Below are 144179 nucleotides of genomic sequence, written 5' to 3'. Positions count from 1 at the left end.
GGAGATTCTGGTTGTCAATTCGGATAATAGTAAAAGAAAATAAAGCAAAAGTTCTGTAGGCAAGGATGAACCAAAGCATCTAGGTTCAGCAAGTTAAATGGGAAGTGAGGGATGGTCATAAAAAAATAATTTTGAATAAATATTTCTAGTCACAAAAGGAGGCAAAATAATGCTAAGAATTCACATGGTTTACTTTTGATCACTAAATACAAATTTTTTCATGATCTATAATAAAATGTAAAAAAATTATGAAATCCTCTTAACTAAAATGACAACTTAGATTCAACATTTTTAAGTTGTTCCTATAATATTTTTCCTAATCATTTTCCTTTGTTTCATAAAAGAATAGGGTAGCATTGTCTAAATTATTTATATTTTAATCTCTGTGATAGAGACTATAATAACACATCTCAATCTTTGGTATTGAGGAGGATTTTGAGAATAGTAAAATTAAATTATAAATGAAATCATGCATATACCTAAAGCCTTATAAAATGTATTGAAAAATGTTAGTACATAGGCAATACATGTGACTCTCAGATACTTGGAAAAACTGTTTAATTTTAAAATCTAACTTATTGAATCTTTCTAGAGGCTTTTGTCTACATAAATTGCTAATTCCATCTCCAGATTACAATTTTAACAGATATGATATGCCTCAGATGAAATATACTATGAAACGTTTCTAAGAACTCACGAACACTCATTGACAAATGATATAAATATTTAACCCAGTCACTTTTAGTTATTGGATAATTGAAACTGCATTGTGTTTCTATCTATGCATAATTAAAATAAAAATAATGTTTTTCTGAAGTTAATTTGTAAATATCTTTCCCTTTCTCTATGAAAGTTGAGTATGATATTTTTGAATTACAGGAAAATATTGATATCAACTATGAGTCAAAATTGTTAACTTGTGAGGAAAGGATTCATCTTTGGGCTCCATATCTTATCCCAGATATTTATATAGGACAGAGCATGTGTTTGCACCATTATCAGTGCATAATTCATCTTAACTTGCTTAACCTTCCTGCAGCTCTGAGATACCGGTATTATTATAACCTCTACCTTGCAGGTGAGGAACTGAGGCAGAGCAGTAACTCAGGGTCTCACAGCCAGGATGTGAGCATTTAAACAGTAATAGCTACACTACAGATTTTGTGTTCTTAACCACATAAAATGTTTCTTTTCTATAAACTCTGACAATATGGTTAAATAAGACAACTCTCCAAAGGAGTTAGCCCAGTTTTATATTAACCCAGGGTGAATTCCCAAATTGGCAGTTTTGCTAAATATGTTACGTGTTTGTGTAAGTTGCTTCAGTTGTGCCTGACTTTGTGGCCCTATGGACTGTAGAATGCCAGGCTCCTCTGCTCATGTGATTCTCCAGGCAGAATACTTGACTGGGTTGCCATGCCCTACTTCATGGGATGTTCCCGACCCAGGGATCAAACCTGCCTTTGCTACATCTCCTGCATTGGCAGGTGGGTTTTTTACCACTAGCGCCACCTGGGAAGACCAATATTATACATGAAAGTGAAAGGGGCTCAGTCGTGTCTGACTCTTTGTGACCCCATGGACTACACAGTCCATGGAGTTCTTCAGGCCACAAAACTGGAGTGGGTACTCATTCCCTTCTCCACGGGATCTTCCCAACCAAGGGATCAAACCCAGGTCTCCCGCATTACAGGTAGATTCTTTACCAGCTGAGCCACAAGGGAAGCATTTCATACATATGACTTGCTTATTTATAAACTGTCACTTCCTAACTCAGGACTAGAATTCAGCAAAATTACTCTTGGGAAACCTATCTTAAGTAACTAAATTTATCATTGTGATATAGTTTGTGGAAAACAGATCAAAATAATAAACTTAGATGCATATGCATACATACACACAGATGTAAAATAAAAATCATTTGTACAATAACTCTACAAGTCTTTATTTTTTTTTTTTTTTTTGCCTTCAGTAAGCAGTCATAATTATCTGGCCAATGACAGCTTACTTTTGTCCTGATGAGAACAGTGTCTGACTAAGACATTCACTGCACTCAGATGCACTCAGAATCCTTCTCAACATAAAATTCTAGTCACCATCACCAAACTATTGAAGGCGCGATTGTGAGAGAGAACTATTCATCTCTTCAATGTAATCACCAAAATAATAATTAATTACAATATTTTTAAAGTTCTGGTATCAACTATGATACATATTTCATAGAAATCACTTAATGTTTATTTTCTTTTTATGTTTTTCAATATTTGAAAAAGTTTTGAGATCATTTACTCTTTAAAGCGGGAAGTGAGGGATGGTCACAAAAAATATTCATGATATTTGGATCATTCATGATATTTGGAGCATACATATACGCTACACTATTTAAAACATTGTGAATGGCAGTGAATAATGGTTTATTTTTATATTCAATGTTTTTGCACTCAAAACTAGCTTGCCTAATAGCAAAAAATTCCACTTTCTTTTTGCTTGCAGTAGTCTACATGATTTTTGCTTTTTTATTTATTTTTAACTTTTCTTAATCAACTTGCTTAGGTTTATGTCTGTAGCATAGAGTTGGTTTTTGCTTTGAAAGACAATCTGGAAATTATTCTAATAGGTGAGCCATTCTTATTTACATTATTCATATAATCAGTACATATGTAAATCTTACTTTGACTTATTTTATTTTATTTATTTTTTTACAGTTAAAACTCTTTTATTTTTCTTTTTAGCAAAATGTGTTATTTCAACTTCTCTTTTCCAAGGCAGAGATACGTTAATAGGTGGAGAAATATACCATGTTCATGGATCGGAAGAATCAATATAGTGAAAATGAGTATACTACCTAAAGCAATCTACAGATTCAATGCAATCCCTATCAAGCTACCAGTGGTATTTTTCACAGAACTAGAACAAATAATTTCAAGATTTGTGTGGAAAAACAAAAAGCCTCGAATAGCCAAAGCAATCTTGAGAAAGAAGAATGGAACTGGAGGACTTATTTTAAAATAACATATGCAGCATGTTTTTCATTATGATGTAGCTCTGATATTTAATAAAGTTCATACTTTTGTTATATAAATTACATTTATACTAGCATAGAGTGTATTTTGTTTATTTCTTTCAGGATTTCCTTGTGTGAGCAAAGCAAAATAAAATTGTTACCCTTTTATCTTTTTACCTGATTTTATTTAGTGAAGTTATTTTACTTAATGTTTTTCTTATATGTACTTAAGATTCTATTCTTTGATTTATCAGCTTTAGTTCAGTTCAGTACAGTTCAGTTCAGTCACTCAGTCGTGTCCAATTCTTTGTGACCCCATGAAACGCAGCACGCCAGGCCTCCCTGTCCATCACCATCTCCCAGAGTTCACTCAGACTCACGTCCATCGAGTCCATGATGCCATCCAGCCATCTCATCCTCAGTCGTCCCCTTCTCCTCCTGCCCCCAATGCCTCCCAGCATCAGAGTCTTTTCCAGTGAGTCAACTCTATGCGTGAGGTGGCCAAAGTACTGGAGCTTCAGTTTTAGTATCATTCCTTCCAAAGAAATCCCAGGGCTGATCTCCTTCAGAATGGACTGGTTGGATCTCCTTGCAGTCCAAGGGACTCTCAAGAGTTTTCTCCAACACCACAGTTCAAACGCATCAATTCTACGGCACTCACAGTCCTTCTTCACAGTCCAACTCTCACATCCATACATGACCACAGGAAAAACCATAGCCTTGACTAGATGGACCTTAGTTGGCAAAGTAATGTCTCTGCTTTTGAATATACTATCTAGATTGGTCATAACTTTTCATCCAAGGAGTAAGCGTCTTTTAGTTTCATGGCTGCAGTCACCATCTGCAGTGATATTGGAGCACAAAAAAACAAAGTCTGACACTGTTTCTACTGTATCCCCATCTATTCCCCATGAAGTGATGGGACCGGATGCCATGATCTTCGTTTTCTGAATGTTGAGCTTTAAGTCAACTTTTTTACTCTCCTCTTTCACTTTCATCAGAAGGCTTTTTAGCTCCTCTTCACTTTCTGCCATAAGGGTGGTGTCATCTGCATATCTGAGGTTATTGATATTTCTCCCGGCAATCTTGATTCCAGCTTGTGCTTCCTCCAGCCCAGCGTTTCTCATGATGTACTCTGCATATAAGTTAAATAAGCAGGATGACAATATACAGCCTTGATGTACTCCTTTTCCTATTTGGAACCAGTCTGTTGTTCCATGTCCAGTTCTAACTGGTGCTTCCTGATCTGCATACGGATTTCTCAAGAGGCAGGTTAAGCGGTCTGGTATTCCCATCTCTCTCAGAATTTTCCACAGTTTATTGTGATCCACACAGTCAAAGGCTTTGGCATAGTCAAGAAAGCAGAAAGAGATGTTTTTCTGGAACTCTCTTGCTTTTTCCGTGATCCAGCGGATGTTGGCACTTTGATCTCTGGTTCCTCTGTCTTTTCTAAAACCAGCTTGAACATCAGGGAGTTGACGATTCACGTATTGCTGAAGCCTGGCTTGGAGAATTTGGAGCATTACTTTACTAGCGTGTGAGATGAGTGTAATTGTGTGGTAGTTTGAGCATTCTTTGGCATTGCCTTTCTTTGGAATTGGAATGAAAACTGACCTTTTCCAGTCCTGTGGCCACTGCTGAGTTTTCCAAATTTGCTGGCATATTAAGTTCAGCACTTTCACAGCATCATCTTTCAGGATTTGAAATAGCTCAACTGCAATTCCATACCTCCACTATCTTTGTTCATAGTGATGCTTTCTAAGGCCCACTTGACTTCACATTCCAAGATGTCTGGCTCTAGATTAGTGATCACATTATCATGATTATCTTGGTCTTGAAGATCTTTTTCGTACAGTTCTTCTGTGTATTCTTGCCACCTCTTCTTAATATGTTCTGCTTCTGTTAGGTCCAGACCATTTCGCCCTTTATCGAGCCCATCTTTGCATGAAATGTTCCCTTGGTTTCTCTAGTTTTCTTGAAGAGATCTCTAGTTTTTCCCATTCTGTTGTTTTCCTCTATTTCTTTGCATTGATCACTGAAGAAGTCATTCTTATCTCTTCTTGCTATTCTTTGGAACTCTGCATTCAGATGCTTATATCTTTCCTTTTCTCCTTTGCTTTTCACCTCTCTTCTTTCCCAGCTATTTGTAAGGCCTCCCCAGACAGCCATTTTGCTTCTTTGCATTTCTTTTCCATGGGGATGGTCTTGATCCCTGTCTCCTGTACAATGTCACGAACCTCATTCCTTAGTTCATCAGGCACTGTATCTATCAGATCTAGGCCCTTAAATCTATTTCTCACTTCCACTGTATAATCATAAGGGATTTGATTTAGGTCATACCTGAATGGTCTAGCAGTTTTCCCTACTTTCTTCAATTTAAGTCTGAATTTTGGGACCTTGGACTTGGGGAAGCTCCCCTCGGCCGCGCTTAGTGAGCCGGCTCGCAGCTGCCTGCATTATTGAACTTTAAAGTCAAACAGTCAGCCTATCAGCTTTAAGTGATACATTTTTCTTACATCTATTACCTAGGAGGTAATAATGTGGAATACTTTATTTTCTGTCATTTTCTCTACTTTCTTCCTATTGAAACAAAATGTTTTCTCTTTTCTTCTTTTTCAAATTATATTCTATATATCTAGCAACAGTTTGTCCTCATCTATCCTTTGTTTAGCTTTATTTTCTAATATAAATAATATTCCCAATGCTGAATACAAAGTATTGAGATATAAAATATATTCAGGGTTTGTCAGCATTGCTGAAGTTTCCTAGTTGTCTTTGTTTAATGAAGTTTATTGTCGGGCACCCTGTGTTCAGAAAGAAGCACAGAACTCATTGTCAGTCTTTGTATTTGGAGGCAGTGTATATATCACAGTTGAGAATACTGGTCCTATGCTCATGCACCAGAATATGATGCCCAGTTTACAGTGAGTACAGAGCCAGAGAGTAAGTTAGGTAGGTGGACCAAGTATCCTGACCTCCCAGCTCAGTGATGCAGAATGTCCAACAGAATATGAATTATCTGGAAAGGATAATAAACCCTATAGATTTCTGAAAAACCTCAATAGGATAATTACAATGCAGACCTTTAGGATTCCATAGGTATTCTACACTGTCTATTTGAAAAAGAGCTCCTGATGGAATTCAGAGATTTGGGATAAGAGTCTGGAGAAGAGATACATGGAGGGGCTGTGGGACCATCTGCAAGGCTTTTAGGTACTTGTGTCTCTCCAGAAGATGTCCACTGTAAAGGCAGTATGGCTGTCCTGTGAACGTCAGCAAGATGGCCCCTACAATATGGTCTCAGAACAAAAGGCCCATTTTTTAGGGGGAAAAATGTAAGGGGGACACAACATTACATGATTCATTGTCTTAAAACATACCCTATTATCAGAACAGCTAGCTGACACCTAACAGCATGACAGGAGGATGCTGTTCGTGTGCTGAATTAAAACTCAACATACAGTGTGTGCTGTATTCCTAATAGAAAGTAAGATTCAGGAACAAAAGACTGGTTAATCTCAGTCACCTGCAATAATGTTCCCATCTACCTCAAATTAGGGTCTACCAGACTTAAAGTCCTAGTTACTAGTACCTATAGGATAAACAGAGAATCAACCACTGAAATTGAAGTTGGGATTACCACTTGACCATTATGAGTTTTACTCATACCTGCAGACCAAAAGAAAAGAATTTCTATATGGGATAGGGGTCATGAACTTAGGTCACTACTAGGAAGCATCACTGATGTGACACTGTGGGGTCAGGAAAGAATATATAAAGAAGCCATAGCATTTCCTGGGTTTATCTGTGCCCTATTGGGCATAGTGGTGATGAGACAGTTATGGAAACCACAACCCAACGATCTCAAGGCAAATAATGGCTCAAATCAGTTGAAATCCTGGCTGAGTATAAGAAAAACAGGGTAAGAAGTGGAGAACTGAGATCTTGAATATCATTTGTGCCCCTGAAACATGTTGAAGCAGTGAGAATTATAGCTTATTTATTATCATAATACTTTAAGTCTCTGCAGAGATTCCAACCAGTTACCTCTCCAAAACAAACTCTGGAAAACTCTTGGAAATTTCTATGAAATTACATGGGAAATTTTGAGTGGTACAAATGGTGAGCATTGTTGAACATCTCTTTAAGCACATATTAGATTCTGTTGGTTTAACTTATTTTTTCCCATTTCTGTGAAAATGGGCTTCTTGTGGACTCAATAGAGTTGCACAGGTACAGCCTGACCTAAACACATCTCCAGTTTTGTTTCTGCACTCTTCTGGCTCACAGCTCCAGAGATTTACAGTTGACATAGTGATGGTGAACATCTTGGCAAATAGTTCAAAACTCATGCATATGCAGCACCCCACCCCCACCCCACCCCACCTTTGACGCACTCAACTGATTGTTAAGTGAGCAGAGCTAATGAATAAATGCTTTCTCCTTCCCTTCTTGGAGAAAATCATAATTCCTCAAAAATTCTCAAGGGATTGACCAAGCAAGCAATTAGTGGTGGCCAATTCAATAGCTTATCTTTGTATGGCTCTCTGTCTTGCCTGCTTTGTTTTGCTCTCACTCTTGCTTCTTAAATGATGCTATTGTTGCTGTCCAGTTACTAAGTCATGTCCAACTCTTTGCAATCCCATGGACTGGTAGCTTGCCAGGCTCCTCTACCCATGGGATATCCGAGGCCAGAATACTGGAGTAAGTTGCCATTGCCTCCTCCAGGGGATCTTCCCAAGTCAGGGATCAAACTAGAGTCTTCTGTGGCTCCTGCATTGGAAGGTGGATTCTTTACCACTAAGCCACCAGGGAAGCCCTAGCAAAACTCTCACACCTGACCATTGTTTTTAGGTTCTGATTTCTGAGGAACAAAAAAACAGAATTATATGAACAAGAGATTAATTATATCATCATTCTTGTTAGTTTAAGAGGAATCAACTTGCCTGACTTCATGCTCTACTACAAAGCCACAGTCATCAAGACAGTATGGTAGTGGCACAAAGACAGAAATATAGATCAATGGAACAAAATAGAAAGCTCAGAGATAAATCCACACACATGGACACCTTGTCTTTGACAAAGGAGGCAAGAATATACAATGGAGTAAAGAAAATCTCTTTAACAAGTGGTGCTTGGAAAACTGGTCAACCACTTGTAAAAGAATGAAACTAGATCACTTTCTAACACCACAAAAATAAACTCAAAAAGGATTAAACATGTAAACATAAGACCAGAAACTATAAAACTCCTAGAGGAGAACATAGGCAAAACACTCTCGGACATAAATCAAAGCAGGATACTCTATGATCCATCTCCCAGCATTCTGGAAATAAAAGCAAAAATAAACAAATAGGATCTAATTAAAATTAAAAGCTTCTGCACAACAAAGGAAAATATAAACAAGGTGAAAAGACAGCCTTCTGAATGGGAGAAAATAATAGCCAATGAAGCAACTGACAAACAACTAATCTCAAAAATATACAAGCAACACCTGCATCTCAATTCCAGAAAAATAAATGACCCAATCCAAAAATGGGCCAAAGAACTAAATAGACATTTCTCCAAAGAAGACATACAGATGGCTAACAAACACATGAAAAGATGCTCAACATCACTCATTATCAGAGAAATGCAAATCAAGACCACAATGAGGTACCACTTCACATCAGTCAGAATGGCTGCGATCCAAAAGGCTACAAGCAATAAATGCTGGAGAGGGTGTGGAGAAAAGGGAACCCTCTTGCACTATTGGTGGGAATGCAAACTAGTACAGCCACTATGGAGAACAGTGTGGAGATTCCTTAAAAAATTGCAAACAGGACTGCCTTATGACCCAGCAATCCCACTGCTGGGCATACACACCGAGGAAACCAGAATTGAAAGAGACACATATACCCCGATGTTCATCGCAGCACTGTTTATAATAGCCAGGACATGGAAACAACCTAGATGTCCTCAGCAGACGAATGGATAAGAAAGGTGTGGTACATATACACAATGGAGTATTACTCAGCCGTTAAAAAGAATACATTTGAATCCGTTCTAATGAGATGGATGAAACTGGAGCCGATTATACAGAGGGAAGTAAGCCAGAAAGAAAAACACCAATACAGTATACTAAGACATATATATGGAATTTAGAAAGATGGTAATGATGACCCTGTATGCGAGACAGCAAAAGAAACACAGATGTGTAGAGCGGACTTTTGGACTCTGTGGGAGAGGAAGAGGGTGGGATGATTTGGGAGAATGGCATTGAAACATGTATACTATCATGTAAGAAACGAATCGCCAGTCTATGTTCGATGCAGGATATAGGATGCTTGGGGCTGGTGCACAGGGATGATCCAGAGAGATGATATGGGGTGGGAGGTGGGAGGGGGTTCATGTCTGGGAACTCATGTACACCCGTGGTGAATTCATGTCAATGTATGGCAAAACCAATACAGTATTGTAAAGTAAAATAAAGTAAAAATAAAAATTTAAATTAAAAAAAAAGAAATGAAATCAAATGAAAACGACTACCGAAAGAGGAATGATTAAACATAATTTGGTATGTCCTTATTATGGAACATTAATCGACTATTAAAAAGATCAAGCTATTGAAAAGCTTTTGCACAACAAGGGAAACCATAAATAAGACCAAAGACAATACTCAGAATGGGATAAAATATTTGCAAATGAAGCAACTGACAGAGGATTAATCTCCAAAATATATAAGCAACTCATACAGCTCTACATCAAAAAAAAAAAAAAAATTACATAAATGGGCAGAAAACCTAAACAGACATTTCTACAAAGAAACTATACTGATGGCCAACAAATACATAAAAAGATGCTCAACATCGCTCAAATGGAAACTATCATAAGGTATCACCTCACATCAGTCAGAATTGCCACCATCAAAAATCTACAAACAGTAAATGCTGGAAGGGATGTGGAGAAAAGAGTACCTCTTTGCACTGTTGGTAGAAATATAGACTGATATAACCATTATGGAGAACAGCATGGAAGTTCCATAAAAAACTAGGAATAAAACTAACATATGACCCAGCAACCTCACTGTTGGGGCTATACCCAGAGAAAATCATAATTAAAAACAACACATGTACCCCAAAGTTCACTGCAGCACTATTTACAATAGCCACAATATGGACACAACCTAGATGTCCATCAACAGAGGAATGGGTAAAATAGTTGTTGTACATATATGCAATGGAATATTACTTACCATAAAAAAAATAAAATTGAATCAGTTGTAGTGATGTGAATGAACCTAGAGTTGCTCACACAGAGTGAAATAAGTCACAAAGAGAAAAACAAATATTGTATATTAGCACATATATATGGAATCTAGAAAAATGGTACTGATGAACCTATTTGCAGGCAGGAATAGAGACACAGACATAGAGAATGGACTTTTGGACATAACAGCAGGTAGGAGAGGGTGGGAAGAACTAACAGAGCAGCACTGACATATATACACTGCCATGTGTAAAGTAGCTAGCTGTAAGCTACTGCACAGCACAGGGAGCTTAGCTTGGTGTTCTGTGATGATCTGGGTGGGTGGAATGCAGGAAAGTTGAGAGGAGGCTCGAGAGGGAGGGGATATATGTATCCACAGCTGTTATACAGCAGAAACTAACAAAACAATGTAAAGAAATTATACTCCAATTTTAAAAAAAAACTAGGTTAAATCAATATACATCAGAAGGCATACATAAATCATGAGACTCTTTTATAGTATAATTCCATTTTTTTAAAACCAAACCAAACTGTATACATAAGATCGTGCAATGTTGTATAACAACAGAAAAACAGGAAGAAGTTTGACAATACGTTTTTAATTGGTTATTTCAGGAAATAAATGCTCCTTAACTGTTTCTTTGTTCAACGTTGAATTTATTTCTTTTGTGTAAAAGCAAAGTAACAGTTTGAAATTTCAAAAAATAAAAGAAAAAAAGATTGGGCCATGATTATAAGATCTCAGCTTCTATCATGGAATTTTGCAGCGCAGTCATTTCAAGGAGTGGTTAAGATCAAGACAGAGGCATGATCAGAATCTAAAGAGAACAACAAGAGGTGAGATGTAGAAAGTGCAGTGCAACTGCTCTTCCATGTACTTTGCTACAAAGGACAGTAAGCGCATGAGGCAGTTGGACGGGAAACGGGGTCACAGAGGGGAATTACTAGGTTATGAAAATAGGAACTTACTTTGTATTCTCATAGGAAGAATCATAGTAAGGGAATGGGATCTAGTGCAGGAGGGGAGGCATTGGCCTGGGGAGGGAGTGGAGGGGGGAGCGCAGTCAGGAGGCCATTGAGAGGGCAGGGGCACAAAGGCTTGGGTGGTTAGCTACCATTGCTTACATTGTTTTCTCAGTGAAATAAAGAGTGAGGTCACCAGTCATGAGTAGGAGAATGGGAAAAGAGATGGAATTTTGAAGAAAGACAAGGAATGTGGAATCCAGAGAGAGAGCACACTGAGTGGGGTAGTAAGACTTTATGATTTAGCACGAGTCTTTAGAATCACCATTGGTTTACTTTTCCAGTCATAGTCACTTGCATTGGTCTAGCGTGGGTCTACCATATGTCTAGGCAAAGGGATGGGTTTAGGCAAAGCAAACACAAGGGAGAATGAACTGAAATAGGGGCTTTTGCACTCAGAGTTCAGCAACATTTATAGTGTCTTTTTATTCCTAGTTCTCCTTACTTCTGCTGCAATAAATTGCATGTAGCACAAGCGATGGTTCACTGGAAACAGCTTCCAGGCGCCTGGGAGTTTTCTTTACCCAGAAATGTTGGGGAGTGTCTCATGGTCTTTTATAGGTTTGCGCCAGAGATTAGTGATTCTGAGGCTAAAGTGCTCCCTGGAATACCTCCACATGATGTAAGGATGCCACCATGATTTTTTATCTTATGATGTGGTTCTTTGTTTTAATCTTTTGTCTTAAAGTTTTAATCTTTGTTTCTATCTTTTGTCTTAAAGCTTTTGTAACTCAGTGAGCTGAAAGAAGGCAGTGTATTTTGTTCCTCACTGCCTGTGGCTTATATTAATTCATAAAAAGGTTAATTAAAGCAATACTTTGGGGATTTACCATGGCATTAGTAGAAATAAATGTGTATTCATACAAAGTCATGTCATGTAAAATGTGCAGTGTTTCTTATAAATCACTTGACTCCAGAGAAAAATCACTTTCTTAATAACCAGTAATATAATGTTCGGGTGCAGTTGTTAGAATTTTGCATCCATCTTAAATTTTAACAAAATATGTTACAAGTTAGTCATCAAATCATATCTACTTTTTGTCTGTTTATATGACATGTTGGATTGCATCATCAACTTGTTGGACATGAATTTGAGCAAACTCTGGGAGACAGGGAGAAGGACAGGGAAGCCTGATGTGTTGCAGTCCATGGGGTCACAGAGTCAGACACAACTGAGTGACTGAACAACAGTGTATATCTAGATAAGTTTTATTCAGGACATAACGTTTTAAAAAATGTTTTCTGCTGTCTCACATTACATTATGGAGCTTGAACCTTTATAATAAAGTAATTTCCCTAATGATTAGTGATGTTGAGTATCTTTTAATATGCTTATTGGCCATTTGTGTGTGTGTATATATGTGTGTATGTATATATATATATATGTTTTTGAGAATTGTCTAGTCAAGTCCTTTGCCCAGTTTTAATCACATTTTTTTTTTTTTTTGCTGTTGTTGAATTTCAGGAATTCTTTATATATCCTAGATATTAACCTCCAGGATAATAAAATTATATCCAGCATGTTAACCTGGATAATAAAAATGTGTTATTTTCTCACATTCTGTGGATTGTTTTTTAATTCTGCTCATAATATCCTTTAATGCACAAAAGTTTCTTTTAAAAAAAAAAAATGTGTTTATGAAACTTCCTCTAAAGTGGAAAAATAATGTGAAAGTCAAGTTTAAACTTAGCTTTAGTCCTGTTATTTCTCTGCACTATTGGGTTTGGAAAGGTATGCCATATTAGATGAGTTTAAGCAGAAATCATACAAGTAAAGTCTGTGCTTCTGAAGACATGATCACTTAATTTTGACATTGAAACAAAGATATTTACAATCTTAAATATGTTTGGATCATGTTTTTTGGTGTTTCTTTAAATAGAATTGTACTGAAAAAAGAATAGAAGAATAATGACTTGAGCTTAGTAGATGAAGGGATCTTCCTTCAGGGGCTCAGATGGTAAAGAATCTGTCTGCAATGTGGGAGACCTGATTCTATGTCTGGATCAGGAAGATCACCTGGAGAAGAAAATGGCAACCCACTCCAGTATTCTTTGTCTTGGAGGAGAAGGAGCCTGGCAGGCACAAAGAGTCAGACACGACTGAGTAACTAAGTCCACTATCAAAGTGTCAAATAACATTTATGAAACCTAAGTGTTTGCTATCCTAGGATCTTTATATTTAATTCTCAGCCAGGAGCACAGTTTTTCCATAGCCTTACATACTTGATTCCAACTCAGCATTCAAAACCCATCTCCAACATGATCTCTTAAAGAAATCTTGGCTAATCTTGGCTAATCTGGCTGAAAGAAAAAGCCCCACTTCCACCCTATCTCACTGTTTAACCCAATCAGATCTACTGTACTTACAATAGGCTAAAATTATCTGTGTTTATGTGGGGATTGTTTCTTCTTCATATTCTCACTAGATGTGTGCTCCACAGAGAAGCCAGTCTGTCTTATTTATCAGGACCCTCAGTACTGGAATAGAGTAGGTAATAAATAAAATATTTACAGAATAAATGAGATGAAATGATGTTATGCTAAGAATTATAATGAACTCATATCTTCTCCAAAATTTTTAGTCATGAGTATTTTTTTTCATTAATTACACAGTCAAATGTAAAATGATTATATATGAACCAATTTTCAGTTATTCTATAAGAGTCATCCATGGCTTTGTTTATTGATCATTATGGAAAATATGTTGCTGATATCTTACCATTTATGGTGAATGGATATCTTATAACTAGTTTTTGCAGAGTCCAGGCCAGACTTTATTTCTTTCCTTGCTTTTAGGCCTCTTGTACACAGAAAATGTAGCTTTCTCTCTGATATTGAGAAAAAAACATTTTGTGATTTTCTATGCTTTTGAGAGTCCTTTTATTTTCCCTATCTTTAATCCCTTAGTTCAGAAGCACTCAGTAGTAAATCAGTCTCTACTTCAAAATACTCTGGGTGAAACATAAATGAGACATTTAATAGCATGGTAGCATTTTTCAAAGTCTATGAAATGCTATTTTTAACATTACTAGCAAAGCTTATGATTTAAGTATGTTAGGTATTAATTTCTCTTAAAAGAGCTACACATATATTAAATAATTAGATGTTTTGAATATCATAATTATAGAAAGCTTCAGCTTTTAATACATCTTACAACACATCAATTTAAAGAGAAACTGGCTGCTGTTGCTTCACCTTCTTAGACACTATTAAGATCTTTTTTTTTTTTTTTCAATTTTTTGTTAAACACCCCAGGTTCTTCTTTTTTAAAGCACTCTTTCATTTTAGCAGAATGATACATTGGAAACAATCCTACCCATCTTGAAATACTAAATACCAGAGTGATTATTGAACCATGGAGTGTTTCCATTACTTTTTTGTCATGCAGACTTTTTCATATCATTAATTTCTTAGTGCTAATGGAGTATTGCAACATTCTAAAGTGCAACCCTTTCCCCAGTGAGTCTCATAAATCTCATGGCCACAGTGGTTGGAAAGCAAGGGGCTTTATAATTGCATATATTTATGGTCCAGAGACAAACATCTTTCACAGGATTTATTTGTGTTGTTATATGGCATAGTGTGATGGTCTCTAGGTAAGTAATCTGCAAACATCGGCTCTGACTGAATCTGGGTCACTGGCTGGGCCAGCTGAAAGTTGAAAATACAAACTTTTTTCAGTAGTCACACTTAAATGCTAATAATGCTTTCTATGGGCTTCCTTGGTAGCTCAAATGGTAAAGTATCCATCTGCAATGCAGGAGATCTGGGTTTGACCCCTTGGTTGGGAAGATCCCCCTGGAGAAGGGAAAGGCTACCCGCTCCAGTATTCTGGCCTGGAGATTTCCATGGACTGTATAGTTGATGGGGGCCCAAGGAGTCAGACATGACTGAGCAGCTTTCAAGTTCAATGCTTTCTAATTGGTTTTATAATATTAGGTACATTGATATACTATGATGTTTCTCATAGAGGAGGAGCAAAATGTTTTATATAAAAGAAAAGCATTATTTTCCAGCAAGGCTAGACTCTTCCTTAACAAGTTTGATATTTCTGACTTAAGTTAGGACAGTTCTGTCTAGCTTCATGTGGGGGGTGGAGGGTGGAATGAGATGATAGAGTAATTACCAGGTGGACTCTAATTTGGATCTGTCTTCAAATTTTGGGTCTCTTGAGTTGGTAATACCTTGCATATCAACATGGGATTAGTAGTTTCTTGTACTCCTATATAGATGTCTAAAGATTGAAAAAAGGAAAAAAAAAAAAAAAAACAACTATTTTCAACCCCGAAGAAAAGCTTCTACAAATGAAAATGAGTGCCCTTGAACGTAGGCTGTGGAAGATCTACCTAAAGTAGATAGTAATATCTAATAGTATCCCTAACTTTCTGCCTGCTGATTTCCAAATGAAGGAGATGAGCCATTAGCAGTACCATTGGCAGCACAGATATTTGTCTACCACCATGTCTGTAGAGCCCAAATATATTCAGGAGGTTAGCAGTAGGTAAGCAGAAGATATTCAGTAAAGTTCAGAAACAATTTATAAAAGCAGATAAGAGGCAAAGATTTTACTAGGTAATCTTTTCAGGATAACAAATATATTAGTTTAACTCACAAATCACATTTAGTTCTTCATTTTAAAATTCAGGATGGAAGATACATATTTAATAAAGCATTTTATTGAAGTAAAATGCATTTGATTATTGCTTTGATACAAATAGGCTAAAATCTTTTGGCTAATATGCATTTTTAAAATCTTATAATCTTATTAAAAAGAACCAACATGTTGGCAATTATTTCAGACATGTTTTAAAAATATGTTAGTGAACTGAGTTAAATGAGACACACTTTTTTTTTTTGAACCACACATTTTAAGTTCTATACATTGACTTTTGACTGTGTGCTTTTGTTAGTTATTTTTTCAGAATTATTTTCATCATTAACATAATTTTATTTTCTACAAAGACTGCATTAGTGATGCTTAAATGCCTTATCTTTTCTTTATACTTTGAGTCAGCCATAGCATCATATTAATTAGTAATGAAAATGATAAAATACTTTAAGAACTTCAAAATATAATGTATTAGATAGTTTTCACAATGATTTAAAATTTTGTTACTAAAAAAACCTACCAGAAGGGTGAGCATACTAGGCTTCTATATAGGTACAGATTGGTAATTATGAAATAAGGTAAAACACTCAAGAATAAATGGGACAATGCCTGAACACCAGAAAAAATAGCATATAATTGCCCAAAGTATAACAACATGAAAAACCTCTATTCATACATTTATTACTAAATGTGATCATTTTTGTCATTTTAAAAATTAGTAATATATTAGTGCTACTCACCTTAGGTAAGCATTATGTCAACTGCTAATTTTCTCTTCAAAAACTATTTTCAAATTACCAAATGGATTAAATCCTTAAAATACCACCATTGCAAAAAACACATATAGTTACTCAAGTTAAACTGAATCTCTGAATTCATTACATTCTTTTGTCTATAAGTTAAATTTTTGTCATCCAGACTTAGCCAACCTGGAGAAAGAAAAATGATCAACTATATAGCTTCTGCAACTTTTAAAACAATGACTCTTTTTAGAATCCTTAGCTGAAACTTACTTTCATATAGATTTTTAAGATTATAAATAATATTGACTACTGTAAAGATAACTAGCTTTATTATATAATATTTTAAATTTATAATAAATAGTATACACGTAGTGTTTGATAAAACTCTTAGGCTATTTTTTCTTTTGATTACTGTTTATGAAGCTTCCACAGTTTGCCTTTGTCATCCATCAAACAGGTGATCTTTCTTGTCACTTGTTCTATATTCAATGTACTGTATAAACTTTGAAAATTTATGAAGAATTTTGAGGAAATCTACCTTTTAATGTTAAAAAACAAAAGGATGCTCTTTATATTTTATCTTCCCTAGGAATTTTCAAAAATGAATAATAAAAAATAATTGATTGTTGTCTTATTCTTTCACTAGAGAAAAAGTTGAAATTATATATTGTTTCAAATTTATGGTTCAGTTGTATCTGACTCTGTGATCCCATGGACTGTAGCCTATTTGGCTTCTCCGTCTGTGGAATTCTCCAGGCAATAATTCTAGAATGGATAGCCATTCTTTTCTCCAGGGGATCTTCCTGACCCAGGAATAGAAGCCAGATCTCCTGCATTGCAGGCGTATTCTTTACCATCTGAGCCATCAGGGAAGCCCTCTGTATACAGTAGCCATATAAATGCGTCTTATTGAGCTCAATTGTGGCGTCAGGAGGTAGGAAATGGTAACTGGGAATTCTATCCAAGATTTGACATAACTCTCCCACCAAAAACTGTACTAGTGTAACTGATGATGAAATTTCAAAATTACTAACAGTATAACTTTGCCTTTTGTTCCTTACCTTTCTTGTTTTTGTAAAGAAAAGTGAAAGATGAAAACTTAAGGAAGGTCATTGCAGAATAAGATAAAGGAGAAACCCTTGTTTATCACTCAATAAGTAAACACCACTGGAAATCTTTTTTATTTTTTTAAGAATTAATCTGCTACAGTTCAAAAGCACTAATTCTTTGGTGTTCAGATTTCTTTACAGTCCAACTCTCATATCCATACATGACTACTGGAAAAACCATAGCCTTGACTAGAGAGACTTTTGTTGGCAAAGTAATGTCTCTGCTTTTTAATATGCTTTCTAGGTTGGTCATAATTTTCCTTCCAAGTAGTAAGCGTCTTTTATTTATTCATTAAAGGATAGGAACATTATTTATTAAAATGAATGACTTTCTCTTTTTCTTTTAAGGAAATAAACAGCTTTTCAAATAGTGTATTTCTATTCAAAGAAGCAATAGAAATTTAAGAAGCTTAGTTTATTAACTAACATATAGATCTTTATCTAAATTGAGAAAATGTTGCCATAATTTAAGACAAAAACCATGTTTCTTTCATCTTAATGAAAAAAAATAAATTTCAGCCCCATTGAACCCAGAAATTATTTTCAGAAAAGATTTTTTCAAACATTACAGTCATTATATGCAAATCTCTTTTATAATGAATTTAAATTTTGCAAATAATACATGACAGTATATACGTATCCCAAGATCTCTTTTTTTTTTTAACATATCAATATATCTCTTTTTATTTTTATTTATTTATTAATTTTTTTAAATTTGGTGCTGGAGAAACTCTTGAGAATCCCTTGGAGTGCAAGGAGACCCAGTCCATCTAAAGGAGATCAGTCCTGGGTGTTCATTGGAAGGACTGATGTTGAAGCTGAAACTCCAATACTTTGGCCACCTGATGCAAGGAGCTGACTCATTTGAAAAGATCTTGAGGCTGGGAAAGATTGAGGTCAGGAAGAGAAGGGGATGACAGAGGATGAGATGGTTGGATGGCATCATTGACTCAATGGACATGAGTTTGGATAAACTCCGGGAGTTGGTGATGGACAGGGAGGCCTGGCATGCTGTGATTCATGGGGTCACAAAGAGTTGGACATGACTGAGTGACTGAAATGAACTGAACTGTTAGTAAAATGTATGCCTTGAGAGAGACACAATGGGAGGAAAATAATGGTCTGATTTTCTACTGCTCTTCTATTTCTTCCTCAGCATTTGCCTACATACAGGATGGGGATATGGAATTCAGATAGAGGAGACAAGACTTCAATTTGTTAAATTGCATACCAGTGATGGGACAAGATCCTTGCATGGCTTTGGTCTGGTCCTGTTTCGTTCTAGTGGTCTTTATCAATGTAGGAAGGAGTGGGTATGTGTTTGGGCTACTCCTCAACGCCTCACAACCATTCTATCTTTTAATAAGGTCTCTCTCATAGAGAATGACTGTCTCTCATTGATCCTATGTCTCCAATTCTCTTTCCTGTTGAGAGATGACCTCACTTGAACTAGTGGCCACTTGAACAATTCTATTTTCTTCTTCTTCCTTTTATGATGTTCTAGCCCATTAGAGATTTTTCTTTTCTATTTGGACTCCACATTGTTAGTCCCTTTCCACCCTACTGCTCATGTGTCACTCCAATATTCATGGCTCTGAAGACTTAGAAATTCAATCAGGTAGTCTCTCCTTTTATAGGCATTATGCAACACAAGTTATTCTCTTGGAGAATTCCCATTTGTCCATTTCCTCACATTCCTCAACTTATTTTAGGCAAAGATAATAGCTCTTACTATAAACACCTCATTTTCTTAAAAATAAATGGCTTTCTACTTCTGTTGTCTCTTTTCCACTCATTTTTCTTATAAAGTCAGAAGTAGAAGAGGTGGAGATGGTGTCTGATATTTGTAGAGATGGTTCTAGCATCTCACAGTAAGTCTTGAGAGGAGGTTTCCAGCAACATCTCTTAACTCTGTTTAAAATTAATGTGCATTTAACATGGTAATAAGTAAAGTCCACTTAGCCTGGTTAAAAAAAAAAAAGAATTAATCTGCTAAATCAATTATTGAGTCATAAAATCATTGGAGCACAATGAAGGGAAAAAAAAAAAAAGCTAAAGAAGTAAACCATGTACACCCGTGGCTGATTCATGTCAATGTATGGCAAAACCAATACAGTATTGTAAAGCTAAATAAAATTAAAATTAAGATTAAAAAAAAATAAGTAAGCCACCCATTAGAACAGGAAATGCTTTCTTACCTTTTCTAAGGCTCTGTTGTGTGCAGTACAGGAAATCCATCTGCCAAACTCTGTACCAATGAACACCCAATTTATCATAATAACAGTATACTCCTACTCATCTCTATCAAATATTTTATTCTTCAAATGTGTTTTCAACCCCATCAGCTGCCTTCAAATTGTCAAAATCCAAGGTCATTTGTTTGCCCTCAAGTTATTCAGTCTCCCAACACAAAGGGCCACTCTCTTATTGAAATGCTTTCTACCCTTGTATTCTACAAAATAAGTCCTTGATCTCCTTGAATTGTAGGCAGTTCCTCGACAATTGCCTCTCTTGAATCCTTCTGTTATGACTTTAAACGTTAGGTTAAGCCATAGTTGTTTTTTTTTATTTTTTAAACTTTTCCTTTATCTATGTTATTTCTCTGTGATCGTGACTTTACAAATTATTTGCACTTAGCTGAATCATAATTGTCTACATCATCACTGTGTTTCCCTTGGAGGTACAGGCACCTTCCACAATCTCATTTGGCTTAATAATAGTCACTTTAGATTAAATATGTTGAACACAGGACCCTTGTTTCACCCCATTCAGTACTCAAACCTATATATGCCATCCTTGGTCTTCCCCATCACAGTAAATGGAAGATTAGGTAAAATTAGGTAAAAGTCCAGAAGAGTGTCCCTTGATTAAACTCTTTCTCCTTCCGTGTATCCAATTAATCATCCAATTTTGTTGACTTGATTTCCAAAATATATCTTAAATAGGTTTCTCTCCTTCTGCACTGTCACTCTGTTTCATCTTAAACAAATATTTCCACACTTGCCTCCTACAATCCATTCTTCAAAGAAGAGATAGAATAATCTGGAAACAAGTTGAACCCCTCACTCTCTTGATTAAAATCATCTTCTTAGATCCAGACTCTCTCTCAAATCCAGATTCCTTGACAATATTATATGTCCTTTTTCCTTGCAGATCTATTTAATGTTATATCCCAGACCTCTGCTTCTTCTATCTCCTAACCTGCTCTTTGAGCACATTAAGCTCCTTCCATCTCAGTGTCTTTGCACGTAATGTTCTTCCCACTTGGAATTCTCTTACTTAAACTTCACCACTCAGAGAAGCTTTACTGGACGCAGCTATGGGAGACAGTCTCAACCCACACCCTCCAGAAGTGGGGCACCTTGTCTGTGGGAGCCAGCCTCACCTCTGAAAAATATCAGAAAAATATTAGGAATGTATTTAAACTAAAATGTAAACAACAGTCAAGAAACATTTCTAACCTATTATTAACTTCTGAAACTTATGAAACAAAACATTAAATTAGGTATTATTAAGAGAAATGTGAGATGTCTTTATCAAATAGTTGTGGGGTTTGAGTTGTATGTCATCAGCCACGCAGGAAACTTCAAATTATTGCACATAAATCATTCCTTCAAGCTTTCCTACAAAAGTATCCAAGGTAATTGAACTTGAATTTTCCATTATTTTCATTTTCCAATTTGCTTCACTTTTAATTCATTAAATTGGGGTAAAAAATGCTACATTAAGGAAAATCAGCCTAAAACACCAACACCACAATTTAGAAATATTTGCATATCCATGCTTTTTAAATATGATTTAAATATATGCTATTCAAGTATGGAAACTAGCAACGGTTAACCGTGTGAATTATGAAGTTATGATTCCACTGATGAAATTTCAAGGGCCGTGTTTTACGTTAGGTATTAATTTGAAACTCTTTTCACAGGGGAGTTCCACTGAAATCTGAGAAGACAGGTTGTGAATTAATAGTCATAAAATGCATTGTTCTATGAACTTCATTTAGAATTAATAAAGGAAGTAAAAGAAATATGAGTTTGGCTAGTAAGAGAGGTAGGTATATTTTCTGGTTTAGTGTAAGAGTGTTCCAGCATCATTTTTCAGAATTAGATGATAATGCTGTAATTTTATTCAGGCTATAATAATTGTTTTCAAGATTTTTGTCTTACTCAACTGAGTAATTCCTTTGCAGATAAAATATTTGGGGGCTGGGGATGCTAGGAAGTGAGGTTCTGCCCTGGAGACAGATGGATGGTCTATTTCACTGGGTATGTGCTAATAACACATACACACAATTTTAAACTGAAGGTTTATTCACCCTTTGGGGTGGCTACAGATTGGCATGGGTTAAATGATTAATCAATTCAGTCTCTCTCTCTCTCTCTCTCTTTTTTTTTTTTTTTTTTTTACATATGAGAATACAAGTCTGATGACAGAGGATGAGATGGTTAGATGGCATCATCGACTCGATGGACATGAGTTTGAGTAAGCTCCAGGAGTTGGTGATGGACAGGGAGGCCTGGTGTACTGCAGTCCATAGGGTTGCAAAGAGTCAGACACGACTGAGTGACTGAACTGAATGAAATGACTGATATGAGTCTGAAATAAGTTAAATGACAAATGAAAAGAACTGGGGTTTGGAATCAGACTACTCAGCTTTGATGTCACCCAAGTAATGGTGAAAGCTTTCCAAATTGCTCACCCTACCTAATCTACTTTCTTAATCTCTCAAGGAGATAATAATATGTAAGATTAAAGATAATTTTATTTAAAAAAACAAGTTAATGTATAAAAATGTATAGTAAGCTAAGATGGTGGAGTAGAAGGACATGAGCTCATCTTCTCCTGTGAGAACTCCAAAATTGCAAATAACTGTTGAACAACCATAGACAGGAGAATGTTGGATCCCACCAAAAGATGATACCCATGTCCAAAGGCAAAGGAGAAGCCCCAACAAGACAAAATGTGGAAACAGACTCTTGGAGGGCACAAAAAATCCTTGTGTGCATGAGGAGCCAAGAGAGAGAGCCAGACTTGCCTGTGAGTGTTCAGGAGTCTCCAGCAGAGGGGTGGGTCAACAGTGGCCTGCCATGGGGTCAAGAGCACTGAATACAACAGTCCTGGCATAAGTCCTTAAGTTTGACCTCAGGTGAAACTACAGGAAGGGAACACAGCCCCACCCATCAACAGAAAATTGGATTAAAGATTTACTGAGCATGGACCTGCCCATCAGAGTAAGACCCTGATTCCCTCACATCCATTCCCTTCCATCAGGAAGCTTCCACAAGCCTCTTACCCTTATTTATCAGAGAAAAGACAGAATGGAAACCACGATTGTGGAAAGGAACCAAACTGATCACTTGGATCACAGCCTTGTCTAACTCAATGAAACTATGAGCCAGGCTGTGTAGGGCCACCCAAGATGGATGAGTCATAGTGGAGAGTTCTGACAAAATGTGGCCCACTGAAGAAGGGAATGGCAAACCACTTCAGTATTCTTGCCTTGAGAATCCCATGAAGAGTATGAAAAGGCAAAAAAGTTAAGAAATCAAAAGATGAGCTCCCCAGGTTAGTAGGTGCCCAATATGCTACTGAAGAAGAGTGGAGGAATAGCTTCAGAAAGAATGGAGAGGCTGAGCCAAAGCAAAACAACACCCAGTTGTGGATGTGACTGGGGATGGAAGTAAAGTCTGATGCTGTAAAGAATATTGCACAGGAACCTGGAATATTATGTTCATAAATCAAGGTAAACTGGAATTTGTCAAACAGGAGATGGCAAGAGTGAACTTCTACCTTTTAAAAATCAGTGAACTGAAATGGACTGAAAAGGGAGAATTTAATTCAGATGAACATTATGTCTACTACTGTGGGAAAGAACCCCTTAGAATAAGTGCAGTAGATCTCATAGTCAATGAAAGAGTCCAAAATGCAGTACTTGTGTGCAGTCTCAAAACTGACAGAATGATCTGTGTTCATTTCCAAGGAAAACCATTCAATATCACAGTAATCCAAGTTTATGACTCAACTACTAATGCTGACGAAGCTTAAGTTGAATGGTTCTATGAAGACCTACGTGACTTTCTAGAACACCAAACAAAAATGTTCTTTTCATCACAGAGGACTGGAATGACAAAGTAGGAATCCAAGAGATACCTAGAATAAGTGTTTCAGAGGTTAAAGCATCTGCCTGAAATGCGGGAGACCTGGGTTCGATCCCTGGGTAAGGAAGATCCCCTGGAGAAGGAAATGGCAACCCACTCCAGTATTCTTGCCTGGAGAATCCCATGGATGAAGGAACCTGGTGGGGCTACAGTCCACGGGATCACAAAGAGTAGGACAGGACTGAGCGACTTCACTTTTGGCCTTCATTAACTATGCTAAAACCTTTGACTGTGTGGAACACCACAAACCGTGGAAATTCTTAAAGAGATGGGAATACCAGGCCACCTTAATTGCCTCTTGAGAAATCCATATGTAGGTCAAGAAGAAACAGGTAGAAATGGACATGGAGCAGTGGACTGGTTCCAAATTGGGAAAGGAATACATCAAGGCTGTATATTGTAACCTTGATTATTTAACTTATATGAAGAGTACATCATGTGAAATGCTGGTCTGAATGGAGCACAAGCTGGAATCAAGATTGCTTGGAGAAATATCAATAACCTCAAATATGCAGATGATACCATCCTTATGGCAGAAAGGAACTAAAGAGCTTCTTGATGAAAGTGAAAGAGGTGAGTGAAAAAGTTGGCTTAAAACTCAACATTCAGAAAACTAAGATTATGGCAAAAACTAAGATTTGCCGTTGCTTCGTGGCAAATAGAGGGGGAAACAGTGGAAACAGTGGGCTCCAAAATCACTGCAGATGGTGACTGAAGCCATGAAATTGAAAGATGCTTGCTCCTTGGAAGAAAAGCTATGACCAACCTAGAAAGCATATTAAAAAACAGAAACATTACTTTACATACAGAGGTCCATATAGTCAAAACTAAGCTTTTTTTTTTTTTTTTTTTTTTTTTTCCCCAGTAGTGTGGACGTGAGAGTTGGACCATAAAGCAAACTGAGCACCAAAGAATCGATGCTTTTTAACTGTGGTGTTGGAGAAGACCATTGACAGTCCCTTGGACAATAAGATCAAACCAGTCAATCCTAAAGGAATCAGTCCTGAATATTCATTGGAAAGACTGATGCTGAAGCTGAAGCTCAATATTTTGACCACCTGATGCAAAAAACTGACTCATTGGAAAATACCCTGATGCTGGGCAAGATTGAATGCAGGAGGAGAAGGGGACAACTGAGGATGAGATGGTTGGATGGCATCACTGACTCGATGGACATGAGTGAGTAAACTCCAGGAGTTGATGATGGACAGGGAAGCCTGGCATGCTGCAGTCCATGGGTCACAAAGAGTCAGACATGACTGAGCAACTGAACTAAACTTAACTGAGAAAGTAATTATTTGGGCTACATGTTTCAGAAAGAGTAATCATAGCAACATTCATCTGCCTTTGCTCATTTTTCTGAAACTGACTTTGTTTATTCGAGGGAGATTTTTCTTAGGGCTTGGAATTTATAGACACAGAATGGATCATAATTTACTTACAAAATAATGTCTTAGCTACATGCTTGTCCATTCTACCTTACTGAGAAATTGTGATATCTATTTTTATTTTAGTTATTCTTCTCAATTTTGGTTTCTGTGCATTTTCTTGAGTCTCTGAACACTGCATGGAGGCAATGGCTGTTATCCACTAATACCATAATCTTTCCTGGGCTGTGCTCCTGACTTTGTTCTCATACATTTTCATACACACAGGGAAACTGATGAAATCTACAAGAATGGGTACAGCACATAACGTTAACTTACAAACATGAATTTTGTTTCCTTATATGCATGACAAACTTGGAGACTGAAACTTTTTAAAAACCCAGCACTGTATATAAAACTACAAAAAATAGAAAATAATTATGGATGTTGATGTAGGGCAAAATCAATACACTATTGTAAAGTAATTAGCCTCCAATTAAAGTAAATAAATTTATATTAAAATTTTAAAAAAGAAAATAATTATGGAAAAAATTTAAAAATATATGAATAAGACTCTTACACTGAAAACTCCAATAAACTGCTGAGAAAAATTAAAGATGCAAAAATATGGAGAGATATAATGTCTTCCAGAATTAAAAGGCACAATGTTGTTAAGATGCTAATTTCCCCCAAATTGATTCTAGAGCTATCACAGTCCCACTCAAAATCCAATAGGAATTTAGCAAAAAAAAAAAAAAAGACAAGCTGATTCTAAAGTTTATATGTAAGTGCAAATGGCATAGAATAGTCAAAACTACTGTAAACAAGAAAAGGCCATGCTTTTGAATTCTAATGATCCATGGTTTGAACATTTACTCTAAAGCTAGTTATTATGACAGTGCTACAAGGGCAAGCAGATCAATTTAATAAAATTCAAGAATAACTGATTTCCTTTAAATCAAAGATGTAAAGACCTTTCAGTAGAGAAGGATAGTCTTTTCAAGAAATGTTTCAGGAACAATTATTTATCCATATGTGAAAAAAAATGGATTTGTATATATTTTTGTACCATGTATAAAATATTACTCAAAATGGTTCACAGACCTAAACATAAAATCTAAAACTGTAAAGTTTCTAAAAGAAAATTTCTGAGAAAATGTTTATGAATATTTAAAGATTTCTCAGTATTCAGAAAGTATAATCCATAAAATAAATTTTCATTGAAATTAAAAACTGATCTTTGTAACAACATTATTAAGATAATTAACAAATAAGCCTCAGATAGGGAGAAAACGTTTGCATATCGTGTATCTGATAGAGAACTTGTGTCCTGAATGTGAAAATTAGAAAGTCAAATAATCTTTTTTTTTAATGTGCAAAGATTTAGAAGATACTTCAAAGACAAATGTGTGCAAAGAAGCCCATGAAAGAAATGCTTAACAACATTAGTATTTAAGATAATGCAAGCTAAACCCACAGTGTAATACCACCGTATACCCATAGAATGTTGAAAGTTGAATAGATTGACCAGGTTATGGAGGTATTAAAACTTCCATGCGTTTCTGTTGGAAACTCAAAATGGCACAACCTTTTTGGAAAAAAGTGTTCAGGAATTTCTGAAAATGCTAAGCATATGCCTAGATATATTCCAGCCATTTTACTCCTAGATATTTACAAAAATATATATAAAAATATGTCTATACCAAAATTGGTGGTAGCCCCAACTGAAAGCAACCCAAGATGTGCATAGTAGGTGAAAGAATAGAGAATCGTGGACTATCTATGAAGTGGAATACAATTCACAATAAGATGACAGAACTATTGAGCCACACAATTATTTGTATAAACCACAAAATACTATGCCAAATCAAAGAAACCAGAAAAAAATGAGAACAGAGACTGTCTAATTACATACATACTAAATTCTAAAAAATGCAAACAAATTAATAGTGGCAGAAAATAGATCAGTATTTGCTTAGAAACACTTTTCTAGTTTTTGCAGTGAGGTTTGTTTTAGAAGGGAGAGATTCCCACAGGGCATGAGGAAAATTTTAGGAGCTATTGATATATTTACTTTTGTGATAGGTTCACTGACACAGATGATGTCAAACATCAAATTATAAATTTTATGTGTGGTCTATTGCATGTGAGTTAAACCTCAATAATACTGTTAAAATCAAATTAAAAAAACATTAAAGACAGTATGAAGTAAAATTATAGAAGGCAAAAGTATAAAATATAATTGACACATTTACTTTTTTAAAGGTTTTTTATGTGGATCATTTTTAAACTCTTTATTGAAATTGTTACAATAAATTTAACACATTTATTTTCTTCCCTTTTATGTTTTGATATTTTGGGCCTAAGGCTTGTGAGATCTTAACTCCCTGACCAGGTATCAAACCTGCACTCCTTGCACTGGAAGGTGATATGTTGACCACTGAATCACCAGGGAAATCCTGATATGCCTATTATAAATGGCATTTTGTGATGTTCATTCATCCCTGCTCTGACTATTAATTTTTTTTTCTTTTGCACTTCACAATGCTAATTTATAGTTTAACACCTCTAGTAAAAGACACATACTACATTGTGACATGGTCCTTTCAAAGTTAGAAATATCCTCCATGAGCCGGAATCCTTTTTATTTGACTTCTGTCAGTTGAAGTAGTACTGCCTTTTTAAACCACAGAAAAATCATCTTCCTTTTCCATTGATACACCTGGAAATAGTTGAAGGAAGGTATTATATACTCTTGAAGCTGTCCCTAAGATAAAAATACACCCAATTTATTCGCGATTTTCGGAATGATATTCTAGCCTATTCATCTCACTTGGGATTCCCTTACATTTGTTAGTGTCACTTGCAAAGTGCAGAATCCCAAACCAGAAACATAATCTGGATTTTATACACCTACACAGCAGAGGGAGGCTGTAATCTCTTTTATGTGAAATAGACAGCAGCCTGAGATTGGATTACCATTTTTAGCAATAGTGCCATGCTGTCATTTCCTATTGAACTTGAAACTAAATAAAACTTCACATTTCACTTTTTCAGTAGAACTGCTATAAATCCTGGTTTTTCACTTTTTACTTATATAAAACCAACTGTTTGAACCTAAATGTGGAGATTTATATTTGCTCCTGTGAAATCACATCTTGCCATATGCATCTCATTTCTGCCTGGTGAGATCCTTTTGATTCAGAACCATCTACTATATTTATAGTTCCTCTTAGCTATGGAAGCACACAAATCTCATCATTGTGTTTTATTTCATGCACTCCACATCAGCCTTCTGTTCCCCTCTGGCTGCCAATCCACCTTTCACCTGCACTTTACAATTACAAAAGCCATGTAATATTTATCTCCCCATGTACCTTTCTTTAAGGAATCATTTATTCTCTTTATGGGACTGGAAACTTTAGCAAGCTACTCATCCACCACCGGAGAAAATATGATCTATGCAGGTCAATTTGAATACTCTATTTCCAAAGCAACAGTTATGGGTTAGTGATGGCATACAAAACCCACACAAGAGCACTCAGAATCCTCTGCAAGAGTTCTACACTAGAACAAATGTAAAACACACTTCCTTGGTATTGAGGTTATATTAACAGGAGAATGTGATCATATATTTAGCTTAAAGCTGGAAACTCGGCGGCACTAGGAGAGCATACAACCAATGTATTGTCATGGGAGGAGTTTGGGGGAGAAGAGGGCTGTGACAGCTGGTGTGAACTTTGGCACCAACTATAACTAAGGCAAGAGATGATTCTAGCATAGACATCACAAGATGGTCAATAACAAAATCAGATTGATTATATTATTTGCAGCAAAAGATGGAGAAGCTCTATACAGTCAGAAAAATCAAGACCAGGAGCTGACTGTGGCTCAGATCATGAATTCCTTATTGCAAAATTCAGACTTAAATTGAAGAAAGTAGGGAAAACCACCAGACTGTTCAGGTATGACCTAAATCAAATCCCTTATGATTTTACAGTGAAAGTGACAAATAGATTCAAGGGATTAGATATAATAGACAGTGCCTAAAGAGCTATGGATGCAGGTTCATAACACTGTACAGAAGGCAGTGATCAAAACCATCTCCAAGAAGAAGAAATGAAAAAGGCAAATGGTTGTCTGAGGAGGCCTTACAAATAGCTGAGAAGAGAAGTGAAAGGCAAAGAAGTAAAGGAAAGGTATAGCCATCTAAATACAGAGCTCCAAAGAATAGCAAGGAAAGATAAGAAAACCTTCCTAAGTGATCAATATAAAGAAAAAGAGGAAAACAATAGAATTGGAAAGACTAGAGATCTTTTCAAGAAAATTAGGGATAACAAGGGAACATTTCATGCAGAGATGAATACCATAAAGGACAGAAATGGTATGGGCCTAACAGAAGAAGAAGATATTAAGAATAGATGACCATAATACACAGAAACTATACAAAAAAAGATCTTAATAACCCAGACAACCATGATGGTGTAATCACTCAACTGGAGTCAGACATCCTGGAATGAGAAGTCAAGAGGGCCTTAGGAAGCATCACTATGAGCAAAGCTAGTGGAGGTGATGGAATTCCAGCTGAGATACTTCAAATCCTAAAAGGCGATGTTGTGAAAGTGCTGCATTCAATATGCCAGCAAATTAGGAAAACTCAGCAGTGACCACAGGACTGGAAAAGATCAGTTTTCATTTCAATCCCAAAGAAAGGTAATGCCAAAGAATGTTCAAACTACTGCACAATTGTACTCATCTCACAGGCTAGTAAAGTTATGCTCAAAATTCTCCAAGCTGGGCTTCAACAGTCCATGAACTGAGAACTTCCAGATGTTCAAGGTGGATTTAGAAGAGGCAGAGGAATCAGAGAACAAATTGCCAACTTCCGTTGGATCATAGAAAAAGCAAGAGAATTTCAGAAAAGCATCTACTTGTGCTTCATCAACAATGCTAAAGCCTTTGATGGTGTGGATCATAACAAACTGCGGAAAATTTTTCAAGAGATGGAAATGCCAGACCACCTTACCTGCCTGTCAGGGATGTTTAACAGGAGGATTCCTACGTGCTGTTTCTCATAAATCTGTTTCTTATCAGTTTCTGGCAACAGAAACGAGTGGAAGGGCACACCACTCTGATGACTGAGGTAATAGGATGAGACAGGCTTGAATCTCCTTCAGTAAACATTCTCCTTATGACAAAACTGCTTAGTCTCAATCCTCTTTCTTGAGATATGGATTGTCTCCTGACTTTGTGACCATTATTAATCTCTTGTTCTTTTGGTAATGTTTGCTGTACATTTGGTTTTCTGATCTTTACCATTGTCGAAAGAAATTTCTGATACAACAGCCTATATATATTCACAGAAAGATCATTAAAGCAGCCTTCCTCCACAAGAGGCTTGGGTCCCCTTGTCTCTCTCTCTCTCTCTCTCTCTCTCTCTCTCTCTCTCTCTCTCTCTCTGTCTCTCTCTGTCCCTTGACGGCTAATTCTCTGGAGCATAGAAACCTACTGAGCTCATTCTCCTGCCCGGGCTTCCAAGACCCCCTTCGAGAGTGTGCCTTGTGCCTTCGTGAGCAGTGCAAGCCCTGTTCAAGGGTTTTATTGGTTCTCTGCATAAACCAGGGAACATTAGCATCTTTCTCTCTTTTGCTTTCTTATCATCGACTCCGGACTGCCAGGTTCTGGTCCATTAAAGGACTGCAACACCTGCCTCCTGAGAAATCTGTATGCAGGTCAAGAAGAAACAGTTAGAACCAGACATGGAACAACAGACTGGTTCAAAATTTGGGAAAGGAATACATCAAGGCTATAAATTGTCACCTTCCTTATTTAACTTATATGCAGAGTATATCAATAGAAATGCCCAGCTGGATGAAGCACAAGCTGGAATCAAGATTGCAAGGAGATGTATCAATAACCTCAAAAATGCAGATGCCACCATGCTTATTTCAGAAAGTGAAGAGGAATTAAAGAGCCTCTTGATGAAAGCAAAAGAGGAGAGTGAAAAAGCTGGCTTAAAACTCAACATTCAAGAAACTAAGATTATGGCATCTGGTTCATTACTTCATGGCAAATAGATGGGAAAACAATAGAAATCATGAGAAACCTTATTTTCTTGGGCTCCAAAAGCACTGCAGATGAAATTAAATTCATGGTGACTGCAGCCATGAAATTAAAAGATGTTTGCTCCTTGAAAGTAAAGCTATGACAAACCTAGACAGCATATTACAAAGCAGAGACATTACTTTGCCAACAAGGTCTGTCTAGTCAAAGCTATGGTTCTTCCAGTAGTCAAATATGAATGTGAGAGTTGGACCATAAAGAAAACTGAGTGCCAAAGAATTGATGCTTTTGAACTGTGGTGTTGGAGAAGACTCTTGAGAGTCCCTTGGACTGCAAGGAGATCCAACCAGTCCATTCTAAAGGAAAGAAGTCCTGAATATTCATTGGAAGGACTGATACTGAAGCTGAAACTCCAATATTTTGGACACCTGATTCGAGGAACTGATTCTTTAGAAAAGTCTCCAGTGCTGGGAAAGATTGAAGGCAGAAGGAGAAGGGGACAACAGAGGATAAATGTTAGGATGGCATCACTGACTGAATGAACATGAGTGTGAGCAAGGTCCAGGAGATGGTGATGGACAGGGAAGCCTGGCGTGCTGCAGTCCATGGGGTTGTGAAGAGTCAGACACGACTGAACAACTGTACTGACTGACTGACTGACAGGAAAGATATAATGCCTGAGGATCCTTGTAATGTTAGCAAATTAAACTTGTTTTCATATGAACTACTTTGAATTGGATATTATATGTCTTTACTTTTTGTTTTTAATAGTAGTAAGGGTAATAGTTTTTCATTATTAAAATTGCAAGGCATTGGAAAGCAAAATTTATATATACAGATATATAATACACTCAGAGAAGGCAATGGCAACCTACTCCAGGACTCTTGCCTGGAAAATCCCATGGACGGGGGAGCCTGGTAGGCTGCAGTCCACGGGGTCGCTAGGAGTCGGAGATGACTGAACGACTTCACTTTCACTTTTAACTTTCACGCATTGGAGATGGAAATGGCAACCCACTCCAGTGTTCTTGCGTGGAGAATCCCAGGGATGGGGGAGCCTGGTGGGCTGCCATCTATGGAGTCGCACAGAGTCAGACACGACTGAAGTGACTTAGCAGCAGCAGTAGCATAATACACTATTATAGATATATCTTTAAATATCGCTTCTAAACCCAAGAAGCCTTACATAAACAGGTAAATTTTATTCATTGATTCTACTCTGTGGAAGAAGACGGTTGTCAGATGAGCAGACACTGTCAGTAGTTAATTCTGTAGTTCTGGAACCTAAGCTTCTGGGTGAGCTTTGCACATAGCAAAGAATCACTTATAATTTTCCAGCTGCATGGTTTTTGAAAGCAGTTTGCAATCAGTAAAAACCCTACTTCAGATTCTGAATGTGGTCTTCCTCTGGGCTGGCCATACAGTCATGATACTCTCAGGGTGCTGGTGGCATCAGAGTCAGGATCCTCATCAGCACATGATGACAAGGGTGAATAACAGGTATCCTACAACCCTGCTGTCTCTCACCTTCAGTAGAGTATTCAGCCAATTACAGGAGATATTCAGGATGCTGTTTAAAATAGGCCTTGTTAGACGATTTTGTCCAAATGTAGGCTAATGTAAGTGTTCTGAGCACATTTGAGGTGGACTGGGCTAAGCTATACTGTTCATTCAGAAGATTGATGTATTCAATGTATTTTCAATTTACAATATTTTCAACTTTTGATGGGTTTATTAGGACATAAGTCCCATTGTAAGTCAAGAAAGATCTGTATATTTTTGTAATTCCTGGTCTTATATTTAGATCTTTAATCCATCTCAAATTTGTCTTGGTGTATGGTGTTAGGAAGTATTCTAATTTCATTCTTTTACATGTAGTTGTCGAGTTTTCTCAATACCACTTTTGAAGAGACTATCTTTTCTCCATTGCATATTCTCACCTCCTTTGTTCAAGATCAGATTCCCACATGAGTGTGCATTTATCTCTGGGCTTTCAATCTTGTTCCATTTTCTATATTTCTGTTTTTGTGCCTGCACCATACTCTCTAGATGACTGTAGCTTTGTATTATAGTCTTAAGTCTGGAGGGTTGATTTCTCCAGATCTATTCTTCTTTCCCCTCATCCAAGGTAAGGAGCAGAGGCTGTGCTTTGCTGGAGCAGCCGTGAAGAGATATCCCACGCCCAAGGTCAGAGAAAACCAAGTAAAATGGTAGGTGTTGCAAGAGGGCATCAGAGGGCAGACACATTGAAACCATACTCACAGAAATCTAGTCAATCTAATCACACTAGGACCACAGCCTTGTCTAACTCAATGAAACTAAGCCATGCCCGTGGGGCAACCCAAGATGGGCGGGTCATGGTGGAGAGGTCTGACAGAATGTGGTCCACTGGAGAAGAGAATGGCAAACCACTTCAGTATTCTTGCCTTGAGAACCCCATGAATGGTATGAAAAGGCAAAATGATAGGATACTGAAAGAAGTATTCCCCAGGTCATTAGGTGCCCAATAAGCTACTGGAGGTCAGTGGAGAAATAACTCCAGAAAGAATAAAAGGATGAAGCCAAAGCAAAAACAATATCCAGCTGTGGATGTGACTGGTGATAGAAGCATGGTCCGATGCTGTAAAGAGCAATATTGCATAGGAACCTGGAATGTTAGGTCCATGAATCAAGGCAAATTGGAAGTGGTCAAACAGGAGGTGGCAAGAGTGAACATCAACTTTCTAGGAATCAGTGAACTAAAATGGACTAGAATGGGTAAATTTAACTCAGATGACCATTATATCTACTACTGTGGGCAGGAATCCCTTGGAAGAAATGGAGTAGCCATCATGGTCAACAAAAGAGTCCAAAATGCAGGACTTGGATGCAATCTCAAAAATGACAGAATGATCTGTGTTCATTTCCAAGGGAACCCATTCAATATTACAGTAATCCAAGTTTATGCCCCAACCAGTAACGCTGAAGAAGCTGAAGTTGAATGGTTCTATGAAGACTTACAAGACCTTTTAGAACTAACACCCAAAAAAAGATGTCCTTTTCATTATAGGGGACTGGAATGCAAAAGTAGGAAGTCAAGAAACACCTGGAGTAACAGGCAAATTTGGCCTTGGAATGTGGAATGAAGCAGGGCAAAGGCTAATAGAGTTTTGCCTAGAGAATGCACTGGTCATAGCAAATACCCTCTTCCAATAACACAAGAGAAGACTCTACACACGGACATCACCAGATAGTCAACACTGAAATCAGATTGATTATATGCTCTGCAGCCAAAAAAGGAGAAGCTCTATACAGTCAACAAAAACAAAACCAGAAGCTGACTGTGGCTCAGATCATGAACTCCTTATTACCAAATAGAAGCTTAAATTGAAGAAAGCCGGGAAAACCGCTAGACCATTCAGGTATGACCTAAATCAAATCCCTTATTATTATACAGTGGAAGTGAGAAATAGATTTAAGGGCCTAGATCTGATAGATAGAGTTCCTGATGAACTATGGAATGAGGTTCGTGACGTTGTACAGGAGACAGGGATCAAGACCATCCCCATGGAAAAGAAATGCAAAAAAGCCAAATTGCTGTCTGGGGAAGAAGATATTAAGAAGAGATGGCAAGAATACACAGAACTGTAGAGAAAGGATCTTCACGACCCAGATAATCACGATGGTGTGATCACTCATCTAGAACCAGACATCTTGGAATGTGAAGTCAAGTGGGCCTTAGAAAGTATCACTATGAACAAAGCTAGTGGAGGTGATGGAATTCCAGTAGAGCCATTTCAAATCCTTAAAGATGATGCTGTGAAAATGCTCCACTCAATATGCCAGCAAATTTGGAAGAATCAGCAGTGGCCACAGGACTGGAAAAGGTCAGTTTTCATTCCAATCCTAAAGAAAGGCAATGCCAAAGAATGCTCAAACTACAGCACAGTTGCACTCATCTCACATGCTAATAAAGTAATGCTCAAAATTCTCCAAGCCAGGCTTCAGCAATATGTGAACTGTGAACTTCCTGATGTTCAAGCTGGTTTTAGAAAAGGCAGAGGAACCAGAGAAAATTGCCAACATCTGCTGGATCATGGAAAAAGCAAGAGAGTTCCAGAAAAACTTCTATTTCTGCTTTATTGACTATGCCAAAGCCTTTGACTGTGTGGATCACAGTAAACTGTAGAAAATTCTGAAAGAGATGGGAATACCAGACCACCTAACCTTTCTATTGAGAAATCTGTATGCAGGTCAGGAAGCAACAGTTAAAACTGGACATGGAACAACAGACTTATTCCTAATAGGAAAAGGAGTACATCAAGGCTGTATATTGTCACCCTGCTTATTTAACTTATATGCAGAGTACATCATGAGAAACGCTGGACTGGAAGAAACACAAGCTGAAATCAAGACTGCTGGGAGAAATATCAATAACCTCAGATATGCAGATGACACCACCCTTATGGCAGAAAGTGAAGAGGAACTGAAAAGCCTCTTGATGAAAGTGAAAGAGGAGAGTGAAAAAGTTGGCTTAAAGCTCAACATTCAGAAAACAAAGATCATGGCATCTGGTCCCATCACTCTATGGGAAATAGATGGAGAAACAGTGGAAACAGTGTCAGACTTTATTTTTGGGGGCTCCAAAATCACCTCAGATGATTCACTGCAGCCATGAAATTAAAAGACGCTTACTGCTTGGAAGAAAAGTTATGACCAACCTAGATAGTATATTCAAAAGCAGAGACATTACTTTGCCGACTAAGCTCTGTCTAGTCGAGCCTATGGTTTTTCCAGTAGTCATGTATGGATGTGAGAGTTGGACTGTGAAGAAGGCTGAGTGCCAAAGAATTGATGCTTTTGAACTGTGGTGTTGGAGAAGACTCTTGAGGGTCCCTTGGACTGCAAGGAGATCCAACCAGTCCATTCTGCAGGCAATTAACCCTGGGATTTCTTTGGAAGGAATGATGCTAAAGCTGAAACTCCAGTTCTTTGGCTACTTCATGCGAAGAGTTGACTCATTGGAAAAGACTTTGATGCTGGGAGGGATTGGGGACAGGAGGAGAAGGGGAAGACAGAGATGAGATGGCTGGATGGCATCATGGACTCGATGGACGCAAGTCTGAGTGAACTCCGGGAGTTGGTGATGAACAGGGAGGCCTGGTGTGCTGCAAATCATGGGGTCACAAAGAGTCGGACAAGACTGAGCAACTGAACTGAACTGATTCTTCTTTCTCAAGATTACTTTGGCTATTCAGGTCTTTTGTGTTTCCATGCGAACTGTGAAATTTTTGTTCTAGCCCTGTGGAAAATGGCATTGGTAATTTGATAGGGATTGCATTGAATCTGTAGATTACTTTTGGTAGAATAACGATTTTTAAAATATTGATTATTTCAGCCAAGGAACATGGAATATTTCTCCAATTGTTTATTTGATTTTTTATTCCCTTCCTCAGTGTCTTACAGTTTTCTGTTTACTGAACTTTTGTCTCTTTAGGTAGGTTTATTCTTCAGTATTTAAATTTTTTTGTTGCAGTGATAAAGGGGATTGATTCCTTAATTTCCCTTTCTGGTTTTTCATTGTTAGTGTATAGGAATGCAAGTGATTTCTGTGTATTGATTTTGTATCCTACTATTTTGCTAAGTTCCTTGATTAGCTCTAATAATTTTCTGATAGTATCTTTAGGTTTTTATATGTAAGGTATCATTTCACCTGCAAACAGTGAGAGTCTTCCTTATTTTTCCAATCTGAATTTCTTTCATTTCTTCTCAGATTACAGTGAGTAGGACTTCTAAAATTTATGTTGAATAATAGTGGTGCAAGTGAACACTTTTGTCTTCTTCCTAATCTTAAAGGAAATACTTTCAGTTTTCCTCCATTGAGAAGCAGGATGTCTCACCCAAACAACAAGCAAGACAAAAATACAAACCTAACCATCATCAAACATGCTTTCCACAGATACTCAAAAACATACCACTTCACACCGTCCTGCCCATAAGAGGCAAAAATCTCACCTCCTCCAACCAAAATGTAGGCACAAGTCCCTCCCAACATGAAGTCTACACAAACAACTGGGCCAACCTCATCCATTGAGGGCTGAAATCAAGAAAAAGAAATATTATGGCCTTAAAGTCTTGCCTCAGACTAAAAAGAGACCTCAAACATAGTAAGTTAGGAAAAAAAAAAAAGTAAGGAAAGAGAAATATTGTGCAAATGAAGGAAAAAGGTGAAAATTCACAAGGCCAAATAAACAAAGAGGAATTAGGCAAGCTATCTGAAAAATAATTCAGAGTAATGATAATAAAGATGATCCAAAACCTCAAAAATAGAATGGAGAAAATGAAAAAATCAATTAAAATATTTGATAAATACCTAGAAGAAATAAAGAATAAACACAGATGGACACAATTACTGTAATTAAAAACACTATAGAAATAATCAGCAGTATAACTGTGACAGAAGAATGGGTAAGTGAGCTAAAAGATAGAAAGTTGGTCATAACTCCTGAAGAGAAGAATAAAGGTATTTTTCTAATTTCTTGCTTAAGTAATCCTTGGTTTCTTTCTTATTTTCTAAAAATAAAACAAAAGCTCAAAGTTCATTGTTTCTAATTATTTTTAGGTATTTTACTATCTTCTGTTCTCCTGAGGTTAATAGTATCTCTGTCATGGAGACACTCCATAGCAGAATGCTAGAGGGCAGTTTTTCCCAACTCTTATTCAGCAACTGGGACAGCTGGGATCAGCTGCTATGGGAGGGTTCACACCATAGACATGGGCCAACACTGCAAGCCCAGCTTCTCCCCCATCCACCTGCTTATGAACAATTCATCAGCACTCGAAGTCACAAAGAATTGAACATGACTGAGCGACTAATACACACGTGTATCATTTGATCCTTATGCTTTAAACTGTTGCTCAGCTGTTCGGTCATGCCTGATTCTTTGCAACCTCTTGGACTGAAGCACACCACGCCTCCCTGTCCCTCACTAACTCCTGGGGTTTGGCCAATTTCATGTTCATTGTATTGGTTGGGCCCTCCAGCCATCTTATCCTATGATGCCCTCTTCTTCTGCCCTCAATCTTTCCCAGCATCTGGGACTTTTCCAATGAGTCTTCTGTTCACATCAGATGATCAAAATACTGGAGCTTCAGATTCAGCTTTAGTCTTTTCAGTGAATATTCAGGGCTGATCTCCCTTAAAATTGACTGGTTTGATTTCCTTACTATCCAAGGGACTTTCAGGAGTCTTCTCCAGCACCACAGATTGAAGGTATACATTTTTTGTCATTTTTCCTTCTTTACAGTACAGCTCTCACAACTGTACATGACCACTTGGAATACTACAGCCTTGACTATATGGATTTTTGTCATCAGAGCAATGTCTCTGCTTTTCAACACACTGTCTAGGTTTGTCACCACTTTCCTGCCAAGAAGCAACTGTCTTCCGATTTCATGGCTGCAGAAACTTTCTGCAGTGATTTTGAAGCCCAAGAAGAGGAAATCTGTCACTGCTTCCATCATTTCCCCTTCTGTTTGACATGAAGTCAGCTATTTCACGCTCTTCCCTTACCGTCATCAAGAGGCTTTTTAGTTCCTCTTCACTTTCTGCCATTAGGGTAGTGTCATCCACATATCTGCGGTTGTTAATGCTTCTCCAGCCTATCTTAATTACTGCTTATAGCACATCCAGCTTGGTATTTCTCATGATGTGCTCAGTGTAAAGGTTAAACCAACAGAGTGACTTCAGACAGCCATTGTACTCCTTTCTCAATCTTGAACCAATCAGTTGTTCCAAACAGGGTTCTAACTGTTGCTTCTTGACCTGCATACAGGTTTCTCAGGAGACAGGTAAGATGGTCTGGTATTACCATCTCTCTGAGAGCCTTCCGCAGTTTGTCATGATCCACAGAGTCAAAGGCTTTAGGGTAATCGATGAAACAGAGATAGATGTTTTTCTCTGAAACTCCCTTGCTTTCTCTATAATTCAACAAATGTTGGCCATTTGATCTCTAGTTCCTCTTCCTTTTCTAAACCTAACTTTAACATCTGGAAGTTCTTGGTTAACACAAGGCTGAAGCCTAGCAGGCAAGATTTCAAGCATGACCTTACTAGCATGGGAGATGAAATCAATTGTCTGATGGTTATCACATTCTTTGGTACTGAAGAACATCTGTTTGTATACTTACTCATTAGTGAAAACATCTGTCTGTATACTCACTCATAAGAAAGTCTTTCTTATGAAACTTGAAACATTCTTTAAATTTAATAAAGAAGGTAACAATATAAATGAAAATGCAGTTCAATTCCTTCCTCCATGTCAATGGGAAAGACAGAGCTAGTCTTAACAGGTTATAATCATGATTGTGTTGATTGATCATGTTGACAACATGCATAAAGTACCTAAATCATATAGCAGGTTCTACACACATACCCTGCCTACACTTATCTGCAAGTCTTGGGTGTATGAACTCATTTTCTTATTTTACACCTAGGTAAAATGGGGCTCAGAAATTTAAGTGACCTGTCCAAGACCATCTGGTTGGTTTCAGATGTAGGATTTATATTTTATATTTAGGTTTGGTGCTATCCAGAACTGTGTATATTTTCACCAGTAAAGAAACACCATCAGAGTTTATGGGAGATATTTCTGATATAGGATAAATGCCCACAATAAAAAAAAAAATGAAAGTTTACCTGATGCTAAACTCTTTTCCACTATATTGTGCTAAGTATGCCTATCTATATTTTGGAGCCCAAATATTTTGAACTTAAAGAATTAACTTTAACTATGCAAATTCACAAAAGGATTTACTATTCTCTAGATCCAAATCTGTGTCATATTCATACAATAGCCCATTGGAAATTTCATATTTAATCACACATATGGATAGATGGGTTCTTCCCTGGTAGTTCAGTAGTAAAAAATCTGCCTGCAATGCAGGATATCCTGGTTCCACCCCTGGGTCAGGAAGATCCCCTGGAGGAGGGCATGGCAACCCATTCCAGTATTGTGGAGAATCACATGGACAAAGCCTGGTAGGCTACAGTCCATAGGGTTGCAAAGGGTAGGCCGCGACTGAGCACAGCATAACACAACACATAAATAGGCAGATGGTTGGATGGATAGATTTTTATTTCCAGCCTTTGGTGCTTAGTAAAATTAAGAAATTATGCCTTACCATCCTGGCTATACAAATATAATATTATGCAAACCATTTTCGACTTGTCTGATGAGAAAACAGGAAAGAAAAATAGCAAAGAGAAAGCTGTCATCTCTTTTATGCATAAATATAATTTAAATTGACGTGATAGTCAAAACTTATTCCTTAATGATTAGCACACTACACTAGATTTAAGTTGGATCAATTAGTTTGCCCTACTTATTACAAATATAATTTCTCATATTACTTCTAATGACATTTTTAGGTTGTTAAATTGCCAGTAAATGTAGAATTTGAAATAACAACATTCTTTCTAAATGTTAATTTTACTGATTATGAAGGGAAATATTACACTGTGTAAAGAACATGGGACTTGGAGTCTAAAGACCATGTATCAAATTCTGAATCTGACATTTACTCAATTATTTGCTAAATAATTTCATTTCTATGACTTAGTTTTTTCTTTATTGAAATTGTGAGAAACAATATTTCTAAAACGAGATAATGAAAGTACTTCAGAAGCTTTAAAGTATTCCAAAATGAAAAAAAAAAAAAATCCTTGTGATTGTTACCTAGAAATAATTGAGCTGATGTTTAGTTTAGATGTTATTGAAATAAACTCAGAAATGACTTTCTGTAATCATTTTATGTCCAATATGATTTAGGTTCATGTGTCCATATGTAAGTAATTTGAAGCCAATAGGATAACTGGTAACTTCTGAAACGAAAAGAAAAAATTAGCAAAAGAGTCAGCATGAAATATGTCCGATGCAGGATACAGCATGCTTGGGGCTGGTGCACAGGGATGACCCAGAGGGATGTTGTGGGGAGGGAGGTGGGAGGGGGGTTCATGTTTGGGATCGCATGTACACCTGTGGTGGCTTCATGTCAATGTATGGCAAAACCAATACAGTATAGTAAAGTAAAATAAAGTAAAAATAAAAATTAAAAAAAAAAGAAATAAAAAGAACTTTTAGTAGGATGGATTTTTAAGAGATTAAAGTATAAAATGCATAAAATAAATTATGGTGTTTCCTTTAAACCCTTCTAAGAATCATTGATATTTTACTTATGAATTTAGAATTACTAATATTTATTCAATTCTTACTTTTTAATCAATGTTATAATCATTTTAACACATATATTTCTTTCTATCCTAGATCAACTCTATCTGTAAATATAAATTATTATAATCCTTATTTTATAGATGAAGAATGAGATTAGGTAATTTATATGTGGAAGTAAGTGTGTGTGAAAGTCACTCAGTCATATCCAACTCTTTGAGACCCCATGGAATTCTCTAGGCCAGAATACTAGAGTGGGTAGACTTCCCCTTCTCTAGGAGATCTTCCCAACCCAGGGATCCAACCCAGGTCTCCCACATTGCAGGTGGATTCTTTACCAGCTGAACAGCAATGAAAGCATGTGGAAGTAAATAGTATTAATAATCAACACTTACTGAGAATTTATATCATAGACTATTTTGAGCACTATAAAATATTCAGTTCTCACCACAATACTATAAAGTAGGCACTATTTGTATTTCCATTTTATAGCTGTGGCCCAGAAGAGTATACAGTTTTCTGAATTCACATACTTTGTAAATGATCATCTGGCCCCAGAGCACTCACTTGAACACAGTTCCTCATCTGTCTTACTGCTAGAGTGATGACATCAGGGTAGAAGCTGGGCAGACTGCTCTGTGCTTAAGATTATTTACCACCAGACCATGTGTATCTATGAAGGCCTCCTGACAGAGATGAGCTTCTGTTCTCTGGAGGTGGGATATGTACATGCTCAATAGTGTCTGACTTTGTGAGCCCACAGATTGTAGCCCACCAGGTTCCTCTGTTCATGGGCAAGAAAACTGGGGTGAGTTGTCATTTCCTCCTCCAGGGGATATTCCAAGCCCAGGGGTTGAATCTACTGTCCCCTGCATTGGCAGAGATTCTTTACCACTGAGCCACATGGGAAGTTCCTTCTCTCTAGAGCATCATAGCAGGTGGGAGACTTACTTGTTGAGAACATTTATTCTTCCTCTATGTTGTAGGAATTTTGCACCATGCATTTTGTGTAAGTTCAAGTACTTTGGTCCTTTGCTATTTGAGTTTTACTTTCAGTGATTCTCAAATTCCTATAAATACCTGTCTTTACTGTTTGAATCATAGTCGTCTCAAGAATTTCTGGAATTGTGTTACTTGGGAAGCTCTCTGTAGGCATGGTGTGCTCATGTTATTCCATCCAGTTCTGCCCCCAAACAGTGAAGGACAGGTGTGAGCAGAAGAGGCAGAGAGCATGCTGGACCCTCACTGTTTCTCTCTAGTTGCAGAACAAAGATCACAGTCCTCATAGATTCTAACCTGGGAGCAGCGGACTGTAGGCAGAGAGATGGCAGACACAGACACTGGTGCTTGGAGTTACTTACCAACCAGGTCCCCTGGTGAAGTCTGCACCATGCACAGGTAAGCGATCCTGGGTTCAGTGAGGGTCAGTGATGTGACTGAGTCAGGCTAAGTCAGGGTAAGCTCAGGAACAGAAGTCCCTGTACTCGCTGCAACTTTCCAGGATAACCCTGATAGCCACCAGGACTCTTGACCTTCCCCAATCAATGGAAATTGACTGGAGAACAGAGAAGCAATATATGCAAGGCCTTACTAGGGCTCCTGCTGTGGCAGAAGGGAGGGAGCACAAACAGATTCCATTGCTGGCTCCCAAGGGGAAGGTGAGCTGGTTCCTTATATGGGCTCAGGGTTGGGATGTGTCCAGGGGTGGGGCCAGAAGGGTGGCTTAGGTGGTTTGCCTACCCATCAGGTGGTGTTATGTGTGGGGGGCATACACAGTACCTTACTTTTTGTTCTGGGGTCTTCAGAAGTGGCAGTTGGGTTTTTGGTTTCTTTTGTATCTCTTATGTTCAGGTATATACAGAAAGTTACTCTGAAACACATTCAGCTAAGTGTAAGTTTTGTGGATTTCATTTCCCTCAGGGAAGGTTATTATCAAATATTTTACACATTTAATGTAAACATTTTTATAAGTTTATATATATATATATATATATACACCCTCACCACAATCAAGGTATAGAATATATGGATCATTCCCAGAAATGTCCTTGGGCTCTTCAGTGTAATATTTGTTGGCCTGCAGCCACAGTGGCTGTTGAGGAAGTCAGTAACTTTGTAAAAGAAGAAAGCTTGTGGGATTCGTTGAGTCCCAGACTGCCAGGGTCCTGCCCTGTTGGATCCAGGGAATTCGAAGGGGAGACAGCGTAGGTGAGGAAAACTTATTTATTTAATTAGAAATATAAAGAGAGATTACGAAGAAATAGTGTAGTAGGAAAATTTAGTGGAGAAAAGATGCTGAATAACTTGCTTTATGGAGAAAGCCAATAAAACTTCAGGACAAGATGTTTGCATCATCTACGTTAGGCCACTGGCGCTCATTTGAATAGCGGACGGTGCCCCACCTTGGGCTCCCTCTCTCATGGGACTTAAAAGCCAGGGCAAATAAGTAGACGTGGTGAGCCTCCCTACTCTAGATGGGAATTCAGCCAGAAATTAGAGTAAAGAGGACACAGGGGAAACCAGTCTTTCCAGTGACTGACCCATCCTCTATTGTCCAGAAAGGCCTTTTATACCTTTTTTTGTACATAAAAATCAATGGATAATATAAAATTATGCAGCGTCAGCAGCCCTGACTCTTATTCAGACCAGGCTTTTTCTCTGCATACCTAGTTGTATACACAAGTCTTAGGTGATTTACATCATCTTCTGGCCAGAAGGCCAATTAACATTTTATGGCCCTTTTTTGATAAGGGTTTGTCAACTGGGAGACTTATTTGTGTTGTTCTTCCCAAAGTCTGGTGCCACTCTCAAAAAGCACTAAATAAAGTTACATTCTTACATATCAAAGACACAACAATTTATAACAATGAAAGAAGTACAGTGATTTATAACAAAGAGAAAGTTAATTAACTCAAAAGTCTAGTGTTGCTAACATCAAAACTACTATATTCCTATTTCTATATCCCAATTACATTGATTAATATCCTTCAGATGTCTAAAAGATAAAGAATATGGAGGCCTGGCAGCAGTCATTGACTCAACAGTGAAACCCATCACCAGTATAATTTTTAGCTTTTTAGAAAAGGCTCTGTATCTTTAAGATGCTTTAAGCTTTGTGCCTTTCATGGTTGGGGGGCTGTAAACAATTCACAAGTTGTAAAAGTCCCCAACTGTTAGGCAAGTTAGAGAGCCATCAAAGGGGTTTGAGCTGAAACATTCTTTTCATATGCAGGAGACTGTTAACTGAAGCCCTGAGTTAACTTTTTCCAGAGAATGTCAGAAAAGTGGAAAGCACAGTACAATACGGCAGGAAGACTCTGTTTTTTGGGGGTAGATGTTCAGGAAAACCCAGGGGGAACCCCTGAAGCCAGATCACACCTTTGCATTTGGTCGGGCTTACTTCTTCATGACCTTTGCCATGGGCAGGTTTCCTCACGCTGGCTCCTGGCACCAGATCTTCACTTTTCCCTTTGTGATTCAATGTTAGAAAAATTTCTTTGAAAAATTATGCCCACTGTTAAGAAATAGAATCAGGAAAACTCAGTGTGAAGAAAGGTGTGTTAATCTGGCCTGGAGTCCTGAGCTCCAGAGCGGCTGTACACAGCTTCCTGTAAACAAATCTGTGGAAGCCTAGAGGCTTAAGACATTAGTCACTTAGTTCTCCAGCATGTCTCAGCAGATGGTTGACCCATTTGGGTCACCATGACCCTCCACTGTTAAGTTGCTTCAGTCTTGTCCGACTCTGTGCAACCCCATAGACAGTAGCCCACCAGGCTCTCCCATCCCTGGGATTCTCCAGGCAAGAACAATGGAGTGAGTTGCCATTTCCTTCTCCAATGCATGAAACTGAAAAGTGAAAGTGAAGTCGCTCAGTCGTGTCCGACTTTTCGTGACCCCGTGGACTGCAGCCCACCAGGCTCCTCCGTCCATGGGATTTTCCAGGCAAGAGTACTGGAGTGGGGTGCCATCACCTTCTCCGACCCTCCACTAGACTTACTGTTTCTGCCTTGGAGGATATTCATCTGCCCAGTTACAGGTTTGTTATTCTCATCTTACAGAGGAGAAAACTGAGGGTGTGGTGGATAAAGAATTTTGACCTGCTCAGACCATGTAGCTAATAGTGTAGTCACAGCACAGTACAATCAGAACCAGTTCTGATCCTTGTCTCAAATTGTTCTGTCCACTTCATGTGATGATAGTCTCCTTTTCTCAGTTTTTCTGCTATTGGTTAAACCAGCATCATCCTGGCTATTCAGACATTCTCATCCATCCTGCATTTATTGGGGGTGTGCTAAGTGCCAGGCATAGTGCTGGATGCTGGGGAGGCAGTGTTGAATAGTCCAAAAGAGACTCCACTCTCATGGAGTTTGCAGTCTAATAAGGAGAGGTGCAGTCAGGAGATGGACATTGATTTCACAACATAAGTAAGAATAACAAAAAAACAAATGACAACAACCACTTGGTATGGTTCATGAGGCTATGGTTAGTCATTTGGTTCTGCTGATCTGGGCCAGACATGAATGATCTTACAGTGGGCTTCCCATGTCTCTCTGATGGGTTGGCTAGGGACTAGCTCATCCTGGAGACCTCAACTCACTAGAGAGTCTGATGGTGCAGTGACATGTCTTTCTTCATTCAGCTGCTGGCCTGCATGAGTTCAGATGGCAGCAGCAGGATTCTAAGAGAAAGAAAAGAAGACTGCAAGGCCCTCAGAGACAAGTTTGGAGTTGCTGTAGCAAAACTAACACCATCTTTTATTGCTCAAAGCAAGAGACAAAACCATCGCAGATCAAGAGGTGGAGGAATAAACTCATTTTAAGCAGAGAGGAACTGTAAATCCTCACATCAATGATAAAGTATTTGGGAAGAGTAGGAAATTGTGCCTTTTTTTTTTTTTTTGAGGCAACTTATTATAGAGGATGTGACTTAGAAACAATATCTGTGCGAGTTCCTTTGGAATAAAAAGCTGTAACCTCAGGAAATAAAATATGCGAAGCTCAGAGAAATCTGTGAAAATGACTTTGCAGCGAAAATTTTCAACAATGCCCCAATGAAGATTTGGCGAGGCAAAAACAGTGAAATGACCCTCCAATTTCCTCTTCACCTGCTACATGGTGAATTACCAAGGACAATATGATTGACCCTTTTTTGATTGAATAGTTTTGAGTTCCTTGGGTAATTCAAGTTCAAAGAGGACTTCCTGAAGTCTGAATGTCCTGATATCATTTGAGAGAGATGCTGAAGCAATTAATCTGAGAGACAAAATGTTTTCACAATATTCACACCCCACAGTTGGCACAGCTGGTTATGTTAGTAACAATAGTGTTAGAGATTTGGGCACATGTCAGTGAGTCTCCCTTGAGATTAAAACTAAGCCCCACATTCTCCTATCACATCCTCTTTCCTGTCACAGAATGTTTATTATCCCTTCATTCCTATTTGTATGGTTTTAGCATTAACTCATAAATAATATGCTAGAAACTTGACAGAACATATTTAACTATATTTAACTTGTTCAATCCTAAAATTAGATTAAGTCCTTTGTATTCTCTACTAACAGGGCTTACCAGGTGGCTCAGTGGGTAAAGAATCTGCCTACAGTACAGGAGATGCCAGAGACTTAGGTTCAATCCCTGGGTTGGAAAGATTCCCTGGAGGAGGACACGGCAACCCACTCCAGTATTCTTGCCTGGAGAATCCCATGGACAGAGGAGCCTGGCGGGCTACAGTCCATGAGGTCACAAAGAGTTGGACATGACTGAGCAAGTGAGCATGTACACACCATCCTCTCTTAACGCATATATGTGGAATCTAGGAAAAATGATATAGATGCACCTAGTACTAGGGCAAAATAGAGACACAGACATAGAGAAAGATGTGTGGACATGATGAGGGGGTCTATAGGAGAAGGTGGGATGAACGGGGAGATTGGGTTTGACATACGTACACTATCATGTATGAAGCAGGTAGCTCATGAGAGCCTGCTGTGTAGCACAGGGAGTTCAGCTTGGTGCTCTGCCATGATCTAGAGAGACGGGATGGGCGGCAGGAGTGAGAGGGAGGTTCAAGAGGAAGAGGATGCATGTGTGCAAACGGCTGATGCATGATGTTGTACAGCAGAAACTAATGCAAAATTGTAAAGCAACTCTACTCCAATAAAAGATTTAAATTGCAAAAAAATTAATTAGGTCTACAGTGATCTTACATTTTATATTTTACCAAGGCACAAAGTAAGGGTTAACAGATTATAGTTATGTTTGACTGAGGGCTAAAGTAATTTTTTAAGGTATATTAATAGTTCCTAAAACTAATAAAAAACTGAAGTAATGTGACATGGAGTACATGGCTACTTTGTAGTTTTAATATTTAATATTTATAATATTAAATTATTTTATGAAAATAATACATATTACACATAGATAGGGAAACAATGGAAACAGTGTCAGACTTTATTTTTGGGGGCTCCAGAATCACTGCAGATCGTGACTGCAGCCATGAAATTAAAAGACGCTTGCTCCTTGCAAGAAAAGTTATGACCAACCTAGATAGCACATTCAAAAGCAGAGACATTACTTTGCCAACAAAGGTCTGTCTAGTCAAGGCTATGTTTTTTTCCAGTGGTCATGTATGGATGTGAGAGTTGGACTGTGAAGAAAGCTGAGCACCAAAGAATTGATGCTTTTGAACTGTGGTGTTGGAGAAGATTCTTGAGAGTCCCTTGAACTGCAAGGAGATCCAACCAGTCCATTCTAAAGGAGATCTGTCCTGGGTGTTCTTTGGAAGGAATGATGCTAAAGCTGAAACTCCAATACTTTGGCCACCTCATGTGAAGAGCTGACTCTTTGGAAAAGACTCTGATGCTGGGAGGGATTGGGGGCAGGAGGAGAAGGGCACAATAGAGGATGAGATGCCTGGATGGCATCATGGACTCGATGGACGTGAGTCTGAGTGAACTCCGGGAGTTGCTGATGGACATGGAGGCCTGACGTGCTGCAATTAATGAGATCACAGAGTCGGACATGACTGAGCGACTGAACTGAACTAAACAGAGTATTTGGGAAAGGGGAAAAGCACAAAGAAGAAAGTTGAAATTAATCATAATCAGTCACTCAGACAGCTGTTATTAATATTTTGATGCTAATAGCAAACTTTATAGAGGATATTTCATTGTCTAAAAAGTACATTTGTGGCATAGTAACTCCCTAGGATCTCTTAAATATATATGTGAGCTGTGGGACTAGTTCTGGATGATACGTATGGTGGTGAATAACACACCTCACCTTCTGGTCAAGCCAGCTAAGAATTGGTGCAGCTCCCTCACCTCTCCTTCAAGCCACAATGACTTCAGAGACCATACGTGTCACCACCAAGGGTTCCAAGAGGAAGGAGGGCTCCCTGACCTGCAGCAGCCTCTATATGTAGGAGTAATCGAAGGTTCAAACTCTGTCTTGGACTGCAAAATGGGCAGTCTTATCTTGGTAAATGCCATTTCACAAAGGTGTAATCATTCTACATATCAACCTTGTATTTTGGCTATTTTCACTGAACATTATATAAAAATGCATTCAGTGAGATACACATTATATAACACACATATACCATATGTACTATATAGGTCTCTTGTTAGAAAACATACTTCAAATAATAATTTAAATAGCCATAAGTAGTGTGTGTGTATATATATACACAAACACACAATAGAATAATATATGTAGTAGTAATAATAATACTAAACTATTATATGTTATTCATGATCATTTAAATTATTATTTTGCTACTATTATAAATATAATACTATTTATACATGTGTGTATGGATACATGTATGTATGCATGTAAATAGTATAATCATGTATATATTATATACATTTTATATTATATATATCCTATTTTATTGCAAGCAATTCAAGCATATATATGTTACATACATTCTGTTATTGAGTGTATAAGTGAATGCATTTTATGTCAGACTACATAATCATATCCTCTGAAGCTAGGAATTCCATGCTTAGTTTCCCTTTTCCTGCAGAATTATTGTATTTTTTAATGTTTCCTAAGGATGCCAAGGAGAAGGCAATGGCACCCCACTCCAATACTCTTGCCTGGAAAATCTCATGGACAGAGGGGCCTGCTGGGCTGCAGTCCATGGGGTCGCTAAGAGTTGGACACGACTGAGTGACTTCACTTTCACTTTCCACATTGATGCATTGGAGAAGGAAATGGCAACCCACTCCAATGTTCTTGCCTGGAGAATCCCAGGAACGGGGAGCCTGGTGGGCTGCCATCTGTGGGGTCGCACAGAGTCAGACATGACTGAAGTGACTTAAAAAAGCATGCCAAAGTGAGTCTCATGTATTGTATAATCTTCTTTATTAACTCAAACTATCCCAACCACAGTCCTCAAATTCAGTTGAAAGCTCTTTATCATTTTTGAGTGATGCTGTAATAGATGTCCAAAACAAAATGTCACTTTGTTTTGGTGGATAATTAAATTATGTGATACTTTTTCCAATTCAGAGTGTAAATATTGCATTTTACTTAGCACACTATTGCAGGTGAAAAAAATTTAATATCTTTTTTATTAATTTGATTTTTTAATATACCACTCATTTAATCAAAAAGAAACTGAGTAGATATTAGGTAATCTAGGGCACACATTCATTTCTAAAATAAGCCTGATAAAGTTAGACATCTAAAGCTACTCTTCCTCTAAGAATGAGTATCTTCCATCTCCATCAGAATCAAACTCTCTCAAGTGCTCTGGTTCTGGCATAACAGAATCTAAGGAGTTCCTGATTTCCTGGTAAGTCAGCTTCCCATCCACATCACAGTCAGTGTCATGAGCAAGTCCTGAAGATTTTGATACTAGAAATTACTGATAGGGAGACAGTTCTTACCTGGGCAGATTTTTCAATCTGATCTCCAAGAGACTAGGAATTTGGGCAATGCTGAGGGCTTTGACCTGAAACCCTGTACTTGCTCTTCATTTGGTAGTTTCTGGAGGCCTGCTGCTTTCAGGTTTGTCTGTGAGAGCACTGATCAGCTACAGTTTTTCTCTGGGCTTGAATACCTGAGAATCTGAACTATCTTCTTTCTTTGTTGTTGCTGTTCAGTCACCCAGTGGTGTCTTTTTGTAACTCCCTGGACTGCAGCAGCACATCAGGCCTCCAAGTCCCTCACCATCTCCCAGAGTTTGCCCAGGTTCATGTCCATTGCATTGGTGATTCTATCTGACCATCCCATCCTCTGATGCCCTCTTCTTCCTTTAAGTCCTGGGATTTTACAAACTGTATTCTGCTGGTCACTTGGTGCAAAGACTCTTTTTGGAGAGACAGCTGGAAAACAGGTTCACTTGCTTTACTACCTTGCTTATACCAACCAAAATTCTTTCTATCAAGTTGACTCTCTGGGTAAGATTATTAACTGCCTCATTCATTCCCTCAAGTTTAAGATACTTCCATCTCTGGTACTCCCCTGGGGCACTGTTTACCTCTTCTAAAAAACTATGGAGGTACAGGATATCCTGTTTCAAATTTGCACTGTGTGTTTTATTGTCAAGTTCAGATATAGCTGAAAGTGATGGAATGATCCGGTTGCTTCCATTGGTCTCCTTTAAGGCATGCTGATTCATGCCACTCTGGAGTAACTTCATGGTTTTCTTGTATTCATCCACAGTCTTCTGTATTGCCTTCACAGCAAGACAGATGTTGTTTAAAGTGTTGCTAATAGAACTTGCACTCTTCTGAAGTCCCTCTACAGTGCCAGGCAGGCTAATTAAGTCTGCAGCTAACTTGACATTGGCTTTGAGGTGGTTTATTGCAGAAGTCAACATAGAAATCTGCTTATTCATTTCTGTGATGTTTATCCAGACTGTTCAACCCCAGTTCTTCAGATTCAATCTTCTTAAGTTGTTTTTGTTTGCTAAGTAGCTCTTTCTTAACTTTTGGAACTTCTTGGAACAGGTTTTCTGATTAGATTTCATTGTTCTAAACTTTTCCTTGCTGTTGTTGTCATTTAGTTGTTGAGTAATGTCTGACCCCATGGACTGCAGCACGCTAGGCTTCCCTGTCCTCCATCATTTCCTGGAGCTTCCTCAGACTCATGTCCATCAAGTCAGTGATGCCATCCAGACATCTCTTCCTCTGTCATCCCCTTTTCCTCATGTCTTCAATCTTTCCCAGTGTTAGGGTCTTTTCTAATGAGTTTGTTCTTTGCATCAGGTGGCCAAAATATTGGAGCTTCAGCTTTAGCAGCAATCCTTTCAATGAATATCCAGGATTGATTTCCTTTAGGATTGACTGGTTTAATCTCCTTGGAGTCCAAGGGACTGCAAGAGTCTTCTCCACTGTCACAGTTCAAAAGCATCAATTATTTGGCACTCAGCCTTCTTTATGGTCCAACTCTCACATCCATACATGACTACTGGAAAAATCACTACTTTGATTCTGTGAACCTTTGTTGACAAAGTAATGTCTCTGTTTTTTAATGTGCTGTTTAGGTTGGTCATAGCTTTTCTTGCAAGGACCAAACGTCTTTTCATTTCATGTTTTCAGTCACCATCTATAACGATTTTGGAGCCTAAGAAGATAAAGTCTGTCACTGTTTCCTTTGTTTCCCCATCTATTTGCTATGAAGTGATCCTGGAGTGGGAAGTCAAGTGGGCCTTAGGAAGCATCCCTGTGAACAAAGCTAGAGGAGGTGATGGAATTTCAGCTAAGCTATTTCAAATCCTTTAAGATGATGCTGTGAAAGTGCTGCACTCAATATGCCAGCAAATTTGGAAAACTCAACAGTGACCACAGGACTGGAAAAGGTCAGTTTTCATTCCAATCTCAAAGAAAGGCAATGACAAAGAGTGTTCAAACTATCGCACAATTCCACTCATTTCACATACTAGCAAAGTGATGCTCAAAATTCTTCAAGCTAGGCTACAACAGTACTTGAACCTAGAACTTCCAGATGTTCAGGTTGGATTTAGAACAAGCCAAGGAACCAGAGATCAAATTGCCAACATCCACTGGATCATAGAAAAAGCAAGATAATTCCAGAAAAAAACATCTACTTCTGCTTCACTGACTATGTTAACTCCTTTGACTGTGCAGATCACAACAAACTGTGGAAAACTCTTAAAGGATGGGAATAAGAGTCCACTTTAAGAGTCCACTTTACCAGCTTCTTGAGAATTCTGTATGCAGAGCAATTTGCATTGACACCAAGCCAACACAGGCCAGGATACAGGTGGCAAGGATGACAAAATCACAGAGGGGATACCAGATCTTGCAGTATCATAAACAGTCTCCCTTGACAAGGCAAGAGTGATTCCAGGTGCACCAAATTCCTCTTCCTCCTCTTAGCTAGACTGAGAATCAGGAGGCTCAGTGCAAAGCAGGCAATGGCCTGAGCCTTTCTTGGGCTTCTTTTTTCACTTACCCCCAGCCAAGTCTGTCAATGCATTGAGCTTTGCGCTTTTTCATCTTCTTGTGTGGTGTAAGTAAAACACCCACTCCTGAGCTGCCAGGTTCTACCAGACATCCACTTCCCTTGCTTCCTTGGAGCTGTCTTCCAGGGTGAGAAATCCTGGGTCAGAGCCCTCCTGGTCAGTCCCACTGGGACTGCCCGGATCTGGTGGGAGCTGGAAGTTGGAGTCCAGAGGGAACTGAAATTCACATGGTTGGGGATAATCACATAAAGATAGCCAGGGAGCTGGTGATCCAAACTGATAAAGCCCTAGGCATGGAGTGCCAGTTACTTAAGATATTGGGGAGGGGGCAACATTTGTCTCAAAGATGAAAAGTCAAGTCAAGAATGAGAGTTTCTGAACCTTGGTCAGTAGATAGTATTTCTAAGAGTACTCTAGGATCTGGGGAAGGACACATAGGTAGATGTTTTGGACTTCAGGCAGGATTTCCAATGGAGAGAGAAAAAAAAAGAAACTTGTTCTTGAATGGGAGGAGGGAGGATGCCAAGTGAGACCTTGGGAATGTGCTGGTCCTTCCCTAGCAGTCAGCAGGAGGGGGCTCCCAACCACTACAATCCAGGCAGAGAAAGCACCCAAGTCTGAGATAATCACATCCTCCCACCTCGATCCTGAGTGTGAAGGGAGCCAGGGAAAACCCAGAGCCTGGCTTGGAGGATTGGGCCTGAGAGGAGCGAGTTCCAAGCCTGTAGAGATCCAAGTCTTGTGGTCTGGGCCTGGGGGTGTGGTGAGGAGGGGCAAATGGCAGCTGAGCCCACCTGACACACTGCTTCCCAGAGTTTGAGTAGCTCCAGCTCAGGTGACTCTGAGCAATTCCCATGCAAGTCCTCAACTCTGGCCTCCACTTGGGCTATGGCCTCAGATGCTCCCAACCTGTTGGTGGCGGGGACAGCAGTAGCTGTGGGCTCTAGACCTGCATTAGCTGCTCCAGCCCAAGCTTCCTTCCTCTTTGACAGTGGCTGCGGGTCTGTTTTTTTTTTTTTCTCTCTCTCTTAATTTTTATTTATTTGTTTATTTGAGGCTGTGCTAGGTCTTCATTGATACACGCAGGCTTTCTCTAGTTTCAATTTGTGGATGCTATTCTCTAGTTGCCATGCAGAGGCTTCTCATTGCAGTGGGCTCCCTTGTTTTCCTGAGACTCTAGGTGCATTGGCTTCAGTAGTTGCAGCAAATGGGCTTAGTTGCTCCATGGCATGTGGAGTGCTCCCTGACCAAGGATTGAACCTTTGTCCCCTGACATTGGCCGACAGATTCTTAACTACTGGATCCTCAGGGAAGTCTTTCCAGAAAAATGTACACCTACAAGCACTGAGGGAAGTCTTGTAATGCCATCCTGCAGCGTAAATAACTATGATGATGGTCCTGTGATATTTCACTTGGCCCAGTATTAGCCAGCAGCACATAGGTTGAAAGGGACTGTGGAGATCAATGAAGTGGCTTCTGGGCAGGAAGATGAAAAATCAAACAGGGCAAATGCCAAGAGCTAAGCCAACAATTTTAGGGAGATGGTTATCAGCCTGACATTGGTGATAATGTGTATTAGCTCACCATCTAAAAGGAGGAACTGTTTGGAGAAACGGATAATTCTCTAGTTCTTTCTGAATGTTTGATTTATTATTTGATTCTAATGTGATTAATTCATGCAATGCCAGATATCCAAAATACCCTCAAATATTAAAGAGTCCAAACTACTTGTCTTTCATCTTCAATCTTTGACAAAAGGGGTAGACAAATTTAAGGTTAAATATCAAATAAATCTTTCATTCTTCATCTACCTCCAGTAACACTCATCAAATATTCACGTTTTAATCTAGTATATATCAGACTTGCACTAGCTTTTCATAAAATTAATAAGGCAAATTTAGGGGTTCTTTTCATGACACTGGAGAAGAGAATGACAAACCACTTCAGTATTCTTTCCTTGAGAACCCCATGAACAGTATGAAAAGGCAAAAACAAAGCCTGGCATGCTGCAGTCCATGGGGTCACAAAGAGTCACACACAACTGAACTGACTGAAGGGTCCTTTTCATGAGAACTTAAAGTTGTTTCCATCAGAGCTTGTAACCTTGTGCTGCACTTCCTACTTCTTGACTGAAAGACTTGTTGCAAGTCTCAAAACTATTTTTGAAATAAGTAGGGTGGTAATAGATCATTAACAGCAAAGAGATTAAAAAAAAAAGCAAATAGGCACACTGACATACAAATAAACAGATAAAGCACAGAAGCATAAAGGGTATAACACCTTGTAAAAGTCAAAATTTTAAAAATCTGCAATTTATATCCATTATTGTTGATACTTATAGGTAAATCTTCTTAAATTTGAGAATTATGTTTTCTAAAAACATACAAAATTCTCTGTAAGTCAGATTTTTAAAAATACTTTCCCTTACATAACATTAACCAAGAGTAGACCTTGATCTGTTATTTGTGTCTTAATAGGCACATCACCAATGGATTCATCCCTAAAGGCAGCGACATTCAAGTGTGTTCAATGTAGACGCATTTGAATCATTATTTGGCTCACAAAATAATGTAACTATAGGAAAGTAGGTATCTTCTTGAAATATTTCACTCTAAATATAAAATATTTGCATGTTTTGTCATGTTACATAGTAACAATTTAATACATTCTATTAATCAGAAAATTTTGTGTTTTCAACAATTTTAATGTTCTTTTGTCATTGTGATAAAGTAATAGTTTATAGGAAAACAGCTTCCAGCAGTCTAAGAATCTTTTCCATAAAGAGTGCTCAATAAATATGGTAGTGTTAATTGTTTTATAATTGGATAGAGAGACACAATTTTTTATCAACCATTATCAAAGGTATGAATTCCTCAATAGGAATACTTTTGAAGAAAAGTATTTTTTCAATTATGTTTGTAATTCTTTTAAAAGCACATCATTTCTTAATTTTGCTTATGTTACCTTTTGATGCAAAAAAGAAAGACAAATCACTCTGAGTAAAATTCTGTTGAGAATTAACATTGAGTATTTTATTTAGTATATTATCCCCTTTTTACCTGCATATCTGAAAACAAGTCATATTAGAAAATGCTTACACTTTTTCAATTTTAGCACTTAAAATACACACCAAAAAATCAGGTTTTGGAACTGCTACCCTTCATGATGATATATTAGTCATTAAAGCTAGCAAAAGAAGAATAAGAAACCAATAATGGTCACTGAAAAGAGATATTTATAATGTTGTGATTTTCATAAAAAATATGTCTTTGTTGGTTTTTAAAATTACTCAAGTAGATTAAGGGTTTAAAAAGATGAAATGAGCCAAAACGTTTTAAAGAAAAGGTGTTTTAGAAAGTTTAAAGTTTTTTTCAGAAAACTTTCTAAAACTTTTACTCATTAGTACAATATCAGATTTAATTTCAAGAAGATTTATATTTCAAAAGAGGTTTACTGGAGTAATAGCAGCATCATAATGAAATAGGAAGCCTCAGGCCCACATTCCCCTGTAGAAACACTGAGTTCATAACAATATATGCCCATAGTGCCTTCATGAGAACCCAGAAGCCAGCTACAGCACCCCAGGTAAGTGTAAAGCCAGAGAGAACTGACAGAATCCAGTAAGGTGTTCCTTGCATTTACCCACCTGGTCCTGCGCAGTATAGACTGATGTAGAGAAAGCTCCCACATTCCAGGCTCCTATCTCTACTCAAGAGGGAAAGAGAAGGGTCGGCTGTGAACCTATTGTTCTGGCTTTCAGAGGGCTGCCCAAGGAAAGGATTTCGTCCAGCCTGACTCTGAGCACCAAGCATGGACTTGATTGACAGTTAGATGCCATACTGAGGGTTTCTGTGACAACATCAGAGAGACTGTCTTACTGCAGAAAGACCCAAGGCAGAGCAAAAGCTTACAGGATCCAGAGGAGGGGGTCAACTTTCACTGGGAAATTACTTACAAAAGCCCAGAAAAGATATAGCTTTAGAAGACTTTAGACACTCCCCAAATCTCCAGCTGTGCTCGTTAGTGAACATTTTCCTAGTATAAAAGTAGTAAGGGCTGAGAGGTGTGACTGTTTATTGGTTTTTAATTTTAAAAAATATTTAAATATTTTTATTTCTTTTAGAGCAGATTTAGGTTCACAGAAAAATTGAAGGGAAAGTGGAGAGATTCCCCAGATTTCTCCTCTCCTGAAAATGCACAGCCTCCCCCATCATTCACATCCCCTACCAGAGGGGCACATTTATTAAAACTGCTGAACCTATATTGAGAAATCATAATCACTCAAAGTCCACTATTTACATTGTAGTTCTCTCTGGCTGTTGTGTGGGCTTCCCTGGTGGCTCAGCTGGTAAAGAATCCTCCTGCAATGCAAGAGACCTGTGTTCAATCCCTGGGTTGGGAAGATCCCCTAGGGAAGGGAAAGGCTACCCACTCCAATATTCTGGCCTGGAGAATTCCATGGACTGTATAGTCCCTGGGGTCGCAAAGAGTTGGAGATGACTGAGTGACTTTCACTCACTTTTCACTCACTCTGGCTGTTGTACATTCAATAGGTTTGGACAAATATATGACAAGTATGAATAACTACAGTATCCTACAGATATTTTCATTACCCTAAGAATTACCTATGCTCTATCCATCCTTTCCTCCAACCGATGAAAACCACTTTCTTTTTTTGGTCTCTGTAGTTTGCTTTTTCCAGAATGACACATAGGAATCTTATAGTTAATAGCTGTTTCAGATTAGCTTCTTTAACTTATAAATATGCATTTAAAGTTCCTCTATGTCTCTTCATGGTTTGATAGTTCATTTCTCATTAGTGCTGAATAATATTCTACTGTCTGTTTGTATCACAGTTTGTTTATCACTTAAGGACATCTTGGTTGCTTCCAAGTTTTGGCAATTATGAATAAATATACTATAAATATCTTGGTGTGAGTTTTTGTGTGGACATAAGTTTTCACATCTTTTGGATAAATACCAAGAAGTGTGATTGTTTGATAATATGTTAAGAGTATGTTCATTTTTCTTAGAAACTATCAAATTGCCTCCAAAGTGACTGTACCATTTTGCATTCCTACCAATGAAGAATGAGAGTTCCTGTTGCTCCACACCCATGTCAGCATTTGGTGTTGTCAGTGCTCTGGATCTGGGATCTGGGCCATTCTAATAGTTGCATAATGATAGCTCATTATTTTGATTTGCATTTCCCTGATGACACATGACAGGCAGCATCCTTTCATATGCTTATTTGCCATTTGGATATCTTCTTTGGTGAGGTGCCTGCTAAATGCCTTGGCCCATTCTTTAATTGGTCTGTTTGTGTTCTTACTGACGTTTAAGAGTTTTTTGAATATTTTGGATTGCAGTCTTTCATCAGAATGTCTTTGCAAATACTTTCTCCTGGTATATGGCCTATGTTCTCAATCTCTCAACATTGTCTTTCACAGAGCAGTTTCCATTTTAATGATATCCAACTTATCAATTATTCATTTTATGGATAATGCCATAGACATTGTGCTGCCATACCCAAGGTTATTTATATTTTCTCATCTGTTATATTTAGAACTTTTACTTTACATTTGCACATTACAAGTATTACTGTACATTTAGGACTATGATCCATTTTGAGTTATTTTTTGTGAAGGTTGTAAGGTCTAGATTCATTTTTTAAAATGTGGATGTCCAATTTTTCTAGCATCATTTGTTGAAAACACTATCTTTTCTCAATGACCTTTGCTTCATATTGAAGACCAGTTCACTCTCCTGGGTTTCCTTACCCTACTGTTCTCCACCTGGGTGCCCTTTCCCAATAAAATCTCTTGCTTTGTCAGCACATGTGTCTCCTCAGACAATTCATTTCTGAGTGTTAGACAAGAGCCCAGTTTGGGGCCCTGGAAGGGGTCCACCTTCCTGCAACAAATGGAGATTCTGGTGGGGACTCTTCTTCACTGAGACTGATATCCTGACCACTCGGGGTACTCAAGGGCCAGTTTGGCTCCCAATGGACCAGACCCAGTGGCCACAACTGGGACCCTTTTGTCCCTGGTCTCCTCCTGAAGTGGACAACTGGCCAGAGTGCCCCGACTGGTAAGGAACAAGAGACTTTATTGGCCTCTCTCCCCTTCCCTCTCTCTTTCCTCTCCTTAACCCTTCCTATCCTTCCCTGTTTTTCTAGTCCCCCAGTCCTGGATGCAGGAATCTGGTCGAAGGGCCCTCAGCCTGAGCTGAGGATTGGAGACTGATCACCTCCTCTTGGCAGAGAACTTGAATTCTGGTTCTGGTCTGGTCTGATTTCTGATAGGGCCGAGTTCCAGTCCTCCCTTCTCTGGAGGCCCAGGGAAAAGTCCCATAATGCCTGGGTATCTGTAGGTGGCAGAAGACGTCTATAAGGCCACCCATTTCCACACCCCCCCCCCTCCCCTTTCTTCTTTCAATCTGGCTTCCTTTCCTCCCTTGAAATCTTTGATGTTAGGACTTGGATCTGAAGTTCTGCATCTTTATAGGAGGTTTTCTGAGAGACTGTATTCTTGTATTTAAGGGCTTCCCTGGTGGTGCAGAGGTTAAAGCATCTGCCTGCAATGTGGGAGACCTGGGTTTGATCCCTGGGTCAGGAAGATCCCCTGGAGAAGGAAATGGCAACCCACTCCAGTATTCTTGCCTGGAGAATCCCATGGACGGAGGAGCTTGGTGGGCTACAGTCCACGGGTCGCAAAGAGTCAGACACGATTGACTTCACTTTCACTATATTTATATGAATATATTTATGGGCTCCCTATTGTGTTCCATTGCTTTATTTATCTATTACTTTACCCATACTACACTGTCTGATTACTATAGCTTTATAATAAGTCTCAAAGTCAAATAGCATCAGTCACCCAACTTTATTTTTCTCCAATAGTGTGTTAGTTATTCTGGATCTTATACCTCACCATATATATTTTAGAATCAATTTGTAAATATTCATAAAATACCTTGCTGAGATTTTGATTGAAAGCAAGAACTAACATCTTGACAATACTGAGTTTTCCTACTCATTAATTTAGGTCTTTTTTTAATTTATTTTATCAGTGTTTTATAGCATTTCTCATCTAGATCTTATATATATATATATATATATATATATATATATATTTTGTTAGACTTGTAGCTAAGTATTTTATTTTTAGGATTGCAAATTTCAATGATACTGTGTTTTTAATTTCAAATTCTACTTGTTCATTGCTGGTATACAGGAAAGAAATTGACTTTTGTATGTCAAACTTGTGTATTGCTACTTTGTTAAAATTACATTTTTTTTTTAAAGCCCAAATATCAACAAAAGATCACAGGTACAAAAACTGACCATAAGGAAACAGAAATCTATGAATACTTTACAATGAATTCAATTAAGTATTTAAATGTGGTTAATATGTTAAACAGAATATAGACAACTAAATAAAATCAGGATAGCAGTGTGTAAAAAATGGAAATATCAGGAGAGACATTTTACATAAAAGTCATAAAAAAGAACCAAATAGAAATTCCAGAACTAAAGAATACAATAATTTAATTGGCATCTTCACTAGAGAAATTCAGCAAGATTTTATCAGGCAGAAGATAGAATGAGAGAACTTAAAAATAGATCACTTGAAATTAGTAAATCAGAGATGCTAAAAGAAAATAAATGAAGTCAAGAGAGCATAAGCACTATGAGATATCATCAGGGAAACCAATGTATGCATTATACAAGTCTCAAGAGAAGAGAATCAGCAAGGAGCTGAAAGTCCATTTGAATATATAATGATCAAAAACTTTACAAATTTGAGGAAGGAAGAACATGCAAATTCAAAGAGCTCTATGAATTTCCATATTCTAAATGAAATTTTTATCTGAAGAGACATTTACACTCCCACATTCAATCCAGCATTATTCACAATAGCCAAGGTATGGAAAAAACCCCAGTGAACAAATCAATATTAACAAACAAATATATGTTAAGGAGAAACACCTTTAATATATGTTAATGGAGGATTATATTTACATCCTATCTATCAGTTCAGTTCAGTTCAGTCGCTCAGTTGTGTCCGACTCTTTACGACCCCATGAATCGCAGCACACCAGGCCTCTCTGCCCATCACCGACTCCTGGAGTTCACTCAGACTCACGTCCATCGACTCAGTGATGCCATCCAGCCATCTCATCCTCTGTCATCCCCTTCTCCTCCTGCCCCCAATCCCTCCCAGCATCAGAGTCTTTTCCAATGAGTCAATTCTTTGCATGAGGTGGCCAAAGTACTGGAGTTTCAGCTTTAGCATCATTCCTTTCAAAGAAATTCCAGGGCTGATCTCCTTCAGAATGGACTGGTTGGATCTCCTTGCAGTCCAAGGGACTCTCAAGAGTCTTATCCAACACCACAATTCAAAAGCATCAATTCTTTGGCACTCAGCTTTCTTCACAGTCCAACTCTCACATCCATACATGACCACTGGAAAAATCATAGCCTTGACTAGATGGACCTTTGTTGGCAAAATAATGTCTCTGCATATATATGTAAATGATACACACTCAGATAAATGCCATTCAGTCATAAAAAGAAGGAAATCTAGCCATTTTTGACAACATAGAAAAACCTGGAAGGCATAATGCTAAGTGAAATACACCAAACACAGACAGATAAATACTGCATCATCTTAGTCATATCTGGAAACTAAAATGGTCAACCTCACAGAAGCAGAGACCAAAATTTGCCAGGGTCCAGGGAATGGAGGAAATAAGAAGATATAGATGAAAGGGTATAAAGTTTCAGTTATGCAGAATGAATAAGTTCTGAGCATCTAATGTAAAGCAATGTAACTATGGTTAGCAATACCTTATTTTATACTTCACCAAATTGTTTTGCCAAAAGTTTTCATTTTCATCTCAGGTTCAAAGGATTTGTTAACAAAATAAGCCACTTATTCTATACAAATAAGTAATACCAACATTTATTAGAGAATTATCTAACAGGAGACCCTGGTTCAATTCCTGGGTCAGGAAAATCTGCTGGAGAAGGGATAGGCTACCCACTCCAGTATCTTCAGTCTTCCCTTGTGGCTCAGCTGATAAAGAATCTGCCCACAATGCAGGTGACCTGGGTTCAATCCCTGGGTTGGAAAGATCTCCTGGAGAAGGAGAAGGTTACCCACTCCAGTATTCTGGGCCTGGAGAATTCCATGAACTATATAGTCCATGGGGTCACAAAGAGTCAGAAATAACTGAGGGACTTTCCCTTTCACTTTATTTAGCTTAGTTTCAATATACTAACTCTAAAAGAAACAGAAACAGAAAAGGACACATTACCCAATTGGGTTTTGACAAACATCCAGACTCAAACAGTGCTGGGAAGTCCCAGATCACAGCACTTCTGGAGTGCCAATTGGGAAAAGAGCCCAGACATCAATCACATGTGCTCTGTGGGTGAGACTTCAAGATCACAGAACTCAATATAATCCCAGGATGCAAACTGATATCATCATCAGTCTCTGAGCAAATTGCAGATCTGGTTTCATGGTAATGCTGTTTGCTTTGTCACGTAAAATTTGGAATGTTATTAAGCCTGGGGCTTGGGTGGCCAGGTTCCCTCCAGGCACTCAACAATTTCAAAATTCCTCCTATCTTATCTCAGTTCAGTCGCTCAGTCCTGTCCAACTTTTGTGACCCCAGAGACCACAGCATGCCAGGCCTCCCTGTCCATCACCAACTCCCAGAGCTTGCTCAAACTCATGTCCATTGAGTTGGTAATGCCATCGAACCATCTCATCCTCTTTTATCCCCTTCTCCTCCTCCCTTCAGTCTTGCCTAGCATCAGGGTCTTTTTGTAATGAGTCATTCCCTGCCTCAGGTGGCTATAGTATTGGACTTTCAGCTTCAGCATCAGTCCTTCCAATGAATATTCAGGATTGATTTCCATTAGGATTGACTGGTTGGATCTCCTTGCAGTCCAAGGAACTCACAAGTGTCTTCTCCAAAACCACAGTTCAAAAGCATCAGTTCTTCAGTGCTCAGCTTTCTTTGTAGCCCAACTCTCACATCCATACATGACTACTGGAAAAAACATAGCTTTGACTAGCCAAACCTTTGTTGGCAAAATAATGTCTCTTTTTTTTAATATGCTGTTCAAGATGGTCATAGCTTTTCTCCAAGGAGCAAGCATCTTTTAATTTCATGGCTGTAGGCACCGTCTGCAGTGAATTTGGAGCCCCCAAATATAGTCTGTCACTGTTTCCATCATTTCCCCATCTCTGCCATGAAACGGTGGGACTGGATGTCATGATCTTAGTTTTTTGAATGTTGAGTTTTAAGCCAACTTTTTAACTCTCTTCTTTCAACTTCATCAAGAGTCTCTTTAGTTCTTCTTCACTTTCTGCCATAAGGGTGGTGTCATCTGCATATCCAAGGCTATTGATATTTCTCCTGGCAATCTTGATTCCAGCTTGTGCTTCATCCAGCGTGGCATTTTGCATGATGTATTCTGCATATAAGTTAAATAAGCAGAGTGACAATATACAGCCTTGACATATACCTTTCCTGATTTGAAACCAGTCTGTTGTTCCATGTCCACTTCTAGCTTTTGCTTCTAGTTCTACATACAGATTTCTCAGGACACAGGTAAGGTGCTCTAGTATTTCCTTCTCTTTCAGAATTTTCCACAGTCTATTGTGATCCACACAGTCAAAGGCTTTGGCATAGTCAATAAAGCAGAAATATATGTTTTTCTGGAACTCTCTTGCTTTTTCGATGATCCAACCACCATAAGTCTTGCTTTCACAGCAGGCAGTCACCCACAGTCAGGGAGGTGTCCAGGCAGGTCAGATACGATGTTCTGCTCTACTTTGTCTCTGAAGCCTAAACAAGACTATTTATTTAATTTCCCTCACACACACATGTCCCAACCTGGGGGACTCATCATTTCGTGGCATATCATTCTGACCTTCTAACCACTTCATGAGGTTCTCATGGCATGTATACTGGGGTGGTTTGCCATTCCCTCCCCGACTTGATCATGTTTTGTCAGAACTCTCTTCTGTGACCCATCCATCTTGGGTGGCCCTGCATGGCATGGCTCATAGTTTCCTTGAGTTACAGAAGCCCCTTTGCTTCAACAAGGTAGTGATCCATGAAAAGGAATACAGCATCAAAAGATGAGATGGCTGTATGGCATCACCAATGTAACAGACATGAACTTGGGCAAATTTCAGTAGATGATGAGGGAAAGAGAGGCCTGGCATGCTGCAGTCCACCAGGTTGCAAAGAGTCAGATATGACTGGGTGACTAAACAACAACAACACACCCACCCTACAATGATAACTATGTTACATGAAGTACATATTTATTAACGTGAGTGTGGTGGTTATCTTACAATGTACAATGTATGAATTGTACATCCTAAATACATACAATTTTTATTTGTCAGCTATAATAAAGCTTGAAAGAAAAAGAAAGATACATTAATATTTTCCCAGATAAACAAAAGCTAAGGTTATACATCTCCATACAAGGAGTTCCTTCAAGTAGGAACAAAAAGAAACTGGATAGCAACATGAAACATATGAAATTATAAGGTCATCTGGTAAAGATAAATATCTAGATAGGTGAATAATCCTGAAGTATGGTAATGTTGATAGTTAAATCACTCTTTATTCTGTATATAATTTAAAAGATAAAAGCACAAAAGTAATCATCAATTTATGTTAGTGCTATACAATATAAATAGATGTAATTTATAAAATCAGTAAATAAAGCAGGGGGCAGAGACATAAAAGGGAATAAAGTTTTTATGCCATTGAAGTTAAGTTGCTATCAATTTAAAATAGATTGTATAACTTTAAGATATCCTATGTAATTGTCACAGTAAACACAAAGAAAATACTTACAGAACATACAGCAAAGGAAATGGGAAAAGAATCAAAGCATTTAAAAAAATCAATGAATAGGGGGAAAAAATTCAGAAAGAGAGGAAAATGAAGAACAAAAAAATTACAGAAACAAAATGGGATTAATGTAAATGGATAGACTCCCCCCCAGTCAAAAGACATAGAGACATAGATTAGCTAAATTGATTAAAAACAGACAAAAAAAAAAAAACAACCTAAAACAAAAATCCAGCTCCAACTAGAGGTTCACTTTAGATTCAAGGGCACACATAGGCTGAGAGTGATGGAATGGATAAAGATACATCATGCAAATGATGTCCAAAAGATGAGTGATGGCTATATTACATCAGGTGAAATAGACTTTGAGTTGAAAGCTGTCACAAAAGAAAGAAAAGATCAATTCACAGGAGTCATCTGTGTTGTAATCTGTGATAAGATTTCTTTTTTTTTTTTTTTAAGACTGAATAAAATTACATTGTATATGCATACACATTTTGTTTATCCATTCACCTATGGATGAATATCTGACTGGCTTCTACTACCTCTTGACTATTGTGAGCAATGCTGTAATGAACGAGTGGACCAATATCTCTTAGAGACCTTTTTAATTACTTTGGATATATATCTAGAAATGGGATTGCTGGATCATGAGGTGATTCTGTCTTATGATTTTGGGAAATATCTGTATGTTTTCCAAAGTGACCATAAAATTTTACATTCCCAGTTAAAATGCATATGACTTCTAATTTCCCCACATCTCCTCAACATTTGCCATTTTGTTTATTTTTGGTAATAGCCATGTTCGCAATGGGTGTGAAGTAATACCTCACTGAAGTTTGAACTTGTTTTATCTAATAAAGAGCAATGCTTGGCATCATTTTACATACTTTTAGAGAATTCTACATATTCTTTAAGGAAATTCTGTCTATTCAAGCCTTTTGCCCATTATTTAATCAATTTATCTGGCTTTTGGTTGCTGAGTTGTAGGAATTATTTATATATTCTCAATATCAACTCATCAGAAAAATGATTTTTGAATATTTTCTTTCACACTGTAGCTTGCCTTTTCCTTTCTAGTCTGTTGACTGTTTTTTGTGATTCACAGAAGCTTATGTAGTCCTATTTTTGTTTTTTTGCCTGTGCCTTATGTTTTATACTCAAGAAATTGTTTTGAAAACCAATGTCCCATAGATGTTTACCTACATTTTCCTCTATAACTTTTATAGTTGTAGGCTTTTAACTAATGTTAATTTTTCTCTGGTGTAAGGTAAGATTCCAGCTTCCTTCTTGTGCAGGTTGAAAATCCAGCTCCCTAGAAGTTTTGTGAGACGAAAAAGTTCTAGAGACTTGTTGTATAACAATGTGAATATAGTTAATACCACTAAACTGTACTGAACTGTACAACTGAAAATGGACAAGATGATAAATTTTATGTAACGTGTTTTTCATCACAATTTGTTAAAAAAAATTAACATAGTTTTTGCTACAATGTTTATTATTCACTTTGGGCTTTCCTGGTGGCTCAGATGATAAAAAAAACCTCCCTGTAATGCAGGAGACCCACGTTTGACCCCTGGGTTGGGAACATCCTCTGGAGGAGGAAATGGCAGTCTACTTCAGTATTCTTGTCTGGAGAATTCCATGAACAGAGGAGTCTGGCAAGCCCCAGTCCATGGGCTTGCAAAGAGTCAGACATGACCGAATAACTAACACTTTCACTTTTGCTTCCATGAAGTCATATAATTTGCAGAATGATGTACCCTACACTGCTAATTCTATAAAACACATAAGGGTCCTTTTCAGAAGATCTGCGAGATTAAAATTATTTTTGAGTATACTAAGATGTGATTTGCCTTTTATATTTTTTATTCTGTTTCAGGTACACAGTGAAGGCCACATAATGAATCCACAATTATTTGGAGAAGCTATAAGAATATATTCATTTTTTCTCAACTATATATTTATACAAAACCAGAATTTCTTCATGCACTTTCACCAAACAATATATTTTATTACAATGAATTCAAAGTTGATATGAGATTTTAACATCTCCTATTAAGCTAGACATTAAAGAAATGTCTACAAAAATGTAAAACAATGCTACTTTTACTTTAATAGAACTTGGGGGGAAATTGCTTTTGTTTTTCAAAATAAATGAATGCTTATTTTGCATTAAAAACACATTGCTTATATGACCATGTATAGTATTTATTATTGTCATCTAAAATGAATTAATGTTATAAACACTGCGACTATACTTAACAATAGTAAACTGCACATTCAAAAGTGGTTAAGACTGTAAATTTTATTTTGTGTATTTTACCACAGAAATACATTTAAAATGAGCTAATAAATATTTTAAAGTGAGTCAGTTTAAATTTCTAGTAGCATTATTGTTGTTCAGTCCCTAAATTGTGTCCAACTCTTTGTGACACTATGGACTATAGCATGCCAGGCTCCTCTGTCCTACAGTATATCCAGAGAGTTTGCTCAAATGCATGTCCATTGAGCCTGTGATGCTATCTAGCCATCTGATCCTCTGCTACTCCCTTCTCTTTTGCCTTCAATCTTTCTCAGCCCCAGGATATTTCCCAGTGGGTCAGTTCTTTGCATCAGATGTCCAAAGTATTGAAGCTTCAGCTTCAAAATCAGTCCTTCCAATGAATATTCAGGGTGATTTCCTTTAGGATTGGCTGGTTTGATGTCCTTGCAGTCCAAGAGACTCTCAAGAGTCTTCTCCAGCACCAAATTCAAAAGCATCATTCTTCAGCTCTCAGTCTTCTTTATGGTCCAACTCCCACAGCCTTACATGACTACTGGAAAAACCATGGCTTTGATCATATAGACTTTTGTCAGCAAAGTGATGTCTCTGCTTATTAACATACTGTCTAGGTTTGTCATCGCTTTCCTTCCAAGGAGCAAACATCTTTTCATTTCATGATTACAGTCACCATCCACAGAAATGTTGGATCCCAAGAAAAGAATATTTGTCGCTGCTTCCACTTTTCCCTCAATTATTTGCCATGACATGATGGAACCAGATGCTGTGATCTTAGCTTTTGGAATTTTGAGTTTTAAGCCAGCTTCTTTACTCTTCTCTTTCACCTTCATCAAGTGGATTTTTAGTTCCTTTTCACTTTCTGCTGTTAGAGTGGTATCATCTGCATGCCTGAGGTTGTTGATATTTCTCTTCGAAATCTGGATTCCCGTTTGTGATTCATCCAGCTTGGCAGTTTGCATGACATACTCGGCATATAAGCAGGATGACAATATATAGCCTTTGTACTCCTTTCCCAATTTTGAACCAGTTTCGTTTCTGCTTCTAACTGCTTTTCTTGATCTGCATACAGGTTTCTCAGAAGGCAGGTAAGGTGGTCTGGTATTCCCATCTTTTTAAGAATTTTCCACAGTTTGTTGTGATCCACACAGTCAAAGGATTTAGTGTAGTCAATAAAGCAGAAGCAGATGCTTTTCTGGAACCCCCCTTGCTTTCTCCATGATCCAACAAATGTTGGCAATTTAATCTTTTGTTTCTCTGTCTCTTTGAAATATGTGTATTTAGTAGCAACAACATCAATAATAGATTTAATCCACATAAATGGAACACTCTTTGAAGCCCTCAGTAAGTTTTGAGTGGGAATGTGTCTAGAGATCACAAAGTCTGAGAAATGCTATTCTCAACTCCTGTGCTGTGCTGGCCTATTATTAAATTAGAATTAAATCTATTGCAAAAAATGAAAGAAGCATAATCCATTCAAAAATTTAAAAATAATTGTCTTGAAACAAATGAAAATTGATTTCTTAAAAACTGATCAGTTCAGCTTTGTAAACAAAAGATGAAGCAGCTGTGATGGCAGCAGCAACAATAGCTGGGATGTTCAGCACCCAGAGTGAGCTCATCCATCACCACACTGCACAACTCAGGTTCTTCTCCTGGGTTTATAAGGTGCAATGCCATGGAGTTTTCATGGATGAGACAGGAAGCTCTTCTCCAAAAGAGAGAAAATGGATATTTCCCTAAATAAATGCCACAACTTTCAATCTCTAAATAATAGTACATGTGGCAGGTAATGACCTGAATCTCTCATCCAGTTTGCCTTTATGCTGTGATCTCAGGAAGCAGCAATTTTCTTTCACAGAGCTTCAAAACAATGTGATTATAATAAAAGTGGGTGACAATGAGACGATGACAACAGCCTATTTCTTACTGCCTTGGTAAAAAAAAAAAAATTATTGTTGTCAACGCTTGTTTATCGTTTTGCTTACTAGTTGTATCTATATTAGTTCAGTACATAAAAAGAAATATTTCTTCTGAAGGCAACAGCCAAAAACATTACTGCTATAGAATTTAGAAAAGAACAACTTTTTATTTTAAAAAAGGGGATGCAACATTGAATGATAGCATGTTCAGATAAGCTCTCCATGGACAGTAGTGTTCACAGGCAGTTTATTTCATGAGGCCCATGAGGTCTTGTTCTGCTGTATCTCTGCCCCTAACTCCTTCTCCCAGATTCATATGTGTTACTTTCCAGCTGTGTGATTCCCATGCACAGCAGTGCTCTTAGAAGAGGTAGGACAGACTTTTCAAGACTTTTCATTAAAGGCCATACAGTAAATATATTCAACTGTGGGGCAGAATCCATCTTTGTAGCAACTACTCAGCTCTGTTATTGTACTGTAAAGACAGCCATGTGGTAATGTGTATGTTTCCCTGTTACTATCTCGATTCATCCCCCTCCTCTTCTTCCCCTACTGTGTCCACAAGTCTATTCTCTATGTCTGTGTCTCCACTGCTGGCATGCAAATAGGTTCTTAAGTACCATAAAATAGATCACCAGTGGGGATTTTCTATATGACACCAGGAGCTCAAACTAGTGCTCTGTGACAACCTAGAGGGGTGGGATGGGGTGGGAGGTGGGAAGGAGGTTCAAGAGGAAAGGGAAATATGTATACCTATGGCTGATTCATGTTTTTGTATGGCAGAAAACAATGCAATCTTGTAAAGCAAATATCCTCCAATTAAAAATAAATAACTTTAAAAAAATTTAAAAACCAGCAACAACAACAGCCATGTGCTCAGTTGCTAAGTCATGTCTGCCTCTTAGCAACCCCATGGATTATAACCCACCAGGGTACTTTGTCCACAGGATTTCCCAGACAAGAATCCTAGAGTGGGCTGCCATTTCTTTCTCCAAGGGATCTTCCAGACCCGGGGATCAAACTCTTATTGAACCTGCATATCCTGAATCTCTGGCTTGGCAGGTGAATTATTTTACCACTAAGCCTCCTAGGAAGCCCCCAAACAGCAGTAGGTACCCACAAATTATTGTGTACGGCTGTGTTTCAATAAAACTGTATTTACAGAAAGAGGCTGAAGGGGAATGTATTTGGCTCATGAGCCATAGTTTAGGGACCCCAGACTTGGACTTGTGCTCCTATTCTGCCCCGTCAGTAAGTTTATGTGTGAAGTAATTAAACCATTGGTGTTTCCATGCCAGAATGCACTCATCCCAGGCAGTGACAGCAACAGACGAGTGTTGACGTGAATTGATCACTAGAAATTCATTAAACAATGTTTGAAATTTTGTTGTTCTTTATCACTGTTCTTTGAACTCCTTTACTTGTAAATTTTTGATTTTGGCCCAGAAACATGAACATTTCCACCTCACACTTTCAGGCTGATCTGAATTTCACTTAGTTTAACCATGCACCAGCATTGACAACCAAAATTAATGGAGATAACTTTGTAAACCAGTCAAGGTTGTAAAGAATTTTTCTCCTGTCTTCTATACTTGCTAAAGGTGACATATAGAACATAGAATGTCCCAAATTCTCGATCCACTGAAAAGTATACCTGTAGTCAGTGAGTGTCCCACAGTCATAAACACTTCTAGTCTTGCCATTTAGAAATTTACTGCATTTCACAGTCCAATGGCTCAGTAAAAGCAGTTTTTATTTTTACCTCCTGTATAAACCCATGTGAAAATTTTTCCATGTCAGAGAGGCAGTAGGAGGTAGACATTAAAGCACTTTTTAATTTTACTATTGGAAAAATATGCTTCAAAACACTAATCTCAAAATGTTGACAGCTGAAGAACCAGTGGGAGGTAGTCTAAAGCAGGTTACCCCACTGCAATAAATGCTAACACATTAAAACATTATTAATATCAGATTGCTAGAAATCATTAACAGAGCTCCAGCTCTTCTAGCTTACCTAAATATTTATTTACTTCTTTTCCTATTTCTATCCCTCCAGTTTTTCCCCTTCACCTACTGTTCTTTTCTACCTCAAACTACAATTCTTACCAAGGGTCCTGTTCAAACAAAACTACTCAAGTTTATAAACTATGGGTGGAAATTCAAAGTCCACTGGGGGCTAGAATAGAGGTTTGAGGGTTTTAACTGCTATAGAAATCCATTTTTGTTTTTTTTTTTTCCTCTCTCTCTCTCTATTTCTTTTATCTCTTCTCCTGCACTGGTCTTTCCCCAATTTAGTCAAGCTTTGGTGGTCAAAAGCTTCCAGATTCCCAGTGTTTTTCTTTTATCACATGTAAGCTTATTTTCATGTCTTCCAAGGTCATCAATAGTTTAGTCCCACCATCATTATCCAGTCACAGGTTGTTTTTCTACTTAACACCAGGCACCTTACCATCACGGCCTCTAAAGTAATTCCTACTATGTCTTTGCTGGTATTGTGCTATTATTCTATCCACTCATGGCTCAAAGGTTAAAGCATCTGCCTCCCATGCGGGAGACCTGGGTTCCATCCCTGGGTCGGGAAGATCCCCTGGAAAAGGAAATGGCAATCCGTTCCAGTATTCTTGCCTGGAGAATCCCACGGACGGAGAAGTCTAGTAGGTTACAGTTCACGGGGTCGCAAAGAGTCGGACACGACTGAGCGACTTCACCTTCACCTTCATCTGGTGGAAATTTCACATCTTGTATTTATTCTTTCTCATATTCTGAAACAAACAAATGACCAGATATTTCTCCAGTGAAGATGGGTTTATTCAGGATCAGCAGAGAATTACAGTTTGGGTTCTGCAGATGTAGGGAGCCAAATGCAAGTCCCCATATGGCAAGGGAAGGAGCTACTTTTATTGTAGGGAAAGGAAGGTGGGAGGGCTATAATTAAAGATTCCATGGCTTTTCGTTGTCTGAGCCCTGATCAGCAAGGAAAGTGAGTCTTCCTTCTTCCTGATGGACTCTACTGTTACTGCGAGGCTTGAGAGCCTCCACTGCTGGATCTATTTAATTGGGAGATTTGTTTATTCATGTTTTACACTTTCTACCTACTTCTTGATTTCTATCCTTTGTTATCACTCCAGGCGAAAGCCAAAGTTCTCACAGTGACCTATATTTAATGATCTGATTCCCTATTCTTCCTTGAGCATACTTCTGCCTCAGTGCTTTTGCACTTGACAGCCCCTCTGCCTGGAATGTATTTTCCCGGTTATCTGCATGGCTAGTTCATTTCCTTCACTTCCTTCAGATTCCTAGGCAGTTCATCTTTCACTGGACATTCTATCTAAATTCCTTACCAATACCCCAACATGTCTTGGGCCCCTCTCCTCCTCATTGCCTATATTTAGCTTACTCTTTAGTGTGTCTATTTATTTATCTTGCTGATTGTCTGCTCTATGGCACCATGGGCCACCTAAGAACAGGTATGTCATTAGCTCTGTTCAATGCTGTATGCTCAGCCTTAGAAGAGCACCTGAGGCAAGGGGCCCCATCAAGGTTTGCTGGGTGAAGACATATCATGAGAGTGATTTACTCTCACATCCTATCTTGTGTGCCTGGCCCTTGCATTTCTCTAAGTGATGCTAGTCAGTCCCATTTAGATTGTCAGGACTTGTGGTAACGATCTAGGTTTCACCTTTTTACATTTCCATAACATCTAGAAAGGTGCTGGTAATATGGAAAAATTATATGTATACACACACACACACAAACACACACATATATTGATTTTTAAGCTCTTGTAAGTGAAAAAAAAGAATATAAATTGTCCAAAAGTAGAGCAAGCTCATTGTTTGGCTGTGAGATTTTCTGGGAAATATATTTCTGGTTGGAATGAAGATTCTAAGAATCCATTTCAATTTACTACTGTCTCTCCACTGTAATGATCTATCCCTATTTAAATGCTGAGTTGGGACATTGTAAAGTGCAAAGAAGACAAAGATAAGCAGGCCGAGAGAAAACTGAGGAATGGCTGAGGGGAGCTTTGAAAATTCTTTAACAAAATTGCTGTCAATATCCCATCAGGAATGAATATAATGGAAAAACAGGTGTCACCATCTATCTCCTTGGGCTTCCCAGGTAGCATTAGCTGTAAACAACCTGCCTGCCAATGAAGGAGACAGAAGAGACATGAGATAGATCCCTGGGTCTGGAAGATCCCCTGGAGTAGAGGATGGCAACCCACTTCAATATTCCTGCCTGGAAAATGCCATGGACAAAAGAGCTGGGCAGGCAACAGCCCATACTGTCACAAAGAGTGAAGTGACCTAGCATGCATGTATCTGTCTCCTTAATCCTGACCTGTTGTGAAGATACTGCAACTCCTGTGGTTGAGTTGAGGCAGAAAATTGGAAAGATGTTGCCCCTAGGTACTGTGAGGGAGAGATGAGTGGCAGCAGGGTGTTTGGTGGTACCTGGGTTTCTAGCTTAGCCTGTAGAGGATGCAGTCACCACTGTTGCTATCTTCCCCACCAACCTTGGAGCTCCAAGCACTACCTAGACCACCACTGAGGAAATGGATCTTAGTTTTAAGTTTGAGTGGAATCTTGTTTTATTCTGAATTTTAATTTCTGTTACTTAGCACAGAAGTTTGAGAAATTGTTGCAACATAGTCCTTCAACTCTTAGAGTAAACTATTTCTTTACAAAATAATGCATGCCCTTAATGTTTAAAATGCAATTTTATTTTCAAAGCACTCATTAATACATTACTTTCAGAAGCAGTTTGTTTCTTTTCCAAGGTTCCTTGCATTATGTAAATAAATAATAGGCCAGCCATTAATACTTGCAGGCTGATTGAGTTCATTTAGTTTGCAGAGTGAAGTGTGTCTCGTGTCTTCCTTTGCATCAAGTGCACTGTGAGAACAAAAACACTCCAGGGAGTGGAACAGGAATTGAGTGGATGCTAACTGTGCGTGTCAAGCTTCTTGATGATTCATAATGGCTGACCTCGAGAAAGTCACTCTTATCAATGCCTCAGTTTCCTATCTGTCAAATGGGGGTAATAATACTGATCTATTTCACAGGGGTGTTGTGAGGCACTATAAGTCACAGTCAACAGAATACATTTAGAGTCCTTGATGGAGGCTGCCTTGAGCTGATGTCGAGGCCTGCTGTTGGCTTTTGTCCTTGCTAAGCTGTTCCAAGCTTGGAACTACTTATTGACCTCAGCGAGTTCTTTGGCCCCACCACTCATCAAAACTGCTGGTTCAGATGTTGACAGTGTTTTCATGAGTTTCGGAATCTTACTAGTCCAGACTTACTTAAGATATACAGGGGAAAGCACTTAGTATTTTCTATGTCTTTCATCCACAAAGAGAGGCTGTTTGAGATCCAAGATTTATCTGCAGGTTGGGAGTTGGGGGTTCATTCCCTTTGGACTTGGAACAGACTGGAGCTGTCTCAGGAGCAAAGTACACACAGTGTACATGATTTATATCATTGTTTATTGTTCCCTGAACTGATCCCAGAAGAACTGGATCACTTCACCTGTTTGTAATGTCTGTACCCAAGCCTCTGCCTCCTCATAGGAACCAGCTGGCTCAATCTTCCTCCATCCTCCATCAAAAAAGAGCAACATCAGAATGGTATGGGGAGGAAGGTGGGAGGGGGGTTCAGGATTGGAAACACGTGTACATCCGTGGAAGATTCATGTTGATGTATGGCAAAACCAATACAATATTATAAAGTAATTAGCCTCCAATTAAATTAAATAAATTTAAATTTAATTTATTTTTTTTTCTGGAGATAGGTTTAACCCTCAGAATTGGTCGCTGATACTCCTGAAAACTTCATCCAATTCACTGTATTCAGCATCTGTCACTTCTCTGTCAGTGTCCAGAATCTGAACTTGGCTTCAACCATTTTTCCCTCTGGTTTGGGAAACCTTCACAAACTATTTCTATTTGCCGAGGTGTGGACTCAAGAGCCTTACTCTCCATCCCAGTTTAGGGGCTTGGCCATTTCCTCTTCCCAATAGGGTTTGTTCTCCTCTACTTCTCCTTGGCCCTAGATGGGTAACCCACAAATAGGCAAAATGTCCTGGCCTCTTGCCACAGTCACATTCCAGTTCTCAGTGTTTTATGGACTCTGTTCCTCTGTTCACTGCACTGAGAGCACCAGGAGGTTCTGGGGAGTCCTGGAGAGAACAGAGAGTACAGTCAGACATCCTGCCAAGTAGCCAGGAGTTGATTGGCCCATGATCCACAGGCCTTCCCACCCCTTTCGACAGGATGGAAGCTGAGAGGAGCCTGAGTCTGGATTTCTTTCAGCCCTTGGTACCATCCTGAGTAACAAAATAAATCACACTTTGTTGTCAGACTTCTTAATGTAAAAACGGGAAATTGAATTCTGTATGGATATTTTTGGTTTGTGGGAGAGTTTTAATTTTGTTTCTTGGTTTTATTTCAGCCAAATATGTCTACTTTTGATTTATTTGAGGTAATGTGATATATATATATATATATATATATATATAAAATCATAGACAATTATGTTATATTATTATATATTGTATTTAATTATACATATTTTGTATATATATAATATATTAATATTATATTATTATAACACTATATATTATATAATATAAAATATAATTATGTATATATAATATACACACATATAATTATGTACTACATAATTATGTAATGTATAATATAATATATAATAATATATAAATATAACAATATAATAATTATAGAATATATATTATATTAAATATTAATTATATAATCACCTCTTCCATTCCTCCTTCTCAATGAAAACACTCTTTCTCTTGGTCTCTCACAGTATTGTTACCTTCTCTGTAGTATCGATATTTACCACAATGTTATTTTAAAGATCTTTGTGTCATTTCACCAAATAAATTATATAATATTATAAAATATAATAATATTATATTAAGTAAACATAATTATAATAATATAATTTAATATGTATAATACATAATATAATAAAACATAGTATAGGTGGTGTATATAAGGAGATCCAACCAGTCCATTCTGAAGGAGATCAACCCTGGGATTTCTTTGGAAGGAATGATGCTAAAGCTGAAGCTCCAGTACTTTGGCCACCTCATGCGAAGAGTTGACTCATTGGAAAAGACTCTGAGGCTGGGAGGGATTGGGGGCAGGAGGAGAAGGGGACGACTGAGGATGAGATGGCTGGATGGCATCACGGGCTGGATGGCATCACGGACTCGATGGACGTGAGTCTGAGTGAACTCTGGGAGATGGTGATGAAAAGGGAGGCCTGGCGTGCTGCGATTCATGGGGTCACAAAGAGTCGGACACTACTGAGCGACTGAACTGAACTGAACTGAATATAACATAACATATATAATATATATATAGGCCATAGATATATATAATATATTATATATAATATTGTGTATTATATATTATATATAGATATATTATATCTATATATATTACATATATAATATATATCTACATATATCAATATTATATATTATATATGTTATTATATAATATATATGCAGATATATATTATATATTGTATAATTATATGTAGATATATATTATATTATATATTATATGTAGATATATATTGTATGTAGATATATAATATATAATAACATGAAATATATTATATATAAAATACAAAATATTAATTTATGTATATATACATATATCCACAACTGACATCTGATGCAGACCTCATTCTCTTCCACCTTCCAACCTCCTCTCTTCCCAATTTTCATACTCTTGTATTGGTTCTAATAAACAGTTGCTTTTCAAAAAAAGAAGAATGAAAATAACTTCATCCATATTAATCTCTTACCAATTTCAGAACCTATAGATGTAACATTTTAATTGTATGCAAACTTACATTTGGTTTGTGTTTCTAACATTTGCTCCACTTAGGAACAGTATTACTTAGTGTAAGACCTTAAATTGTATACATTGACCTCAGTATAGCAGCTACAGAAATCTGCACCTTAAACATGTACAATAGCTGGTGCAATAATAAATCAGCTCCAGTTAGAGCAATAATGACTACAGAAGATAGAAATCTTTAGATCCAAACTTAACAAAGTTCACCTGCTGAGAATATTGAATTGTCTACAGTTTAGCTGTTAAGCTCATTTTGTCTTCATCTGCTGCTTGGTGTATGAGAGCCGACCCTCACCTTCTATGCTGAATCATCTAGAGAGGAAACTGCTGTTTGTCTAAAAGGCCTCCCTACATAAGGTCTGAGAGAAGGCACTGCTGCTGTGGAGGGATTTGTTTAGGGACAGGGCTCTGAATCTATAAATTATGTATTTGGGCAACAATTAAAATTATGGCACAGAGAAGTAAGATTAAGAATGGTGAAAAAGAAACCCTGAAAAGAAGCTAGAGTGCACGTGGGTATGTGTGAGTATACAAACACACACACACACACACTCCCACACAGCCCTACCCTTTCTCATCACTTTGAATTGTTCCAATCAGACATCTAGTTTTATCTCATCATCTGACCACCTCAAGGACATTGTTTCCTGTTAGGATTTCTTTCCGATCCCATAACTGAGACTCCATCCCTCTCTATTCCTCTCATACATAAAATCATCTTTTGATAATCTTTTTGTCCTCTGCTCTTCTGAAATGTTGGTCACTGCACTTTCACTAATCTTATCCTCCTGCCCTTTCACAGGAAATATCTGGCAAAAATTGTAATCGTGACTCAATCTCAGTCCCTTTCCTTATACCTAAGTGGTTTCCTAAGTTCTGCTGTGTAAAACCAAGTGACCATATAGATCAGAACAATAGAATAATGATTTTCACACAGAGCTGGGACCTCAAATCTCAGTTACTTGTTTTCAACACCACCTTCTTTCCCCTCACCGACTGTCCCATTTTCAAGCTTAACCCGCCCCACACTATTTTGGTAACTATATCTCAACTGGAAAACTGAATCAATTAAAGGTGGATAACAGACTGGTCCCAAATAGGAAAAGGAGTACGTCAAGGATGTATATTGTCACCCTGTTTATTTAACTTCTATGCAGAGCACATCATGAGAAATGCTGGGCTGGAAGAAGCACAAGCTGGAATGAAGATTGCCAGGAGAAATATCAATAACCTCAGATATGCAGATGACACCACCCTTATGGCAGAAAGTGAAGAGGAACTCAAAAGCCTCTTGATGAAAGTGACAGTGGAGAGTGAAAAAGTTGGCTTAAAGCTCAACATTCAGAAAACGAAGATCATGGCATCTGGTCCCATCACTTCATGGCAAATAGATGGGGAAACAGTGGAAACAGTGTCAGACTTTATTTTTCTGGGCTCCAAAATCACTGCAGATTGTGACTGCAGCCAAGAAATTAAAAGATGCTTACTCCTTGGAAGGAAAGTTATGACCAACCTAGACAGCATATTAAAAAGCAGAGATCTTACTTTGCCAACAAATGTCCATCTAGTCAAGGCTATGCTTTTTCCAGTAGTCATGTATGGATGTGAGAGTTGGACTGTGAAGAAGGCTGAGCACTGAAGAATTGATGCATTTTAACTGTGGTATTGGAGAAGACTCTTGAGAGTCCCTTTGACTGTAAGGAGATCCAACCAGTCCTTTCTAAAGATCAGTCCTGCGTGTTCATTGGAAGGACTGATGCTGAAGCTGAAACTCCAATACTTTGGCCACCTCATGCGAAGAGTTGACTCATTGGAAAAGATCCTGATGCTGGGAGGGATTGGGGGCAGGAGGAGAAGGGGACGACAGAGGATGAGATGCCTGGATGGCATCACTGACTCAATGGACATGAGTTTGAGTGAACTCTGGGAGTTGGTGATGGACATGGAGGCCTGGCATGCTGCAATTCATGGGATTGCAAAGAGTCAGACACGACTGAGCGAGCAACTGAACTGAACTGATTCCAGTTTCTTGTCACTTTTATTTATCAACATATCCTTATCCATCTATGTGTTCCTTCTTTCCTCTAGGCTGAGCTGAAGAGGAATCCCTCTTTCTACTCAGAGCTGGGCCCCCACTGTCCCTGGGCAGAGAAACTCTGCCTCCGCTGAGGCAATCCTTCCCCACATCGAGTATTTCTCTCTCCTCCCAGCCCTCCCTGCTGACTCTTCTCCCTCAGTCTTGAGACTCTTTGCTGCTCACCTAAGCATCTCCATCCCATCACAACAAAATTTCATAAAGAAATATTACCCACCCACCTCACCTCCATCTTCAGTCTATTTTTCATTCATTCACCCACTAAAATTACCTTATTCTTCCTTCACTTTTCCCTCCATGGGCACTGATTTGGAAATGAACTTCACCTTGAGTGGACACAGAAGTTTACTCTCTCTTCATCCTGGGCTTTGTGTCACTGCTGTGCCCTTAGGTTCTCAGGTCTCAGTCTCCCTGGTGGGACCATCCTGAGCCAACCTCATCAGCCCAGGCTAACCCTCTGTCTCAGCATGTCTTTCCTCACCTCACTCCTTCCTGACATTGCCAGCTGTCCATTCCCTACCTTCATTCTTATCATATCACCTTTTCCATTTCTCCTTCTCAATGAAAACACTTTTTCTTTCTTGGTCTTTCACTGTATTGTTACCTTTTCTATAGTTTTGATATTTACTGTAATGTTATATTAAAGATCTTTGTGTTATTTCACCAAATAAATTATAAATGCCTAGATGACAGATATCTGATTGTGTTCATCTCTCTAGCCTATAACATTTGGATCTTTGGACTAAGTGGTGCTCAATAAATTGAACTAAATGTAAGTTTCATGCACTCCTTGTCACTTAGCCTACATTTTTCAAAAGCTAGACCTCAATAGTGATTACATTACACAACATTGATATTCTTAGATACTCTCAAGGAAATTACCTTGCTATTACCAGGCAGTAAATTTTCCTTCTCACAGAAAGATTTTCTCCTCTGTACTCAGGAATTATCCAGCATGCCTGTTTTGAAAGGGAAGTTTAATGTCTATAAAATCGCTTGCTTAAACAGTTTCACTTTTGAAGTCAACCTACCTTTCCTGCAAAGAATTTGGGGAGAAATTTATCACATTTTTATTTGTATTTCAAAAGAGAGGTAGATTGTAGCCTGCCAAGCTCTGTCCATGGAATTCTCCAGGCAAGAACACTGGAGTGGAGTGCCGTTTCCTTCTAAACACTGCTGATCAATTTTCAGTTCTAACTCTTTTTAGCCCTGTGTCTTTAATCAAATTAAATAATGTTTCTAAACTTCATATGCAGCATGGTCACAAAAATAACTATTTTTTGACAAATAATTTCTTGTAACTAAATGAGATGATGCTCCTAGAAGTATTTTAAAGATATAATATACCACTAGGCTATTGATTATTATTTCTATTTTAAATTTTGCTTCTTTTGTATAGTCTTCCCACTTATCCCTCTAAGCCACCCTATTGGATCCAGTTAGTGATTTTTTGCTACTGCAGAGTGACCAAGGTCACTGATTTAATTTTCCATACATCAGTTCTGATAATGTTTCTCCACAGAGACAGTTCCACAGATGTTAAGCTTCTTCTGTTTATTTAGAGTTGGCTAAATATCATCCTGTGACAGATTTGTTTTTAAGAACCATTTTTGTATCTTCCATATGTTTTTTGCACCATCACTGGAAAATACTGTGGGAAACATCCTTGGAAACTTACTAATGACACCTCCCTGACAGATGCTCAACATAAACAAGTTGATGACAATACCGTTTAGTGACATAACACGGAAACCTGTTGCTTTATCATAATGGCTTGGGAACCACAAGAATCATGTTCATATTTAGTCAAGGTGGACTGATTTCATTATTTAGGCCACAGATTTTTGGATGATTTCTCCAGTGTCTGTAGTCATTGTCCAAAGGTCTAATATGGAGTTTATCACTTTTATTGCTAATGATTTAAATAAAGCTATAGTTATGGCATTCTGTTATTAATTATTGTCATTTACAAAGACAGCAATAGTATCTCTGGAAATCTTCAAAACACATTTAGTGCAACCTGGGAATAGCCCATAGATTCAAGTGTTTAATTTTTGGCAACAATTTAAAGAAATTGTCATTCAAGTAAGGTCTTATAAATCCCCCTTATATGCCAAGTACAAAATGTATTTTCTTCAGCATATGCAGAAACACAATTTAAGCAAGTAATCTGTGGATACAGCTATCAGAGCTCTTAAAAAATGCACACACACAATGTTGCTTTTCTTTCCATTACATGTACCTAACTGTTGCATAGTCTGAGAAAAATACTAAATCTTCTTTGGCAATTTTAACACAGAGGATGCCATCATATCATGATGGATGGATAACTAGATCCAAAGAGCAAAGAGGTCTGTTTTAGACTGGCAAATTGTTTTTGTTTAGATAGATTTAAAATCATAAATATATACTGTTAAATATCAGAGTTTAGGTGGCAATATTCATTTGTTACTGATTTAATAATAACTACATCCCAAGAAGTTTTATTGAAAAATTAGGTGCTACATCCTCTAGGAGTCAGTCATAACTTGTCTTGTGTTCTCTTCTTAGATATTGCTACAATATCCCATAGCTTCACATTTTCATTTAATATCTATTCTCTGTTTATGTGACTATGCCTTTAGATATGAACTCGGTGACTGAAAGGTCTTATTCATCTTCAAAACTCTTGCACCCGGTATACCATTTGACATGCAGGATATATGAAGAAAGCAAGAAGTGTTAAGTGAATAAATTAATAAACTTTAGCTTACCATCTAAAATAAAAGCAATAGTATTACTCTTTATTTTTACTCATTTATCTTATTTCCCTATTCATTCCACTTGCAGTTCTGAGAATATCACTGCAATATTTTATTAACCTAAAAAAATACATTTGAATCTTGATCAGAACCTATCATCATACAATCATGATAGGTCAAGACTGATCCTGTGGCTTGTGAATCTGTAAGAGCTGGCTCTAGATATGGGGAAAGAAGTAAGAGAGAAAGAAAAAGAAAGGCAAGCTTGATTTGTAGCATTTCTGACCTACAATGGCCAATTTCAAACTACCAACATGTCACAAATGTGCTATTGGGAAAGAAGGTGAACCCCTTCCTTTTCTCAGTGGTGAATAAACTTCCTTGACTTCACTGATTGCTTCTATATCCTGTCTTGTTTTACTCATTTCAACTGGTTTTGCTGAGTTGCCTTCTTCTACAAGTTTTCAAGAAGGGTTTCCCAGGTGGTGCTAATGGTAAAGAACATAATTGGCAATGCAAGAGACATAAGAGATGCAAGTTCGATTCCTGGATCCCCTGGAGGAGGAAATGGCAACCCACTCCAGCATTCTTGCCTGTAGAATCCCCATGGAGAGAGGAGCCTGGTGGGCTACAGTACTCAGGATTATAAAGAGTCAGACACAACTGAAGCAACTGAGCATGCAAAAGCACAAATTATCATTCAAAGACTGATTTCTATGCAGAAAGGTAATAAATCAACATGAGAGCAGTTGCCTGCCATGTTCCTTAGAAATGTTATCTTTAAACACAATCTTCAGGATCACCAATAAACAACAAGAAAAATTACGTGTACATTTTTTTAGGAAGCATATTTTAAAACTCATAAAATTATGCAATGGATATATTTGAAGTTTGTTTTGATTTGTATTGGGGAAGGCTATATTATAGTTAAAATTTTTATCCTTTTCAGTTCAGTTCAGTTCAGTCGCTCAGTCGTGTCCGACTCCTTGCGATCCCATGAATCGCAGCACGCCAGGCCACCCTGTTCATCACCATCTCCCGGAGTTCACTGAGACTCACATCCATTGAGTCCGTGATGCCATCCAGCCATCTTATCCTCTGTCGTCCCCTTCTCCTCCTGCCCCCAATCCCTACCAGCATCAGAGTCTTTTCCAATGAGGCAACTCTTCGCATGACATGGCCAAGTACTAGAGTTTCAGCTTTAGCATCATTCCTTCCAAAGAAATGCCAGGGCTGATCTCCTTCAGAATGGACTGGTTGGATCTCCTTGCAGTCCAAGGGACTCTCAAGAGTTTTCTCCAACACCACAGTTCAAAAGCATCAATTCTTCAGAGCTCAGCCTTCTTCACAGTCCAACTCTCACATCCATACATGACCACAGGAAAAACCATAGCCTTGACTAGACGGACCTTACTCGGCAAAGTAATGTCTCTGCTTTTGAATAGACTGTCTAGCTTGGTCATAACTTTTCTTCCAAGGAGTAAGCATCTTTTAATTACATGTCTGCAGTCACCATCTGCAGTGATGTTGGAGCCCCCCAAAATAAAGTCTGACACTGTTTCCCCTGTTTGCCCATCTATTTGCCATGAAGTGATGGGACCAGATGCCATGATCTTCGTTTTCTGAATGTTGAGCTTTAAGCCAACTTTTTCACTCTCCTCTTTCACTTTCATCAAGAGGCTTTTTAATTCCTCTTCACTTTCTGCCATAAGGGTGATGTCATCTGCATATCTGAGGTTATTGATATTTCTCCTGGCAATCTTGATTCCAGCTGGTGTTTCTTCTAGTCCAGCATTTCTCATGATGTACTCTGCATAGAAGTTAAATAATCAGGGTGACAATATACAGCCTTGACCCACTCCTTTTCCTATTTGGAACCAGTCTATTGTTCCATGTCCAGTTCTAACTGTTGCTTCCTGACCTGCATACAGATTTGTCAAGAGGCAGGCCAGGTGGTCTGGCATTCTCATCTCTCTCAGAATTTTCCACAGTTGATTGTGATCCACACAGTCAAAGGCTTTGGAATGTCAATAAAGCAGAAATAGACATTTTTCTGGAACTCTCTTGCATTTTCCACGATCCAGCGGATGTTGGCAACTTGATCTCTTGTTCTTCTGCCTTTTCTAAAACCAGCTTGAACATGAGGAAATTCATGGTTCACGTATTGCTGAAGCCTGGCTTGGAGAATTTGGAGCATTACTTTACTAGCATGTGAGAAGAGTGCAATTGTGCGGTAGTTTGAGCTTTCTTTGGCATTTCCTTTCTTTGGAATTGGAATGAAAACTGACCTTTTCCAGTCCTGTGGCCACTGCTGATTCTTCCAAATTTGCTGGCATATTGAGTGCAGCACTTTCACAGCATCATCTTTCAGGATCTGAAATAGCTCAACTGGAATTCCATCACCTCCACTAGCTTTGTTCGTAGTGATGCTTTCTAAGGCCCATTTGACTTCACATTCCAGGATGTCTGGCTCTAGATGAGTGATCACACTATCGTGATTATCTGGGTCATGAAGATCTTTTTTGTACAGTTCTTCTGTGTATTCTTGCCACCTCTTCTTAATATCTTCTGCTTCTGTTAGGTCCATACCATTTCTGTCCTTTATCGAGCCCATCTTTGCATGAAATGTTCCCTTGGTAGCTCTAATTTTCTTGAAGAGATCTCTAGTGTTTCCCATTCTTTTCTCTTCCTCTATTTCTTTGCATTGATCGCTAAAGAAGGCTTTCTTATCCCTTCTTGCTATTCTTTGGAACTCTGCATTCAGATGCTTATATCTTTCCTTCTCTCCTTTGCTTTTCACCTCTCTTCTTTTCACAGCTATTTGTAAGGCCTCCCCAGACAGCCATTTTGCTTTTTTTCATTTCTTTTCCATGGGGATGGTCTTGATCCCTGTCTCCTGTACAATGTCACAAACCTTATTCCATAGTTCATCAGGAACTCTATCAGATCTAGGCCCTTAAATCTATTTCTCACTTCCACTGTATAATCATGAGGGATTTGATTTAGGTCATACCTGAATGGTCTAATGGTTTTCCCTAATTTCTTCAATTTAAATCTGAGTTTGGCAATAAGGACTTCATGATCTGAGCCACAATCAGCTCCTGGTCTTGTTTTTGTTGACTGTATAGAGCTTCTCCATCTTTGGCTGCAAAGAATATAATCAATCTGATTTTGGTGTTGACTATCTGGTGATGTCCATGCATAGAGTCTTCTCTTGTGTTGTTGGAAGAGGGTGTTTGCTATGACCAGTGCATTTTCTTGGCAAAACTCTATTAGTCTTTTCCCTGCATCATTCTGCATTCCAAAGCCAAATTTGCCTGTTACTCCAGGTGTTTCTTGACTGGTGGAAATCACTGCTACATAATGGAATATAGAAAAAAAGAATGAAAAAAAAAAATGAAGACAGTCCGAGAGACTTCTAGGACAACATTAAATGTACCAATATTCACATTGCAGAGGTTCCAAGGAGAAGAGGGAGAGAAAGGACCTGGGACAATATTTTTAGAGATAATAGCTGAAATCTCCCCTAATAACAGGCTTCCCTGGTGGGTCAGCTGGTAAAGAATCTGCCTGCAATGTGGGAGACACGGATTTGATCTCTGGGTTGGGAAGATCCTCTGGAGAAGGGAACAGCTACCCACTCTAATATTCTGGCTTGGAGAATTCCATGAACTGTACAGTCCAGGGGTTGCAAAGAGTTGGGCATGACTGAGTGTCTTTCACTTTCTTTCCCTAACAAAGGAAAGGAAACAGAAAACCAAGTCCAGAAAGCACAGAGAGTCCCAGGCAGGACAAACTCAAGGAGGAACACACTAAGACACACAGTAATCAAGCTGACAATAATTAAAGACAAAGATAAAATATTAAAGGCAGCAAGGGAAAAATGACAAACAACATACATGGGAACCCCTATCAGGTTGTCAACTAATTTTTCAACAGAAAGTCTACAAGTCAGAAGGGAATGGCATGATATGTTTAAAGTGATGAAATGGAAGAGCCTACAACCAAGAATACTTTACTTAAGAAGACTCATTCAGATTTGATGGAGAAATCAAAAGCTTTCCAGGCAAGCAAAAGTTAAGAGAATTCAGCACCACCAAACTAACTTTACAACAAATGCTAAGATAACTTCTTTAGGCAGGAAACACAAGAGAAGGAAAAGACCTACCTGCAGAAAATAAACTCAAAACAATTAAGAAAATGATAATAGGATCACCAGTCAATTCTAAAGGAAATCAGTCCTGAATATTCTCTGGAAGGATTGATGTTGAAGCTGAAGCTCCAACACTTTGACCACCTGATGCAAAGAACTGAGTCTTTGGGAAAAAAACACTGATGCTGGGAAAGATTGAAGACAGGAGAAGGGGACAACACAGGATGAGGTGGTTTGATGGCATCACTGACTCTATGGACATGAGTTTGAGCAAGCTCTGGGAGTTGGTAATGGACAGGGAAACCTGACATGCTGCAGTCCATGGAGCCACAAAGTGTTGGGTACGACTGAGCAACTGAACTGAACTGAACTAATATCACTCATATTGATAATTACCTTAAATGTAAATTGATTAAATTCACCAACCAAAAGACATAGACTGGCTGGGCAGATTAAAACAAGTGCATGTATGCACTTCCACATACCACATCACTCTGCTTGACCCAAAAATTATATGTAATTAGTTTATATTGTTCAGAGAAGACAATGGCACCCCACTCCAGTACTCTTGCCTGGAGGATCCCATGGATGGAGGAACCTGGTAGGCTGCAGTCCATGGGGTTTCGAAGAGTCAGACATGACTGAGCGACTTCACTTTCACTTTTTATTTTCACACATTGGAGAAGGAAATGGCAACCCATTCCAGTGTTCTTGCCTGGACAATCCCAGGGACAGGGGAGCCTGGTGGGCTGTGGTCTATGGGGTTGCACAGGGTTGGACATGACTGAAGAGACTTAGCAGCAGCAGCAGCAGTTTATATTGTTAAGCTAATCATGTTCCCATTATAGCTGGCAGTTGTAATTATCTTTTATTTTTTGTCTGGATATTGATTCTGAAAACTAATAAACATCTTTTACTATTGTGCTCAGGTGACTAATACTCAATACCATTGTATCATGATTGGTCAACAGAAAATTAATAGAACTCTATATCACCAAAACTACAATTTAATAGAAAAGCCTGCAATCACTTTCTTTTTTTTTATTTTATTTTTTTAAATCCAGATGCATGTTGGAATTATTTTGGAATTTTTTGAGAACTACAAATCCCTAGGTATTGCTTTTTTTTTCTGCCTTGCCCCTCGCCCCCCCAAGGACTCCAGATATGTCTCTAATGATCAGTCACATTAAAAAAAAAAAAAAAACTGGATAATATGATGATCCTTTACTTTAATCCAGTTTGTTTCACATTTTTCTATTTCATAGTCAGTGCTCCCAATCATTTAGGTTATGTTTCCCAACTTCTCCATCTCTTCTCTTTTTTGATTTTTTTTTAAACCCTTATTAAGCTTAGTAGAAAAGCTTTTATATACATATATATAAATAATATGTATAATATATATATATTTTAGAAAATTTATGAACTTTTGCCTAACTAAAAATTTTATGTCATATAGATTCCACTGGTTTGATTTCATATGAGTCAAATGCTAGACTTATAATTTAAAAAATAGACATACAGCAAGTGGCAAAGATTTACTGTATAACACAGGGAACTATAGTCAATATCTTGTAATAACCTATAATGTAAAATAATTTCAAAAGTAATGTATGTATATATGTATGACTGAATCAGCTTGCTGTGCACCTGAAGCATTGTTACTCAGCTATACTTTAATAAATATATATACTAAGAAAAAAATCTCATTGAGGCATAAATGCATGCAATATATTCAAATAATTATATAGCCATATATACATTTATATGAATATGTATATGTATACATGGTATAAAGAAAAATTTCACTAAGACATTTTTGTAACTGTCTATCATATTTTTATTTTATGAAGCCTAAATTGTGCCAATTTATACTATTTGAAATATCAAAAGCACATATTTCATTTCCCTTACTTTCAACACCAAATTTATTTCTTTATAAGTTTGCTGTTCCTTATAACTGGTGATTAACATGTGAAAACCTCAGAATCACTTGTTTTAATGTGAATATGGGTCAATTAAATTCTGCACATAATCTGGCTTTCTTTAATCTTAATGTCTCTGGCCTTTAGCATTACCTGTTTTGTCTGTCTCAAATTTGTACATATAATTGGTTGACTAAATGAAAATTTAATTAAAGTGGTAAAATTAATTTAAAAATGTAAATAAAGTAGTATAATTTGAGTTCTTTTAAGCATTTTAAGTAGCATAACATATAAGACTAAAGGGGTAGGGGAATCACCAAAGTTGCTGGCCAACAAAAATGTCAAGAACAATTGTTTCTAAATAAATAATATCTGTGTTAGGTTGAATTGAATAAATGACATATTTTATGAATTATGTAATATACAATCTTGGTGAGAAAAAACCTATATATTTATCTATATTACAAAAATTATATAATCTTGGAAAAAAGTAATAATACCACTAAGGTTTATTAACTGCTTTCATGTGTCAAGATGCCCTCTGCCAAGTACTTTAGGGGAATTAGTGGGCAATTATCTCAAACCTTTTTACAAAATAGATATTTCATTAGAAAATTTAAGAATTTGAAATATAGAGAACTAGCTAATCAAGTCATACTGCTTGGAAAGGGTTGATTGAATTCCAAAACAACAGTGGGATTAGCAAATGTAAGCTATTATATCAATATATAGGATGGATAAACAACAATGTCCTAGTCTATAGCACAGGAAACTATATTCAATATCCTGTGATAAACCAAATTGGAAAGCAATATGAAAAAGAATGTGTTGGCTAAGTCACTTTGCTGTGCAGCAGAAATTAACACAACATTATAAATTAAGTGTGTTTCAAAAAATTCAAAATTAAGACTGAAAATTAAAAAACAAAACAACACAGTGACAATTCAGTCACAGTTGAAGTATAAGTATCTGAACACTGACGCTCAAAGGTCAACAAGCTATGGCTCAAGGGTCAAATCCAGCCTGTTGCCTGCCTTTTAAGTTTTGTGGACCATGGCCACACTATTGGTTCCAAAGCTGTCTATAGATTGAGCCCCAGTAGAGACCATGTGCCTGCAAAGCCTAAAATATTCACTATCTGGTGCTTTACAGGAAAAACTCAGCGACTTGTGTTTTAGATTTCTAATCTGAAATTGGGAATCAATATTGCATGCTTTTAGATATTTACTGTAATTTCTACTTATCTGACTTAAACAGTTCATTTGGTTGAAATAATCATTATATATTTAATTTTTGTTGTTTAGTCACTAAGTCGCATCTGACTCTTTGAGACCCCATGGACTGTGACTTGCCAGGCTTGTCTGTCCATGAGATTTCCCAGGCAAGAACACTGTAGTGTGTTGCCATTTTCTTCTCTGGGGGATCCACCCTAGCCAGGAATCGAACCCAGGTGTCCTGCTTTGGCAAGCTGATTCTTTACCTCTGAGCTGCCAGGGAAGCACCATATGTTTATTACATATATCAATATTATATGATTAAAACTGAAATTCTGACAGTTCCTCTAAAGAGAAACAAATAGGAAAGAGTATAAAATGTAACCACTTATCACAAAATTAGGATCTTTTCTTACATATCCCATAATGAAAATTGTTAATTTATATGAATGGATTATTTATTGCTATTATGATTCAATCTAAGAATTTTTATGGTTTAAAAGTGAGCCTATTGGTGCCAAAACTTAGCTTGTATATGTATTTAAAAAATGATAAAACCCTAAAGAAATCAATCAAACTAAAAATGAGATCTCATTGATATCCTTAAAATAGTATAAAATAAACTATCAACACTGGCTTAAATTTTATTGAAGAAGTTAGTTACTTATAAGAAACTTAGTTATTAGAAGTAATTCCAATTATGTAGGAAATAATGAACAAAGTATTTTGTTTATTACAAAAGATGCAGTACCATAATCATTCATGCAGATCTGTTAATTCAAAATTAAATCTGAATTTCTCAACAAATTATTTTACAGAAGTTTAAAAAATTTTGAACATAATATAATCTAAAGCAACATCTCACTAAAAAAAAAAAAAAAAACTCTAGCTGAGCCCCTAGGCCATTTGCACACATGGCGTTCTCTTGGTAAATTCTTCACCATCTAACATCTGGTGTTTAATTTATAAAACTGACTTGACAGTCCACTGAGTTCCCTCTTGTGAGTTGGCACACATTAAGTATGCAGAAATGGTTGCATAAACTAAATTGCTATTTTATTTATATTCATTCAAGAAATATAACTGCTGAGCAGAAGAGGCTCTGATTTTTTTTTAATACTTTAGGAAACTATTACATGAAATCTTTCTGAAAGTATAGGCTGTACCAATTTCAATGCCTATAGGACATGTAATATCCATTTTTCCAGGCTTTACATGAATATGCAAGATACTTAAGAACCCAATTGAGTGATATGATTCTTCTAATCAAGTGTACTGAAAGGACAGATATTAAACAGACATCTTAACACAATGCATGATATAAAAGAGAAAAATGTGTGTTAAGTTCTTCGTAAGATGACTGACCAGAATAGTGCATTTAATAATTAATTTAAAAATACAAGTGTAATGATTATTTAAATATTTAGAATTATTTGATTTTAAATATTTAGAATTCTAAATTTAGAAAAAAATTAGAATTCATTCTATTGAATGTATATAGATTCTTACTTATTGTCCAAAGAATACTGGACTTTACACTGTGAGTAGAGGGTAACCTTGAAGGGATAAGCAAGAGATGTAGTCAGATCTTCTTTTTAGGAAAATGTATCTCGTTGGATGCATCCTATCCATATGCAGAGACAGGATGGCTAAAGATTGTGCATTCTATATGATGAAATAGGATGGGCTAAAAGGGTACAAACCAAGAGATCATTCTAACCTAGAAAAAATACATGTTACTTTGAACAAGTTGAGTTACAGATGTCTTCATTTCTAGTTTCTTAAGCAAAATTCTGGTTCTCATTCTACTTGATTTTAGCAGCATTTGATATTTTAACTCTCCTTCAGGAAACTGATTTTTCCTGGTTTCTAAGACATTTTCCTTACCAGATTCTACTGTTTATCTCTTTTTTTCTGTCTTACTTCTCTTTCTATCCTCTCAGTGAAATAGAAGGTTTAACTCCATTTCTCTCACATGCTCAGCTCCACCTTACAGTTTCAATCAGAGTCGAGTTCCTGTGTGGCCTGGTGTGTTGTGTGTGTGTCTGGCTGATGGGATGCAGGGGACCATCTCACTCATCCCCCTCTCACTGGTGATTAACAGATGAGACACTGGAGCCAGACTGGGGAAATCCTCTGAGTCCCAACCAGACGTTGACATTATGGCACTTTGGGCATAAGCAGTGGATCAGTCCTGTCACTACCCATGGTTCAAAGGTCGACATTATATGATTTAACTCCATAGCCCTCTGATGCCTCTGTGTTCTGCTCACTCAGGGCTTCTGAGGAACCATCTTCCCAGTGGCCCAGCTTCCTTAAGACTGGCTGGTTTCTTGTCTCCAAACTCCCTTCTATATATCAGGGCAGGAAGGCCATAAATTGCCTTCCCAAGATTGCATTCTGTTCTTCCTGAGTAGCAAGGAGAAGGAAAAAAAGAAGAAAGAAAACAAAATGGCTTCTATACTTAAGTAGCCTCAATGTTTATAATTATTCAGTTCAATCGCTCAGTCATGTCCGACTCTTTGCTACTCCATGGACTGCAGGATGGCCAGGCTTCCCTGTCCATCACCAACTCCCAGAGTTTGCTCAAACTCATGTCGATCGAGTCAGTGATGCCATCCAACCGTCTCATCCTCTGTCGACCCCTTCTCCTCCCACCTTCAATCTTTCCTAGCATCAGGGTCTTTCCAAATGAGTCAGTTCTTCACATGAGGTGGCCAAAGTATTGGAGTTTCAGCTTCAACATCAGTCCTTCCAATGAATATTCAGGACTGATTTCCTTTAGGATTGACTGGGTTGATCTCCTTGCTGTCCAAGGGATTCACATAGTTCAAAAACATCAATTCTTTGGTGCTCAGCTTCCTTTATAGTCCAACTCTTACATCCATACATGACTACTGGAAAAACCATAGCTTTGACTAGATGAACCTTTGTTGGCAAAGTAATGTCACTGCTTCTTAATATGCTGTCTACGTTGGTCATAGCTTTTCTTCCAAAGAGCGGGCGTCTTTTAATTTGATTGCTGCAATCACCATCTGCAGTGACTTTGGAGCCCAAGAAAACAAAAGTCTGTTATTGTTTCCCCTTCTATTTGACATGAAGTGACGGGGCTGGATGCTATGATCTTAGTTTCTTGAATGTTGAGTTTTAAGCCAACTTTTTTACTCTCCTCTTTCACTTTCATCAAGAGGTTCTTTAGTCTCTCTTTGCTTTCTGCCATAAGGGTGTTGTCCTTTGCATATCTGAGATTATTGATATTTCTCCTGGCAATTTTGATTTCAGCTTATGCTTCATCCAGCCAGGCATTTCCAATGATGTATTCTGCATATAAGTTAAATAAGCAGGGTGACAATATACAGTCTTTCCCAATTTGGAACCAGTCTGCTGTTCCATGTCTGGTTTTAACTGTTGCTTCTTGACCTGCATACAGATTCCTCAGAAGGTGGGTAAGGTAGTTGATATTCCCAACTCTTTAAGAATTGTCCACAGTAATTATAATTTTGCCCTTATTTTCCCTTATTTTGTTTTCTTTTTTATGACAAGATCATGAATTAGATATTGTTTCTCTGTTTTATAGCACCAAATATTTTAAGTAACTTGCTCCTCTGTCCATGGAATTCTCCAGGCAAGAATACTGGAGTGGGTTGCCATTTCCTTCTCCAGGGGATCTTCCCGACCCAGGGGTCAAACCCAGGTCTCCCACATTGCATGCAGATGCTTTAACCTCTGCACCACCAGGGAAGCCCTTATTTGGCATACACATACATATATATATATATATATATATCAGCCCTAGCTTCCCTGATAGCTCAGTTGGTAAAGAATTTGCCTGCAATGAAGGAGACTCGGTTCAATTCCTATGTTGGGAAGATCCCCTGGGGAAAGGCTAGGCTATCCACTCCAGTATTCTTGAACTAGCCTTGTGGCTCAGCTGGTAAAGAATCCGCCTGCAATGTGGGAGACCTGGATTCAATCCTTGGGTTGGGAAGATCCGCTGGAGAAGGGGAAGGCTACCTACCCCAGTATTCTGGCATGGAGACTTCTGTAGTCCATGGTGTCGCAAAGAGTTGGACATGACTGAGTTACTTTCACTTTCATTTTTCATATATATATATTCTCAAATATATGTATGTATATATATATTCTCACATATGTGTGTGTATACATATTATTTTTCAGATTCTTTGCTCTTACAGATTATTGAAAATATTGAGTGTATTTCCCTGTGCTACAGAGTAGGTCCTACAACAAATCTGTTTTGATAAAAGATACCATTTCTCTAGTGATTTAGGCTTCAGTGACACACCAAGCAAGCGTTAGCCATTTGCAGCATTTGGGGATAATTTTCATGATGGATAAGTTACCCTTCTATTAAAAAAAAAATTCTAAAATTACTTTATAATCAGGAAGTTTTGCAAAACAACTTTCACACAGTATTGTCTATCAGGAATTATACATATCTATCACAACTTGTTGTTAGAAATTAATGTTGTCCAAGCAAAACTGTTTTACAGAATTAGCTAGAGAACATAAATTACTCTATAAATTCATTGAAATGTCAATAAAAAATCTGGATAGGGTTTATTAAGCTATTTGGAATGCTGACTTTAAAATTTACAAAGAGTGAAAGACCAAGATAAATCAAGACAGTTTTGAATAATGACTAATTATTAAGTATTTTCTAGGAACAATTCTGGTGCTTTACATGAATAAACACAGTTGCTTTTTGAAAGAACACTATAGCACAGGAACCATTAATACCTTTACCTTGTAGATGAGAAATTAAGACACAGAAAGTGGAAGTAACTTGCTAGTGTCATACTGTTAAACAAGGATGATATTGACAGCTGAATCCTGATTTGCAAACTCTAAATATTACATGGTAAACCAGTACATTATACAGCCCATACAGAAAAGTGAAAAGACAACACTTGACATAGTAAGTAGCCAAATAGGTAGAAATTAAAATAAACAAATATTTATTTAAATTTAGAAATAGAAATGAAGAGATGGCCCCAGAAACAAACACATATAGATATATGGATTCAGAATATACAAGAGGTAGAGGTTTTACAACCACATCACTCGAGAGAGGGTGGGTTATGTAATATATAATGTTGGAAACATTGGCTGTCCAAATGAGAGAGAAAAAAAAAAAAAACTAAGAAAGTATACTTACCTATATTTTGTAGAAATATAATCTAGATGGAATAAGTATGTAATTTAAAAGAATATATGACCTCATGATAATAATTTTAAAAATAATTATGCATATACAAAATACGTATCTATATACACAAAACAGCAAATGAAAAACAGTTAATTTCAACACTTTTGAAATGTAGAATCTTTGTCTTATAAAAAAGCTAAATCAAAGCTGTGAGCTGCAGAATTATATTCACCTTGCCTATAACTAGCCAAGATTTACTGTTTGAATGCATTAAAGTTTCTAAAAGTAAAAACAAAGAATAACTAAAAGGAGTCAAGGATTTGACCAATGAAAACTCTGAGTTGTCAACGAACATTTTGCAAGCTCAATATTGCTAGAAGATAAGGAAGTATTTATTAAGTCAATGAGATATAATTTCAAATCTATCAAATGGTAAAAATATAAATAAATATGGTGTAGATGTAAAATTGCCTATATTTGAGATAATACCAAATAGGCATAGATTCAGAGAAGCAGAGTCTTGCTACCTTGTTAATAAGCAAGTATGCAAGAATATTACTAGAGCTATTCATCCACATGCAGTAAGAATCAGCCATTCTTTGTTGAAAGATATCAACTAAGAATGATTTTAATATTAAAAAAAGAAACAACCTAAATTTGGTTTAATAGAAAAGTGAATTAATAGTCAATTATTCTATATTTTCTATATTTATGTATAAAACATAGCTATTAAAACATACTATATTTATTAACATAGATGAATATTAAAAAATAAAAGAAAATGGAAAAGTAGTAAGCATACCATAGTGTTATTTACATAAATATGAAAACAATAATGTTTCTGAAAACATGCTTATAGCTTTAGATAATAATTTGAATATACACTATTTTTAAAGGGTTTTCAATTTTAGTTATCTTTGAGGAATTTAGTTTGCTTTTAAAAAATCACGTTGCAAAAATGACCAAGCTGTGTGGTGAAGTGGGTGGTGGATGCATTGTGTTACTATAGTGTACCTATGCTGTATCTTTAAAGTAGTTTACAATTTAGACATTAAAACTGAAGTTACATTATGTCAATTGGAAGTAATGTAAATTTTATGATTTTAACTTTCCTCGGGTCATCTGAAAGATGCAAAATGAACTTTAACAACACCATTATTATTTCAACTATAAGATTTGATTTCTTAAAATATATTTTGGAATTTATATGTTTAAAATTGAGATTAAATATACTTTCAATAGTATATCTAAGGAAGTTACTTGACTTGGAAATAAAATGTAAAGCAAAGGGATAAAGCAATGCAGTTACTAAGAGAGCTGTAACATAAAACATCACATTTTAATTTATATTTTTATATATTATATGTATATCATACATATACACACGATGATTTTCCTTTTAAAATGCAATGCACAGATCTTGATATCTGAATATGTAGTGAGATGAGTAGTGTCATTCTAAATTCATTTCTACCCAGAACCTCAGAATACCACTTTATTTGGAAATAGAGTATTTGCAGATGCCATTAATTAAAATGGGGTCATATTGAATTAGTTGTTGCTGTTGTTTAGTCACTAAGTCCTGTCTGACTTTTTGTGACCCAGTGAACTGCAGCACACCAGATTCCTCACCTCACTAGAGATTCTCCACTATCTCCCAGTTTGTTCAAATTCATGTCCATTAAGTCACTGATGCTAGGTAACCATCTTATCCTTCTCCTTTTGCCTTCAATCTTTCCCAGGATCAGTCTTTTCCAATGAGTCAATTCTGCATCAAGTGGCCAAAGTAGTGGAGCTTCAGCTTCAGCATCAGTCCTTCCAATGAATATTCAGGACTGATTTCCTTTAGGATTTAGGATTGACTAGCATGATCTCCTTGCAGTCTAAGGGACTCTCAAGAGTATTCTCCAATACCACAATTTGAAAGCACCAATATTTTGGCTTTCAGCCTTCTTTATGGTCCAACTGTCACATTCATATAAGATTACTGGGAAAACCATTGCTTTGACTATAGAGAGCCTTTTTGTCAAAGTGATATCTCTGTTGTGCTGCTTAGGTTTGTCATAGCTTTTCTACCAAGGGGCAAGTGTCTTTTAATTTCATGGCTGCACTCATCTTCCAGTGTCATATCTTTTTGCCTTTTCATACTATTCATGGGGTTCTCCAGGCAAGAATACTGGAGTGGGTTGCCATTTCCTCCTCCAGTGGACTACATTTTGTCAGAACCCTTCACTATGACCCATCCATCTTGAGTGGCCCTGCATGGCATGAGTAATAGTTTCATTGAACAATGCAAGCCCCTTTGCCATGGCAAGGCTATGATCCATGATTTAGAGTGAACCCTAAATCCAATTATTGCTGCCCCTTTATTGAAAAGAGAATAGGAGAGGACATGGAAAGACATGTAGAAGGAAGGGCCACAGGGTGACACAGGCAGAAAACAGAGTGAGTGGCTGCAAACCATGGAAAACAGAACGGCTGGCAACTGCCCAAAGTGGGAAGAGAAGCATGTAGCTGGCAAGGACACAGCCCTTCAATTTCAGCGTTCTGAACTGTGCAAGAATAATTTCTATCGTCTTTAGGCGACTTAGTTTGTGGGATCATACTATAGAAGTCCCAAGAAACTAATATAAGCATCATTGTCATGAAGAAGTGATTGATTCTAGCACTGAAGCAGGGAAAATACAAGACGAGCTAGCACCATTGTCTGACAGTGATACAAAGTGTGGACGTTAACACACATGCAAAGCATAAAGCCTGAAGTGTTATGTCAAATGGTCACAGAAGTCGATCTGAGAGGGCTTTTGACTGCAGAAGTTGGAACAGCTGAAACAATGTGATCATCATAATAGTAGATTATAATGCAAAAAAAGAAAAAGGAAATTTTTCATGAGGCTTGAGTGATATCATTGGATAAAACAATGCGAGAGAAGAAACAAATCTTTCTTATGGAAGAATTCCAGTTAAACTCTGTAGAAGTAATCACATCAAGTAAGATCCACTGGTAAATATCAGAATCCCTAGAGAAAATCTTAAGGAGAAATAGAGTCTTTGTGTACCCTCAAATTTGCTCTGATTTTAACATATGAACACAAACCCTTGGACACCCTTCCCCCTGGGAAGTTCACCTTCATTCCTTTCCCCTTCAGTGTAGTCTGAACTTAGTGGATTTGCTTCTAGGAGTAGGAAAGAGAAATAGTAACTTTAGGGTAGAGAAGCCCACAGGCCCCTTAACCAGTGATCAAAGCAAGTGTCCCCAGTGCTCTCAATTTGATACCATGTCCCTGTGACATGATGCCATGAAAAGAGTATGTAACACATATGTTCATGGGAAACACTAGATATTGCCAAATGAAGGACATTCAACAAATACTCAAGCAGTATTTTTCAAAGGTCATGAAGACAAGAAAAGATTAAGAAACTGTCACAGATTGAAGAGGCCAAGGAAACATGAGCACAAGGTACAAGGTGAAATTTGGAGATTTGATCCTGAGAGAGAAAAAAAGACGGTGGAAAAATTGGTGAAACCCAGTCAAAACTGCGGGCTTAATTATTAATGTTTTGCTAGTGTTAATTTCTTAATTTTGACAATTATATCATCCCAAAGTAAAATATTAACATTAAGGAAGTTGAATGAAGATCACACAGGAACCCTGTACTGTCTTTTTAGCTCTTCTACAGATCTAAAATCATTCCAAATTAAAAGTTTAGAAAAACACATGGCATCAGAATTTTTATATTTAATTAATTTGACTTAATAAATATCAAACTGTTTTCTTAATTAGATATGAGTTTAATCAAAAGGCTAGCCAGGCAAGTAAATTGCTCAAAATCACAGAGCATATTAGCAATAGAAGAAATAAATTACCAAAGATCGAATTATTATTTCTGGAAGAGTTCCTTAAAAAAAAAAAAGTTAGTGACTAATAATATATATGATGGCATCACTGACTCGATGGACATGAGTCTTAGTGAACTCCAGGAGTTGGTGATGGACAGGGAAGTCTGGCGTGCTGCGATTCATGGAGTCGCAAAGAGTTGGACACGACTGAGCAACTGAAATGAACTGAACTGAACTGAGCAACACATCAGGAAGTCTTAATCAAATTTTTTTCTGCAAATGTCTTACTAGCTTCCCAAAGGATTGTGGATGTCATACTCAACCTTGTGTTTCAGTAAAAAAAAATTAGCAAAGTTTAATTTCAAGACTTTAAAAGATATTGTTATATTTTACATTTCTCTACCATAGGACATAAAAGACTTATGGATAATTTCAGAGGAAATGGCCCTTAGAGTTGAGTGAATGAATTAATGCTGAAATGTTAGACTAAAGAGAGAAAAGGACTAACTATTCATTCAGTTGTTAAAGTTCTGAAAAGGTTTGGAATGGTCTATAAATATTCAAAATGGATTAACTTAGCCGGGTTCTTCACTTTGAAAAACATATTTTCTTTAGAAACAACTTGCTTCTGTACGTAATATGTCTTTATTCATTTTTTAATATTTTTATATAGATTCCCTCCTAGTCTTACTGTCTAGTTACTGTTTTTTGGGTGATAGAAAGCATCAAAATAAAAATGTAGTGATTTTTTTTTTCAGTAAGGAAAATTGAGCTCTAATCAGGTTAATATGTCATTATAGCTGGAATTCTCAGAGCTTAATCTGTATACAGAAATGATTGAAAACGTTTCTTTACAGCTTAATCGTCTCTAAGATTTATTTAGAAAAATATATCATTAGTCAAAAGATGAAGCTAATTCTGTTTCAATGCATGCTAATTTTAGGCTCTGAACTCCACACTCATCCACAAAATTTTGTGATTTTTATCTCTGGACTCCTTATAAACTTTTTGTAGATGACTTCTGTGATTTGTTATTGAAAGTGCTGTATTAAAATTTATTGGGTCGACCAAAAAGTTTTTTTTTTTTTTTTCAGTTTTTAAATAGAAAGAAAAAAAACATATTTTTCAATTTCACTGATAATTTTATTGAACAGCATATTCATAGTGTTATTACACAATCTTCTGCCATTTTTCAAGCAACTTCATAATTCCATCTTCCTAAAATATATATCTTTTGAGTAAAGAATGGTTTCATGTGCTTTTTACAGTCTTCCAGGGAACTCAAATATTTTCCATTAAGAAATTTTAGGAAGACCAAAATTAAGGGACATCCAAAGGTGCAAAATCTGGTGAATATGGCAGATGAATCAGAACTTCTTGGCCAAGCTGTAACAATTTTTGCCTGGTCATCAAAAAAACATGCTTTATTCTGATGGAAGATTATGCACTTTCTGTTGACTAATTCCTGGTGGTTTTCGTTGAGTGCTGTGAGTGCTGCTTTCAGTTGGCCTAATTGGGAGCAGTATTTGCTTGAATTAATTGTTTAGTTTTCCAGAAGAAGCTTATAATAAAGTAATCTTTTCCAATCCCAACATATAACCCCACCACTTCTTTGGATGAAGACCAGCATTTGGTATGGTTGGTGGTGGTTCACTTCACTTGCCCCATGATCTCTTCTGTTCCACATTATTTTACAGTATCCACTTTTTATCCTCTGTCACAAATTGGTTTTAATATGGAGCATTTTCATTACATTAAAGTAGAGAATTGCATGTAGAAATATGGTCAAGAAGATTGTTTTTGTTCCGTTAAAACTTATGCAAAACCTAAACATCAAAGTGATTAACATAACCAATTTGGTGCAAGTGATTTTCAGTGCTTGGTTTGGGTACTTTGAGTATGTCAGCTATCTCCAGCATGGTAAAATGTTGATTGTGCTCAATCAATGATCACTCAGTTTGATCACTGTCAATTTCAACTTGTCTACTCATCATGAAGTATTATCCAATGAGAAATCTTCAGCACTAAACTTCACAAACCACTTTTGACATGTTCAATCAGTCACAGCACTTTCTCCATACGCTGCTCAAATCTTTCCTTTTGAGTTTCAGTTGTGTTTATACCTTTCTTGAAATAACAAAGCACGATGCTGAAAATGTTGCTTTTTTCTTCCATCTTCAATATTAAAATGACTACACAAAAATTCAACAACTTTGATGACTTTTTTTAAATGCACACTGATATGACAATTATCACAATACAGTTTAACAAAATTCTTTCAAATGAAGTTAAAGACAACTAAGTGCTACTAGAGTCATTTTACAGAAAAACTGAATGAACATTTCAGCAATTATCTTTCTCCATGTTCCCTTCTTGTCCATCTCCAAATACACACAGTCAAGCAACTCTAGGATCATGTCATAAAGTGTTTCCCAGCACACAGGGTCTGACTCATTAGAGTTATGTAAAAAAAAAAAAAAAAAAAGCATTAAGTAAAAAAAGAATATGTGTACGTTTTCAATATGTTGTTACCAAACTTAGGTCTGGTTGCTCACCATTCAGAATGCTTGAGAAGCAAGGTTTGGTTGAAAGGAAAGTTGCTTTAGTCAGGAAAGTTTGCAACCTGGGAAGAGGCAGACTCCTGTCCCCAAAACCAACTCTGGAGATTCTGTTCAGCCATGACAGTTTTTAAGGGGAAAATGGGAAACAAACCTCAGTGACTCATGGAGAGAGGAAGTCAAACTCTGTGTCATTACCATTGCATGAGGCTGGCTGACTCTCCATGGTATTTCTTCAGATATTGTTTTGTCCATGTGGTCTGCCTGCAGGATTGCTAAGCAGGATGCCCTGGGTATAAACCTAGTCATACTTTAACTACTTACTTCCCCATTCCTATTTCTTTTAATCTAAAGGAAAAATCAACACGTTAGGCAAAGTTTTACATATATGTGACAGAGCAGAAGTCAGGAATTAGGTTATATATTACCTAGTGATCTCATTTTTATGACTGAGATTTAAAGGGAACTGAAATAAGATCCTTGGAAAACTCAGCAGTGGCCACAGGACTGGAAAAGGTCAGTTTTCATTCCAATCCCAAAGAAAGGCAAGGCCAAAGAATGCTCAAACTACCACACAATTGCGTTCATCTCACACGCTAGTAAAATAATGCTCAAAATTCTCCAAGCCAGGTTTCAGCAATAAGTGAACAGTGAACTTCCAGATGTTCAAGCTGGTTTTAGAAAAGGAACACAAACCAGAGATCAAATTGCAAATATCCTCTGGATCATGGAGAAAAGAAGAGTTCCAGAAAAACATCTCTTTCTGCTTTATTGACTCAATGAAAGCCTTTGACTGTGTGGATCAAATAAACTGTGGAAAATTCTGAAATGCCAGGGTCCAGCCCCGGTGGATCCAGGGTAAGGGGATCAGAAGAGGAGATGGAATTGGCATCCTAGGATAAAGCTATTTAATTAGAAGTATAAAGAGAGATTAGAAAAGGATAGTGTAGTAGGAAATATTAGTGGAGAAAAAGAGGCTGAATAGCTTGGTTTACATGGAATACCAATAAAACTCCAAGATAAGGAGTTTGCACCACCTACATAGGCCACAGGCATCTTTCTGTTCTCCCAAATGAGAGGAGACACTGAGGCCTCCCCAGTCAGATCTTAGAAGCCCAGGGAAAATTAGCAGGCTTGGCAAGTATCCACACTCCAGATGGGAATTCAGCCAGAAGGGGAAAGAAAGAACGACATGGGGGAATCAGTCTTTCCAGAAACTGATCTGTTTTCTTTATTTTCAGGTTTGCTTATATACCTTTATTTACACATAGAGACAAATGGAAATTTTAAAGTCATGCGGAGGTCAGCAGTCCTGACCTTTATCAAAATCAAGTGCTTCATATAAATGTATACAAAAAGGTCTTAGAGGTCTTACATCATCTTCTGGCCATGAAGCCTGCTGACATTTTATGGCCCTTTCTGATAATGGTCAGTCAACCAGAAAACTTATTTTTTTCCAGGGGTGATTTTTTTTTTTTTTAAACTAGGTACCACCCTCCAAAGGCACCAGATAAAGTTGCATTCCTGTAGGGTGAGGGTGCAGGGGGTTATAATCAAGAAAAGGAATTTACTCAGCCTAACCAACCCACTAATACTATACTAATAATTTTGTAACTTCTCAAAAGAATCTGTATATAGAAAGTTTAAAGCATCTCGTACCTCTCACTGTTGGGAGCTGTAAACAATCACATGTGGCTGGACAAACCTGCTCAGGCAGGCTAGACAACCTTCAGAGAAGTTTGTAAGTTGAAACACTCTTGTCACGCCCAGGAATTTTTATTGACTGGAGCTGCAAGTTAACTCCTTCTCTGAGAGAGGTGGTGGGGGTCAGCCCCCCAAAAAGTCAGAGGTGTAGGTGAGAGCATAAAACAGTAAAGTAGGCAGACTCTGGTTTGGGGGGTAGATGCTCGGGAACAGGGGGTCTCCTGAGGCTCGATCCCACCTTTGCATAATGCTGAGCCTCCTTCCACATGACCTTTGCCATGGGTGGAGTTCCTCATGCTGGCTCCCAGCACTGAAAGAGATGGGAATACCATATCACCCGACCTTCCTCCTGAGAAACCTATATGCAGGTCAGGAAGCAACAGTTAGAACTGGACATGGAACAACAGACTGGTTCCAAATAGGAAAAGGAGTACGTCAAGGCTGTATATTGTCACCCTGCTTATTTAACTTCTATGCAGAATACATCATGAGAAACGCTGGGCTGGAAGAAGCACAAGCTGGAATCAAGATTGCCTGGGAGAAATATCAATAACCTCAGATATGCAGATGACACCACCCTTATGGCAGAAAGTGAAGAGGAACTGAAAAGCCTCTTGATGAAAGTGAAAGAGGAGAGTGAAAAAGTTGGCTTAAAGCTCAACATTCAGAAAACTAAGATCATGGCATCCAATCCCACCACTTCCTGGGAAATAGATGGGGAAACAGTGGAAACAGTGTCAGACTTTCTTGTGGGGGGGGGGGGGGCTCCAAAATCACTGCAGATGGTGATTGCAGCCATGAAATTAACAGATGCTTACTCCTTGGAAGGAAAGTTATGACCAACCTAGATAGCACATTCAAAAGCAGAGATATTACTTTGCCAACTAAGGTCGGTCTAGTCAAGGCTATGGTTTTTCCAGTAGTCATGTATGGATGTGTGAGTTGGACTGTGAAGAAAGCTGAGCACTGAAGAATTGATGCTTTTGAACTGTGGTGTTGGAGAAGACTCTTGAGAGTCCCTTGCAATGCAAGGAGATCCAACCAGTCCATTCTGAAGGAGATCAGCCCTGGGATTTCTTTGGAAGGACTGATGCTAAAGGTGAAACTCGAGTACTTTGGCCACCTCATGCGAAGAGTTGACTCATTGGAAAAGACTGATGCTGGGAGGGATTGAGGGCAAGAAGAAAAGGGAATGACAGAGGATGAGATGGCTGGATGGCATCACTGACTCCATGGACATGAGTCTGAGTGAACTCCTGGAGATGGTGATGGACAGGGAGGCCTGGCGTGCTGCGATTCATGGGGTCGCAAAGAGTCGGACACGACTGAGCAACTGAACTGACTGACTGAAATAAGATAACAGGAAAGGGACAGAGCTGCTTACACTGTTCTCTGCCATTATGCAACATAATGATAACACAGTTTTTAAAATTTTGTAGTGCTGCTGAGTTGTTTCCCTTACAATTCTGTGATACTCTCTTCTTACCTATCAAGTGCTTGATTGGCTGAAGTGGGTGTCATATTAGAAATATCACATATTTCTAATACTGTTCATTGTCTAGAAAGAGGGAACTGTGCCTTCATTGACTCATTGTCTCTACAAGGCTATGAACTTAGCTTCGTATATTTTTCTGTTTTAAATCGTTCCCATTTTTTGAGAGGAAACTCATGTTTAGGAACAAACCAAAGGTCAATTGCCATGAAATCAAGGACTATAAACTCCAACGTCTCCAGGGGCCAGGCAGGTAATGAAACAGATGAAAGCCGGCAGAGGCTCTGTTCAGCTCTCCTTCTGTACAAGGTAGCAAGACTTAGCAACCACCCAGTGTTGCCATGACGGAGGCATTCCTAACATCCTAAATGTTGCAGTTAATCCTGTAGTGCTAGAACTGAGTATTTTTGTTTGGAATCTCTTGATTTTTCAAGACTGGGTCAATGTTTCTTTAAAGCTGCTTAAGCCAAACTGTAATATGTCTACAGGTTGGAATTGGACAACCACCAGTTTGAGTCCACCAACAGTTCATAATTACACTTTATACTGATTCTCTGACTAAATATTGGATGTTGAAGCTGAAGTATTCCTAAATCCTTTTTTTAAAATTAAAAGGGAACTTGTTAAGAACCAATCCAAGCCAAAGGAAAAATATCTGAAAATCTAGAAACAGGTAAAACCTATTGTAGTTTTCTTCAAATTATGTTTAAAGAACCCTCATAGTTCAGAGGGATATTAAAAAATATTAAAGAATAGAGTAAAATAAAGTAAAAATAAAAATTAAAAAAAAGAATATGAATTATGAAGAATAGCCTTGTGGGGATGATGTAATCAAGCATGATTTTGTTATCACTCAGCCTCTCAAAATCTTCAGAGTGCTAATATTAAGATATTTTCCCTGAATTCCAAATGGTCATATGAGTTAACAAATCACTTAAAGAATGTTTCACTTCACTTTACATAAGCAGAGCCAATTACATTAAGAATTATAGATAGATGAAGAAAATGGCTTTCCCATATACTAATCAGAAAATAGACTGTTAGGAATCAAACTGATTATATTAAAAATAAGCTCACAAGCTCTTCCTCACAAATTTCATTTTTTTTAATATGATTAATTCTCACTCAGTTGATTTGGGGTTAGCTAGTAGCCTACTTTTGTGAAGTATCTGCCTCAACACTTAAAGTTCTGAAAATTCTGACTCAGTTACTCATCTATACTTGTGGGGTGCTCCTGGTGGTGGCAGCATCCAGGGGGGCTGATACTGCAGCTCTGGATCCCCAAAGGTTCCTGGCACAGTCCTTTTTTGAGGTTGCCATCAAGCAGAACCTCATGGGACCTTTCCAGGACAGACCTCTCCCCAATGTTCTTTGCTGTAGCTCTTCTATCAAGTACCCAGATAACAGTATCTGGTGCACAACCCCTGAGGTTTGTTAAAGATGTGGAAACTTCCACTAAATGGAAGAAGTTAACTCCTGGTGACCTTGAACAGTAAACCCCGGGCCACCTGGAGACTAAGGATCAGTACCCTAAGGATGTGAACTCCTGTGCAAGGAGATCAAATCAGTCCATCCTAAAGGAAATCAGTCCTGAATGTTCATTGGAAGGACTGTTGCTGAAGCTGAATCTCCAATACTTTGGCCACCTGATGTGAAGGACTGACTCACTGGAAAAGACCCTGAAGCTTGGAAAGATTGAAGGCAAGAGGAGAAGGGAATGACAGAGGATGAGATGGTTGGATGGCGTCACCAACTCAATGGACATGAGTTTGAGCAAGCTCCAGGAGTTGGTGATGGACAGGGAAGCATGGTGTGCTGCAGTCCATTGGGTCACAAACAGTCAGACATGACTGAGTGACTGAACTGAACTGAACTGAACTGAACTCTAACACCTCCCTGTTACCTCACCATCAGTCAGTCAGAGAACTGTACATGAGGTGGGATGCCCCTCCTCACCTGGCCTTTAAAAATGCCTTCCTGAAATCTGTGACATATTTGGACTTTTTCAGCACTTATTGTCCTGGATCTCTTGGACGCGTGTCACTTTATAGTAAACACTGCACTTTCCTTCACCACTACCTAACCTAGGGTCAGTAGACTGTTTCTACTGCACATAGGGGAGCAGATCCTGGTTTGATTTAGTGAGGCCATCATTCTCCAAAACTAAATGATTCTGGTTAATTTGTTATGGTAACAAACAGTATATAGAATTGAAGGTTAGAGAATCATTTTATGAATTACTGTGATACTATACTATTGAATAAATCTTTAGATTACTCTGACAATAAGAATGTATCACAGTGAGGATATTGATAAATTATAGAACATTCTGACTCACCAAGTAAACTGAACATCGCAAAGGCCATCAGTCCACACAGGCATTTTATTTATTTGTAAATATCTATTTATTTATTTGTCTGTGTCGGGTCTTGACTGTGGCATGTGGAATCTCTGTTACAGCGCACAGGCTTCTCTAGTTGTGGTGCATGGTCTCCTGAGAGCCTGGGATTAGTTGCCCTGCTGCATGTGGGATTTTGGCTCCCCAACCTGTAATCAAACCTGTGTTCCCTGCATTGGAAGAGAGATTCTTAGCCATTGGACCACCAGTGAAGTCCCCCAAGACATTTTAAACCATGAAACAGCATATACTATGTAAACTTAGTCACCACACCAGGCTGCACATGAACATATGTATGCTTCCACTCATCTTAAAAACATATGCAATTTTTGATCTATGTATTCAAATAAATTTTATATTTACATAATAGATCCAGAGAAAATTTGGTTCCTTTATTTGACATGACTGGCTTTCCCATATTGTGACTTAGAAGAAAGATCATAATAGCAATGAACTTATTTAAAATAGAGTAAATACCAAACATATTCAGCTATATCTAGCTTCCCTCCCTGTGAAGCTGAAAGAGTAAAACTTATTGCTACCCAATGGCCAAATGGTAATCTCCTAAAATACCTTGCAGATAAAACGTCAATCAGGTGTATTATTCTGAATTTGGAGACTGAATGTCATTGTGATATAAACTATGAACATAACTCATAGAAACTCACCTGAATAGAACTAAGAAATAGTTCCAATCTTTGTTAGTCTAAGAATTTTCAAAATGAGCACAATGGCACCTGATAATTATTAAAAATCTCTGCTCTTTTCAGAAGTATGGAGCTTTTGTTAGAAACAGCAAAACAAGAAGTCAGTAGCCAAAGAGAACTAACCATATTCTCTAAAACACAACCTGAGCTCTCTGGGAAACCAAGCAGGCTAGGAGTGTGTGTCCAGCTTCTTTTAAACCAGATTAATATCTGTTTTCTTCTAACCATTGAGCTTTTATCATTTAAAAACTTTGTTAACTAATAGTGGCCTGCATTTATATGTTCATGTTTAAATATGCAGGTGATTAAACACAAGCACAAATTTACAAATCTTGTCAGCATAAGATAATACAAGAACCACATTAAAACTTCTGTGATCTTAATTGGAGTTTACATATTCATAAAAATTCCTGGTGGCTCAGATTGTAAATAATTTTCCTGCAATGCAGGAGACCTGGGTTCAACCTCTGGGTAGGGAAGATTCCCTGGAGGATGGCATGACAACCCACTCCAGTATTCTTGCCTGGAGAATTCCATGGACAGAGGAGCCTGGCGGGCCACAGTCCATGGGGTCACAAAGAGTTGGGCATGACTGAGCAACTAAGAACAGCACATAGGTAGATAGATTTGTATGCCAGAATCTCTCATCGTTAAGAGAGATTCTCCAGGAAAACTTTTGAGAGATTCAGAGGGACAATGATTGCAAGTAAATTATTACTTACTTAATTTTTATGTTAACTATAGCATGTGTCCTTGTAGCCAGTCAAATCGAATGCTTATTCATAACAAAGTGATCACATTGAAAAAAAGCAAGTGAATCATTCCTTGTAGTTAATGATGTTTCTTTTATAAAGTGAAAGAAGAGACTTTTCTCACAGAACAGGACAGAGAGATCTGGTGTCATCTAGCAATTCAGCTATGAGTCAAAGTTAATACGTTCACAAACATGTCTCCAAACGACTTCTGTGGGAAAGGCAAACGTGTTGAGTTACTTCCATAGTGAAATGCAAATAACATCAGTGACACTGGACATGACATGGAGCAACCTTTTCATTCATGCAGTGGAGATTTGCCCATGATTTTTGTAAAATGGCTTTTTCCATAATGCAGTGTGAAGAACCAGGTGTTTCAATGACAGGACATGCTCCAGAGTGTCATAAACACCCACCACAGAGCAGTAGCAGGTACCAGCTTCTCTGCACATGTCACTATTAGAAAGAAGCAGGCAGCCACTAAGAAAGATATAATCCAGACTGGCCTTAAAACAGACCTACTCCAGACAACAAGATGGCCATGAGATAGGCTCAAAGGGGATAAAAATTCTGTTGTTGCAAAATGAAAATAGTCCTTATCACAATCAAAATCAAGGAATGCAAGACTAGCCAAAGGGGTCAGTAAAATTTACTTCTTGAGTAACAAAATTCATTTATTTATAACTATGTTGGAGGGTTTTCTGTGGATATTGCACCAGGACTCCCCCAGGCAAACTGTGTTGTGTGTGTGTGTGTGTGTGTGTGTGTGTGTGTGTGTGCATTAAATATATAGAAATTCAATAGAAAAGCTTTTAAAAAACTGAGTGTAGTTTTACACATAATAATAATATATAATGCAAATGAGTTCCGTTTTTAGAATAACTACCATTTCAGAATAATTTTAAGAAGATTCTATCTATCTCTCAAACTCTAATATGACAGTAGATAATTCTGATGGAATAATGCATGGATAAATCTGGATTAAAAAGCAGAAAATTTGGTCCTAGGTAATGGGAAAAAAGGATCCAGGTTTATTTTAGGATGTAAAGCTTTTGTGATGACACTGAAATTCTTATTATCTTTTGAAGTACTGTGCTTTTTGGAAATGGAAATATTTTTCCAAGTCATGATAATTGAAATGTTTCAAACAAGAGAAGGGGGGAAGTAAAAGGCAAATGCCAGATCACTATTTCAACTCAAGATCATTATTTCAATTTCAAATTCAAGAGAATTTATTGAAGAATTTGGAGTTTGTGAAATTGCTAAGTCACATCTCTTAGGTTAATTTAAAAATACAACATATGTACACCCGTAATCATAGCAGTATTATTCATAATAGCCAAAAAGTGGAAATAACGTAAGTGTCCATAGAGAGATGAATGGATAAACAAAATCTTGTACATGACCACAATGAAATATTATTCAGCCTTTAAAAAGAATAGGAATTCTGATGAATGCAACAACACTGTATGAACCTTGGGGACATTATGCTCTGTGAAGTAAATCAATGACAAAAAGACACATACTGTGTGATTCCATTTATATAAGGAATCTAGAAATTCCTACTGAGATAGAAATTAGGGTAGTAGTTGCCAGGAAAGGCATCAAGTGGAAGTTCTGAACTATTTAAGATGTACAGAGCTTAAATTTTGCAAAATGATAAAATTCTGGCACGGCAATATGAATATACTTAACACCACTGAATTGAACACTTAAATAGATACAATGGTAATTTCATATTTTGTGTATTTGCCACTGTTAAGAAAAAATAGACACCCCACTGCAAAATTGAGTCTTTTTGGTTATTGATTTTTTTTTTAATATTATGCAGAAACTATGTTTGGTAAAGAATCTGCCTGCAATGCAGGAGACCTGGGTTTGATCCCTGCATTGGGAAGATCACCTGGAGAAGGGAAAGGCTACCCACTCCAGTATTCTGGCCTGGAGAATTTCATGGGGTTGCAAAGAGTCGAACGCGACTGAGAGACTTTCATTTTCATACACTATATTCACTACATACGTGTTTTCTATATTGTATTTCCTTCTCTAGTTGAGCAAAAGTTCAAAAGTAGTTTTCTAAGTGCAATACTGTTAGATAAGAAGATACATATTTTTTGACAGAGTCATTCTTATATTTTTAAACAAAAGAATAATTCACACTCGGCAGCTTATGACAAAAGAGCCACAGTGGGATGCAGTAGTTCTAACCTGTGACAATGGAACACAGTAGTCCTATACTGTTCACAGTGAGATTTCAATAGCCATTCTATCTGGAATTTAAAAGAAAAGCAAAATTGTATTTTGAATGTTTGTTTCTCGTTGCTATGAACTTCATTAGATTCACTAACTTAGATCGAAGTTAACTAAAGTATGAGAACACCCACTAGTAGAAAATTAAGACCTGACTTGTTTTCTTTCTTTTGCCTCTTCTACTTTCACTCCTGATTTAGTTGTTGCATTGTCTAATGCCCAGTTCATGGGTTAAATGAACTGTATAATTTATGTTGTTGGATTAGGGGCAGGAAGGTTAAGGGAGATTTGTTGAGCTTTTACAAGGCTCCCAGTCCATTTTTATGCATAGACTAACTTTCAGTTTTATCAAAAGTTCCTGGACTTAATCATCCTTATTATGTTCCACCATAGCCCTTGTTAACTTATCCCCCATGTATAGTACAAATGACTTCATGAGCTTGCTTCTTTTTTTTCGGAAAGGTAGGAGAATGAATTTTATTTGAAGAAAGAGAAATAACTGCCACTACATAATACAATCACGTATCCCTTTTCACCCACCTAACTTCCAAGAAATGAAATTAGCAATCTAACATTTGTACATGCATGTGATAGCTTATGGTGAGTGGTGTCAAATTCTTGATCTCTGAAGAAGAAGATTTAACTTTGGGACTGGGGACTAGGTTTGATCACTCAAGAGCTTTGTGTAGCAGAGTTTTATCAAAGTATGAAAAGGGGCAGAGAAAGCTTCTGACATAGACGTCAGAAAGGGGATGGAGAGTGCCCCCCCCCTTTGCTAGATTAGTAAGCTGTTTTATGTCTGTTATAAAGCTATTAATTAGAGAAGAGAGACATTTCAAGGCTGATGGAGTTTCACCAGGCCCCTCTCCCACAATATGCATTTTTGAGATAGTATGGCACCAGGTATGTCATCCCTCAACCATAAAACAATTGATATGAATACTGGTTTGTTGAGCTGTTATCAGCCCAAGGTTTGACAAAAAAAAAAAAAAAAAAAAAAGGTTAGTCTTAGGTAGAACCATTTTGAAGAAAGGCAAATTCCAAAGCAAATACATAGTTTCATTAACATAGCTTAAGAAAAGGATTTCCATAGAGGAAACTTATTTTCAATTTTTTATGGAGAAGGAAAAAAAATTCTGACACTCATAGTTTGTTTCCTCCTGTTGCTTAAAGGAGAGATAAAAAATGTCTGACACTTGCAGACTATTTCCTCTATCTGGAGACCCCTGATCTTCCTGCCTGTTACCCTCTCACATGTATGCACACCCACATGCATATAGACACATACACATCATTACCTTTTTAACAACAAAGAGAGACCAAAGGAAGTAAAAGGACCTCTGTTGTATGTTATGCATTTCCCTCATAGGGTTTCAGAATGGCATTTTTTTTTTTACAGCTTTGAGATATAGACATCTAACATTGTATAGGATTATGATGTTGATTTGATACACTTAATAATTGCAACATGATTACCACCAAAGAGTTAGTTAGCTAACACCTGCATCTTCACATAATTAGCATTTATTTTGTGCATTGAGAACATTTAAGATCTATTATTTAAGCAAATTTCAATTATTATACAGTATTATTAACTATAATCATTATACTATATATTAGATCCCCAGAATTTATTCATCATATAATGAACTGCATACCCTTTGATCAACATCTCCCTATTTCTCACAGCCCCTGGCAAACGCCACTCTTGTCTCTGTTTCTATGAGGTTGGTCTTTTTTCTTCCACATATAAATGAGACCATAGAGTATTTGTCTTTATCTGTCTGGCTTATTTCATGTAGCACAATACTCTCAAAGTTCACCTGTGCTGATGCAGACGGTAATATGTTCTTCATTTTCAAGGATGAAATTTATGCATATATATATATATATATATATATATATATATACACACACACACACACACACACATACACACACACATACATTTTGCACATCTTTTAAATTTTTTTTTTTTGTCCATTCATCCTTAGATGGACCATCCTTAGATGGAACATTAGGTTATTTCCATATGTTGGCTGTTCTGAATTATGTTGAAGTGATCGTGGGAGTGAAGATATCTCTTCAAGAACATTATTTTATCTCCTTTGGTACACACCCAAGAGTGGGATTGCTGGATCATATAGTAACTCTTTTTTTTTAAATTTTTTGAGGAACTTCTGTACAGTTTTCCATAATGACTATAACCAACAGTATACAAATTTCCCCTTTTTTCATATCCCCTTGAATATTTGTTAACTTTTGCCTTTTTGATAATAGCCATTCCAATGGATTTGAGGTGATATCTCACTGTGGTTCTGATTTGCATTTCTCTGGTAATTAGTGATTTTGAGCATCTTGTCATGTACCTATTTGTCATTTGTACATCTTTTTTGGAAAAATGTTTATTCCCTTGTCCTGCCCATTCTTTAAACCCAATTGGTGTGCTTTTTTGTTTGTTTGTTTTTGTTTTTGCTCTTGAGTTGTATGAATTCCTTATACATTTTGGACATTAATCCCTTTTAGATATTTGAATTGCGAATATTTGCAACAACTGAAGAGCCTCTTGATGAAAGTGAAAGAGGATAGTGAAAATGTTGGCTTAAAACACAACATTCAAAGCACTAAGATCATGGCATCCAGCCCATCGTTTCATGGCAAATAGATAGGGAAACAATGGAAACAGTGACAGACTTTATTTTCTTGAGTTCTAAAATCACTGCAGATGGTGACTGCAGCCATGAAATTAAAAGATACTTGCTCCTTGGAAGAAAAGCTATGAACAACCTAGACAGCATATTAAAAAGCAGAAACATTACTTTGCCAACAAAGGTCCATCTAATCAAAGGTATGTTTTTTCCAGGAGTCATGTATGGATGTGAGAGTTGGACTATAAAGAAAGCTGAGCACTGAAGAATTGATGCTTTTGAACTGTGATGTTGGAGAAGACTCTTGAGAGTCTCTTGGGCTGCAAGGAGATCCAGTCAGTCCATTCTAAAGGAAATTAGTCCTGAATATTCACTGGAAGCATTGATGCTGAAGCTGCAACCCCAATTCTTTGGCCACCTGATGAGAAGAACTGACTCTTTGGAAAAGATCCTGATATTGGGAAAGATTGAAAGTAGGAGAAGGGGTCAACTGCGTTTGAGATGGTTGGATGGCATGACTGATATGATGGGCATGGGTTTGAGCAAGTTCAGGGAGTTGGTGATGGACAGAGAAACCTGGCATGCTGCAGTCCGTGGGATTGCAAAAAGCTGGACACACCTGAGCAACTGAACTGATAAGTTTAAAGTGCCTAGTATGAGAAATGCATGTAAATACCTCAATAAGAATGTTTATATTAATTATATTCAAATGAGGGTTTGGATATATTTAGTTAAAGAAAATATAATATTAGTATTAATTTACATATTTCTTTCAAAATTATTTTAATATAGTAAATTTTAAATGTTTTAGATTTCTCATTTTAGTCACTTGGTTAGTATTTTTATTGAACAGTCTAGATTATTCTGTAGTGTTATGGGCATAATGTTTGCAATAATTACCCATATTCTAATCCCTGGAAACTGAGAATTCGACTTTCCAAAGACATTATGAAGTTTACAGACCATAAACAGTGAAATTATAGAATTTTATTCAGGTACTTCATATATTGTCATAAAAGTAGTTTTAAAGTGCACACTTTTTGCTGCTGCAGTCAGTGAATTGGGGTGAAATAGAAGCTGGAGTCAGAACCGCACCTCCCCCCGACCCTGTTTTAAAAAGGCTGTGCTTCTTGGTAATTGTCCATAGCAATATCCAGTGGCCAATATTAGTAAGGGAGCATGCTTATACTCCCAAATAGGGAGGTTTCTGCAAAAGCTTAATAGTTAGAATTCCTTCGCAGGCTACAATGAGATGGGGGAATCCGGACTCCACTTCCACATGACAGGAAAGTAGCATCCTTTTCCTTTCCTCACTGGGATGGTATTAGAGAAAATTAGCTAACATAGAATATTTAAATAAGATCAACTGTCTTAAACCATAATGTCCATATAGTCTAAGTTCCAGTAAAAAATCCCTTATTATACAAGAAACTGGAAAATTTTACTTGAATGAGAAAAGACAGTCAATAGATGTCAACACAAAATTCCATAGATATTAAGAGTATTAGCAAACAAAGGAGAAAGAGCGTATGGCTGAAAAAGCATTTGAATATTTGATAGCTTAAATTATCCTAAATTGGCAAAAGGCATAAACCTATAGATTCCAGAAGCTGAGCAAGTCCCAAACAGGATAAGCCCAAAGAAACCCAAGCTGAGGCACATCATAATCAAATGACTGAAAACTGAAGAAAAAGAAAAGAATATGAAAACAGAAACAACCTGTAGGAGAAAAGCAATTCACAGAACACTGAATTTCACACTGGAGACTATGAAGGTAAGAAGGAAGTGGGACACTTTTCAAGCATTGAAAGAAAAGCATTGTCAACTCTGAATTATCTAGTAAAAATATCCTTCCAAAATGAAGCAGAAATCAAGACAGAATCAGAGAAATCAGATGAAGGGAAAACTAAGATAATTTTTCACCTGCTCTAAAAGAATGGCTAAACTAAGTACTTTAAGCAGAAAGCAAATAATTTTTAAAAATCTTAGAATAACAGGAAGGAACAGTGGATAAAATAAAAAGATGGGTAAATATAATGTCCTTCCCTTCTCCTGGGTTTTCTAAGTCATACATGAATCTTGAAACACACTAATAAATAAATACAATTCCACATAGATTAAAGACATAAATTTAAAAAATAAACATTAAAGCATTTGAAAAGAAAACACAAAACATGAAAGCAGGCACTTATTTCTTAAATAAAACCTGAAAAGCAAAGATATCAGAAGAAAATGATAAATGTGAGTACATGTAAATATCTTAACCTAGATGTCCATCAGCAGATGAATGGATAAGAAAGCTGTGGTACATATACACAATGGAGTATTACTCAGCCGTTAAAAAGAATACATTTGAATCAGTTCTGATGAGATGGATGAAACTGGAGCCGATTATACAGAGTGAAGTAAGCCAGAAAGAAAAACACCAATACAGTATACTAACACATATATATGGAATTTAGAAAGATGGCAATGATGACCCTGTATGCAAGACAGCAAAAAAGACAGAGATGTGTATAGCAGACTTTTGGACTCAGAGGGAGAGGGAGAGGGTGGGATGATTTGGGAGAATGGCATTGAAACATGTATACTATCATGTAAGAATCGAATCGCCAGTCTATGTCCAATGCAGGATACAGCATGCTTGGGGCTGGTGCACGGGGATGACCCAGAGGGATGTTGTGGGGAGGGAGGTGGGAGGGGGGTTCATGTTTGGGATCGCATGTACACCCGTGGTGGATTCATGTCAATGTATGGCAAAACCAGTACAATATTGTAAAGTAAAATAAAGTAAAAATTAAAATTAAAATTAGAAAAAGAAGCAGCAATATAACAAAAATTAAAGTGAATCTTCTGATTTGCATAACCTATTTGTAAATGTTTAAACAATAAAGAATTTATATCAAGATATTATAAACATACCATACACATCAAGATTTTAAAAACTGAATAACTCAATAAAAATTGATATAGAATAGGAACAGGCAAATTCTTGAAATGGGAGGCCAAATTACCAATAAACAAAATTTGTTCAATCTAGTTAGTAATCAGCAAAGTGAAAATATTATTGCTCTTGCTCCCTCCCTTAAGATTGGGAAACATTAAAGAGCAATATAATATAAAGTGTTAGTGATGTAAGATAAAATGAGAACTCTAATACATTTCTCATATAAATGCAGATTGGTACATTTTGGGAAGCATTGGGGAATGCCTGGTAGAGCTGAAGCTTCACTTAACCCATGACCCTGCAATTGTACCCTAAGACAGGTAGAGGAACATTTGCCTAGAGGAACACTGATTCACACAATCACCCCCAAATTTAAAGTTTACATTTATATGGATATAATAATGGTAAAGAGCAAGGGGGGAAAAAAATGAAGAAGAGAGAAACTAGCAAAATTCTGAATAGGGAAATGGAGAAGCTGGGTTAGAAAGAGATCCAAGAACAGAACTCTGCTTCAGTTGGTCCTGGGACCCCTGTGGCACAGCAGAGAAATTATGCTTCATGAAATGTTCACAAAGAGCTGAACTGTGGACAAACGGATTACACCAAGGGATTCCTCAGCTGAAAGGGAATTAATAAAACCACATTGTATAGCTAAAACTCAGCCTCAGACACAATAAGATTAAATAGCACCCACTCTTTTTTGCCTTTCTGTTTTCTGCTGGCAACTCATTAATTCAATATGTATTTATTGAATTCCTTGAACATTCCTTGAAACATATCTGTTTCATCTTGTCTAATAAAGCATTAATCAAGTAAACAGTTTTTTGATTCACAGTGTTGGTAGATTTCCTGCTGAAGTCTGAAACTAGCCCCCTTACTAGAGTGGGGACAGACCAGAGAAAGAAGTGGACACTTTTAGTGTTAGTAGTGGTAGTTTTGATGAGCAAAGGAACATGAGGTTTGTCTCTAGTGGCTGCAACACAAGTAGATCTCCACATTCATCTGCCAGTATCTCAACGTTTGTGCATGGCTGCATGCCTGTCACTTCAGTCACGTACAGCTCATTGTGACTCTATGGGCTGTAGCCTGCCAGGCTCCCTGGCCATGGGATTCTTCAAACAGGAATACTGGAGTGGTTTGTCATGCCCTGCTCCAGGGGATCTTCCCCACCCAGGGATCAAACTTGCATCTTCTTGCATCTCCTGCATTGCAGAAGGATTCTTTACCCACTGAGCCACCTAGTAAACCCATCTCAAAGTTTACAGAGACTGTAGTGGGGCTCAGCACTTGCTCCATCCAGACAGTCTCATTATCCCTTTCCTCTCGAGGCTGCATCCTTGAAATAGCTCACACTGTGGGGACAGGGGACAGAACCTGCACTCCCAGTACAAGGGAGGGGTGAGGAACCTTGGATTCCCAGGTACAAGTCAAGGGTTATCCAAAAGCACATCCTCTCTGTGACATAGGTATGTATTTCTTCTCAAAAGTAACACATGTAGGTAACTCCTAGAGTGATACTGATGATGGCCTTCTAGACATTATGCAGAGGAGCTGGGTGTCCAGGCTAGTGATAGGTGAAGCATTTTCTTCTGGGGAAGCTGCTATCTTTCTTAGATTTTATAGCTGTAGGATTTTACATAACATCTGCCTGTAGTAATCAGTTTGTGTGTGGGGTTTCCTGTTGACTTGCTTTCTATGGATACCAAGGACTCTGTGTTTCTATGGAAGACTCGACTGTAGTCCAACTGTAGTAGTACATCCAAATGTAGTAATACATTTTTATTCTGATATGGTCTTGGTCAGACTATTTTTCTACTTGTACATATTAATTCATTCAAGGTATACTCTGTTCAGGAATGCCTACTGGCAAACTATTCAATTTAAAAGTAGTGATTGTCCCACTTGGAGAAGGAAATGGCAACCCACTCCTGTATTCTTGCCTAGAGAATCCCAGGCATGGGGGAGCCTGGTGGGCTGCCATCTATGGGGTCGCACAGAGTCGGACACGACTGAAGCGACTTAGCAGCAATAGCAGCAGTAAGTAACCTAGATGTCCATCAGTAGACAAATGGATAAGAATGCTGTGGTATATATACACAGCGGAATATTGCTTATAATATTTTAAAAAAGAACACGCTTGAGTCAGTTCTAATGAAGTGGAATGGACCGGAGCCTATTATACAGAGTGAAGTAAGTCAGAAAGAGAAACACCAGTACAGTATATTAACACATATATATGGAAGTTAGAAAGATGATAATAATGATCCTATATACAAGGCAGAAAAAGAGACCCAGATATAAAGAACAGACTTTTGCACTATGTGGGAGAAGGCGAGTGTGAGATGATTTAAGAGAATAGCATTGAAATGTATATTACCATATGTATAATATATGACCAGTACAAGTTCGATGCATGAAGTGGGGCACTTAAAACTGGTCCTCTGGGACCACCCAGAGGGACAGAGTGGGGAGGAAGATGGGAGGAGTATTCAGGATCGTGGGACACATGTGCACCTGTGGCTGATTCAGGTCGATGTATGGCAAAAACAATCACAATATTGTAAAGTAGTTAGCTTCCAATTAAAATAATTATTTTTTTTTTAGTGGTTGGATTCTTTACATTTCCCACTGTTTCCAACCATATCTGCAGTCAGGACTGGATCAAGAAGCCCACTATATCTTAATTTATTTTCCCACATAAAAAGAAAAATTTTCTCTTTGCTTCTTTGAAATTCTTGACGTTCATAGGTATTTCAAAAACTGAGAAAGATTTTCCCTTTGTTTAATGTTTTACTTGTAGGAGTTAACGGCTTCATGCATATCAACTGTCAGTGTTATGATACCATCTTAATTTAGAAACAGATGACCCTTATTTCACTATAAGGCATTTTCCAGATTTATGGAGTCATAAACGTGATGACATTTGGGAATGTTTAGAATGGATAGTAGTAATGAACACCAGTATAATTGTAACAAATAGAAATGTTACTTTGCCTCACAATTGTTTTATGTTTTAGCAGGTTGATTATTTTTTTCTTTCAGTAAATTCACCAAAAGGCAGAATTATCTTGGATATTCTGCCTTAAATACTAAGTAACCCTTGATGATTAGATGAGCTCGAAACATTTGAACCACCAGCTCTCAGTCAAAAGGTAAAATAGCAATTTCTTCCTACTTCAGAGTGTTTCTTGTAAGCCCTACAATGAGTTATTAATGAAAGCTCAGTTGATTTTTAAAATATTATAAAAGATAAATGATGATCTTCTTCACATTCAAATTGCTTTTCTCTTTTTCCTGCTTAAATATTGATTCCTAAATTCAATAACCAATCTCTCAACTGAATGCCATTGATTATCAAGGGACAAATCAGTATAAATGTATAACCTTCTTTAAGAAATAAATATCATACTGGTGGAGAATCAGTGATATGAACTCTTTTAAAAACAGGAAGTTATTATTTTGCTATTATTATTTCAAGCTAAAAACAAATATTTTTACTCATGCCAACATTTTCATGTTTAAATCCTAGAAAAAATATGAGCACATCAATGTATCATATTAGTCTTTTTTCATTTGAAATCATCTTTCTATTATTCACAAAAGTAGAAGAGAACAATATGGGCCTTCAATAGCAAGTCAACAAAATTCCTCTGTGGAATTTTATAATAAGTAGTATAGCATATTTTATTTTCTAGTTAGTTTGATTAAGCTAAAATGCATGGGTTATTTTATACCCAAAACACACATACTCACCAGATTTAGAAGATAAAAAAAAAAAAAAAAATTGAAAACCAAAAAACAATTAAACAGTGAAGGCACACTTGACAGTTATACTCAAGTTCTGCTTGGAAGTTTTACCTTGTACATAACCAAAAATGAATCTGGACCCAGCTTTTCTTCAGATAATGTTCAAATATATTACTTTTCAGATAGTATTTCTTAAGATCTTTTAAGCATAACACTCTGTTTGTCTGGGAAAACACAGAAAGACATACAATTCTCACAAATGAATATGGCATAGATGAGGAGCTAAGATACCTCCACTTTGAAGTGCTCTCTCCCAAGGATCCACATCAGTATTCAATCATATTCACTCTCTCACACTATTAATTATAAATACTTCCTTGACCCTTGTTTCTGTTCAGTCGATTAGTTGTGTCCAACTCTTCTGTTGTTGTTATTGTTCAGTTGCCCTGTCATGTCTGACTCTTTGTGACCCATGGGCTGCAGCATGACAGGCTTCCCTGTCCCTCACCATCTCCCGGAGTTCACCCAAGTTCAAGTCAATTGCATCGGTGATGCCATCCTGCCATCTCATCCTCTGATGCCCTCTTCTTCTGCTCTCAATCTTTCCCAGCATCAGGGACTCTTCCAATGAGCACCTGTTTGCATCAGATGACCAAAATACTGGAGTTTCAACTTCAGCATCAGTCCTTCCAACCAGTATTCAGGGTTGATTTCCCTTAAGATTGACTGGTTTGATCTCCTTGCTGTCCAATGGACTCTCAGGAGTCTTCTCCAGCACCACAGTTCTAAGGCATCAATTTTTTGGCACTGTACTCTCTTTACAGTCCAGTTCTCACAAACATACATGACCACTGGAAAGACCATAGTCTTAACTATACATACCTTTGTTGGCAGAGTGAGGTCTCTGCTTTTCAACACTCTGTCTAAGTTTCTCATAGCTTTCCTGCCAAGAAGCAAATGTCTGGCTCATTGCAACCCCAAGAACTGCAGCATGCCAGGCTTCCCTGTCCTTCACTACCTTCCAAGAGTTTGCTCAAATTCATATCCATTGAGTCGATAATGCTATCTAGCCATCTCATCCTCTGCCACCCTTTTCTCCTTCTGCCTTCAATTTTTCCCAGTATCAGGGTCTTTCCTAATTAGTTGGCTTATCATGTCAATGAAATAGCCTCAATAAATGTACCATGATTCCCTACTCTCCAGCCAGGGATTACTCCTGAGTTTCTGGCCCAAATATCCAATGGCCTGCTGAAAACTTCCCTTTTACCTTTTCCAATCACTTTAAGCTTGGGGTATCTAAAACTGACCCTATTTTTGTCTGCCAGATCCATTGCTTTTCTAATGCTTACTTAATCAGCTAATGGCCCTATTATACCTCTTGTTCAAATATTGCAGATATTTTGCTCCTATATTGAATTAATTACCAACTCCATTGACTTTGACTCATAAACAGTTCTTGCATCTGGGTCCTTCTCTTGGACACTACTATGGGATGCCCTATTTCACATTACACCCACCTTTCCAAAAGCTTGAAACAGGACTTTCTGTCAATAATCTCCTTCTTTAACCTATCCTCCATATTTATTATATGGTCCACATATCAGGCTTAAAATCTTTTAATCTTTTGTCATTGTTTTCATGTTAAATCCAAAGCCCATAACATATTTTTTAAATGTAAAGGGAAGAATTAACCATATGCTTATCATACATTTTAACTTTATCATGAAATGCTCTAAAAATAGAAATGATGATCTAGTCAAATCTTCTTATAAATGTGTTATTGACAGACCTGTTGTCTAGCATTAGATATTACTGGTATTTACTAGTTTTGGAAAGTTATCTGTACTTTTAGAAGACTATACCAAATATGTTCAGGGTTGTTTATGGCAAACAAACATGAAATCAGGATTTATGGGGCATGACTCAAGGGAAAATGTTATATACACAATGGTCAAAGTAGTCCCTTTTTATATAAATTATGACCCCATGCATCATTTAGGTAGTTTGTCTTCAAATATGGGCCAAAAAATGCATTTTAATGTTGTCAAAAGGACTGTGGGGTTGTATTTGTTGTCTCAAACTTTTCTCTTTTAGCTAGTTCTTGAGGTTAATTCTATCCTTAATATTATTACTAAAGCTTGATATTAGATAAGATTGCTGATTCATTTTTTAATTGAAAGATTGTTGATTTATAATGTTGTGTTAGTTTCTGGTATACAACAAAATGATTCAGATATTCTTTTCTATTGTGATTTATCACAAGATATTGAGTATAGTTTTCTGTGCTATACAATAGGACCTTGTTGTTTATCTATTTTACATATAGTAGTTTGTATCTGTTAATCTCAAACTCCTAACTCATTCTCCTTTTCCCATTTGGAAACCATAAGTTTCTTTTTTTATGTCTGTGAGTCTGTTTCTGTTTAGATAAGTTCATTTGTTTAATATTTTAAATTCCACATATAAGTGATATCTTAGGATATCTGTCCTTTTCTATGTAACTTACTTCACTTAGTATGATAATTTCTAGGTCCATCCATGTAGCTGCAGATGGCATCAACTCATTCTATTTTATGGCTGAATAGTATTTCATTGTACATATATATGTTCTATATCTTTATCCATTCATATATTGATGGACATTTAGGTTGTTTCCATGTCTTGACTATTGTGAATAGTGCTACTATGAACACAGGGGTGAATGTACCTTTTCAAATTACATGTTTTTGTTGTTATATGCCCACGCATGGGATTACAGGATCTATTTTTAATTTCTAAGGAAATTTCATACTGTTTTTATAGTTGTTATACCAATTTACCAGTTGCTGTACCAATTTACATCCCCACCAACACTGTAAGAGGGCTCCCTTCTCTGCACATCCTCTGTAGCATTTATGATTTGCAGACATTTTAATGATAGTCATCTAGATTTAACTACATCATCTTTTCTATATTTAGGGCATTTAAGTTAGAATGTATGATAAGCATATGGTTAATTCTTTCCTTTCCATTTACAAAATATATTAAAAGTTTTAGATTTAACATGAAAACCATGACAAAAGATTAAAAGATGTTAAGCCTGATATGTGATGTGAGGTGATACCTCAATGTAGTTTGGATTTGAGTTTCTCTAATAATTAGTGAAATGGAACGTTTGTTTCATGTGTCTATTGGTATCTGTATGTCTTCTTTGGAGAAATTTCTATTTAGGTCTTCTATCCATTTTTTGATTATGTTGCTTGTTTTTTGTTGTTGAGGTATATGAGATTGGTGTATATTTTGGACATTAATCTCTTGTTGATTGCATCACTTGCAAATATTTTCTCCCAGTCTTTTCATTTTGTTTATAATGTCCTCTGGTGTGCAAAGCTTTTAAATTTGATTTTCTTCCATTTGTTTATTTTTGTTCTTATTTCTTTAGCCTTGGGAGAGTGACCTAGGAAAACATTGCTACAATGTAAGTCAGAGAATGTTTTGCATGTGTTCTCTTCTAGGAGTTTTATAGTGTTATGTCTTATATTTAAGTATAAGCCATCTTGAGCTTATTTTTGTGTATAGCATAAGGATGTGCTCTAATTTCATTGATTCATATGAGGCTGTTCAGCCTTCTCAATACCACTTAAGATTCCTGATTCTTATGAATCTGATTTGATTATATAATCTTTTGAGTAAATTCAAATAGGTGTTAATGCAAGTTTTTTTTCTGTTTTAGGTCCTTGAAACCCATCTTTCATTCGTCATAATCCCTATACTCCAGTCTTACTGGACTTCTTGAACTTATTTTGGTCAAGAACTTATTTTGGTCAAGTGTATTATTTTATTTCTCTGTCTCACTGAGTTTTTCAATAAGTTATTTTCTTACCTGGAATGCTATTCTCCTCACTTATCCCTTCCTCTTTTCGCTCATTAGCAACCAGTCACTTACTCTCTTTGTCTGTTAATCCTTCAGTTCAGTTAGTTCAGTCACTCAGTCGTGTCCGACTCTTTGCGACCCCATGAACGCACCATGCCAGGCCTCCCTGTCCATCACCAACTCCCGGAGTTCACTCAGACTCACGTCCATCTAGTCAGCGATGCCATCCAGCCATCTCATCCTCTGTTATTCCCTTTTCTTCCTGCCCTCAATCCCTCCCAGCATCAGAGTCATCTCCAATGAGTCAGCTCTTCGCGTGAGGTGGCCAAAGTACTCGAGTTTCACCTTTAGCATCAGTCCTTCCAAAGAAATCCCAGGGTTGATCTCCTTCAGAATGGACTGGTTGGATCTCCTTGCAGTCCAAGGGACTCTCAAGAGTCTTCTCCAACACCACAGTTCAAAAGCATCAATTCTTTGGTGATCAGCTTTCTTCACAGGCCAATTCTTACATCCATACATGATCACTGGACAAACCATAGCCTTGACTAGACGGACCTTAGTCAGCAAAGTAATGTCTCTGCTTTTGAATATGCTATCTAGGTTGGTCATAATTTTTCTTCCAAGAAGTAAGCATCTTTTAATTTCATGGCTGTAGCTGCCATGTTAATCTTTAATTTTCTTAAATTTTCAATTTAATACAGTTTCCTCACTGAAGACTTTCTGACTCCTTTCTATAAATTATAATAACATTCCTAATACTTTCTCAGTATCATCGACTATACTTATAATGACCTGGAAGACTTTGAACTCCATGAAGGCATGATTCTTGCCTTTCTTAGTCACTATTCTATTCTATAGCTTATGAAAGCTTGTTACATAACAGGTACAGAAATACATTTGGAAAATATCATAATTGTTGGTCTAAAATAACTCGTATTTTAGTGGATTTCAGAAAGATATGTATTATATTTTCAGCAGTATGAAAACTTAAAACACGTCTAAAGAAGAAGTTCGAGAACACACCATTCTATTTTAGTTTATTTTTTTGCTTCATTTTATCTAAGAACAAACTTTTTTCCTACCCAGTATGGGACTTCTGAAAGTCACATAATTATTTAAATTTCTCACTATAAATGAGAGTAGTAATAATGCTCTTTTAAAATAACAGCTCTATAGATTGCTTAACTTTATTAAAAGAGTGTAAAGTAAGTGTATTAAGATATTCACTTTAAATATAAGTATTTTCAAATCAATCAGAACCCATTTTCTTACATTTTTGAAAGGATACATAGAATATATTCTAACTATCAATAGCAAATAGAAGCTACACTTGATTCTGTATAAGCTTCTGTCTACTTTAAATGTACTATTTTTGGAACTGCAGTATTCTAGAGGCATGACAGCAAGTTTGATAATCTGTAGATGTGTCTTTTTCAAAGTTTGAAACAATGCTGAAGGACCCCTGAATATATTGTTCATACACAAAAAAGCTAGGAAGTATACTAAAAATGCAAAATGTTTCAACCAAATGATAATAACAATTTTTCTATCCTCCAAAAGGCATTGCTTCCACTGTAAAAGAGCCCTCATGTATTATAAATTCCTTCCTGCATTACCAAACTTACTCTATCATCATCAATACCTGTATCTGATTATCTGACTACCTAAATGTATATGGTGGACATCAGTCAATACTCCTGGAAAAATGCAATGCGTGGTGGGCTTTATGATTTTAGAAATAAGATAAAAGCCTTATGACTCAAAGAAAGCAATCAAGTGCATTTTTGTAGCCTCAAGCATTATATTTACTTACAAGATCATAACTATAAAACCAAATCTCTGTTACTGGAAGCTGGGACAAAAGCTGTCAGAGAACAGGAGAGTAAATAGCTCTGAAATTGTTTTCTTTGCTCCATTTCAAAAGCTTAGGGCTACCAATGTTTGACCTTTTACAAATTGAATAATTTCCTGCAGGTCTTGGTGCTGCGCTGAATGCTGATGGTGGTGTGAGCTTGATGCAGTCATCAAGAATTGTGAATACACTCACCACTGGTGCAGTCTTCTGCATCAAAACATATCAAAACATATCTCACTTAGTGACATTCGCAGGTTCCCTCTAAGAAAAGGCAGGTGATTCTATTTTCCCCTAAACATTTTCCTTTAGTGTGTCTCTCGACCAAGCAGGGCAAAGAAAATTGTGAAATTGTCCAGAATGACTTCATATAGCTTAGTCAGAGGGAAATAATGTCAGGAAGAACAGGAGGTATTTTATTCAGAACATCTGACATCAACCTGCTGTCAGTCTTTGCTCGTTAGTAATAGAAAACATTACAATATATTTGAGGATTATTGAGATTTGTTGTCTTTTGTCAATTTTATACTAACATAATCTTAGTCTCTGGCTTTAGACTATCTGCCTTAAAGTTTCAAATATGTGGATATTGATCTATTAATGTAGGATGATCTGTAGGCCATTTTATTTTATTTTTTATTTTTAATATAAGTTTATTTATTTTAATTGGAGGCTAATTACTTTACAATATTGTATTTAATATGACAGCAAGTTTGGAAAACTCAGCAGTGGCCACAGGACTGGAAAAGGTCAGTTTTCATTCCAATTCCAAAGAAAGGCAATGCAAAAGAATGCTCAAACTACCGCACAATTGCACTCATCTCATATGCTAGTAAAGTAATACTCAAAATTCTCCAAGCCAGGCTTCAGCAATACGTGAACCGTGAACTCCCTGATATTCAAGGTGGTTTTAGAAATGGCAGAGGAACCAGAGATCAAATTGCCAACATCTGCTGGATCATGGAAAAAGCAAGAGAGTTCCAGAAAAAACTTCTATTTCTGCTTTATTGACTATGCCAAAGCCTTTGACTGTGTGGATCACAATAAACTGTGGAAAATTCTGAAATAGATGGGAATACCAGACCACCTAACCTTTCTGTTGAGAAATCTGTATGCAGGTCAGGAAGCAACCGTTAGAACTGGACATGGAACAACAGACTGGTTTCAAATAGGGAAAGGAGTACGTCAAGGCTGTATATTGTCACCCTGCTTATTTAACTTCTATGCAGAGAACATTATGAGAAACGCTGGACTGGAAGAAACACAAGCTGGAATCAAGATTGCCAGGAGAAATATCAATAACCTCAGATATGCAGATGACACCACCGTTATGGCAGAAAGTGAAGAGGAGCTAAAAAGCCTCTTGATGAATGTGAAAGAGGAGAGAGAAAAAGTTGGCTTAAAGCTCAGATTTCAGAAAACGAAGATCATGGCATCTGGTCCCATCACTCCATGGGAAATAGATGGGGAAACAGTAGAAACAGTGTCAACTTTATTTTGGGTGGTTCCAAAATCACTGCAGATGGTGACTGCAGCCATGAAGTTAAAAGACACTTACTCCTTGGAAGAAAAGTTATGACCAACCTAGATAGTATATTCAAAAGCGGAGACATTACTTTGCTGACTAAGGTCCGTCTAGTCAAGGCTATGGTTTTTCCTGCGGTCATGTATGGATGTGAGAGTTGGACTGTGAAGAAGGCTGAGCACCGAAGAATGGATGCTTTTGAACTGTGGTGTTGGAGAAGACTCTTGAGAGTCCCTTGGACTGCAAGGAGATCCAACCAGTCCATTCTGAAGGAGATCAACCCTGGGATTTCTTTGGAAGGAATGATGCTAAAGCTGAAGCTCCAGTACTTTGGCCACCTCATGCAAAGAGTTGACTCATTGGAAAAGACTCTGATGCTGGGAGAGATTGGGAGCAGGAGAAGGGGACGACCTAAAATGAGATGGCTGGATGGCATCATAGACTCGATGGACGTGAGTCTGAGTGAACTCCTGGAGATGGTGATGGACAGGGAGGCCTGGCGTGCTTTGATTCATGGGGTCGCAAAGAGTCGGACACGACTGAGTGACTGAGCTGAACTGAACTTGTAGTATCATATGTGGGCCATTTAAAAAGTATCTAAGGAATATAGATTTTTCCATATTAAAAAGAAGACACTTTGAGTGACAGAATAAAGGTATGTCTGACATCTATTTATGTTTTATAATATCTAAGATCATATTAGGCAGCTATAGTGATATTACAGCATAATATCACTTACTTCTGAGCCTCTATCATGTATTCAGTTCAGTTCAGTTCAGTCGCTCAGTTGTGTCCAACTCTTTGCGACCCCATGAATCGCAGCACGCCAGGCCTCCCTGTTATTCACCAACTCCCAGAGTTCACTCAGACTCACGTCCATCGAGTCAGTGATGCCATCCAGCCATCTCATCCTCTGTTGTCCCCTTCTCCTCTTGCCCCCAATCCCTCCCAGCATCAGAGTCTTTTCCAATGAGTCAACTCTTCACATCAGGTGGCCAAAGTACTGGAGTTTCAGCTTTAGCATCATTCCTTCCAAAGAAATCCCAGAGCTGATTTCCTTCAGAATGGACTAGTTGAATCTCCTTGCTGTCCAAGGGACTCTCAACAGTCTTCTCCAACACCACAGTTCAAAAGCATCAAGACCCTGTCTTATTTTAGATACACATCTGTAAGATAATGGTCATCATTTCTCTTGTTATAATTGAGAAAGCTTTGGCACACACAATACACACAATTGCCTGGGTCACATGAAATAGTAAAGAAAGTGGAGACCAGTCTTTCTGAACCCAAGCCTCCTGACAGGAATGTTTGCAACTATATAAACTTGCGTGTATGTCATTCTAAAAATGGAAGGCACATTCTTGAATTATATATTGTCTATTTTGAAATAAGAGATTTATTAGGAGAAAATGTGTTCACAAGTTAGGATCCCTCTGAGCAGAGCCTTGGGTAACTTTCAGAGGATGATTTAATATTGAACAATTACTGGCAATGCGCTGACCTTCATGTTAAATGCTTTGCATTCATGATCCCATTCAGCCCTTTACATGAGGAGGATATGATTATAGTCCCCAATTTACAGAAAGGGAGATTGATGATGAAGGAATATCTCTGTTCTCCAGATCTGCTCTGTACATTTTTCTGACCCAGTCTACACCCTGAGGTTCTGACCTCTCAGGACTACTTTTCTTGGTCTCCATGACCCCTTGGCTTTGTGTTGGGTTTGGCAGTTGGAAGAACCAAGAGGGATGAAGTCTGAGAGAAGAGATCAGAATATCTGTTCACCTGCCTAAGGTTCTGGCAGAGGATGTCTTTCGCCATGATCACAGCTCAGATCACTGGTACCACTTGTGTTTCCCCCCTCTCCCCTGCCAAATGTAATCTCCTGTCCTCTTCTTTCCTCATTAGTCTTCAGGTGAAGACCACTTCTTGCTGTTGCCAGTGCTGGCTCTTCATTGTATTTTGTTCCTTTGGTAACTCTGCACACTCCTGTTAGGTGCTCTTCAATTGCAGTCTGGATTGTGCCAATCATTGACTGCTGAAATCTGGACTGACATAAAAAAGTAAAGTAAGTTGCCTGATTGTTTCTTGATTAGGAGTTGGCAGAGTTGGAGTTCAGCTCAGGCTTGTTTGATGCCAGCACCAATTACTCACAGATTAATCACCACAGGAAATAGCCTGGATTGTGTCTCAGCCCCTAAGGGCATTACATTCATTTCAGGGTTGATGAAATGAAGAGATGCCTGACATTGAAGACGCTGATGTTCAGGGAATGTGACCACAGGCTATCAAAAACAGCTCAGATCCTGAAGATCTAGTCAAGCAGATGGCTGTTGAGCAGGTAGACCAATCTTCTCAATGTTAAAAGGCAGCAATATTACTCTTACAGTGGCTAAAGTGATTACTGCCAGGAACCACTGATATTACAGCCATATCATAAATCCAGAAGACTCCAAATGATGATGCTTTGACCTCAGTCCCAAATACTGTCCTGTTAATTCCTCAAGCTTCATATCAAAAAATTTGAGTCATTTTGTAATCTCATTAAAAATTATGCATGGAACTCCTACTATGGATTAGACATTGTGCTAACTGCAAGGCATATAAACATGAATAAAACAAGGCTTTACCCACAAAACAATCACAGAGTATATATGCAGTCTGAGGCACAGTCCAGACTCCAATAGTTATCATAACTATAATTGAGGATTATATATGTTGCTGTGGAAGAAAATGGGTATTTTTCACTCTTACCTTTTGACTAGCATAACTCAATTTTGTCACCCAGCCACACACTGCTTTTTCTCTAATGCCTAAAATTCATAACCCAAACTCTAAGCTATAAAAGTTTTGTTGGCTATAAAAGCTTTGGGGACTCACATGAAGTAATCAGCACACATAACGCACTGAAGCACTCAACACACCATCAGCCTTTTCTCAGTTAAATATCTCTCACAATGATGACTAGATTTTGGTCATAATTAATAGAATATTGTCTGGCTTTTTTTTTTTTTTCCCACACTCTGAGTCCTCATAGCAATTGTTTAGACAATACTTTTTCCTTATCTTTTAATTTTTTTTTTCATTTTCTAATTAATGTTTTGGATCATAGTTACTTTACAATGTTGTCTTAGTTTCTGCTGTATGACAAAGTGAATCGGCTATATGTATACATATATTCCCTATGTTTTTTTTCTGATTTCCTTTCCATTTAGGTTATTACAGAGCATTGGGTAGAACTCCCTGTACTATAGAATTATCTCATTAGTTATCTATTTTATAATTAGTAGTGTATGTATGTCACTTTCAGTTTCAATTAATCTCCCTCCTTTCCTCCTTTGATGTCCATATGTTTGTTCTCTATGTCTGTACCTCTATTTCTGCTTTGCAAATAAGATCATCTATACCCTCCTTCTAGATTTCACATATATGTATTAATATACGGTATCTGTTTTCCTTTTTCTGACTACTCCACTCTGTATGACACTCTCTACGTCCATCGACATCTCTACAAATGACTCAATTTCATTCCATTTTAAGGTTGAGTAATTCCATTGTGTGTGTGTGTCTGTCTGTCTGTGTGTATACCACATCTTCTTTAGCCATTCCTCTGTTGATGGACATTTAGATTGCTTCCATGACCTGGCTACTGTACCCAGAGAAAACCATAATTCAAAAAGACATATGTACCCTAAGTGTGTATTGCAAGATTATTTAGAATAAAAATATTTTAAATAATTGATGCCTAATCTTGAAGTTACAGCCAAGAGAAGCAGCCCCAGGTCCAAAGAGTGGTGGCTGCACGAGCGCAGGAGGGCTGACAGGAGCTACTCCACGTTCAAGGTCAGGAGGGAGAGCTGTGATGAGATACCCTCATCCAAGAAAGGAGCAGTGTCTGTGCTTTGCTGGAGCAGCTGTGAAGAGATACCCCACGTCCAAGGTAAGAGAAACCCGAGTAAGATGGTAAGTGTTGTGAGAGGCATCAGAGGGCAGACACAAACCATAATCACAGAAAATTAGTATATCTAATCACACTGACCTGAACTGCAGTTCAGTTCAGTTCAGTCACTCAGTCGTGTCCTACTCTTTGCGACCCCATGAATTGCAGCATGCCAGGCCTCCCTGTCCATCACCAACTCCCAGAGTTCACTCAGACTCACCTCCATTGAGTCAGTGATGCCATCCAGACATCTCATCCTCTGTTGTCCCCTTCTCCTCCTGCCCCCAATCCCTCCCAGCATCAGAGTCTTTTCCAATGAGTCAACTCTTTGCATGAGGTGGCCAAAGTACTGGAGTTTCACCTTTAGCATCATTCCTTCCAAAGAAATCCCAAGGTTGATCTCCTTCAGAATGGACTGGTTGAATCTCCTTGCAGTCCAAGGGACTCTCAAGAGTCTTCTCCAACACCACAGTTCAAAAGCATCAATTCTTTGGTGATCAGCTTTCTTCACAGGCCAATTCTCACATCCATACATAACCACTGGAAAAACCATAGCCTTGACTAGATGGACCTTAGTCAGCAAAGTAATGTCTCTGCTTTTGACTATGCTGTCCAGGTTGGTCATAACTTTTCTTCCAAGGAGTAAGTGTCTTTTAATTTCATGACTGCAATCACTATCTGCAGTGATTTTGGAGCTTCAAAAAGAAAGTCTGACACTGTTTCCACTGTTTCCCCATCGATTTCCCAGGAAGGGATGGGACTGGATGCCATGATCTTCGTTTTCTGAGTGTTGAGCTTTAAGCCAACATTTTCACTCTCCTCTTTCACTTTCATCAAGAGGCTTTTTAGTTCCTCTTCATTTTCTGCCATAAGGGTGGTATCATCTGCATATCTGAGGTTCTTGATATTTCTCCTGGCAATCTTGCTTCCAGCTTGTGTTTCTTCCAGCCCAGTGTTTCTCGTGATGTTCTCTGCATATAAGTTAAATAAGCAGGGTGACAATATATAGCCTTGACATTCTCCTTTTCCTATTTGAAACCCATCTGTTGTTCCATGTCCAGTTCTAACTGTAGCTTCCTGACAACCTTGTGTAACTCAATGAAACTAAGCCATGCCATGTGGGGCCACCCAAGAAGGGTGCTTCAAGGTGGAGAGGTCTGACAGGATGTGGTCCACTGGAGAAGGGAATGGCAAACCACTTCAGTATTCTTGCCTTGAGAACCCCATGAACAGTATGAAAAGGCAAAATGATAGGACACAGAAAGGGGAACTCCCCAGGTGGGTAGGTGCCCAAATTGCTACTGGAGATCAGTGGAGAAATAACTCCTGAAATAATGAAGGGATGGAGCCAAAGCAAAAACAATATCCAGCTGTGGATGTGACTGGTGATAGAAGCAAGGTCATAAATCAAGGCAAATTGGAAGTAGTTAAACAGGAGACGGCAAGAGTGAATGTCGATGTTCTAGGAATCAGAGAACTAAAATGGACTGGAATAGGAGAATTTAACTCAGATGATCATTATATCTACTACAGTGGGCAGGAATCCCTTATAAAAAATGGAGTAGCCATCATGGTCAACAAAAGAGTCCAAAATGCAGTACTTGGATGCAATCTCAAAAACAACAGAATGATCTCTGTTCATTTCCAAGGCAAACCATTCAATATCATGGTAATCCAAGTCTATGCCCCAACCAGTAATGCTGAAGAAGCTGAAGCTGAAGTCTTCTATGAAGACCTACAAGACATTTTAGAACTAACACCCCCAAAAGATGTCCTTTTCATTATAGGGAACTGGAATGCAAAAGAGGAAGTGAAGAAATACCTTGGAATACAGAATGAAGCAGGGCAAAGGCTAATAGATTTTTGTCAAGAGAACACACTGGCCATAGCAAACACTCTCTTCCAACAACACAAGAGAAGACTTTACACATGTACATCACCAGATGGTCACACTGAAATCAGATTGATTATACTCTTTGCAGCCAAATATGGAGAAGCTCTATACAGTCAGGAAAAAAAAAAAAAAAAAAAAAACAGGAGCTGACTGTGGTGCAGATCAAGAACTCCTTATTGCCAAATTCAGACTTAAATTGAAGAAAGTAGGAATAACAACTAGACCATTCAGGTATGACCTAAATCAAATCTTTATGATTATACAGTGGAAGTGAGAAATAGATTTAAGGGACTAGATCTGAATAGATAGAGTGCCTGATGAACTATGGAATGAGGTTCATGACATTTTACAGGAGACAGGGATCAAGAACATCCCCATGGAAAAGAAATGCAAAAAAGCAAAATGGCTGTCTGGGGAGACCTTAGAAATACCTATGAAAGGAAGAGAAGAGAAAAGCAAAGGAGAAAGGGAAAGATATAGGCATCTGAATGCAGAGTTTCAAAGAATAGCAAGGAGAGAAAAGAAAGCCTTCCTCAGTGATCAATGAAAAGAAATCGAGCAAAACAATAGAATGGGAAAGACTAGAGATCTCTTCAAGAAAATTAGAGATACCAAGGGAACATTTCATGCAAAGATGGACTCGATAAGGGACAGAAATGGTATAGACCTAACAAAAGCAGAAGGCATTAAGAAGAGGTGGCAAAAATACACAGAAGAACTGTACAAAAAAGATCTTCATGACCGAGATAATCACAATGGTGTGATCACTCATCTAGAGCCAAACATCCTGGAATGTGAAGTCAAGTGAGCATTAGAAAGCATCATTATGAACAAAGCTAGTGTAGGTGATGGAATTTCAGTTGAGCTATTTCAAATCCTGAAAGATGATGCTGTGAAAGTGCTGCACTCCATATGCTAGCAAATTTGGAAAACTCAGCAGTGGCCACAGGACTGGAAAAGGTCAGTTTTCATTCCAATCCCAAAGAAAGGAAATGCCAAAGAATGCTCAAACTACCGCACATATGCATTCATCTCACATGCTAGTAAGGTAAAGCTCAAAATTCTCCAAGCCAGGCTTCAGCAATACATGAAGCGTGAAATTCCAGATGTTCAAGCTGGTTTTAGAAAAGGCAGAGGAACCAGAGATCAAATTGCCAACATCTGCTGGATCATTGAAAACCAGGAGAGTTCTTGAAAAACATCTATTTCTGCTTTATTGACATTCCAAAGCCTTTGACTATGTGGATCACAATAAACTGTGGAAAATTCTGAAATAGATGGGAATACCAGACCACCTGACCTGCCTCTTGAGAAACCTATTTGCAGGTCAGGAAGCAGTAGTTAGAACTGGACATGGAACAACTGACTGGTTCCAAATAGGAAAAGGAGTACATCAAGGCTTTATAATGTCACCCTGCTTATTTAACTTACATGCAGAGTAACTCATGATAAACACTGGGATGGATGAAGCACAAGCTGGAATCAAGATTGCTGGGAGAAATATCAAGAACCTCAGATATGCAGATGACACCACCCTTATGGCAGTTAGTGAAGAAGAACTAAAAAGCCTCTTGATGATAGTGAAAGAGGAAAGTGAAAAAGTTGGCTTAAAGCTCAACATTCAGAAAACTAAGATCATAATATCTGGTCCCATCACTTCACAGCAAATAGATGGGGAAACAGTGGAAACAGTGACAGACTGTTTTGGGAGGCTCCAAAATTACTGTAGATAGTGACTGCAGCCTTGAAATTAAAAGACACTCACTCCTTGGAAGAAAAACCTATGACAAACATAGACAGCATATGAAAAAACAGAGAAGTTTCTTCACTGATTAACATCTATATAGTCAAGGCTATGTTTTTTCCAGTAGTCATGTATAGATGTGAGAGTTGGACTCTAAAAAATGCTGAGTGTTGAAGAATTGATGCTTTTGAACTGTGGTGTTGGAGAAGACTCTTGAGAGTCCCTTGGACTGCAAGGAGATCCAACCTGTCCATCCTAAACAAAATCAGTCCTGAATATTCATTGGAAAGAATAATGCTGAAGCTGAAACTCCAATACTTTGGCCACTTGATGTGAAGAGCTGACTCATTTGAAAAAACCCTGATGCTGGGAAAGATTGAAGGCAGGAGGAGAAGGGGATGACAGAGGATGAGATTGTTGGATGGCATCACCAACTCAATGGACGTGAGTTTAAGTAATCTGAGGGAGTTGGTGGTGGACAGGGAGGCCTGGCGTGCTGCAGTCCATGCAGTCACAAGGAGTTGGATATGACTGAGTGACCAAACTGGGCTGAAACTGAACTAATAATAAAACGGTCTTACCAGACCCAGGTTCACAAGGTACATTTTAAGATAACAGGATTAGTCAGAATATTCTAAAGAAGGAGAAACTTGTCCTTGACCAAGTTACATTGTAGATATATAATTATTAGTACAGAGTTTAAGGGAAAACATACCCTTGAGCAAGGTGAGTTGTTTTGTTGTGGTAATCATTAGTTCTTGGCTTAAAGAAAGGTTTTATGTGACTAAGGAATGTAGAAAAAAATGTTTGTCCCTTTCTCCTCCCTCAGGGTCCTGTAATTCTTTCTCTGTAGGGCCCTGGACTCCTTATAAACCTATCTAACAATTAATTACCTCTCTCACTATCCGGGGTTCAGATACTGGGTGAAGCTAGTTGAAATATACCAAGAAATAGCCACCCAGTTGAAAGATAGTGGGGGAGGGAAGCTGGTTGAAAGATACCACAGTTTGCTCAGTTGTAAGAGACTGACAATGGCAACCCACTCCAGTACTCTTGCCTGGGAAATCCCATGCATGGAGGAGCCTGGTAGGCTACAGTCCATGGGGTCGTGAAGAGTTGGACATGACTGAGCAATTTCACTTTCACTTTTCACTTTCCTGCACTGGAGAAGGAAATGGCAACTCACTTCAGTGTTCTTGCCTGGAGAATCCCAGGGACGGGGGAGCCTGGTGGGCTGCCTTCTATGGAGTCACACAGAGTCGGACACGACTGAAGTGACTTAGCAGCAGCAGCAGCAGCAGCAGGAGACTGACTGTTCTTGGCTGAGCGGTTAGGTAGGAGACTCATCTCATGTTTTTCCTCAGTTCATCTGCCTTAATAGAACTTATTGGGGGAAAAAAGTGAAGATATTACATGAGAGTTTTGCTCTGAAGAGCCTAGACTCCTCCTAGGCAGTTATGGTTTTCTCAGATGACTGAGAAATTTATGAGAGTGATGCAGACAAAGTCCTCATACTGTGCAGTGATCCCACAGGGACCACTCATTAATTAAAAAGCTTGCTCACTGGGAGCAAATAAGAATTGACTCATGGTGGTCTTATATTGTGATAGGGAGAAACTGAGACACATAAGAAGACTTGAAATGATACTGGGATGAGACCTGGAAGAGTTAAGCTCATAAGTAGCACACAGGCCCATCACACAGTTTCACTAGTGAATTTTTTCAAATCCAACTTAAAATGGGAAATGCTGCCACTGCTGCTGCTAAGTCGCATCAGTTGTGTCCGACTCTGTGCAATCCCATAGACGGCAGACCAACAGGCTCCTCCGTCCCTGGGATTCTCCAGGCAAGAATACTGGAGTGAGTTGCCATTTCCTTCTCCAGTGCATGAAAGTGAAAATTGAAAGTGAAGTCATTCAGTCGTGTCCAACTCTTAGTGACACCATGGACTGTAGCCTACCAGGCTCCTCCATCCATGGGATTTTCCAGGCAAGAGTACTGGATTGGGTTGCCATTGCCTTCTCCAAATGGGAAATAAAAATCTCTCAAAAATAGAAATGAAGGGAGACAAAAAGCCAACCTGTGACTAATACTCCAACCAGATTCATGTACAATACAAATAGAGTGCATACTTGCAAGTATCCAGTTAATCGAGGGAGTGTATACTAAAGGAGATCCCAATCTAAAATGACCAAATTTAGGTTCTTTAGATATTTCAAAATTGATATTTTGGCACACACAATTAGAAAAAGCTGGCCATAAGATCAAACAGGCTGAATGCAATGCTTACTTTGGTATCTAGAAGCATCTAAAAGAGAAAATGATAAAGTATATTTTCTGCAGAAAACCAACAAGTAAGTGCTTGAAACTATATCAGAACTAAATAAGGTCACTAGCACTGACTCTGTCTCTCCCTCTGCTTCCCCTCGTATCCTCTTTAATATGAACTGCCCGGCACAGAAGCTTTCTCTTTTCAGTCTTCGGCTGCTCCCCCTTCCCCAGTAAAGGAAGATAAAAAGTCGGAAGTGATTATAGGTCTCTTTAAGATTAAAAAACAAAACAAACAACAACAAAAACTATTACAAGGAAAGGCAAACTACACTCACTGCTTACCTGTATACCCTGGACCTGAATAGAACTTACAGCCTTGGCTTAAGGATTTCGGATGCAAGTCAGGAACCACTGGGAATTTGAATTAACCATCTGGACCTACAAGCCTGAATTTTTAGATCTATATCAACTGATATAGCTATTAGTTTCTGGAAACAAAGCAAGGGAATGGATAAAGAAAGCAGTATGGAAATACCCCTTAATGGACTTTGATCTCATAGTCTAGAGGCTCACATTGAATGAAAGGAATTAGCTCAGAAATTACTTCGTCTTTTCCCAGAGGATTCTCCTAAAACCATAGACTGGATGAAGATTCAACAATTTAAGCAGAAATTGGATGAATTAATTCTGGACTATTAAAAAAGATCTGAAAAAAAACTTTTAAGCAATATTCTGGTTTGACACTTGAATCATTCTCTAACCATAAAGAAGACCCTCTGTTCAACTCCACCTTTTTAGAACATTCAGATAAGTATTTGGAAACTCTGGTCAAAAAACACAATCTAGATTGGCCTGCATTGCATACCAATGTCCTTTTTAACAGTGGCAGATCAACTTTTAAGCATTAAGAAACAGAAGGGGATATCTACCAAAATCATGAACCTTCAACTCTGCCAATTAAGCACCCAAGATTACTCGAAGTCAACTGATCCCCCCATTTAATTATTAACTTAGAGCAAAACAAAAATTTTGCTTTTACTGCAGAAAACCCAGACATCAGAAAATGAACTCTAAGTTAAGAAGCTTAGTCAAAGAACTGAATTTTAGACCAGAATTTTGAGTTAAACCAAAATATGACTGCTTCAAGGGAACCTGGGGTGTCTTTCCCATTTATCCTCTTTAATGACTTGGGGGAAGTAAAAACGATTATACAAGGAGAAACTATTAAAGCCCTAATAGACACAGTGGCACATTTTCAGTTTTGAACCCTACAAAAACTAAAGGCTCTCTCCCTCAGAGTATATTACTTAGTACAGATGATAGGGATTTCTAATGCACTATTAAGGCTCTTGGGAATCCCAGGTGGTGTTAGCAGTAAAGAACCTGCCTGCCAATACAGGAGACATAAAAGACATGGGTTCAGTCCCTGGGTTTGGAAGATGCCCTGGAGGAGGACATGGCAATCCACTCCAGTATTCTTGCCTGGAGAATCCCTTGAACAAAAGAGTCTGGTGGGCTATAAGTTCAAATGGTCTCAAAGAGTCAGACATGACTGAGGTGACTTAGCATGCACACACACACACACACACACACACACACACACACACACACACACACATGCATGCATGCATTAAGGCTCTTAAATCATTACCTTTAGAATTCTATTTAGGTGAACTTAAAGAAAGGCATCCCTTTATCCTAGTAGAAAGTGTTCCTGCTCCTCTGAAAAGTAGAGACCTATTAGAAGCTTGAGTGAGTGAATGAGTGAGTGAAGTCGCTCAGTCGTGTCCGACTCTTTGCAACCCCATGAACTGTAGCACACCAGGCTTCTCCATCCATGGGATTTTCCAGGCAAGAATACTGGAGTGGGTTGCCATTAGAAGCTTATGAAGCCCATATTTCCTTTAATCCTAAGAGAGAAATGTTTCTAGATATAAAGGATTATATTAAACGTTTGTGATTTAAGGATTACATTAAATGTTTGTGACTCATGATGAGGATGACACTTGACAAGTTGCTAGGCTTGGTACCAAAAGAATTATGGGTACTTGATTCTACTGACATGGGAAGAATACATTCTGGATCCTTTATCAAAATTACTATAGATAAGGATAAGCCCCTGTCCAATATTCATCAGTATCCATTAAGGCAGGAGGAATAAAATCTCTAATATTAACTTACATTGAGAAACGGCTTATTGTGCCTTGCACCAGACTCCCTTTTTGTTGGTTAAAAAAATGTCAAGGGTTGGAGGTTTGTATAGGACTTGACATCCCTGGTGACTCAGATGTTAAAAATCTGCCTGCAATGCAGAGGACCTGGGTTCAATCTTTGGGTTGGGAAGATCCCTTGGAGAAGGGAATGGAAACCCCACTCCAATATTCTTGCCTGGAGAATTCCGTGGATAGAGGGCTACAGTCTATGTGGTTGCAAATTGTCAGAGAAGACTGAGCGACTAACACTATACTACACTATAATATCTATCAATGCTATTATTATCCCTCAACATTCTGTAGTTCCAAATCCTCATACCTTACTCTCCTAAATTCCAAAAACAGAGAGTTCTTTTCTGTGAAAGATCTCTGCAGTGCAGTTTTTAGTATCCCTGTACATACAGGCATTCTGTATCTTTTTGCCTTTGCTTGGAATGAATGGCAATATACACGAACTGTAATGCCACAGGGTTATACTGAAAACCCTGCTTACTTCTCCCAGATATTAAAATCCAGATGATCTGGGTTTTCCTAATAGGTGAGTTTTAAAATAATATGTAGATAATCTGTTGCTGTGTTCAAATTTCTTGATTAACAGTCAGCAAGACCCATATATTTACTTCAGAAGCTAAACTTAAAGGAATATAAAATGTCCAAAGAAAAATTGCAATTCTATAAAACTAGTGTAAAATATTTAGGACATGGGATATCTAAAGGAGGACTTTTACTTGATCTAGATAGAGTGAAAGGCAGTCTAATGCCTTTATCCCTGTCCCAAAGATAAAAAGACAAGAGAAGTTTTACGACTTGCAGGCTACTGTAGGAATTGGACTCCAAACTTTTCCTTAACTACACAGCCAGTATATAATCTCAAACAAGGCCAACCAGAATTTCTTTGCTGAAATACAGAACATTCTGAAGCTATGGAGACCTTAAGAAAATTCTGACCATTTTCCCAGTCCCAGGGCATCCAAATTATAATCTCTTCTCTTCTCTTTCTTTGTTCATAAAATAAAGCGTCTGTACTAGGAGTACTTAGCAACATGGTGGTTTCTACTGACCAATAGGATATTATAGCCAGTTAGATCCAATCGCTTAGGGCCTCCCCTCTTGCCTCCAGGCTGTCATGGTGACAGCTGCGCTACATCAGACCATAGGAGAGATAGTCACGAGTCACCCTTTTACTTTTTCTGCTCCTCATTCTGTGGAAGCATTACTAAACTTTCATCATACATAACATTATTCAGCAAGTCAATTAACTTCCCATGAGATTGTCTTGCTCTCATCAAACATAACTCTTTGCAGATGCAACAAGCTTGATACAGACACCTTGTTACCAGAAGAATCAGGTGTCAGTGATGGAAAACATGATTGTATTGTTTTAATTGACAATCTTTTTATCTCCCATGATTGATCTCCAAGAAAGCCCTATGGATAATCTTGATCTTATATTATTCACTAACAGTTCATATCTGCGAGGACTTCATGTACCAGGCTGGTTATACTATCATTTCTCCAGTATCAACCCTTGAGTATGGTCTCTTCCCTAACATTTCATCTGCCCAACAGGCTGAATTGATAGCACTAACAAGAACCTGCCAGTTGGCAAAAGGGAAATCTGCTAACATTTACACTTTTATAAGCTATGCTTTTGGGGTAGCACTTGATTTTAGCATACTTTGGAAAAAAGAGTATTTCTAGTATTCTCAGGGCAGCTTATTAAAAATGGAAGACAAGTTGCAGAATTACTGGATATAATTCTGTTGCCAAGTGAGTTAACTATCATTAAAATATCAGGGAATTTAAGAGTTAACACCTCAAAAGCTAAAAGGAACTCCTTAGCTGATCACACCACCAAAGCAGCAGCTCTGCAAAATGATAACAATCAACTAACAACCATTTTCTCTTTTCAGCTTTCCAGTAACTTTACTGACACTCTGTTAAATTTTCAGGAAATGACACCAAGTAGAGAAAAGGATATCTGGAAATGAAAAGGAGGAATACCTGACTCTAATGAAGAGCTGCAGATAGGTCCAAATGGAAAACGTATCCTTCTGTTGGAACTCAATACCCCATTTTACAATATATTCATGAGTTAACTCATAGGAACCCAGATAATACGGTACTGTGGGGAAAACAATATTTTTGGAAGCCTTCCTTCACTGTAGCTCAGAAAGTTCACTCTAGACACACCACCTGACTGAAATAAAACCCAGATCTCAGGGAAGCTTTCCATTACCTATTGGCCTTTTGAAATTTGGCAAGTTGATTTTGTCCAAGTGCTCCCCTCTCAAGTTTACCAGTATGTACTTGTTATGATTTGCAATTTTTCACATTGAGTTGAGGTATTCCCATGCAGAAGGGCCACTGAACTGCAGAGTCAGCAGACAAATTAATATTAGAAAGGCTGATCCTCATTTTGTAATTCCTCTAGAAATATATAGTGATGGGGAACACATTTTACTGAAGAAATTGTCAAGGAAATTTGCAAAATCTGGCCAATTATATATATTATGTTACCATCCCCGGTCCTCTGGGCTAGTAGAAAGAACAAAGAATGTGAAAGTGAAAATTGTTCAGTCATGTCCAACACTTTGAGGCCCCCATGGACTGTCTGCCCCCATGGACCCCTGTCAGGTTCCTCTGTCCATGGAATTCTTTAGGCAAGAGTACCAGAGTGGGTAGCCATTCCTTTCTCCAAGAGATCTTCTTAACCTATGGAACAAACTCATGTCTCCTGTCTTGTAGGCAGATTCTTTACCATCTGAGTCACAAGAGATCAGAAAGAACAAATGAAACAATTAAAAATCCATTAGTTAAAATTGTAGATGCTTATTCCTTACCCTGGACAAAGACCCATCCATTGGTCCTCCTCAACCTAACATCTATTCCCTTTGGGAAGCGTCACTTGCTCCTTTTGAAATTATCACTAGGAGACCAATGAGATTAGATGAATAACTGTACAAACTTATATTATTAAAAGTGGACATGTTACATCATTGCAAAAGCTTAATAAAACTCTTAAAAGAGCATTAAAAGCTTGTTTCTGAAGTTTATGGTGGTAATCTATCTCTGAATGAAAATCAGATATCACATAATCTGCAACCAGATGTACATCGAAAAAGACATCGATTAAAGGACTCAGCACAACCCAGATGAAAAGGCCCTCATCAGGTAATCTAAACAAGTTAAAGTGCAACAAAATTAGAGTGAACTGACTCTTGGATTCATATTTCCCACTTTCAAAGGGCCCCTGCACTAGACTTGTCTGTAAAGAGAACTGCTGACCTCAAACTCACCTTAAAACAATGCGCAAAAAGAGGAGGAACTACATTCATACCAGGACAAGGAGACAACATCAGAAGTGGAGAGCTTACCCAAAATGCTTGACCTGACTCGTATGATCATTTGTAATGTTTTCCAGACTTCTTAGAACTTTGCATATGAGTCAAATGTTTTTGTATTACAGTCAAGATCCTATGTTATTTTAAAAATCAATCCAGTTGTTGGCTGTGTGCCCAATTACGTTTGTTTGGAGAAGGAATTGGCAACCCACTCCAGTATTCTTGCCTGTAGAATTCCATGGACAGAGGAGCCTGGGATCGCGAGAGTTGGACATGACTTAGTGACTAAACCACAACCAACCAACGCCTTTGTCTAGCACTTCTGGGTTACCTTGGTGGACACGCCCCTCCAAGGCTCTGATTAGATAGCCCTTATAATATCATATAAGAATCGACAGTCCAGGTTTGATGCAGGATACAGATGCTTGGGGCTGGTGCACTGGGATGAACCAGAGGGATGATACGGGGAGGGAGGTGGGAGGGGGGTTCAGGATGGGGAACACGTGTATACCAGTGGTGGATTCATGTTGATGTATGGCAAAACCAATACAATATTATAAAGTAAAATAAATAAATAAATAAAATAATTTAAAGAAAAAAAAAAGAAAAGAGAAAGTTTAGTCTTGTCCAAACTACTCATGATATTACTAGATGGGATCTTCTCACTTTGCCAACTAGTAATACCTGCTCTGACCCTGGTCATAGATTTAAATTTTATTTTAGGGTCACTAGAGCTCATTCAAAATGACAAGCCTAGAATCAGTCAAAAACTGCAACCTTTTGTCTGTTAAAAGGAAACCTCCCACAATCATGGGATGGAGTTAATGGTAACACCAGGCTATTATTTAAGTTAAAAAATTCCTCTACAGTGGAAACAATTAAATCACACCAATAAGTCTAGGCTGTGTACCTTATGAGCAACGTTTATATGGTATTACCCTTAGAGACAGTGTTTGGTCTGGAACTGACTGGGTCAGATGACCAGACTCACTGGGTTGCACCTAATGGAACTCAGTGGATTTGTATTACTAATTTGTTGCTTTGGCTTCCGCCAGGATGGACAGGACGTGTACACAGGAACTTGCATGGACTCAAGGTCAATTTTGTAACAGTTTAGGGATGATCCCAGTCAACTCATGATTGATGTGAGCCCAGTGTGTCAAGACATCTGTGTTCCACTTATATGACCATTTAGCAGCCATTTTTGCCCCTTCATTGGATTGGAGAATATAATCACTCATATTGAAGACAACAAATTTCACTCAATAGGCTTTAAATGCTAGTAATCAGGCTATCTGTTTATTGAATTCTGAAGTCTCTATGATGAGAAAAGCAGTATTCAATTCAGTTAAGTCACTCAGTCATGTCTGACTCTTTGCGACCGCATGGACTGTAACATGCCAGGCTTCCCAGTCACAACTTTTGGAGCTTGCTCAAATTCATGTTGATTGAGTCAGTGATGCCATCCAACCATTTTATCCTCTGCCATTCCCTTCTCCTCCTGCCTTCAGTTTTTCCAGCATCAAGGTATTTTCCAATGAGTCAACTCTCTGCATCAGGTGGCCAAAGTATTGGAGCATCAGCTTCAGCATCAGTCCATCCAATGAATATTCAGGACTCATTTCCTTTAGGATTAACAGGCTTGATTTCTTTGCAGTAAAAGGGACTCTAAAGATTCTTCTCCATTACCACAGTTCAAAACCATTAATTATTCTGTGTTCAGCTTTCTTTATGATCCACTCTCAGATCCATACATGACCACAGGAAAAACAATAACTTTGGCTAGATGAACTATTGTTGGCAAAGTAATGTCTCTGCTTTTTAATATGCTGTCTAGTTTTTGCATAGCTTTTCTTTCAAGAAGAATTTGAATTTCATGGCTTCAGTCATCATCTTCAATGATTTTAGAGCCCAAGAAAATAAAGACTGTCACTGTTTCCACTGTTTCCCCATCTATTTGCCATGAAGTGATGGGACCAGATGCCATGATTTTTGCTTTCTGAATGTTGAGTTTTAGCCAGCTTTTTCACTCTCTTCTTTCACTTGCATCAAGAGGCTCTTTAGTTCCTCTTCTTTTTCTGCCATAATGGTGGTATCATCTGCATATCTGACGTTATTAATATTTCTCCTGGCAATCTTGATTCCAGCTTGTGCTTCATCCAGCCCAGTGTTTCTCATGAAGTACTCTGCATATAAGTTAAATAAGCAGGTGACAATACACAACCTTGACATGCTC

General features: G+C 37.8%; 1 pseudogene; it reads right to left on the bottom strand.

Annotated features, from left to right (window-relative positions):
• Positions 1-50231: 50231 nt before the first annotated feature.
• LOC128055640 (EF-hand calcium-binding domain-containing protein 14-like) lies at positions 50232-128237 on the bottom strand (annotated as a pseudogene).
• Between the last annotated feature and the right edge of the window lie 15942 nt (positions 128238-144179).

The sequence above is a fragment of the Budorcas taxicolor genome, chromosome 11 (assembly GCF_023091745.1).
Source record: "Budorcas taxicolor isolate Tak-1 chromosome 11, Takin1.1, whole genome shotgun sequence".
Taxonomy (NCBI): domain Eukaryota; kingdom Metazoa; phylum Chordata; class Mammalia; order Artiodactyla; family Bovidae; genus Budorcas; species Budorcas taxicolor.
The sequence above is the reverse complement of the archived record's forward strand: the minus strand, read 5'-3'. Positions and strand labels throughout refer to the sequence as shown.